Genomic DNA, 144,179 nt, shown 5'->3' with positions numbered 1-144,179 from the left:
GCCTTCAGCAGCTCCAAGCCCTCGGTTGTTCATCTGGTTAGCTGCTCCTGCACGGCTCGAGCACTCGGGTCCCCGGCACACGGCGTCCTTGGCTCCTGCCTTTGCCTTGGTCCCATCCTGGCTATTTGAAGCATTTAAGGTGTGAATCAATGGGTGGAAAGTCTTTCTGTTTCTCTGACTTCCAAATACAAAGTGAAAGTAGATAAAAACTAATGTTAAAAAAAGGAAATCAAAGGAAGAGGCACAGATTGGAAATGTGTGTGTGTAGGAGCTCTATTTGAAAAGGAACATGTATATAAATAGGTGTGTGTGTCAGAATTACATATACACACATCTAACTGAAACTCAGATGTACATACACACATGAAACAGACCTGAAACAGGACAACTAAATCTGAATATATTATTTACAGCATAGGCAACAAGGTTATGAAACAATACTGCTGTTCACTGCTGTTCACTGGTGACAGCGCATGAGCAGTGGCCACCTGTGGTGGGAAGGCTGAGCAGCAAAGATAAGAGAAAAACTTCCAGGTCAATGGAAATATCCTATGCATTGACGGAAGAAAGATTTATAGAACTGCGTTTGTTTATGAACTCAAGATTAGTAACATCTCTCACCACCCAGATTATATCTCACTTTATAATAACAACAGCAATATCCCATCCACGTTAACTGAGTAGCTACAGCTTTTATTATCATTTTCCTTTTGTGGATAATCTGAATCATAAACATGCAATCCATGAGAAAACTGACTTCGTAGTTCACCTGTCAACGCCAGCATCACACAACAAAGAAAAATGATATCATTTTGTTTAGAAATAGAAAGTTTTAACTTGAGGACCAATTAGACTTTTGGATTATGTTTTTAAAGCAAGGAAGTGGAAGAGACCAAGAATATCTGAATCAAACAGTCATCATTAGTTGAAACTAAGGCTTTGAGCTTTAGCGGCTGGCAGACAACAAAGAACACACACTTTCTGAGAAGTCTTACCTTGAACCTTTGTACCTTTCCAGCTTGGCTTCTGTCCCGGCCTGCCAAGGCCATGTGGGTATTCCGGCAAGGGGCTGGAGGACGCAGGAGCGGAAGAGCTGGGAGCTGCAAGAGTCACATCCCCCCTGCTGGAGTCCCTATTAGTATGGGAGGCAGCTTGCTAACAGGAACCACAGCCCTGGGCGCCTGGAGGTATCCCAGCAACCTGTCAACAAAAGGGACGGGAGAGAGAATTCTGTAGTCACCGGCTGGAAAAGTTCAAAACAAAGGGGGAAGGCACTCAGCAAAGAAGGTGGAGTGTGACTCCTGGGGCTGCACCACTGCCTCTGAGCAGAGTGGCAGACTGAGTCAAGACCCAAGCTCTTCAGTGTGGAAATGCTAGGAAAATTCAGCTAGGTCTTAGGAGAGCAGCAGCAACTAAGGCTTACTGATATCTTTTTGTTCCTGTTATCCAGGGACATTAATGAACCAATTACACAGAAACACTCCCCAGATGGCCGCAATAGCCAGGGCTGGGCCAGACCAAAGGCAGGGGCACAGAGCTTCTTTGGGGGGCTGCTTCTGCTCTTTCCCAGAGCATTAGCAGAGATTTGGACTGGAAATGGAGCAGCTGGAACTTGAATCAGTGTGCATATGAGATGACAGCATTGCAGGTGGCAACTGAACCCACAACGCCACAATACGGGTCCAGAGCTTGGACTCTTCAAATCAGGGAGACAGAACCTATTCTTGGTTCTGTACTTTTGTCTAAAATGCACAAAACTTCTAGATAAATAGAGGCTATGCTAAATTCATCTATCCAACATGTACTGAGGTACAGAAAATATTTTAAACCCTGAGAAGAGCATTGAATATTACTTAAAATAACAACTTTTTAAAGTTTCCTATTTAGCAATACTTCGAGATGTTAATTAATTGTGGCATAATCTCATGGCAAAATGACCTGCAAGCATTAAAGTTGGGTAGGCAAAGGAGCTGATCAACATTGGGAAAAAGCTCACAGTAGCTTGGTAAAGGACAGAGCGAAGGTGCAAATTAAAATCAACACTCTGGTTTCATTCAACTGTGCAAGTGTGTGTGTGTGTGTGTGTGTGTGTGTGTGTGTGTGTGTGCGTGCGCGCGCATGTTTATGCACATATCTAACCGGAAGGGCCTGTTTCAAAATGTTAGCAGTGGCTAGCAGCGGCAAGAATCAGAAACATTTTACTAACTATTCCTTAGCACCAAAAAAAAAACCCCTAAACACGAATATTCCCAAACCCTGCCTCTCACCTAACAGAAACTGAGCTGACAGAAGCAGGCGAGCCTGAGACCTCACACCCACACACACTGCAGGACGATGGAGTTCCCGCGGAAATGTCCTCTACAGGGAATCTGTTTTGCATCCTATTGGTACTAGAACACAAAATAGTTCCTAACTCACGGGTTTTTCTTCTGGAACCACAGCTAAGATATCACATGAAAACGGTAATGAATGTCTAAGGTGCCGGAACTGCTACGACGTCAGCAACTAAGTCCCAGATGAGGGAAGGAACATTTGATTTTACCTTAACACGTTACCAATTTTACACAAACTGCACACTTTATTGGCTCAACTGTGAGCTATTTCTCTAAGGAAAATGTCCAATCAATAAATACACACACACACACACACACACACACACACACACACACACACACACACACACACTATTCAGTCCAATCACTGGCCATTTGGCCCAGACTGTGGGACAGGCAGGAAATGCTGGCCCAGTACAGAAGGACAAAACTGGAAACCCTCGCGAGAATTGGGGCAAAAGCATCCTTCCTCCTGACACACAGTGACCGCTCCAAGAAGGCCTGAGAGGCATGGCAGTTGTCAGCCAGTGGCAGGCAGGGCATTGGCGTGTTGTCAGCTGGGAGCCCGTGGTGCGTGCCTGGCCCGGTCCTTCCTAGGGCATCTGCCACACTGCCAGCTGCTTTTCTGTACTCATCAGCACGGCCCTTGACACCGGCAGGCGACAGGGCATTGTTCCCTACCCGATTCGGAACTCGCTTTCACGTCACGGGATGGTATTTGCAGCCCTATATTCATCTTGGCTAGAGATCTTCTTAGCTGCATTCTCATTCCCTGTCTCTCTCTCTGTGTCTCTCTCTGCCTCTCTCCCCCAGAACTTCCCAGCTACAATCTCATTCCATGCTCTCTCTCCCCATTCCCCTCCCCTAAAAGCATTAAAACTTTCAGTGTGTGTGTGTGTGTGTGTGAAGGAAGCTTTTGGACATCAAACAGCTCTTACAACACACAACCTTTTGATGTCTTAAGTGTAAACCAAATAGAAACATATGGCTTCTGTTCCCCTTAAATCATATACAGTTGAAAAAAAAAACAACCAAAAGAGAATGTGCTTGCCACAATGAGTTCTCTTTGGATCCCAAACATCTGAAAATCACTTTCAAGATGATGAATTCACAATATTTACCCACCCCTATTAATAACATGAGCAGGGAAAACCCTTGATTTATGGCCACTGCTAAACCACTCCCATCTGTTGAGTGGGCAACTCGTGAGCAGTGTGAACTTCAAGATAACCATGTTCTTCCTTCTGTTTCGCCTCCAGACTCTCAGCTCCACCCCACATCAAAGGCGCTGACACCCGCTCCTCCGAACTGCTGTTGCATCAGCTTTTCTCACCTCCAAAGAACAGTCGGTCATTTCAAGTTATGTGACGCCAATCATGCTGGTGTCCCTGTGGGAAGACGCCAGCCTCCACTCAGCAGCCAGATCTGACCCCGTGGCAGCAGCCGCCCACCACAAGGAATTCTGAAATGACTTTCCTTTGTGCTGTACGCCTGCACAAGCCCTGGGCCTATCCACGTAGGGAGAAATCACAGCGAGGGTCATGGGGCAAGAGAACTGCTCTTCCTCGCCGCTGTGTCTGGCCACCCTCCTGTTTCTTTGTGGAGGCACAGCTCAGACCTGACTCCGCTGGCTACTGACAACTCCTCCTAGATGATTTAAACCAGGTATGGGCTGCATTCTGTGTGCAACATTTGTTGTTTTTTTTTTTTTATTAGTGGCAGCAGGAATCCAAACAGGAAGTTTGTGAAGTCTGACAAAAGTCTGCTGGTGCCCTTTTGTTTTCTACAGTCAGTGCTAACCTCATTCTTATTGCCCATCTCAGAAACAGCAGGGGCCAACTCCCCTGATCTCAAGCCACAAGATCCCAAATCCTACACAATCTCCAAGAGATCGCACTGTGGCCAAGGAGGAAAGCAGACACTACCAGATGAACCCATAGCTCATCTGAGATGGACTGCAGGTCTTTCTGGTGCCCACTGGCTCTTCTCCCACTGTCTCCTCCTGTACTACCCTTGGAGCCACACTGTCTTCAAAGCATGCTCATCCCGAAGGAGAGGACTGGGATTTTCACATACGTCCTATGTGTAAGATCAACTCGGACATTAACTGAGTTTAAAAGACTACCGAATTTGAAATGTGTAAATTCAAAATATCACAAGCATGTCCCATGGTAAATCAGAAAGGAAGAGGAAGCATACTTTAAATAAGAACTTCTAAAACTTAGAGGGGCTGGCATTGTGTTGCAGTGGGTTAATGCACACTTCTGATGCTGGCATCCCATAACAGAGCACTGGTTGGAGTCCTGGTTGCTCTGCTCCTGGTCCACCTCCTTGCCAATCCACCTAGGAAAAGCAGCAGAGGATGGTTCAAGTTCTTGGGCCCCTGCTAGCCACATGAGAGGCCAAGGTGATGATGTTGGCTTCTGGTTTTGGCCCGCCCAGCCCTAGCTGCTGCTGCAACCATTTGGAATGTGTCTCTGTATCTCTCAGATAGATAGATAGATAGATAGATAGATAGATAGATAGATAGATTTTTAGAAAGTTTTAGAAGGAACTACTGGTGTAGTAGAATGCTGCCCAACAGATCTCATAGCCTGGAAGACTCCTTGACCTTGGAACAAAGCTTTTCAACCTTGGTTTTCGCTATTGGTCCCACCCCTGCCAAGACTTCACAGGCTTTCTTCTTCCTCTTCTTCGTTTTAATCCTTCTGCCCTCAACATGAAACTATAATACCACCAATACTCTTTGTATCTGCTTATAGATGCAGTCTTTTTGGTGTGCTACAACACAGCACAGCCTCTAAGATGATGCCACTCCTAACCTCCTCTTCCACGGCCTCTCTCCTCCATGGAGCATGCACACAGAGGGACATGCAGCCAAGGAGCTGACAGTGCTGGTTCAGAAGATCTCTGGTCAAGTTGAGATATATAACAAGCGACCCAGTGGCTACTTGGTAACCACAGTCACACCACTGAAATTTCTCAAGCCAACAAGCACAGCAAATCGTCCCCTGTATCGTATTTTCTATGCATTTGGGTGCTTGCACAATAAAGACAGAACTCTTGCCACTAAAACAGATTGCAAAACAGCATCTAGTCCAGCCAACAGTCTTCAGGCAAAAGACACTATTGGACTGGCTTTTGGAAACTGGAAAGGATTCTAAGAAAAAGACATTAAGTTTCTGTAACATGGCACTCAGTTTAAATTGAGTTCAATTAGAAATATTGCCATAAAACACGCCCCCCCCCCCGCTTTGTCTTTGTTATTCTACAAACATTGCTAGACAGACTAAGGGATTCCTTTCCATCTCTCAGGACCAGAGCTGTTTCTGCAGTATTTTATCGAGTTTTCCAATAATTAACACACACACACACATTTTGCATATACTATAGTAAATCCTCCTGCTCCAACGACTAGAGATTCTGGATTTTAATTCTCTGCTGTAAGTCTGCACAAGTCATCACAGTTCTGGCTCCCCATGCCATCCTGGCAGCTCCCCACCCAGAGCCTCCACCTCTTTTCCCAACACCCCTGAATTGGGACCAAATGCTGCACTTGTGGGTGGTGAGAACTCAGACCCCTGAGCCCACTCACCTGGGCGCACAGGTTTTGCTGTTGTTGTGGGAGACACTGATGAAGAGCTTTGTGGAGGATGACTAAAAGTCACAAGACGGTAAGGCCAGATTGGCACTGAACGGCAGTTTTCTATTTCATGGAGTATAAACACTTGGAAATATTTTTTCCTCTCTTTTAAGAGATTTGGCACAAGCCCCAAACCTTATGGCATGTGAACACTAAATATTTAATAAATACTTAGCCACAGTTTATGACCCAAAGATTTCTAAAGCTGGTTTAGATTAGAGTGTTCATGGCTGATAACAGTCTAACATTTTGCTTTTTTGTGTACATTTTATGAAGGGGCCCTCTCAACTTCTTAATCAGACACAGTCAACTATACAGAATTTCTTCTCCTTCTTCCCACCGGCCTTTGAGGATGGGATGTTTTTTCTCGCTGGTAATTCGTTTCCCTGGTTAGCCTCTGCTCTCCAGCATCTTAACTTTCTCCTATTTCACCATATCTTAACCTTCAAACACACTCAAGTTCACTGTCTTCAAAGTCATCTGTGGTCCCCTTCCTCTACCTGTAGGACAACGGGCTAAGCCATCGATTCCATCCACCCCACCCCACCTCCAACCTCTTTCATTTTAATTGACAAGCAAAATGTATCTTAAAAAGCGGAGAGAGACAGCACCACATAGAGAATTCCCATCCTGTTTTCATTGTCCAAACATGCACAACCACTAGGCCTGGAATTTGGTCCAGGCCTCCCACAAGGGGAGCAGGAATTCACGAGAGCACTTCAGCCACTGCCTCTTACAGTGAGCACTAGCAGCAAACTGGAGCCGGGAGGCAGAGCTGGGACTCAGACCAAGCATTGTGGTGTGGGATGTGGACATCCAAGGAGCATCTTCACCTGCTACTGCAAACATCCACTCTCCGTTCATTTTCTTGTACCTCCCCCACCTCTGCATTCCTAACCCTCTTCGTGAATGTTGTCAACTTCGTGCCCATCAGCTCACGTGAGGGTTTTCCTGTTTCTCCAGCCTACGGAGACCTTGGTACATGAAATACTGTTACCCTACCATCCACTAGAAATCCTCAACTCTAGGGCAAAAATACCAACTGTCGTGAATACAACGCATCCAAGAGGGAAAGAGCCCAGAGTCCCAGCAGTACTGCAGGTCACCACTCCATGGGCATGACAGAAGCAATGGCAGCTGGCCAAGAAGAGGGGAGGAAGAAGGGAGGTGCTTCTCATTTTGTGCCAATTCTCGTGCCAGGCCACTTGCAGTGAAATTTCTGTTTCTTCTCATCTCCTGCGGTTCTTTGCTAGGCCAGGAACTTGGTTAGAGCCATGAGAACGTTCTTACCAAAGGGACAGTCAGTCTCGGGGAGATGAAGTTTACTTTCTTTGTGAAGCCATCCCTTGGCCTGTGGAAGCCTTCAGCCAACTCTTGGGGAGGCAATCCCACGTCCTGCTCACCCCTGCTGGCAGCCTGGCGAGAGTAGCTTGAGAGTGCGTGGGAATGCCAGACAAGGACAACAGTGTCCAGACACCAAAACAAAACATTCGCTTTTCCAAATCCATCTTTCTTTATTTACTTTGTTCTAGTCAAAATCCTCGAGAGGTAGAGCATCATACAGCCTCGCTGGCCAGTGGCCTTCGCGGAAACGTTGCTTCGGAATTTGGCATGGAGCCATGCGGCTACTTTTGTGAATACGCGTCATCTCTTCCCAACTGCTCTGGTTTGGTTCGGTTTACCACCAGGACCTGCTGTGCTGTTCTCTGCTTTGTCCACATCAGCACATCTCTTACCCAAGTGGAATTCAGTTTCATAAACACAGTTGATTGTAAGAAGCACTGTGTGCTCCCTTTGGTTCCAGAGAGCACGTTGGTAGCCAATAACAATGACCGTGCACCACAGTCTTCCAGACACATTTGTCCTTTGGAAATCCTGTTCCCACCTGGCCCCCAACAGCCTCCAAGAGGGCAGACAGAACCCCAAATGAAACATGATAGGGACATTACCCTCCAGGTCAGTGATTCCCAGCTGGAGGTGCCAACTCTATGCTCCAGAGACATCTGGCATTGTCCAGAGAGACTGTGACCATCAGCAACAGTGTATGGAAATTGCCAACAGTGGGTTGAGGCCATGGATGCAGCTAAGCTTGCAGAAACACACAACTCAGCTCTCCAGGAACAGTATGATCCAGTCCAGGACATGAACAAGGCCAAGGCTGAGCTTGTGTTCAGGATGTCTATGTGCAGAGTGAGCTGTGAGTAAGAATGCGTGCTTTCTAGAAGAGGCTGAATCAGCAGCCTGTCCAGGCACCTGGAGCCTAAGCAGAGGAGCCCAGAACAAATGAACCTGCAGACACAGAGATGCTGAGTAGCCATTCAAATTTCTACTGGAAGAAGCAAGAACACCTTTGAAACAAACACAGGCCCTGCCTGCTCATTTCACATTTAACATGCTCTTTTTAACATCACCTGCTCCCAGCAGTTTAGCTGCAGCATTGAGTCTGGTATGACCAAAGGAATGTCACTTCTGCAAAGCAAAAGTCCATCAAGAAACTTGCAATGGCAGAGGATGGAGGCCTAGTCTCACACCATGAAAGCTGCAGTGGAGTGAGTGGGCAGGAATAAGCTAGCAGCTATATGATGCATGGACAGGGGTAGGCTTAGATGTGGGACCAGAGCGAGTTACAGGGGACCAGCGAGATAGGTCAGCTGCATGGTCAGGAGCAGCTGTCCCAGGGTCTGCACCAAGACCAAGCAAGAATCTGAGAGAGGCTCCTGTAAAGCAATCATTTCAGCCAGATGAACTCGGCTGGTTTCTATCTTGCACAGGCCTGATGTGTTTTATCCTCTGGCTTTTTCCCAGCTTCCCTGTCTGTGCCTGGCTTCTAACTCCAGCACCTTCTTGCTTCTCTCCTAGCCCTTTATCCTTGCACCCTCTCCAACAGCAGCTCAATACACAGTCACTGAACTGTTAACTTTTGGGGTAACAAGATATTTCTTATACTTCACGTTATTATCATTAACTGTGTATCAATCCATCAACACCAGACTGGGAATGGAAAGTTTTATTGCTGTAATTGCAGAGTCACTGCTTTAAGAAATGCTAGTTCTTTTTGCAGTAGTCTAAATTCTATCCTACTTTTTTTTAGAAAAGAGGCATAGAAGTGCAGTCCAGCGGGAAAAAATTATCCACCCAACTTAAAGCAGAGCCAATAGAAATATGGTCTTTCTGACTCTTCTACTGTTATTATTTTCTTGAAAGCAAAATATATGCATACATGGTACACACAGAGTACATGAACTAAAATTGAAAACTAAAACAACAATTTCTGTTTCCATCCTGAATCACCAAGACCCCATTCAAAGACCCTATCCCTGCCTCAACTTCTCTCACAGTATCTTCCATGAGCTTCTGGAAACACCATGCACTTACAGGATAGACACTTCTGTGTGAATTCTGCTTCCTGACCTCCAGGCCAGTGCCTTGCCCATCCCTCTTCACAGCCACTGCAACTTCAATTGCTCAAGACGAGCCATGACAAAACAGATGACACATTTGTGCTGTTGAAGGAACAGCCTGTGACTCAGAGGCACCCAGATTGTTCCATGCACCTTCCATCCTCATGACCAGGTAACTTTGCCAAGATTAAGTGGTGACATTCTGATTTACTGGACTGGATAGAACCCACATTGAATGAGAAACTGAAGTTCAAATACCAGGATTTTCCCCCAGGAGGGAAAAAAATATTTTTTTTTCTGAAGGTTTTCAGTTTGATAATAATCGAATTAAATTTTCCCTCTGTTCACAATACTACTTTACTTTTAGTTTGGTGACTACTAAATACAAAAGTATAAACAGATCCCTCTCAAATTGCCACATAATTGGCAAATCTTTAAGATCCAGCTCCCCATGTTTCTGCAATCTCTATTCAGCCCCCCTGTTTTCTTGGGCCTGAGGAGGCTGAATCCAGTCCAGATTTCAGGTATAAAATACATTTGTGGCTTACAGCGAGAGCCTGCATTTCAATAAAAGAGGGCTACATTTCCTTGGCTCTTCTGGAACCCTGTAAACAGGAATTCCAGCCATTCTCCAGTTTTGTCTCACTGGGTTGCCTCAAAGTGAACAATTTTCACAAGTTTGCTTTGGCACCCAAGGCATGACTTTTTAATGAAAGTCACAGTTGTCTGAATGGGGCGGCCATCTGCCAACACCTCTCTGGAGGGGCCTCCTGCCACTGTGATGAGAACCACGTGCACCTGCCAGGTGCCAAGTGCTCACAGAGGAACTCACCCTGACCCTCTGCTCTCCTGAGCCTGGTCCCTGAACCGGCTCCTCGTTCAATGGCAGGACTCACTGTTGGGTGTGTCTGTAGCATTTCTGAAGTCAATTGGGCCATTTCACAAATTTATTTTAGTTATTTGAAATACACAGTTATAGACACAGGAAAATGAGGAAGAGAGATCTCTCTGCTGGTTTACCACCCAAATGGCTACAATAGCCTGGTGTGGGTCAGATCAGCCAAGTGCCGAGAGCTTCTTCCTGGTCTCCCACATGGGTGCAGGGACCCAAGGACTTGACCTCTGCTCCACTGCCTTCCCAGGCACAATAACAGGGAGCTGGAATAGAAGTTGGGGTATCCTGGGCTCCAGTGTGGTGGCCTAGTGACTAAAGTCCTTGCCTTGAACACGCCGGGATCCCATATGGGCGCCAGTTCTAATCCCGGCAGCTCCACTTCCCATCCAGCTCCCTGCTTGTGGCCTGGGAAAGCAGTCCAAGATGGCCCAAAGTCTTGGGACCCTACACCCTCCCACTCTTCTGGGAGTCCCAGAAGAAGTTCCAGTCTTCTGGCTCCAGATCGGCACAGCACCGGCCATTGCGCTCACTTGGGGAGTGAATCATCTGATATAAGATCTTCCTCTCTGTCTCTCCTCCTCTCTGTATATCTGGCTTTGTAATAAAAATAAATAAATCTTAAAAAAAAAAAAAAAGAAGTGGGGCAACCAGGACTCAAACTGGCGCCCACCAAGGAAAGCTGCTGGCATCTCAGGAAGTGGTTTTACATATTAAATGCTGGTCCCAATCAACCATTTCCATACAGATAACTTCTAAGCTGGTTCTCTGGTGTTATACCCAACTTGTTCTATCACCTCTGACTTGTAAGACAATAGTGAGTTGGACTCACTGGGTGAAAAGAAATAAGTAATTGATTGAGAGACGGTGTGAATGAAGCCCAGGACTTACTGTTGCTCTTTATTAACCAAAAGGAAAGGTTAGTCCTTGCAAAGGCTTCTAAGTCACTGCGAAGATGTATTCTCACACATAAATTGTCATAAAAACCACCAGGAGTCAAACCAAGCTTGAGTCAAGCTAGGGTTTACCAGGCCCTTGCCCCAAGGCGAAGGTGTGCGCCTCATCGTTGATCACCTTCTTACTTTTTCCTATGAACCATTTTGCTTTTGTGTTTTATTACTTTGCACCATTGAACACATGTCATAATTTGACTTTATGGAACCTTCAAGAGGTTGTCATTGATTGACAGTTCTGCTTTGGAAAAGCACAGTTCTCATTTTGAAACTTGGACTAAAATCTTTTTAAGAGGCTATTTCACACGTGTGTACAGTCTTTTCAGTAGCTTTCTCCAACAAGGCCAGAAAATCTACTCCTACCAGGGCAAAATCTTCATGGCTAGATTTTACTAGCCATTCTAGCGGAAAAGATTTTGTACCCACCAGGACTGAAAAGATCCCTGTTATTTTGCCATGTCTACCTTCCCTCCAATTAGGTTGGCTTTAACGCGTTCCCTGGGAATTCCCCAGGGTTCCATCACGCTCTTAAAGCTCAGCATTATGAAAACAAGGAACGTTTCCAGAATCGCATGGGTAAAACCTCAACCTGCTCTTAAAAATACTCCCCATGAGGCATGTGCCTCATTCTTAGGCAGCTCTCACAGCCTCTGTGAGCCTGGTCACAGTGGGCAGCTCTGAACTGCAGGGAGAATGTCCACCCTGCCCCGGAAACATACCTTCCTGGATATTGGAACGTGCCCACCCAACAGCCATCACTGCTTCACTGCTTCACTGTGAAACATTGGGTTTCATGTCCATCTGTTCTTCCCCTAGAGAAATGGCCCTGTCTCCATGTTCTAGCTAAAAGACTTGAGATTTGTTGGAGTCATGCTTTTCAAATTCCGTTGTCACTAGAAATTGTCTGGGAATCCCATCAGAGAGCAGAATATGAACCTGCCATCATGGCAGAGCCCAGGACACGTAGCTTGAATAAGTTCACAGGTGATGGATGAGCCTGTGGTTGGAGGACCACAGTATGAGCTGTGAGGCATGGCAGGGCTTCTGGCTTGGATTTTCCCCTCTTGTTTTGGGTAGAGATGTGTGTGCAAAAGCTGCTTCCTATCCTCCACCATCCAGTTTTCAGGAGAGTTGCAGAGGAGGTAGGTTGGAGACAGCTTCTGCATTTGCATTCAAGAGGGATAGAAGCCTCAAAAAGCGTCAGAAGATGGCTTATATCCTTGGATTCCTATACCCGTGTGAGAGACCCAGAAGAGGCTCTTGTCTCCCAGCTTTGGAATAGCTCAGCTCTGGTCACTGTTGACATCTGGAGAATGAACCAGTAGATAGTGGAAATTCTCTCTCTCCTTCTCTCTATCAGTCTGCTCAAATACAAATGAGCAAATCATAGAAAAAATAGAGGGATAGAAGGCAACTGGCTGAGAACAGCAGAGTATAACAGAATGTGTCTAGATACCAAATGATGGCATTACGTCACTGAAGGTCATTAATCTTGGCACCTTATATGTCTAGATTCCTTATTTTAACAGGATTTGGCTTATGCCACCACTCCTCCTTTTGTTACATGCAATCAATCAGCTCTTCCATGTTATACAAGCTGCTGCATTCAGAATGAGGGAGCCCAGAAGCTAACACCATGCTTAAGAAGCAGTTGCTTCCGGAGTCAGCAGGCCTGGGAGATGAAGATCCTATGGCTACCAATCTTCTGGGAGCAGAACATTCACCCATATGCAATTGGCGAAATATTAACTCTCAGAATTATGGCAATTTTTGTTTTAACTTCTGACACTTAAGTGGGGGAAAATGAGAATAGAGAGAGGCAAAAGACAGAAGAGTTTCTTCAATTTGCATATCCTTCTAACTCAACTCTTCTTAGAAATGAGACAAGTTATTTTGCATGTTTGAGTTCAAGAAGTGAAATTTGCTTGTGAATCTTAATAGTATATCTTAATAGTATACAAAGGCATATTTTAAAGAGACAGGACACTTCTAGTTTTGAACAAATACAGAATGGAAGGAACTTGGTCAACACATATTTTTTAGCCTTTTGTTTGATCTTAAGCATAGTTTACCCTATCAAAAACTCTGATACTTGCAGTTCTATTTCAATTTGGTACCTTTTATTTTTATCATCTCAATTTTCTAATTCTATTTGCTTACATTCTTCTCTGCTGTGAAAAATAACCGTAGCTTAGATAAGAGACTCATGCCTATTCAATACCCTGAGAACAAGCAGTGTAAGTCAGCCATGTGGCTTGGTGATGTCACACAGCAAGCTTTCTGTCACTTGAACCTTATCGCTCCACTGTCATGTGGCTCCCACGGGTCAGTACAGTGGCTGTAGGGTTCCCCCATCACATCCCGGAGGCAGTGATACATAAAGGAACAAGAAGAAGGGGACAGAACGCTCCTCACATAAAGTCAGATGGGCCTTTCAGAACCACATGCTCAGGTGAAAGTCAAGTTTTATCCGTAACCAACAAAGTGAAACGTGCATGTAAAGCAGACAGTCTGGGCCACCGCCATCAGCCCTCTGACTCACAGGGGCTGGGATGTGCTTGCACAGCAATGATCTGAAAAAATAACAAAGCCAAACAATATCCTTTATGTAAAATGGCAGGTGCTCAATTTCCATTGTGATACAAGATACCCCCTTCCTAATGTTTTTTCCCCAGTAGGATTCCACAGTGATTTTGATTACCACTGCATCCACTCTAATCCAATTCTATTTAATTTAGTGCCTCCTTAACCGTTGGCGAACGAAAGACTGGTCAATAAAATAATAAGCAGCATTCAATTCAACTCTCTGTGGGACAATGCCCAGCTGAGGTTTAAACAATGATCAACTGAGACATGCTAAGGTTAAGAGTGGTTTGACGGGGTCCATGCAGCCTCCCTGTGCGAGAGGCTCTGAGATCTCTGGCAGAGACATCATCTGGGAGGAGAAGGAAGAGGCCTTTGTGGGATGTGTTTGCTCGGTTTTTTTTTCCAGTACTGAGAGTTAGGACAAGGCCATGGATGACTTTGGGTATAGTCTCTCTCTCTCTCTCTCTCTTTCTCTCTCTTGTCATTCTGATCTCACAACCAAGACCTCATATTTGAATTCAAAGACAAAAAAGACTGCAATTATTTAAAAAAAAAAAAAAAAAGAACAGGGCCTGGCACGGTGGCCTAGCCACAAAGTCTTCACCTTGAATGCACCTGGATCCCATATGGGCACCAGTTCTAATCCCGGCAGATCCACTTCCCATCCAGCTCCCTGCTTGTGGCCTGGGAAAGCAGTCGAGGACGGCCCAAAGCCTTGGGACCCTGCACCCCCGTGGGAGACCCGGAAGAAAGTTCCTGGCTCCTGGCTTTGGATCAGCACAGCACCGGCTGTTTTGGTCACTTGGGGAATAAATCATCAGATGGAAGATCTTCCTTACTGTCTCTCCTCCTCTCTGTGTATCTGACTTTCCAATAAAAATAAATAAGTTAAAAAAAAAAAGAACAGCAAGAGAAACAAATGAAACTTGTGAGAGTACAGGGCACTGCTGTATCGGTGCTAAAAGCTGCCATGGCTGTGTGGGGATGTTTATGTCAACTGCAGCAGTCAGAGCTTCTGGGGAATCATGGCCCTTGGCATAGGACATTACCACTCTGGCTCGGCAACAGCCAAGTGCAGTGTCAGGAATGCCTCTGGTGTACATTATTGAAAGAGTTGCTGCTTTGCTCATTACCATTGCCATGGTGACTTGGAGCAAAAGGGAAGGTTGCAGGTGGTCCACTGTAGCCACAGCTTTGGCTGCAAGAATTTCTAGAGAATTTTGAGGACTTTTTTTTTACAAAGTAGAGTGTAGCTAGACAAATATGAACTTGTAATAGTCCATTTTCCCTCTTCTTATTTGCATGAGATTTTGTTCTCTTTTATTCAGCACTTCTAAAAATTCCACATTTTCCAGTGGTCATTAAATGGGTATGCTCCAGAGCATATAGTTTTCATCCCATATTCCCCAGGTTAATGCTTCCTTCCTGAAGAGTCACATGTCATTTTTCTTCCCTTCTCATTGATCAAAGCCAGATACAACTGAAGGAAGGCACGGAATGACATTAAGCACCTCAAGCACAGAAGGAAGGCAATCAGAACAGTGCTGAATAGGCACAATATTCAAGCAGTTCATTGCAAATATTAGTTGTTGATGATTGCTACAGCCAAATCAGAATCAAGCTACTACAACTAATTTTGGTGGCAACAGCTGCTTAATCACTGTTCTCCACGACTGACTTCCATAATCACAGGGTCTGCCTACTAATGGAAGGCCCAATAGCTGCAATGTGTACAGGAAACCATGACTGTTGGTTTACTGCATGGGGTATGCCATGCAACACAAAAGATCACATGTAATATTTCAAGGAAGTCATATTTCAAAGGTATTTTCCCTTTTCCTCTAGAACAGCTGCTGTAGACAGATTTGCAACTAGGAAAAATTGTGAGTAGGGTGTGATTAGGGAGTAGTTCATAATGTTGGAGGATAATACATCCTTTCTCCTCTCTGCCCTTGTTTTCTCACTCTTCTACAAGTCTAACACCCACCAAAGCTTTCATTTCCCAAAGAGTAATCCTTATTAGGCACCATTGTTATATCAAAATTCGTAATCAAAACTTCACCGTGATCCATTCTTTCAGGAAGTGGCACCTTCCTAAACAATATGAAAAATAATTTAGTATAAAGTGTTATAAAAAAAAAGATGGGTTAAGGAGACTGTTGCAACATGGAAGGACTTTTTAATAAAACATAAACTGATTGCAAAGCAAGATACCACATTGCATTGACACCATTGTTATAACTAAATAAATATGTACACTTCAAATAATAACTGCCAGAAAGTGGTACAGTATGGTTATTTTTTTCTTGAGCATATATTTTTGTTAACATGAGCATCACTTTTGTAAATAAACTATGTACTATTAATTTTTGTGCCTTAATTAATGTGTATTATTGTTGACAAAGAGTTTGCTTAGCCACAGGACTGGATGTTTAAAAATTAAGGAAAATTGAGGCAGGTGTCATGGCATAGTTGGTTAAGCCACCACTTGGGATACCCACATCCCATGCTGAAGTGCCTGGTTCAAGTTCCAGCTATCCTGCTTTCAGTCTGATTGGCAGGAGCCAATCCGAATGGGAAGCAGCAAATGTTAGCCCAGATAACTGGGTCCCTGCTACCAGCACAGAAGACCTAGTTGGGGGTTCCAGGATTGAAATTCATCCTGGCCTATTCTCAGCCCTTGTGGGAATCTGGGAAGTGAATTAGTAGATAGAAGATCTCTCTGTCTCTCCTTTCTATGTCTCTTTGCCTTTCACATACAAAAATATTCTTTTTGGAAAAACAGTTAAGAATGGGACTCAACATTGACTGAATCAAAAAGGAGATTCTAGTTAGTGTAAGGAATTCACAGAATATGAAGCGCTTTTCAGAAAACAAATGTTTGTTTATTTGGGGGAGATTTTGTGTTTGTTTTTCCCTAAGGAACTCTTTTTGCCCCCCGCCCCTCAAGGAATGCAGACAACTGCACACCTGCAAGGGAGCTGGGCTGACCACAACAGGAAATGTATGCACAGTTCTTTGATCTTTGTAAACATAAATGCCCCATTTTCATTTCAAGCACCTCATGGCTTGGGTGCCAAGCATAGCAGAAATGTAAAGCAAGAACAAGCCAACAGCTTGGGAGAGTTTCAGAAAGGAAATATCATGTCAGGCCTTGGCTCAAAGCAAGTAGTCTTTTCATGAAAGGAAGTGTTCACAGAATCTATTAAATGCATACGCCATCAGACAAACAAAACACATCTGTTTAAGATTAACATTTGTAATAAACATTTCCAAGACAGGAATGTGGGAAGAAAAATATATACTGTAAAACAAAATCAACACTCTTAGGAGAAGTAAAACTCTGAAAGAATGGTCATACGCTAGAGCTCTCTCTTCACACTAGCAACGGGTACTTGGCTTAGCACTTAAGACATCCACACCCCATATCAGACTGCCTGGGGTTTGGTTCAAGACTCTGGATCTTCTTTCCAGTTTCCGGCTAATGCAGACCCTGGGAAGCAGTTCAAGTGGTTGAGCCCGGCCACCCTGGGGCAGACCTGGATTGAATTCCTGGCTCCCAACTTTGGCTCAGCTCAGCCCTGGCTATCGTCGGCATCACAGAAGTGAACATGCTGATGGGAGATCTCTTTCTGCATCTCTGGTTTACAAAGAAAGTAGTTTTAAAACATAGCAAATAAGCAAAAAGGCCTATCAGCTATCAATGAGATGCTTGATGTTACAATAGAATATGCATATTGTGTTCTTCCAGAGACACGATATTAAAGGTGGAAATCAAGCACACGAGTGCCAGTGCTGTAGCTTACAGGATAACCCCTCCCACCTGCAATGTTGGTGCCCCAAATGGCAGCTAGTCTGTATTCTGCTCTACTTTCAATCCAGCTACCTGCTAATATGCCTTGAAAAGCAGTCAAAGATGCCGCAAGTACTTAGGCACCTGCTCATGCATGGAAGACCTAGAAGAAGCTCCAGGCTCCTGACCTCTGTCCTGATCATTGTATCCACTGGGAGAGTGAACTGAATAATGGAAAAATCTCTCTTTTCCCCTTTCATTTCCCCCTCCCCATAACTCTGCCGCTTAACAAAATAACTAAGTCTTTAAAAATAGGCAAGCATACAGTCTTATTGTACAAAATGTCAGGCTTCCTTGATTGGGTATGTTTGAGGCCAGACGTAAGGAAAATTATATAGTTGAAGAGTAAATAGTGCAGATGATACAACAGCTCAATGATGGCAAAAGTCCTCTTTGATGGTGCGGATCTGTGTTAAGTTTGGGAGATGCAGACTCTGCGGGTCAGTAAAACTTCACATTCTTATTCTTATTTGACAGGTTGAGAGAGAGAGAGAGAGAGGAGCGAGCTTCTGCCTACTCATACATTCCTTAAATGGCTACAATAGTTAGAACCGGGCCAGGCTGAAGCCAAGAGCCAATCTCTTGATGCAGGTCTCCCATGTCAGAGACAGGAATGTACCTGCTTGAGTCATCACTTCTGCCTCCCAGGCTCTACAGGAAGCTGGAGTCACAAGCCTAAACTGGGTAACAATCCCAGGCATTCCTAGGAAAGACGTAGGGCATCTTGACAGCGAGAACAATTTTATACATAGTGGCCAGAGGAACTCAACCTAGAGGCCAGAGTCGCAGCTTCGGGACTAGTTAGAACCTTCCTAGAAGGGGGGTCAGAACAACAAATGCTCTGTGAACGCTGATTTACCCACTCATCCCCTTGGCTATAGACCCCCAGGGCCTTCCTGCACACATTACACTCCCAGCAATCTTTAGAGAGTGGGAGGCAGCGCCACATAGTAAGTGAAATAGATAAAATAAGGAGTAAAGATAAAAAAATCAGCAGAAGAAGTAACTTCCCTTCAGAGGTCACCAGGGGAAAAAAATTCTTGGGCTTCCAACCTTCATCCTCTTATCCAACATGCCCTCTAGAAGAATCTTCCAAGAGGCATTGAAAGCAACTTTCATTGAATCTCCTCAACAGTGACCCCCAGTGACTCTAGAATGACTTCATTGCTGCAACTGACATCGGCTACCAGCAAGTACAAAAATGGCGAATCACCATTGCTTTCATTTGACTTTGTGAGGGACAATAAATACTTTGCTAGCATGGAGGATAAAGAATCCAAATGAATTCCCCTCTATTTCTGCAACTCAGAAAACGTGCGAGTGAAAGAGGCACAGAGATGAGGTTTCTGTGTTGGAGGTTTCCTGATGGCCAAGGAGAGATGCATTGTGGCCCCTCCCTTTGGTTTTACTTTCTGCCTCTTGCTCTTTCCCATTCAGGAACACCGAGAATAGAACGGGCCTTTCTGTACAGCTAACATTTGAAATTGGTGCTCTAACCCAGAATAAAATAAAAGTTTAAGCCACAACACTTCTGGATTGTCAAGACGAGAAAGGGTTCTCGTTTTCTGTGGAAGGTCCAAGCATGACCGAACATGTTTTGGTTTTGCAAAGACCCGTAACATCCACCATTTTACACAGGAATTTGGTGTTTATTTGTGGATTTTTTTAAAAGCCATTTGGCTGCTCCTACAAATAATAAAGACTTCCAAAATTAAAGAATACCAAAATAGGCATGGCATTTCCTCTTTGAGCATAATGGTTTCTTCAGAGCACATTCATTGCATAAACACTGAGTTTTCCTCTTTGCCAATAACATCTGAGAATATATTTGCCACTTGGGAAAACGAGGCACTGACAACCATGGCCAGACACGGGTGGGCACAGGTGCTTGGGCACTTCCACTAGCCCCTCCCAGTTCCAGCAAGTAGGCTATTTCTGACCACTAAGACTTCCAGCCACAAGGTGCCTTTGGCCTGAAGCAGGGCAAGCCACTGGTAGGACCAGAGGCACAGTCAACTATGCGGGCTGGCACTGCTGCTGGAGAGCACTCCCTGAACATATTGACTCTAAACAGGGAACGGCGACCCATGATTTATTAAAAGCAATTGTGTGTTTCTGGGTCTAGCCAAACATTTGGTCATGTTACACAACTCTCTGTGACCAAAGGCAGGACTGCTTCTTTGAAGGAAGCTTTCCCTATAAGCACCAGTTATCATGAGCCTCTGATTTCCGTAGCAACTATCTTCTAGAAGGCTCCCTGGCATCCTCATCACACTCTATCCTGCGAGAGGAGCCTCCTCCACTGGCAGGTGTTGGATACTTTTATCGAACTTCCTTCCACTTGTTTAAAACCTTGTCTCCAGGCCTGGCATAATAGCCTAGTTGATAAATCCTTGTCTACATCCACCAGGATCCCATAAGGGCACTGGTTTGTGTTTCAGCTGCTCCACTTCCCATCCAGCTCCCTGCCTGCGGCCTGGGAAAGCAATAGAGGACAGTCAAAAGTCCTAGGACCCTATACCTGTGTGGGAGACCTGGAAGAAGCTTCTGGCTTTGGATCGGCTCAACTGCAGTTGTTGTGGTCACTTGGGGAGTGAATCAGTGGATGGAAGATCTTCCTCCCTGTCTCTCCTTCTCTCTGTATATCTGCCTTTCCAATAATAAATAAATAAATAAATGAATAAATGAATAAATAAGTTGTTAAAAATTAAAAACCCTTGCCCCTACCCCTCATTGCATTTCCCATTCTTGCACTACAGAGACTTTCTTTTTCTATTTGCTTTTGTAGTAAATGCTATTTACATCATGTAGATCTTGAATTATTTTTGGCTAATTAGAGAATCTTCAAATTGAACTTTAGTAAATGAGCACAAGCTTTTAGCTTTTTATAAAATTGTTTGGGGGAGCCAAATGCCACTAGAACATCCTAGGAGCATGAAAAAAGTTAAATTAATTGTTTTGCTAAAGTGGGGGTTGGTGGAAAGCAGGAAAGGTGAGCAAGGCTTGGGCAGCTTCAGAGTAACCATAGGAGACACTGGCTGAGGGATTGGCGTATTAGTAAAACTCCCCAAAGCCTTGTGACTCACCTCCATCATCAGGCCACCAGCCAGACCCCATCTCCACTTCCTAATACCTGTTGTTCAGAGGTTGCCGAACTATGACAGCGATGCTGTTGTGCCATCCAGGTACAGTGCCTGGGTTTTCCTCTAGCTGGTATCTGGCATGCTTAGTCACTGGATAGAGCAGCTAGAACATGTCCAGTGTGGTGCTTGAATTCTACATGAGTCAAGTCTTCATCAAATATCCCCTTTCTTGGAAGATCGCAGAGCTAGGAAGAAGGAAACGCAACCTACACTTCAACCCATTAAAGAAGACTCTGGAAAGCTGGAACCATTTGGCCTTTCAACAGATAAAAGGTGAAAGGAAAGAATTCATGGCTCCTAGCCTTGTCCAAAGTTTATGTCAGTACATAAACAGTGAGAGGAGATACTTCTTCACCCTGCCCCCCATCCCCGCTCCTACAAATGGGTGATACAGGTGTTTTTACTAAAATAAGTCAGGAGGTTGTATTATCAGAATAATGCTTCAGCATTCATATATACATGAAACCATTGCTATAATCAAAAGGCGAAACATGGGCCCGGCAGGGTGGCGTAGCAGCTGAAGTCCTAACCTTGAACGCACCGGGATCCCATACGGGTGCTGGTTCTAATCCCAGCAGACCTGCTTCCCATCCAACTTCCAGCTTGTGGCCTGACAAAGCAGCTGAGGATGGCCCAAAGCCTTGGGACCCTGCACCCATGTGGGACACCTGGAGGAGGCTCCTGGTTCCTTGCTTTGGATCAGCTCAGCTCTGACTGTTGTGGCCGCTTGGGGAGTGAAACAATGGATGGAAGATCTTTGTCTCTCCTCCTCTCTGTATATCTGACTTTGCAATCAAAATAAATAAAATTTTAAAAAATAAAAAAGACCAAACACAACCTTCATTCTTCAGATCTCTAACACCCCATTTCATCTCTCCTTCCTGCCATGTCAGCCTGAACCCAGTCTGCCCAACCAATCACTAAGAATCTTCTGATTCTGCAGATTAGCTTGCATTTTGTACAGTTTAATATAATTGGAGTCCCACTACTTTTGGATATTTCTTTTTAAAAAAGATTTATTTTTATTGGAAAGGCAGATGAGGTTTACAGAGAGGAGAGTGTGAGATTTTCCATTTGCTGATTCATTCCCAAGTGGCCGCAATAGCTGGAGCTGAGCAGATCCAAAGCCAAGAGCCAGGAGTTTCTTCTGGGTCTCCCACGTGGGTGCAGGGTGCCAAGGCTTTGGGGCATCCTTGACTGCTTTCACAGGCCACAGGCAGGGAGCTCGGTGGGAAGTAGAGCAGCTAGGACCTGAATTGGTGCCCATATGGGATCCTGGTGCTTACAAGATGAGATTTCAGTGATCAAGCCATGGCGCTAGCCCTGAATAATTTCTTTTGTTTGGTTTCTTTTATACAGTGTGATGTGGCTAGGTCTCGCCTCTGTTGTATCATCAGTAGATCAGTTCTTCCCATTGCTGAGCAGTTGGATGTTGCATGGATATGCAGGAAGTTGCTTCTCCACTCACATCTTGACAAATACTTGAGTTGTTTCCAGTTTGGGGCTTTCACCAAAATACAGTTGCTATGAATATTTGCATGTCAGTAAGTCTTTGAGTAAGAAATTGTTTTCCTGTCTCTTGAGTAAGTGCATAGGAATGGAGGGGCACCATGATTCAACAGTTGTATATTTAACTTTTATTGAAACTGTTTTTCAAAGTATCTCCATCTTTTTATATTTCCAGCAGCAAATTATGAGAGTTCAAGTTTCTCCCCATACTTGCCAACACTTGGTGTGATTATTTATTCTAGATATTTCAATAAATGTTTAGGAGTTTCTTACTGTGGTTCTGCTTGTATTTGTTTAATGACTGAGAATTTTTAATCTATTCAAGCGATCATTTGCTACTCATAAATTTTTTAAAAATATTTTTCCCAATTAAAACATCTGATTCTTTACCCATTGTTAAGTTTTGAGACATATGCAAAAATAAATGTAACTTTTAAGTACAAGCCCTTTATCAAGTATATAATTTTTATTTTTCCAAGATTTTTTTTTCATTTCTATAAAAGGTTTTTTTTTTGAAGTGTAGACATTTTAAAATTTTGTGGAGTAAACCATTTATCAATTTTGTTTTGTTTGGACCTTGTTGCTTTTGGTTGGTGTCTAAGACAGCTTCACCCAAACAAAAAGCTAAATGAGGTTTCCTAGGTTTTCTTGCAGGCATTTTATGATCCCAGGGTTTTCATTTGCCTTTATACGGTGTGAGATAGGGATTGCAATTTACTAGTAAGGCAGAGGGGTGTCTGTTGGCAAAACATTTAAGTATCATTTCTCCACTAAGTTATCCTTGCATCTTTTGGTTGAGGCATCTAAGAGTGGGCATCAAGTATTTTTTAATTCTTGGAGTACCTGAAAGATGACAATACTCTCTGACTGTCAACGATGGTTACTCCTTAGAGAGTGGTTTTTATACATAGTACATAACTCCTAATAGTAAACACATACATTCCAGCTTCACTGGATTCATTCTAGATATAGACATAGATATCTACATATCAGATATATGCAGAGCTAATTCATTGCTTGATATTCCTCTTTCACTCTTAAAAAATGTGGCAGGTTGAAAACACAGTCATCTAAGCTATCATTCTAAGAGAATTCTCCTCTACTTTTTACATTAAAAGATTTATTTATTTTCATTGAAAAGTGAGGCATAGAAAGAGGGAGACAGAGAGGAAAGATCTTCCATCCAGTGCCCATAAGGAATCTTAGCTCGTGCAAGGCAAGGACTTTCGCCGCTAGGGTACCGCGCCAGGCCCACTCCTCTCCTTTTTTTTAGCAGCAGTTCTGTCAAGGTGCTTTTCAATCTCACATACACTCAGGTCAGCTCCTTTTCTAACCTATTTATTTATTCTTTTCTCTTTCTTTATCATATTAAGGTTGTTGAATAATACTTTTAAGAAATTAACTTTTGGCATCCTTCTGGTTCAAGCAGAGAACTCATCAGACCGTAGCTGCTGCAGGCAGTTGGAAGCAGTCACAGTGTGACTTTTGATAAGGCAGAGTAGCCTGGATGCTTGAGCTCACAGACTGCCAGTGCTGGAAATCAAGGTCAGACTCTGGGGGGCAACAGACCTGAGTGGGCCAAAGTTGAAGGTCTGTGGGGAAGGGTCTGCAGGTGAGCAACCTTCACAGTCACAGGACTATGTACCTTGAAGGACAATCCTCGAGATGGCTGCATATGGATCTCTGTACTTGGGCCATGCCATGGCTTTCTTATCAACTGGCCGGTTAACAATGGTATGGGGAGTACAGAGCAAAGTCTGTGCCATGTCAATTCTTGTCCTTTGACTCCCCCAGGCTGTTCGATCACAGGCTGAGGCAGTAAGCCTTCTGGATCGACCTCCTTCCTTAGAGAGGAAAGCTTCCCATAGGCTGCCCTGCTTTTATCACCTTTATCTTTTCTCTGTCTCATTTCTTATTTTCTTCAATTGCATCCCCCTCCTTCTCCAACCACTGTAGGCAGCAGTAATAGCCATGAAGCTGGCAGTAAAAATGCTCTTTGATGAACAAAGAATGTGACCCAAGAACTTTCCTCGGCAGGGAGCTGCGGGCACCACGGCTTCTGATGAATATGTGGATATGTTGGTTCATAAACCATAGAAGCGAAAGCATTTAAGTAGATCGTTCCCTCTCGAGATTGATAGCTGAATTCTTTTGAGAACAATTTCTTGCTCACTGGGTCCATCTACCAGAAGAGTCAGCTGAAATAAAGATGCAATGAGAATATCTGCTTGAGTGAACTGGCATGGATGCCATCAAGAGAGGTGGGCATCTCACCCTCACAGGTGTTGCACACATCAAAATCGTTGTTGATGCCAGGACATGGGGAACATTTTTAGACATTTCATATAAGTTTGTATTTCCACGTGAGCTCTGTTCACATCTCATGACTCTCCCAGAGGCGAAGGTCCATTTTGTAGCTGTTTCTACCCCGGTACAGTTTCTTTCTACCTTGGGAATAATGTCAAACTCAAATGCCAGTTTATGGGAAAATCTTTCAATCCAGTCTGTTTCGGAATCGCATCTAACAGTAATAGATATGGTGGCGCTGGTCATGAGTCCTCACAGCATTCAAAAGTCACTGCGTGCAGCAAAAGGCTCACTCAGACTCAGCTGATCACAGAGCAGCTCAGGTGCCTTGTCAGCAGGAACTTGGCCTTTTTTTTTTTAGCTCTTTGTGAACGTGTATACTAGACCGTGTGCCTGACCGACTGTAACACAACAGACTAGAGAAGTTTTTCACAATCCTAGAGCATTTTAAGTATTTTTACATATAAATACACACACACCCTAACGTGCCTCTGACAAACAGCTTCCAAGGCCAAGTCACATCAGGGCTTTAAAATAACAACAACAACAAAAATCCTACAACATCCAAAGTGACTAGCTGAGTACATAAAACCACATTTTTAAGGCTTTCCATCACTGGGAATTAAGTGCTCACACTTCCACCATGAAAGCGGTGGTGGCTGGAAAGTTTTCGTACATCTGATGGAAGCGTGGTTCTGGGTTTCCAATATTAGCCTGGATTTGGTTCATGCAGTCATCACCCGTCAACATACTCTAAAAATCAGTAACACACAAGTCTGTTTACTCCTGCCTAAATTTTAGCAAGAGAAATTGAAATTATCAACACCCTGTGATGAATTTTAGCTGTTTTCTATGTGGAAAAGCAACATGTCTGGTATCGCTTATTAAAATATTATTGAATTCTTTCTTTTTACAAGAAATATGCAATTTATGGGAATGATGTCATTTTTAATTCTATTTGAAAACTTACTGATACCTAACAAGGACAGTGTCCAATTGGAATAGATCGTTATAATCAATTAATTAGCTGTAGGAATCTGCATAGTGTCTAAAAGGTAAAGAAAATAAAAAGATTATAAAATAGTATTGTGAAAAACATTTAAAGCTTGATGATTGGTTATTTGTTAGAATTAGATTTTGAGTTCACTCTGTTTATGAACTAATTCCCTAGCCTGTTTCTGCTTCACGGCTGCTGGCTGAAGACAAAATAGTCAGTACAGACACGGTGCCTTACGGCTCACTGCACACAACCTCTGCATTGATGTTGCTTTTCCCTGGTTGTCCCTAGATCCTACTGCCAAGTCTCAAGATGTTCAGAAGGATCTGTTACATATAATGAGTTTGCAACCAATTACAAAAAACACTGATCTTGAGGAACCCACTGCTTTTCTGTTTTGTTTTGTTTTTATTGGAAAGGCAGATATACAGAGAGAAGGAGATATAGAGAAAAAGATCTCCTGTTCACTGGTTCACTCTTCAAGTGGCTGCAACAGCCAGAGCTGAGCCAATCCGAAACCAGGAGCCAAAAACTTCTTCTAGGTCTCCCACATGGGTGCAGGGTCCAAGGCCTTGGGCCATGCTCTACTGCTCTCCCAGGCCACAAGCAGGAAACTGGATGGAAAGTGGGGCCGCCAGGATATCAACTTGCACCCATATGGGATCCCAGTGGTTGCAAGGCAAGGATCTACCCACTAGGCTATTGTGCCAGGCACAACCCACAGCTTTTATAACAAACAGTAAACAAGCTTATTTCTTGCTCATGGAAACACATGGCCTTTATCTCTCAGAAGAAACCTTGAGTTGAAGCATGTGTTACACTGGAAACCGAGCCCAATGACATCTACAGTGACTCATGACTCAGACGTGCTAGACTATGTAATCTGTAGCTGTGCTTCTGCATCAAAGGCTTTGGGCATGACAGTCTCTAACCCAGTAACAAGTTTTAAGAAGCATATAATTCAACATTATATCTAATTTCAAGGTATAGTTTTTCACTAACAAACCAGCAAAATAGTTCTAGTTCTGGGACTTTCATTTTACTTGATGCTAAAAATGTACAGTGAACCTAGAAAATGATCGTGATTTCAGGTTGAATCCCATCACACTGGGATGCTCCCTTCCCGGATATTCTGGATGCTGTGAGGTGAGCGAGAAGGGCGGAGCAGGAAGAGGCTGAGGGCACGGCCAGCTCAAGTGCGAGGCCTCCTTTCTCTTGCACAGGCCACCCCTGTCACATGCAAACAGGTCAGAGGCATGACTCCCCTGGACTGGTGGGGAAGCCGTCGCGAAAAGGGGAAGGATGCAGTTCACCGCTGACTGTATTACACTGCGCACAAGGCTTGTCAAATGTTGCTTGAAGACCTGAGGCCAGGCAAGGATGGAAGGCAAGCAAACATCCAACTTCACCAAGTTAACGGCAACTTTTCTGCAGATTCCTTCCCCTCCAACTCAAAGCCCTACATGCAGTGTGCGTACAATTGCACACCTTTCACGGTAAGGCAGATTCTAGAAAGATCACACCTCTAACCATTGCTCATGGCGTCCAGGAGAGGGCACTTAGGACAAATAAATGAAGCAATTGCGCCAACACCAGATTTTATTTAAAGACTCCCATTGATTCAACCACCTAAACTCTATAAACTCTAGAAATCAACTGGCTTTACATGTCCACTACGAACTGTTTTCAATTCACTGCTAATTAATGTGCTTCCACATTATCTGACATGATTACACAAGCATCCCCATGGCTGAGATGCTAATTCCACACACAAAACATGGAAATAAGTCCATATGAATGTGAAACAATTATGGAGGGAAGAAACTACAATTCTAGATATATTGGAACAATCTTTCAAAAGAGGGAAATGCAGAAGCCCAGTGTGGCAGCCTGGTGGCTAGAGGCCTCGCCTTGCACACGCCGAGATCCCATATGGGCGCCGGTTCTAATCCCAGAGGCTCCACTTCCCATCCAGCTCCCTGCTTGTGGCCTGAGAAATCAGTCAAGGATGGCCCAAAGCCTCGGGGCCCTGCACCCATGTGGGAGACCTGGAAAAAGCTCTTGGCTTCGGATCAGCTCAGCTCTGGCCTTTGCAGCCGTTTGGGGAGTGAATCAAGGGATGGAAGATCTTCCTCTGTGTTTCTCCTCCTCTCTGTATGGCTGACTTAGCAATAAAAACAAATAAATCTTTAAAGAAAGAGAGGGAAACACATATATTTATTGGAATCTTCTATACTTATTGCTATTCTTTGTCTGACTTACACGTATTTGTAACTTGGTTCAGATTATCAACTGTCCTCATAGCACTCAAAGAGTATTGCTTCATTACAAATAAAATAGAAAATTTATTTGCCAGAAAAAAATAACGCTTGAATTCTCTTTCTTTTCAGGCCTAGCACAGTCATAAACAATCCATTGGCCAGCCAGGTTCTTCAGGCGTGTCATTTTCTTTCTACCTAACCTGGACATTCCCTAGGAATATACAAATAACGTCTCATTTCAAAGCCCTTCAACACAAAAAAAGTAGGTCACTTTGGCCACAGCACAAAAATAATGTCCAAGAGAGCTCGGGTGAGCACCTCATTACCCGGGGGAAAAATATGTACCAAGAGTTTTTGCAACTTTGTTTCATTTTCAATCATTTTATAGCCACGGAACAAAAGAACATTGATGATTTTATTTTTCTCAAACAAAATCATCACGGTTAGTTTTCAAATGATTCCCCATCTCCAGTGTTTTAGAAGGAAGAAAGAAATGGCGGAGAGTGGCTCAGGGACTTGCATAGCAGGTACCCAAGGCTTGCATCCTGAGACACTGAGTGGATCTTGTAAAGCTACCTGCACCTTCTAAAATCTTTCTAGTCTTACAGATGTAAAGTCCTCCCTCTAGTCCCAGCAGATCAGTGTGCTTCACATGACCCCAACTGCATTGAGCCCCCCTCCAGGAATCCACTCATTTCCTCTTCGCAAGTACACGCTGCTCTTGGCAGCTGCCCGCACTGCCCATCGTAAACAAACAAGCAATGCCGTTCCTGGGTGACTGCCATGTGCCGTGAGCACTCCAGGCTACCATCCACATCGTTTTATTACCTCACCCCTTCACAGGGGGTTAGACTGAGGGTGTTGGAGAAGAAACTTTTCTCAAATCCAAGGGGTCAGTGGCAAAGGCAGAAATAGCACCTGCCACATCCGGCTACTAAAGCTTAGCTGTCCCCAGCAGATTTCACTACTTAACTACACAAAGTATCATGTTTTATAAGAGTTATTTGAAGGCAGAGTTACAGAGAGAGAGAGAGAGAGAGAGAGAGAGAGAGAGAGAGAGAGAGAGACCTTCCATTGGCTGGGTTTTCTCCCCAAATAGCCACAAAGGTCAACGGGCCATGTACAGGCCGTGAGCCTAAAACTCCACCTGGGTATCCCACAAGGGTGGAGGGGACTCCAACACTCAGGTCATCCTTTACTGCTTTCCCAGGTATACTATCAAGGAACTGTATTGGAAGTCGAGCAACTGGAACTCCAACTGATGTGTCAGGCAGTGGTTTAACCTACAGTGCCACAACATTAGTCCTTACCCAAATGATTCTTATCAAACGGAAACACAAACATCATTTTGCTTTAAAGGCCATAGCGACTTCTTTGCTCTTCTGCTATTTTTCCATTTGGGTAGTAAATACTTCAGTATTGCCAATAAGAGTCCAGAAAGTACTCAGAATTGTTACCATAAAAAACCTGCTTAGATTACTAGAACAACATACATTTTATGAAGTTTTTTGTTTTTAGTAAGGGATTTTGCTACTTGCTTGCATATTTTATTTTAAAACCAAATAAAAATCTTAAATCTATTATGTAATTACCTAATAATCAAGTTCTGAAACAGCAACAAAGGATGGTTTCAAAAAGTTTGTGGAAAATGGAATTAAAAATCACACGGGGCCCAGCACAGTAGCCTAGCGGCTAAGGTCCTCATCTTGCGCTTGCCAGGATCCCATACGGGCACTGATTCTAATTCCGGTGGCCCTGCTTCCCATCCAGCTCCCTGCTGTGTCCATCAGCTAAATTATACTAATGCAATACTGTGTATTCTAATATCATTATATATGAGCAAGATGCTAAGATGTTTCATTGCAGGTGATGGTAAGAGAAGCAGTCGGGGCAGCATGTGACTTGCTAAAAACATTTGCTTTCTCTTCTGCCTCTGTGTGACATGTAAATATCACTATCGCTCAATTACTTGAAATAACTAAAAGTCAAGCAAACATGGGCAATGCAGGAGCAAGTTCAAAGGCGTTGATGGATTAGCGGTCTCCAGGGGCACGCGGCACAGGGTATGGGTCGGGGACTCGCCTTCCCCAGAAGGCAACACTGCAGCTTCCTTAAAACTGAGTACTTTGTTATGTGGAAGACAAAATCAAGTGAGATTCCAGTCTCATTATTCATGCCAAGAAGAGTGCTATACTTCAACGCACGGCAATGGAAACTCATAGACATACTGGAAAGACATCATGGCAAGACATTTTGGAATTCCCTAACTAGGAAAGGCTTTTTAAAGCTTGTCAGGAAAGCCCACGGCCATTTTAAAACAAAAGTAACTCAGTCACATAAAGTTTAAGTAAAACTAAAATTTCTGCCTGGGATGAAAGTCCTATGAACAAATGAGACTCATATGCCAGCACACCAGACACTCGCAAAGCAGCCAGTTCCACTATTATGGAATGAACTTGCAGAAGCCAAATGGGGAGGAGTGATATTCCAGGGGATAAAGGGGTAGGAACACTTAACGGGAATGGAACTACAAATTCTTTTGTGCTTAAGAAAAGATGCTCAAATAACCCGTAATAACAGATGTGGAAGTAAAACACTAACAAAATATCCATTTTCATTTATCAAGCTGAAAAAGATCAAAATGCCTGACAACCCTAAGTCTTGGTCTTTTTCCAACTCATATTTTCGTATAACAAATCTGAACAGTCCTTGAATGCGATCCATGCTGCCATTCATCAAGCCGGAGGGTCCAACTTCGTGATTGATTCGGGGCCGCCACAAGAAAGCAGACTCTTTTAAGGCTAAAAATTCCCTGCTTCTGTGACCACATGGAGTGGATAATTGAAAGGCCTCAATGTTCGTGTCTTTTTTTAACCTCTCCCATTGCAGCACCCAGTTTGCCCCTATTCATCATGTCTTTGTGCCACGGTCCCTATCATTGAGCCTGGCAAAGCCATGTTTCCTAGAGGCACCTCGTTCCCAGCGGCTCTCACCATTAGCGGCCGAAGGTCACAATTATCCCATCACTGCATGGTAAGTGGACCCTTGCCTCCTCCCAACCCAAGCAGGCTCACTACATAACTCACTCCCTCAAAGGTTGCTGTGGTTCAGGATTTGCTTATTTTAAGCGGAACAGAATATAAATCTGCGAGTTAGGTCATGACAGCATCGTTCAAAAGGCTAGAAAAATCGGAACACACCCTCACTAACCCCCCAAAAGAACCGCAGGAATGTTCCATAAGGCCGCTCTACCTGCAGAGCTGCCCCCTCAACCGTGCTGAGGGAACCGGTAATCCTGCAGCTGTGCCTGGCACTGTTGCTCTGGTTCCGACTGTATCAACTCCAGCCTAGCGATCTGGAAGGGGCAGCCATGCGCTCCAGGACTAACCTGCCGCTGCCGGGCTCTCACCACGCCCCAGAGCCACAACGGAATGGCTTGTTCTACCCTTGAAATTCCAAGCTCCGCTAAGTTCATGCTAATCAGCAGAACTGAAGGAGAACTCCTATCTTACTTCAGTTTCAAGTTGTGTGCATGCCTTATGATCACAGAGACAAAAACTCGAGCCCTGGTTTCAGCGGGCTGCGGGAGGCACAGCCGTTAGCTTTCCAACCTCTGCAGTTCTAGTAAGGCACACGAGGGACGTGCCCCCGGACGTCTCAAAGCAACATCTCCAAGTCTGAAGCCAATGACTTCCGTTATTCTTGAACTTGTATTGATGTGGCTGCTGGACGCCTTCTATCTAATAAGCTACATTTTATTCTAAAATCAGCGTCAGCACAAGTTTCTCTCAGCTGATTTCCAATGATCGGGCCAATAATGATTCTTGAATTTGCTTCTCAGAACAGGCTGAGTTCTAAGCAAATGAACTCCCAGGGATTTGTGACCTGAAAGGCTCTCTAACTATCTCCCCTCCCCAAGAAAAACAATGCTCACGTTTATTGAAAAAAGCTGTAAGGTGAAGTTTCCCGTCTCTATGGAAGGCGTAAGGAAACATTTTAAATCCCAAAGGTACAACAGGAGAATGGTGACTACTTGAAAAGTCCTTTTGTTTGTTTTGTTTTACTTCTTATCCTCACTTCATTTCTTTAAATATGTACTGTTTGGGGGGCCTGGCGTGATAGCCTAGTGACTAAAGTCCTCGCCTTGCATGTGCAGGGATCCCATTTGGGCATTGGTCTAATCATAGCAGCCTCACTTTCCCATCCAGCTCCCTGCTGTGGCCCAGGAAAGCAGTCGAGGATGGCCCAAAGCCTTGGGACCCTGCACCCAAGTGGGAGACCCGGAAGAGGCTCCTGGCATCAGATTGGCACAACTCCAACCATTGCAGTCATTTGGGAAGTGAATCAACAGACAGAAGAGCTTCCTCTCTTTCTCTCCTCCACTGTATATCTCACTTCCAATAAAAATAAACAAATCTTTTCAAAATGTTCTGGTTTTTAAGTTTACGTTCCTGGGTATAAAGTGCAAATGACCTCCTTTTGCAGGGATTTTCGCCAACAGTGAGTGTTAGGGTGACTGCGGAGCAAGGTGAGGCGGTGAGACTCCCAGGAGTCATTGTGGCAGCTGACCGTTGGCAAGTGGCTTCCCTCACCTGCAACTGTCATATGAGAGCTGCATGCTGGACGGTCAGTAAAGTATGTTCTCATCAAAGAGAAGGAAAACAGTCTACATTTTCATTCTTTATGCTGATGGCGGAACTTTAAAGAATAATTTGAGCACTCACATGTTTGGTGCATTGGAATAAAAGAATGAGGAGGAGGAGACTAAAGCTATGAGATTGCTCTGAGTCTCCTACATGCGCAGCAGCAAAAAATTATTTTTACCTCTTCCCTTCCTGTTTTTCTGTATTTGGCCACATCTCATCCAACTTCTTTTTTAAACATTTAGCTATTTTTATTGGAAAGGCAGCTATACAGAGAGGAGGAGAGAGAGAGGAGGAACGTCTGTCCGATGATTCACTTCCCAAGTTAGCAGCAATGGCTGGAGCTGAGCCAATGCAAAGCCAGGAGCCCAGAGCCTCTTCTGGGTCTCCCATGTGGGTGCAGGGTCCCAAGTCTTTGAGCTTTCCTTGGCTGCTTTCCCAGTCCACAGGCAGGGAGCTGAATGGGAAGTGGAGCCGCCAGGATTAGAAGTGGCATCCATATGGGATCCTAGTGTGTGCAAGGCAAGGGCTTTAGCTACTAGGCTATCACCCAGGCCCATCCAACAGTTTGAGGATGAGTAACATATTCACCTAAGAACTTATGCAAATTAACATATGCATTCTATGCTGTGTCATGGCTTCCATTTGTTCCATGCGTTTCTATAACTTGGCTCTACTTGTTTCCACGTTGGAAGAGACACAGGCATTCAATTTCAACTCCAATTCAAGCAGAAGAATGTCAAAGCCTGAATCTGGTCCCTAGGACTAAGTCCTGCGCCACTATGCTGTTCCAACCGAGCAAGACTGCTGTGGCCCTCTGGTCCCTAAACTGGCCTCATTTCCAAGAGTCCATGGCTGTCAGCAGTTCCCCCACCCCATCCCAACACACACTTGTTGATGTAACTTGGACATGGACCTTTCAGATTTAAAAGAATGTTTTAATAAATGGCTAATTACTATGGCATAAAAACAAAAGAAGCAAGAAGCAAAAGAAAAAAAAAAGAACAGCTGGTTAGCAGAAAGGAGAGTGAGCAGCACGAGTTAAGAGACTTCAGTGCTAACTTTGAAGAAAACATTCAGCCTGTGTTTCTCGGATCTGCTAAGGAAACCTATCGCTAAATCCCTTCTAGAATATGGACTTGAACTACCACACCGACTTTCCACCAGGCGTGTGTCTACACCCAGACACTCATTCCAGAGTTAGAGTTCTTGAGTTGAATGCCTTCCTTGGCCATTCGGAGAAAATTCCACAAGTAACAATTACTGTACTTGGCAGGAAGCTTGGTAAACCCAGCTAGAACTTGATTTTTTTGTTGATTTAAAAAATGTATTTCTAAAATATTTTTCAGATTTCTTGCTACTTAGGAAAGTGTGTTATCAAAATGTAAAGGCACAGAAAAGCTAAAGGAGCAATTTGGGCTAACTGATAGTAATTTTCCAGGTCAGTATACCGTATCATTGTAATCTAAGTACACTCAAGTCCCTGGCCCTAATGGGCTATTCTCTAATAAATAAAAGCACTGGGAATCTTGACTGAGTCTTTTGGTGGGGAAAAATGCCTAAAAACACACAGTGCATTTTTTAATATAAGCCACATGCCTTCACATTCTTTGAGGAAACCTTTTTTTTTTTCTGTTCATCCCTTTGCAATCTGCAGCTCAGTCCTGTAGGATGAGCCTTTCACCACACTCATTCCCTCGCATCTCTGCTTCCTTTGCTAAGTGAGGCCGGTTCCTGGCTGGCAGAGGTAGTTGTGTCCTGTGACTTGCCCTGCTGCCTGTAGTCCCCTGAGAACCAGAAACACATCCAATCAGCATTCACATTTCCATCTCCACCCATTGCACATCCCTAACCTGGGCCACAGGAACAAGCAGGTACTGCAGCAGAGTGCTCAACATTGCAGGGCAGTCAGAAACCAAGTGACCTATACCCTCGGAACCACGGTGGCACCGGACAGGCCAAAGCACTTTGTCTGGGGAATCTCAAGTTCCTCAGAAGATTTTCCTCTCCTCCTGGGAAGCTAAAGACCCTACTAGGATCCAGTGAGGCTGGACAGCGGGCTGCCTCAGCCACAGGCAAGCCAGGCCGAGTCCACCATGGAGCATTGCAATCCACAGCATCACTCGGGCTTGCTTCAGATCTGCTCGAGTCCTCCCCATCTCTGGGATGGAGACTCCATGACCTCTAATGATCCCCGCAAGGAAGCCACGCCCATCCTGGCCCAGCCTAGCATTACTACACAACTCCACGGAAATTCTGGAGGATGGTGACCAAGATTAAAGCCTGTGTTGGCTAACTCCTCAAGGTCAACGCTTCCCTCTGCAACTGGACGCAGACCCTTCTGCGCTTGAGCCACACTCCACTTTGCCCTGTAGGATGACTCACTGCGCTGGTTTTCTGTAGGAGTAGTAAGTGGAGCTTTCCCCACCCCATGCCAAGTCATGACCCTGATAAGGGAATTTCAACAGTCTTCCTTTCTGTCACACACTCATTCTACAACACTGAGCAAGTACATGTTGGAAAAGGAAGCATTTTGTGGCTTGGACACTTGCTAGACCTGTATGGAACATTTTTTTTTTTCTGTCTCCAAGGAGGTCTACTAAAGTAGTTTGAAGTCATTCACTAGCCACACCCTAAAATTCCAGCTTTGGGGATCCTGGTGAGGCACCTCCCATGAATTTCTCAAATTCCCAGGAACAAGTAGCTTAGATCAGTAAATCCTGAAACCCTTTGACCTCAAGCCTTCCAGTGCAAGCCCTGTCCTGAGGCCATGAGGATTTTGGAAGGCAAGCAGAGGGATTAGAGAAAGAGCATGTCCACAATGGCCTTCTTATCCTGGGAACTGTTACAAGAAATTGAGAAAAATTCCAAGAAACTGAAGGTCCACTGAGAATGGAATACAAAGCAAACTCATGACTCAACAACACTGCTGGATTTCTCAGACTCCTGTCATAGAATGTCTCCCACAACAAGCATGACCCAGGCCCACCTCCAGGGCCTTCGGTCCTGCATGCTAATTTTTTCCTTCGGTGCATCTGCACGACATTCCATTGGTTTGGGTATAATTCCAAAAGCCATTTCTTATTGTGTCGGGACCATTTCCCTCATTGTAACTATTCCAGCAGAAATCTAAGCATGGGATAAGGGTTTAGTTCTAGGAATTATAGAACCTTAGGTTCAAATTTTTCAAAAATAGGTCCCTACCATGTCACCCAGGATCAATATCAAGGAAGACGGTTGTCAAAATTCAATAAACAGCCAATCATCCTAAAAGTAATTCAGCTATTAGAAAACTTACCCAGTGTCTTAGAAAAATGACAAACTAGAGACCACACACTGAAGACAGATCCTGTCTTTTTGACAAGGCTCTGTGGACATGACCTTGAGATCACATCTCTAGTCACTGCGAAACAAATATTGAACATTTAAGACAGATCTTCATTCACTCACAGAGTGTTACATTCTAGCATCTGTCTTTGTTTTTTCCAATTTGATAAACCAAGAAAAAGAGAGAAGGCAGGTCTGTCCTGGCAGGAAGTCGGAGTCAGGAGCCAGATCTGGGATTCCAGTCCAAGCACTCCGGAGTGGGACAAGGCAGCTTGACTGCAAGGCTAATAGCCTGCGCCCGGCCTAACCACCTGGAAACGCAGCTGAGGTGCCACCATGAAAAAACAAGAAGAGATTTTTTAAAAAGCTCATAAGGGACCCTATGGGGTAGCCTAGCAGCTACAGTTCTCACCTCGCATATGCCAGGATTCCATATGGTCGCCAGTTCTAATCCCAGAGGCTCCACTTCCCATCCAGCTCCCTACTTGTGGCCTGGGAAAGCAGTCAAGGATGGCCCAAAGCCTTGGGACCCTGCACCTGCGTGGGAGACCCAGAAGAAGCTCCTGGCTTGGTCACTTGGGGAGTGAATCAATGGATGGAAGATCTTTGTCTCTCCTCTCTGTATGGCTGATTTTTCCAATTAAAAATAAATAAGGGCCCGGCAGCGTGGCCTAGTGGCTAAAGTCCTCGCCTTGAACGCACCGGGATCCCATATGGGCGCTGGTTCTGACCCCGGCAGCCCCGCTTCCCATCCAGCTCCCTGCTTGTGGCCTGGGAAGGCAGTCGAGGACGGCCCAAGGCTTTGGGATCCTGCACTTGCCTGGGAGACCCAGAAGAGGTTCCTGGATCCTGGCTTTGGACCGGCATAGCATCAGCCGTTGCGCTCACTTGGGGAGTGAATCATCAGATGAAAAATCTTCCTCCTTGTCTCTCCTCCTCTCTGTATATCTGACTTTCCAATAAATAAATAAATCTGTAAAATAAATAAATAAATAAATATTTTGAAAAACTCATGAGAAAATGGAAATAGAAATAAGTTTATTTGGACACAATTTGTTTTTGAAATCCATTCACAGTTCCTCACAATTTGCATTTTCCACAAACCAAAGGTCCTCATCTTTTTTGAAAAAGATGGTTATGTAATCATTGCATATACTGTAGCAGCATTTATCTCTCAGTGTCATCAGCAAAGTATATTATTTACTTGTGGAAATAAGTGACTTTTGACAGTGTTCCTTCCTGATGAGGAAATGAGTGGATGCGCTGACGTGATTCTCATTAATCATTGTCTCATGCAGTTTCTAATAGAGGACTACGAGTAGCAAACCATGCATTGATAAAGCTGTAACTCTGGTTTACAGTGCAGCTGGTTGTAGAGGGGGGTTTGTATCTCTTTTTTTTGAAAGCCCCTGATGGGAACACTTGCAGAAACAATAAACCTCCTTGGCTGTGTGCATCAATGTCAACACAAACAAAGTGTGCAGTAGTCATTTGTGGATTTCCTCTGCGGTTTGTGTGAAAGATCACTAAATGATCGTTTAGCGTTTCCCATAGGGAAAGCTCAGCATTTGGACTGCAGCTGGGGCCGGCTCTCAGCTGGGCCTGGTGTCTTCCAGAACAAGCCCTGCCTGACCTCCGAGCTGGGTGTGTGCTCCACCATGCACACCTTGGGAGCCACGCACTTCCTAAAGAATACACCACACAGAGGCTGCTGAGACCCAAGCACCACTCTCCCCACAGGGCCGTTTGTTAAGTAAGCAGCTGTCCTAAGAGGATGTGGAAAACCGCTCAAATGATAAAACCCTAAATCTTCCTCCTATGTCACAAAAATGCTTATCTATCGTGAAGTTACCTTTCTCCTTGCAAAATGAAGGGACATGTAGACGTTTAGGACTTGTAAATGGGAGGACTTGCCAGACTGATGTGGCCGAGTATTGGGCAAGACTCCCTGTTGAGCCTTGCCAAGGCCCTGTCACTGTAATGGGATTAAGGTTCCAAACTGCTTCAGCCCAAGACCTCTCTGGGGCGGGCACTGAAGTCTGGTTCAGCTACGCCCATTTCTCTCCCAACAAACAAATACTTTAGTTCCCCTGCTGAGGCAGATGAGCGGTTTTGCAGTCGGCACCTCACGTGTGCCGTGTTTCTATGGAAGCTGGGATGGGCTGGGACCAGTTGTGTATGTGTGCGCTTATGAATAACACTTATTAACATGTATTAAGAAGAGATATCGTACTTTGCCTGGTGACAATGTGTAAGGGAGGTGATCATTCCTACAGATGGAAATAAACAGCATGGGTAAATGCACTACCAATGAAGGTCATGTTCTTGTGGAAACTGCCACGGAGCTGGAAAGACAGAGGGTGGACATATAATTACAGATGAGGCCAGCTCGACAAGGCAGTGCAGCATGCTATGTAAGGGCAAAGCGGAAGAAGACGCCCTTGTCTTGGGGTTAAGGGAAAGTCTCCAGGAAGAAAAGACATTGAAACCAAGACTTGAAGGATGAAACAAAGCTGGCTGGAAAAGAGCAAAGAGCAGTTTACACAACAGGAATGGCAACAGCTAAGACCCTGTGAGCAGGGAAACTGGTGGTTTGGTGTGGAGGCATGGGGAATAGAGCAGTGGAGAGGTGTGTATGCCCCAGTGGCACCGAACCAGCAGCAGTAGGCCAAAGTAAGGCCCATTAACAATGGGGGCCTTGTCCTCAGTGAAGCGCTATGTGGATATTTCAAATGCTGTTCATGGACCATGTAAAATGGCACACTTAAAAACTAGCCTGCGATAGATGCATTGAGTGTTGAGTTTTACTGCCTTGTCAGGGCTACCCCAAATGATTTCATGGGGTTCATACAGCTCACAAGCCATGGTATGGTCTGAGCTGCTGACATACCTTCTGGGCAGTGAGAGGCCCCTATGTTGTCATGGTGATAGCAAGGCAAGGCTGGCTTTGTGTTTCGGGGGAAGACGGCCCTGGCTGCAACAGGTGGTGTTTGAGTGGTGAGGGTGGAGGGGACACTGGGAGGAGGCAAGAGAGATGGCTGGTGACTTGTAGAATGGAGACAGCGAGAGGCAGAATGGTTCCCAAAACATGGAGGAGGTGCGGTGGATCAGATGTGCAAATGGGTCAAATGGAGAAAGGACACAGCAGCCTGAAATTGAACTTTATATTTGAACATAGTCTTGTTGGGTAACGGGCACTAAAACAGAACAATGAAGGAAATTTTGGTGCAGAAAAATGTCGGTTTTAGATATTGGATATATTAGGATTTTGAAATACATATATACACATATGTTCATTTAACATTATTTGAAAGTATTTAACATCTAACACCTTATTTTTAAAGTATTTCCTATTTGCTATGAATAAATGGAAATTACTTCCACATGCATAACTATTGCTTCTACCTCCTGTTATAAGCCTGTTAGTGAGTTTGCAACAGGGTAAAATGATTTGTTATTTAATATAAATGCTTTATGCAAGTTAATTGTATTTCTATAAACTAATAACAAATAATAAGATTAAATATTTCCATTTGCAATAATGTTAAATTACTTAGATATAAGCTTTTAAAAAGATTCAGGCATTTGCCATTGAACACTGCAAAACATTCTTGAAAGACATGTAAAACAAACCAACCAACAAACAAAAATGATCCAAAGAAGTACAGTGACATACAAACCTCAGGGTGGGGGTATTCCTACTACTATCATGTAAATTGTCTCTAAATTGACTTTTATATTCACGGCCTCAATCAGAACTCAAGGGGCCTTTCGGCCAGAGAGATGCAATAATACAAAAAAGAAAAGGCAAAAATATAGCCACACATGTAAGGTGAATGGATGCTTTTTTTAAAATTTAAGAATATGTATTTATTTGAACCTAGAACTCAGTTCAGGTCTTCCCTATGGCAGACAAGGACCCAAGGGCTTCAGCCATCACCTGCTTGTCACCTTCCAGGGTTTGTGTTCGCAGGAAGTTGGATCTGAAGCAACCAGAACCCAGGCTTTTTTTTTTTTTTTCCACAGGGGATATAGGAGTCCCCAGCGAAATGAAAGCGGCTGTGTCAAGTGCCTGCCCCTGATTTTGAACAAAAGTGCCATGGACACCTTTAACAAAGAAAACCCCTCCAAAGCAGCTAGTGCTGAACCCACTAGTTACCCATGGAGGAGGAAGGTAGTAAGAAGTAAACCTCAACTTGTACTTGACAACCCACTCAAAAGCAGTTTGAAACAGATTGCAGATTTACATTGTAAGCCCTAACTAGAAAATTTCTAGAATTAAACATGGAAGAAAATCTTTGTGACACCGGGGCTACAGAAAAAAAGCAGGGGGGGGCGGGGCACGGGGGGAAGAAACCGGCGTGATAGCGTAGTGGTTAAAGTCCTCACCTAGCACGGCCACAATCCCATATGGGCGCTGGTTCTAATCCCAGCAGCTCTATTTCCTATCTAGCTCCCTGCTTGTGGCCTGGAAAGCAGTCAAGAATGGCCCAAAGCTTTGGGACCTGCACCTGCATGGGAGGCCCGGAAGAAGCTCCTGGCTCCTGGTTTTGGATCGGCTCAGCTCCAGTGGCTGCGGTCACTTGGGGAGTGAATCATCGACAGAAGATCTTCCTCTCTGTCTCTCCTCCATTGTATATCTGGCTTTCCAATAAAAATAAATAAATCTTTAAAAACAAAGCAAAACTACTTTCTGATTAGTAGTAGAAAAGAAAATGAATTAATAACTTGGGGTTCTTCAAAAGACATTACTAAGAATAACAAAAAGGTGAGCCCACAAAAAGGGAAAAAGTATTTTTAAAACCTTTATTTATTTGAAGATCAATATTACAGAAGGAGAGTCAGAGAAGAAGAGATCTTCCATCCACTGGTTCACTCCCCCAAAGGGTTGCAGTGGCTAGGGCTGGGCCAGGCGGAAACCAAAAGCCAGGAGTTTCTCCCAGGCTTCCAAATGGGTGCAGGTGCCTAGGCACTTGGGCCATTTTCTGCTGCTTTCCTTGGGGCCTCTGGCAGGGAGCTACAGCAGAAATGGAGCAGGCAAGACACAAAACAGTACTTATGTGGGATGCTGGCATTACCAGCAATAGGTTTACCTACTATGCCACAATGCCAAACCCCAAATATTCTTGACATATATCTCATATGAAACTTGAACCCCAAATGAATAGAAACTCTTACCTCAAAAGGCAAAAACTGGGCGAATGATTCAAAGAGATACTGCACAGCACCTGCAAATTAAAATGACGGTAAGACTCCACTTTCTACCCAAGGGCTAACATCGATCACACAGAAATGACAGGGGAACTGTGGCCAGTGCAGAAGGACAGAGCACCAGCACTTGTGCTGTTACTAAAGAGCTGCTCATCAAAATCACAAATGCTTCTGTCTGCAAGGTGCAGCTCAACCTCTAGTTCCAGGAAAGAAACGAGAACACAGCCCCACCGCACGATTTCTGCATGAATGCTCACAGCAGTTTGAATTTATAATAGTTGCAATCCACACCAATTTTAAAAAAAAAAGAAAAAGAAAGAAAACTGAACAGTTTGAAACTAAAAAATGCCAAGGGAAGAAATAAATAAATTACAGTGTGTTCATAGAATGAAATACTAATCAAGAAAAACAAAAGAACCAACGATGGAACAATCACACAGAGGCATGTCCCAGACATTGTGCTAAGCAGAACAGACACAGAAGGGGGCTCACTGGGCGATGTCCACTTCCACGGGGGTCTACAGCAGACCGCACAGGAGAGAATGAAGAGCCAGGCTGGCCTGGGGAAAGTGCTGGGTGGGCTTCAGGGCACTGAGTGGAACTGGTGCAGCCCTGGAATCCTGAGCGGATTATTGCTCTGTTCCTTACTCCTGGTCCTGTTTATCAGGGCACACATGTCTCTAGACCACATTGGTTTGCATCTTTTGAGGGCCATGTATCTTATTTTATACAGCCAGATCTCAGTCACATGGATTTCTCTTGCTCCGTCAAATGAGCAAAAGGGACACTTGGAACAGCCAAGCGTAGCCTTCTTATGTTCACAGTAGACACACACACACACACACACACACACCTGTCCATCAATAGTCTTCATCGACTTTTAAATCCTAAGGCCTGGGCACCAAGCAGTCACGGTTACCAACTGTTCATGGTCGATCATAAGCTTGATTCTCTGCCATCCACTTACAAACATTTTATCTTTCCAACGATACTGTAAAAGTGCTCTTACTCCATTTCTCATGGAGAACTGAGTCTGGGAACGGCTAGGTTAATTTGTCCAAAATTGCACCAGGAGACGTAACAGGCATCCGGCCTGCCCACGTGACTTAACTGTATTGTTTCTACATCTTGTCACCTTCCCAGCTGCCTTGTAAATCATACTTATCCCAAAGCCATTTACCCACTGGCGCTCAGCTAACCCTCCTTGCTACCCCATTTAATTAGCCTGCTCACAATCTCCTTGTCAAGTAAACTGTCATGAATCATTCAGTTTGTTTCCAGTAACTAAAGAAAGAAAAGAATGCTCACCTTCTTCCTGTTTCACAGGGTGAGACTTTAATACAGTGGTTACTGACAGGACAGACCTGGGATTAGGGTGGAGTTGTGCCAACTTTTAATGGACCCTGTTGCTTAACCATTATAGGCATCCGTTTCTTATCCACGAAATCAAAGTATTAAGAACTACCACACAGGGTGGCTGCTAGGGCAACAGGAGCTAACGCATTCAAGCTTTCTGCATTGAGCTGGGAACACAGGAAATAACAGGTAACAATGCTTGTTATCAATGAGAAGGCGAGTATTGTCCTGCAGGTAATGGAATTGTTTACTTTCGCTACTCTCATTATTTTATTACTACCTGCTTTCTCCACCGCTGACACACTTAACTAACTGGAAAAGGTCTTCTGTATTCACCACAATTATTCAGGCAACACAAGTTTTTCATCACTGATAACTGTAAGACTGTAATTCAATATTTCATAACTTATATTCTATTTAATATTTCAATACCCTTCCTACTTTCCCAACTGCTACTTCTGCCAGCAGCTCAGTGCCAACTATTTATAAAAGCTTAAGAGCACTGAAAATAAAGGTTAAAAACATGTCAACGGCACAGAAGGCCTTTCTCATTTTCCTAAGTAGCCCGCAATAGTGTGACCTGCAGGAATCAGAGTTCCTACTGAGCCATGGCATTGGCCCTTAGGCTTTTCTGTACCTTCCAGAGGAGCTTACTGTAACTCATCGGACAGTCGGAACGTAAGAAAACAGGGTGGAAGCCAGAGAAACCCATGTTGGCTATAATTACACCCATTCTGTATCTACCTGTGCCTGCCTGAGCTTTGAGATGCTTTGTATGTACAATTTTCATGTTTATGCTGCTATCTAATTAAGGAGAAGGAAGATGAATAAATGAGTAGCATTCTAAACAGAACAGAAAGATTGTGGCTCCCAAAGTTGAGTGTCATACAATAGTAAACAGGTTTCATGTCCACAGTCCCCTCAAAGCTTCCTTCCTCTCTGCCTCACTCCAAACACGTAACACACCCTCAAATGTTCTGAGATCCGTGTTACAGAAGAGGGAGGAAGGAAAAAATCAAACTGTGGAGAATTTCCTGTGGGTTGTCAGGCATGTCACCTTGTTCCTCTGAGCTTTAAGGGAAGGAAGCATGTGCTGGAAGGAGATCAAGCAGGGGATGTTACCCACTGCCAAAACCACATCACTGCACTTGAGTGGGGCAGGAAAGTTTTGCCTGAGTGGAGCCTAATTGCCCTCCTCAACTTCAAGGGCACTTCAAGAGGTTTGTGTTAAGACAGAATCAAGAGGTGAGTTCATCTTAGCTCAGAAGATGTTGAAACCCACTGCAGAATCTTTCCCAATAGGCATGTGCCACGAATGTTTCAAAGACCCCTCAGCAGTGTGAGTTTCACATGTTTAGGTATCAGAATAAACTGACCTCTCCATTCCATTTTCCCATGAACTTTTTGAAATATCATTGCCTATTCCATTGTCCTGGAGGATCATGCCTAGGTTATATTTAGTTAAATAACTGTTAGGATGCTGGAGAAGCCAAGAGGAGCCATACAGCTACAAGGACGCCAAGATGCAGACCTGGGAACACATCTCATTGTAGCATTTCACAACAGAAATGATCTAGTGCACGCCACAAGAACAGCTGCCTTTTCTGTCATTCGACTGCCTACTGGCTCCAATCTAATCACCTGAGCTTGACTTGCAGGCAGTTTTGTCAGCTGGCTGGCCCCTTATTTTTGTGGTCAATATAACAAATTCTTTTCAACTCTGATTCACTGCTGTTCTGAAAATTCACCCATTTTTCCCATCATCACATCACTTGTTCTATTTTTCCATTTTGTTCCAGTGACTAACCGTCTTACCTTCATCACGATCAAACATGCACTGAGACACTCCCATTCTTGGAACTGCACTCCACCGTTTCAATTCCAAGGTGGCCAAGAAGATGGGTACTCAGATTCACTGTATTTAATGCTTATTATTTCTGGAAGACTTATACCCACCTTGTTTACTGAGTTTTTTTGGGTTGGTTCTGTCTTGGCATGCAGGTGAATGTGTACCAACTGTCTACTAGCTATATTTGGGAGAATATGTGGACGCAGCATGTGGCGGAAGAGTGGGCAGAAGAAGGGAAGAGAAACATGCTGCTAATGTGAAGGCTTCACTCACTCCGCTCCTCTACTTGACTTTGACAATGACTTCTCTTTCTTACGTTTATTCTATTTTCCTTGTGAATCGCCTTGAAAGTATGATGCAGGGTCTTCATTTGCCTCTCAATTAACTTCTCTTGTGTTAGATGCCTTTCCCACTTCTCATTTTCCCACCTCCAACTTTCCACTTTACGTGGTTCCATAGGATGTTTTCAGACTACACAATGACACACACACATTATCACTATCTGAAAAGAATAGGGCAAACCTCCTGAGCCTAAGGAAAACAATGCATGCTTGAACTGACTCCTCTGTGACATTACTCCTGAGCTTTTGGTAATTCAGAGGTCCTGCTTCTCATACTGGTCTTTCTAGCTGACTCTGGTTCCTCCTTATATTTATTTATATATACAATCTGTTTACATATAATTTATATGATTTATTCATATATAATATGTTTTAATATCCCTCAAATATATATATTTATACACATCAAATACACCTATAATTTGAGGGACATTTCATATATATATAAGTATATATATTTACATATATTTATATTATATATATAAAATATAAAAATGTCTACCCTTGGCCAATAGGTAGACATCATGGATTAAAAACTGGATATTGGGTGTGGTAGCCTGGTAATTAAAATCCTCACTTTGCACATGCCAGGATCCCATATGAGTGCTGGTTTGTGTCTCAATAGCTCCACTTCCCATCCAGCTCCCTGCTTGTGGCCTCGAAAAGCAGCCAAAGATGGCTCAAGGCCTTGGGATCCTGCACCTGTGTGGGAGACCAGGAGGAAGCTACTGACTCCTGGCTTCTGATCAGCTGAGCTCCAGCCATTGCGGCCACTTGGGGAGTGAATCATTGGATGGAAGATCTTCCTCTATGTTTCTCCCCCTCTCTGTATATCTACCTTTCCAATGAAAATAAATAAACTCTTTTTTAAAAATCTGTATATCAATGAACAAGAATGTAAAAAAAAAAGAAAGAAAAAGTAAAAAGTAACATCACACCACTTCCCCTTGTGTGACACCTAGTATAGAATTCTCTGCAAGAGCACAGTATCACGGCCAAGACTCACGCTGGAACTTTATCAAGGCCACAAGGCTGCATGTCACCTCCCCGGAGCTGCTGCTGCCATTGTCCGTGCTGTGACGCCAGGGCTGGTGGCGAGCCACTGCGATTTCTCCAGCTTTCTGAAGATCAGTTTTTCCAACAAGCAGAGAGCGCAACGTGTGACTAGATGGTCTCCCCCAGGGCTTGCAAACACTGCTGTCCCCAATGTGGTAGCCACATGGTGGCTTTTCAGCAGGTTGAGTTTCAGCCAAAGAGAATTCTGAGGAAATGAAAGAGAGAGAACATCAACTAAGCTTTTCATTAGGCTGCGTGACAAAGGGTCATGGCTGTTCTCTCTGAGCATGTTTGTTTAAAAGCAAGGAATTGTTACACATCATTTATTGCTGTAGTCAGCTATGTACACTCTGATAAGACATTTTTAAGACTGATGAAACAAATCTGAGAAAGGTGATGAAGCTCACTCAGCTTTGTAAGTGTAATGCTCAGGCATGCCAACCATCATGATGGTGTACTACACTTGAGAGCATAAATGTGCCCAATAAATATTTGTAAAGAGAATGCATGCTGGATTTTACTGATGGGAGAGATATGCACAGAACAAATTGTGGTCTGCTGGCTAATTTGCCTATAAAATATACTCCATGTTTTGAAGTCCAAATCAAGGAATGTTCTGATTCAGGATCAGTAACCATAAATAAACTCAACAGTGAATGAACTGGAAGCAGCCAGAGTAACTGGGCTTCTTACAGAAATCAGAAAGGTTAAACCTAGGGAAAGACACTTTAGATTTGGGTCACTCCTCAAATCCTACAGATGACTCAGAACCAGAGAGGGTGAATCAGCCATCCAAGGAGACATCTCTTCCCTTCTCCCCCCAGTCTGGCCAGAACACCAGGATGGAAAACAAGCGCTTCTTCACCTCCTACCCACCCGGGGGAGCGGCGGGGAGCAGTTCTGGTCTGCCACTGGGACAGCGTGACCCCTGCAGCAGAAGTGTTCCCTGGGGAACCTGCGGTCAAGTAATGGCAGTGTTGGGCTCTCTCTTCTGAAGAAGGATGACGACACTCCCCCCTTCTGCTGCTCCTGTAATTTGGTCTGTCCACACAAATGATAAACACCTGGCCCGCCCCCTGCCCTCCATCTTGCCTGGTGGATGTGCAGACACGACAAAGTTTATTTTAAGCACAGTGGCATGTCTGCAAGATGACATTTGAGATTGAGACTGTCCTACAAAGAAGTCCTTGTGGACACGTTGTTGATGGGATTTGCACTTGGATTTGTAGCTTTTTCATTCAAGCCACGGGTTTGCTACTCCATCGGCAAAGATGGATTCCACCCCATATCCCTTTGTAACTAAGGCATGTGCAGGTTCCAGCAAAGCAAATCAAACTGGAAAACAGCCAAACCCATCACTCCAGACTTGGAATCATGTGAGCTCAGCCTGTGAGTGAGAGAGTCTCAGTGGCTCACAGCTTCAATCTGAGTCCTAGACGGCCGATACCAGAAGTTGACTGATCGGCAGACGACAGGTGTCGATTCCAATCTTGTGCCTCTACCAAGGAATGCAGCACAAGAACGGGAGAAAACGCTGAGAACCAGGATACTGACCTACACAAGTTCAGTAGGTAGCAAAATCACACATTATTTAGTAGTCGAAGGAGCCGCTTTGGGACCTTTATGTCACTGCGCTAAATTAAAACTGTAGGGAGCAGGTGGGCTCGGGACCTCCGGGTAGTCAGGGAGAGGGATGTTCTGGCCTGAGAGAAAAGGGAAAGATTATGGAGTATGACGGTCAAATCCTCAGCTGCCTCAACGTGGTGACCAAGGATGGAACCATCCACTGTGTCAGACACAGGTGCTTCAACTGTCGTTATGCAGACAACAGATCACTGAGGACAGCAGTGAGTCGGGGTGGGCTACTCAAGGCTGGTTTGGAGCAGCGGTTTTATATTGGGCCATTGACTACCAATCTTTCTTTGTAAGGGCTCCCAGTGCTGGGTGATGTGTGAACAACTGGCCCAGGGAGCATCACTTGGTTAGGATAAGGGATTGTCCTCCTCCTGGTTTTGCTTTCTGCTTCTCCTACCCTCTTCTTTTTCCTGGCAGCCAAACTCCCAGCCAGCTACTCTCCCAATAGCTCCCTGTGGCCTGGAAGAGCCATGTGCCAGAACCCTGATACCGGCTTGCGATGTGCAACAACAGCTAATTCAAACTTTCAAAATCCTAAATCAAGCTTTCTTACTAGATGCAAAGACCAAAAGGCCGAAAGTCAGACAAAACGCTGATTTGTGCAAGCCTTGTGGGGAGGGGAGTCTACTTGGGGGCAGCCTGTGGTTTGCCTTGTTCCCAGAGGCATCCTTGCAGACCCCAGAGAGCAAAGGCCGAGCTCATGCCCACTCCCAGAGCAAAGCAGGCCTGTTTTGGAAAGGAGACGGGTTTACACACGGCTCCGGCCTTGGCAAGCTTGGTTCCCTATAAAATCTCGCTTTGGGTTGTTCAAATATCCACTGTAGGAAACAAATTTGCAACCCATTTCTCAAGTTACCTACACTCAGAAAAACAAAATTTGATACCCCGGGGTTTCTGCGTGCAGGGCGCTTCCCATCAGGGCGAGCGAGGGCGCAAGGGGCAGGGCGTCTGCTGAACTCACTGCCGGAGCCCCGGCTCGCCCCCAGCGCCCTCCCCAACCTCGCCACTTCCCGCCTCTCCAGGCCCGGTGACCTCATAGCATTTTTCTCCATGCATACTTTGGCGGCGTCCCACGGCCTGGCTGCCGTTGCCTGTCTGAGTCTTTTGAAATTCCTGCATGTTCGCCCCAGATTAAACCGAGCGTCTCCGGCCGCGCGCTGCGTCCTGAACGCGCGCTGTGCAACGTGTCTGGGGGCGGCGGCCAGGCGGGCGGGCGGGGCGGCGGCGTGGAGCTGTCCACCCCGCACGTTTCCAATCGCATTACGTGAACAAATCGCTGAGGGCCGGCCGCGCCAGGATGGCTTGTGTAACTTTGCAAACGTGCCAGAAAGTTTAAAATCTCCCCTCCTTCCTCCTCTGCAGACGCTGCCCGCACGCCGGGCCACTGTGCCGCTCCCGCAGCCTTCCAGAGCCACCCGGGGAGGCGAGAGCCACAGGAGCCACATCTCCGCAGCCACCTCAACTGGGGAAGGGGCCACGGCGGGGCTGAGGGACAGGCCTTGCGCCCCCCTCCTGCTCCCCTTCCTCACGTGATCTGAGCCTCATTTTTTTGTTTGTTTTGTTTTTTCCATTTTCTCCGAGCCGCGAGTCCTGGGGACAACCCCGAGCTGGGAGCGATGCTCTGCGCCTGGACGGTGCTCCTGCTTGGGCCACTGCAGCTCTGCGCTCTGGTGCGCGGAGCCCCGCAGGCTGCAGGCCAGCAGCGGTCCCCGCGTGAGCCGCAGCCACAGCCACAGCCCGCCGCTCCGGGCGCCTGGCGTCACAGGATCCAATGGGAGAACAACGGGCAGGTGTTCAGCCTGCTGAGCCAGGGTGCCCAGTACCAGCCACAGCGTCGCCGCGACCCCGGTGCTGCCGCCCAGGGTGCCCAGAGCGCGCCCGGCCAGCAGCCCCGCACACCAGTGCTGCTGCTGCGTGACAACCGCACGGCCGCCGTGGCAGGGGCCACCGCCAGCCGCCCCCGGCCCGCCGCCCGCCACTGGTTCCAAGCCGGCTATGCACGGTCTGGGGCCGGTGATGCCAGCGCCTCGCGCGCGGGCAACCGAACGGCACAGGGCGAGCTCCCAGCGCTCAGTAACCTGCGGCCTCCCAGCCACGTGGACCGTATGATGGGTGACGACCCGTTCAATCCTTACAAGTACTCGGACGACAACCCCTATTACAACTACTACGACACCTACGAGAGGCCCCGGCCTGGGAGCAGGTACCGGCCCGGGTATGGCACCGGCTACTTCCAGTACGGTAAGCGCCCCCAAGATGTGCGCCCTCGACGTGGCTGCTGGGTGCGGCGGGGCCAGGCCTTGCAGATGCGTTCCCTCCCCTTGCCACTCCTGCCCTGGCAGCGGTGGAATCTGCCGCAAACAGTGCGCTTGGCCCCCTGCTGCTTCCTCTGCACTTTGCTTCCCAGCCCCAGGAGCCCCCTCACTCCTGCACCCTCAGCCGCTGGGCACAGGAGATGGAGCTAGGCACCGGTGGGGCCAACAGCACCTCTCACCTCAGCGCCTGTCACCTGCTGACGTTTAGGTCTCCCGGACCTGGTGCCAGACCCCTACTACATCCAGGCGTCCACGTATGTGCAGAAGATGGCCATGTACAACTTGCGATGCGCTGCGGAGGAGAACTGCCTGGCCAGGTAGAGGCTGGGGTCTCGGCCGGTGACTCCTTGGCGCATGGCACCCACTGCTTCTGTTCCGTAAGGATAAGAGCTAGGAAATGGGACATGATCTCTAGGCCATGCTGGCCTCCTGCCTGGAGGGCTAATATTTTGAAGATTTCTAAGGGTTCTCTGCCTCTCAAACTGCAGAGAAAAGGCACACGCGCGAGGGGAGGGGGAAGGGGTGGGGTGCTGGAGATAACCCTTCTCTTGGATATGGGGTGCTGCATGATATTTTCCCACCAAGATTCTTTGGAACCAAGTGTTTCCACTCACCTGCAAAACCAAGTCTGCAGGAATGCAGAGAAGGTTACAGTAAAGGCAGAGCAGTCCCCCGTCCCTTGGGATCAGAGTGGAGGCAGATCTGCCACTGTGGCATATGTCCACATGGGGAATGGCTGACTCTCCCTCTTTTGTCTAAGGCCACGGCTAACTTGGTTGTTTGCTGTTGGCTGCAGCCAGCATGAGACCGTGAGGCAAGAGCTAAAATAAAAGAGCCGTTTCTGGATGGGGCCTCTCTGCCTTGGCTGCTGCCGAGCCAGCAGAGGGAGCAGACCATGAAAAAAAAATGTTAATGTAAAATAAGGTCATGAATGGTAGGGAGCCTTCTCACACGAAAGCTAGGAGCAGGGACCCAGTGGCACGTGCACATTCCTTCAGCTCTGGCTCAGCTGGGACAAGAAATGCAAGCTGGCTCTTATTGCTGGTCTTCCCAACCTTCCTGGCTCAGCCCCCTGTGATGTCACCACAGTGAGAGCCTCTTGGTACAAGGCTGGTGAAGGGAACACCTCGATCCGAACTCCACAATGATTTTTGTTTGTTTTAGTTATCTTAGTTAGCAATTGAAGAAACGCCCGACCCGAATTCAAATCCTTAATAAATATCTTCGGGTTTTCAATTGGGAGAAGTTCCACATCTGTTTCGCTGTTTGCGACAGTGGAAGGAGTTTTTGTACAAAGTTAAGCTTTCTCATGGTGGTTGTTTGTGCTGCATTTACTGCGTTTTTAAGTTCTGCCTGGAAGTAGGTTTTGTCTTTCACCGGTTCCCAGGTCTGCAGTGAGCTCTCACTGCTCAGGGACTCTGCCAGGAAAGGGAGATTCAGCAAAGAGTGAAACAGACAAGAATGCGCTGGTCTTCTAGAACCCCTCCTTTGGTCTTGCCAGGGAAGGAGCGGTGCGCTCTCGTGTAGCAGTTATTATTCTGTGACTCCAGTAATTGTCTCCCCTTTCACATCCAGCTCAGCATACAGGGCAGATGTCAGAGACTACGATCACAGGGTGCTGCTCAGATTTCCCCAGAGAGTGAAAAACCAAGGCACTTCAGACTTCTTACCAAGCCGACCACGGTACTCCTGGGAATGGCACAGTTGTCACCAGTAAGTGTGGGGCTGCTTGGGTCATCACAGGTTGCTTTTTCCCTTTTGCTGATGGAACTCGGATGATGGGCCCATGTCGTCTTTCTTACCCAAAGGGTGCAAATTTTCTTCTGTGCAATTTTACTTAGTCAAAGGAGATAATCCACCAACTGGTAGAGGTTATCTTTGGGATTGGAAACTCCAAGCCCAACTTAGTCCAACTGGATATAGGACAGCAGTTGCCTTCAGAACAGCTTACAGTTGTATATACATAGGATTTCTGAAACAGCTAAATGCTCCTAGAGTGAGCATTTGTTGAAAATGATTGAGTTACTTATTTGAAAGGCAGAATTAAAGAGAGGGAGTGATGAGACAGAGAGAGAAACCTTCTGCCGGCTAGGTCATTCCCTAATGGTTGTAACAGCAAGGGCTGGGCGCTGCCTAAGCCAGGAGCCGGGAACTGCATTTGGGTTTCCTAATAGGTGCAGGGTCCCAGGGTCTTAGCCATCCTCCACCGCCTTTTGAGGCACGCTAGCAGGGAGCTGGGTCATAAGTGGAGTGACTAGGACTGAAACAGGTGCTCATATGGGGCGTCAGTCTTCCAGGTGATGGCTTTGCCCGGGGTACCACAACACTAAGACCACATGTTCCTATCAAAAAGATTGGGATTATTTTCAGACATGCAAATGAGACACTTTGTGAGCCATGAAGGACACTTCTACTTTTCAAAAAGTCTGTATCTAACCCAGTGATTCCTGTACCATCCTCCACTTACACCTTTTCCCATGAGGTCATGGTGTTGTTATCTGCCCTGGTGCTTATTGCCAGGAAATCCTAATGTGTGACCTTCAACTTCCTTTCTGAAATTCACGCCACTTCTCATTGTTTCTTTTTGCCTGGCATGAGCTGAACACCTTCGAGTTGATGAAATGAGAGGAGAAGCCCCAGGCCACCCAATTTGCTAGTCAGATAAGAATGTTTTATTTCTCAGGCTGAATTCATACCATTTTAACAGTAGTGGTGGATAAAACCTGCCATCATTTCTGCTCTGCATTTCAGTCAAGATTTTAACTATATAAGCGCTGCATTGTCTAATGTGTCAGGGACAGTCATGTGTTGCTTCTGGGGAGTGGAGCATCTGTCGTGCAGCCAAGGCAGACCTAGCGGAGAGCACACGCCAAGCTTCCCTGAAGCATAGATAATTTATCAGTCAGCTCTGTTAATATCCAATGACTATACCTGATAGAGTGGAAAAGCAAAATACCCTTAAGTCTTTACCATGAGTGCTTAAGAAAGTTTGTTGGGCACTATTGTAGCATAGCAAATTAAGCTGTGCCTGTGTTGCCAACATCCTTTACGGGCTCTGGTTTGTGTCCCAGCTGCTCCATTTCCAGTCTGGCTCCCTGCTAATGTACCTGGGAATGCAGCAGAGATGGCTCAAACACTTGGGCTCCTGCCCTCATATGGGGGACCTAGAAGAGACTCCTGGGCCCTGGCTTCCGCCTGGCACAGCCCCAGCTGCTGCAGCCATTTGGGGAGTGAACCAGCAATGGAAGATCTCTCTCTGACTCTCCTTCTCTCTTTCAACTAACTCTTTCAACTAACATCTTAAAAAAAAAAAACTTGATGAATTTTTGTCTTTAGGAAAAAAGTGTAGTGCCTCCCTCTCACAGACTTCATCTCAGTTTTAATGTGAGAACAAACTTGTGAGGTGTCAGGGACGAAGGCTCCTGGCCTCAGGATTGTCCCTGCCTGTCACTGACACTGTTCTGTTGTGTGGGTCGTTAGACACTACCACAGCATGGATGAGTTTAGCCACTACGACCTGCTTGATGCCAACACCCAGAGGAGAGTGGCTGAAGGGCACAAAGCCAGCTTCTGTCTGGAGGACACCTCCTGCGACTATGGCTACCACCGACGATTCGCGTGTACTGCCCACACACAGGTAGGTGAGGGGTACCTGGAGAGCAGGACCCCAGGCCTCTGCAAGAAGCCACGTGTCTGTGCTCTCTGCTCCTGAACAATTGCTTCATTTTCCCCATTATCGAGCTGGAAAAGAGTTGGGAAAAGGACATCTGCACTCATTCCTTACTTAAACACCAAGGGGAATAAAGTTGTGAAGAAATTCCTGTTTGTGCACCTGCAAAAACCTTCATTTCCCCTCTGTTATGCTAAAAACAGAACAGTGCTGGAGGTTAAAAAGAGGAAATGTATAAGGTTCTTAAAAGGTGCTTTAAGGAATTGTCTCTTTCAATAACGGGAACAGGAACCAAAGGGTACGGTTTCTTTCTGCACACATACACTTAAACTACAGTATAATTGATGGCAGATGTCCTTTGGATAGTTAAAAATACTGCTGACCAAGCGGTTTCGATGTCTCAGAATTGGAAAATGTGTGTCAGTTAAAAAGCCTTGTTGAGATTTCCATATGAAACCCTAATTTGTAAAAGGACATTATAATTTTACTGTAACCCGAATCTTGGCGAGGAGCAGCGGATGCATATAAGCCAGGGTGCAGAGGGCTCTGCAGCTGTCATCTTGGGAAGTGATTTCCAGGCCTGTGGTAGGAAGCTTCACGATGACCTAAATATTGCCATCTCTTCTTTGCCTGAGCTTGGACAGAACAGCGATGGCGAGAAGTGTAGGGGGTGGGAGGGCTGTGGTGTAAATGCTCCAAGCTCTAGAGCAGTATTTATTATTTAAGCAACAAGATATGTGACTGGCCAGTGTAACAGGCGTGAGTGTGTAGACTGCCTGTTCATTCAGTGGCCTGTGGTCCTCCCAGCACCACAGCGATAGGGACCTGGAGTTTATTTCTCCACTTACAAGAGGAGGTACAGTGGATGGTTCACTCTTCAAATAGCTGCCTCCGGTATTCTAGGAATTGATAGTGTTTCCATCTCTCCAATCCTTGGAGTGCACCCCACTTCATTTTCTATGGAGGCCTTCTTGCTAATGAGTCTCCGTATATACCCTCTGGATACACTCCTGCATTACAAGTGACTTCAGCATTCCTCCCCCCAATTAACTGGACCCTAACTTCTCTTGAGCATGAACGTAATTTTAAAAACAAAACATGCTCAGTGTCAACGTTGATTAGTTTTACTATAAAGGTGATTCAGTGTATTCAAGTGTAAAGCAAAGACTTCTTTGACTTCCTTTTGGTTTAATGTAATGTCTGTGTTCTAAGCCAACAAAGTAAAATACTGAATACAAATAGTAAACGCCAAACCAAAGGCAGTCATATAGGCTTTGCTAACTGTATAATAAATGGTTGTGTTAGCTAAACCTAAGCAGCTGACCCGGGTTCTACATGTGATCTGGTTCTCCCTTCAATTCAACGAGCTGTCTTGGTGACAATATGATGGACAGTAGAGCGAGGAACAGCGAGTATAGTTTACTGATGGTGTGCTGACTGGACCCAAATCTCCTGAACTCAAAACCAGCTCAGCCACTTGCTAGCTGTGTGTCCTCTGGTAAGTTATCTGACCTTGGTGCTCCTCGATTTCCTCATTAATAAAACAAAGACAATGCCTTATACAGTCATCAGAATTAGAGTTGCATAATTAAAATCTTTCTATCTAACATTTATTTATTTTTACTGGGAATCAGATTTACAGAGAGAAGGAGAGACAAAGATCTTCCATGTGCTGGTTTACTACCCAGGTAGCCGCAATGGGTGGTGCTAAGCTGATCTCAGGGCAGGAGCCAGGAGCTTCTTCCAGGTCTCCCACATGGGTGCAGGGTTCCAAGGTCTTGGGGTATCCTCTATTGCTTTCCCAGGCCACAAGCAGGGAGCTGGATGGGAAGTGGAGCAGCTTGGACATGAGCCAGCACCCATAAAGGATCCTGGCAGATGCAAGACAAGGGTTTAGCCACTAGGCTATTGCGCCAGGTCAGGAACTACCTGTTTAACATGAATACAATTCTTGGCGGGTAACAATGCTTGATGAATGTTAGCTAGTCCGTGATGCAAGGCAGACAGTAACATGAGAGAACCCTCATAAGATGTGTTCCGTTGGACGAAGGATTTCTCTGCAGAGGGACATTTGGGCTATATTAATTATATTAGTATATTAATTATTAAGTGGTCCGAGATCAGTAGCAGTCCATTTTGTGACTTAAGGATGTCACTGGCGACTTAGGTAGCTTTTTGGAAGTGAGGTGTGCCACTTCTTTAAATGAGTAGGTCCTGCATCTCTTTTAGCTGGAGATAAGGGAGATGAAAGCTGAGTCTAGTTTTATGTCAGACCCTCGCAAGTACTAAATTATGAAATAATCTGCAAACATCAGCACCTTCTTCGGCAGCACCTGACCATGCACCGCCGTTTTCACCTTCTGGCTCTGTGTGTTGTAGGGGCTGAGTCCCGGCTGCTATGACACCTACGCTGCAGACATAGACTGCCAATGGATTGACATCACAGACGTGCAGCCTGGCAACTACATCCTCAAGGTAGAGACCTTTGCAGACAGTGCACGGGTGTCCAGGGCAGGCCTATAGACGTCTCTGCACGATTCAAATGTTAAACACCATGGGCTTCCAAGTGTTCGTGCCTCTTCTAGAACCATTTGCAAACAATAGGAAGATGAAAAATATCTCCTATCTCGAAGAACTTCAGGGGAGAATGAATCTATCTCCACCTTAGTGTCTCAGGAATATGTGCTCCCACATACTCCATTCCCAGATTAATGGAACTGAAATCTTTCATGAATAATTCCCTATGGTGGCCCTGTGGGAATAGTTAGAAATAGACCAACTCCAATGCTAGCCCTGTGGGAATAGTTAGAAATAGACCAACGCCAATGCTGTTTCTGTTGCTTAGGTCAGCGTCAACCCCAGCTACCTGGTGCCGGAGTCAGACTACAGCAACAATGTTGTTCGTTGTGACATTCGCTACACAGGACATCATGCATATGCCTCGGGCTGCACAATTTCACCGTAAGTCTCCCTTGCTCTGTTTGTCAATTTTTAGCTTGAATCTGCTTTAATGAAGCCTAGATAGGTTCGCCAGCTTGCCTTCTGTCCCACCCCATTCCCTGATGCTTCACAGTGGCTGGGAAATGCATCTTAGCAATGCTGACTGGCTTCTACCTGCCGGATAAGGAGAATATCCTCAGAGGGAGACTGACCACTCAGCAGCTCAGGCCTGGACAGCGAGAGGCACCAGTGGCTCTGTGTCAGCAGGAGGGGGCAGTAGAGCTAGCCTAGACACTTTCGCATCACCAGGGTTTTCTCTGTCATCCAAACACAGAGCAGGGATTTGCTGCACTTGAACCTGCTGGGCGGGAGCTTTCCCAGGTGCACCGCAAGCTCTACGTGCAGGCTTCACTCCCCAGCTGGGCTCCACACAAGCCCCTGCTCGATTCCCAGAGCCCTGGCTGGAGCCCATGGCCCCAGGTTCTCAGGTGGGGCCAGGTGGGAGGACATCTTCCCTGATTTACTGGAAGCAGCAGAGCTTGGGTTGTGCGAGTGTCCTCGCAGCATTGGCTGTGGAAAAGCCTCTGACAGCCAAGGACTGGCCCTGAGGAAATCTACTGAGATTTGTTCTCATGAGCCACAACACAGAAAGCCTGAATAGTTCCGTGGACCATGTTATGAGAAGCTGGTCATGGTATGGTGGAAAGCCCCAGAACACCACTGCAATCTAAAGTAAAAGAAATGCATTCATTACAATCCCTTCCTTGCACTCACAGTAGTTCCTGAGAGCTGCCTCTATTGCTAAAAATCCACCTTCTTTTTATCAGTAGAATCCAGTGAATTGGCTATAACCAGGACATAGAAAAAAGCAATAGTCCTGTTATTCTCTGGCAATAGGGTGATTCTACAGGAGGGATTCCTGCTGTGCCTAAGGAAGGCCACATTGTCCAGCAGAGTACCAGAAGCGTGCCCAAGCCCCCATTGCATAAACTAGCATGCAGGCAGCAGTGTGTCTAACTTCCATGCTGTAACCTAACAATGTATCACTCACTCTCAGTTCATTGATCCTTTTCCACGCTGATCAGATATTTCACAGCTTTCTGTGAGTGTGTTAAAAAAAAAAAAAAACCACACAGGGAGTAGGTATGTGTCATTAATGTTCCCTATCTCCCTTGTTACCACATTGTAAAAAAAAAAAAAAAAAAAAAGTGGACTAGGAGAATGAAGATTCTATTCAGTAGTAAGACACTATGATTAAATTTCTGTCCTTCCAGAACTTACTGGTCGGATGCTGACGGTTCATGATGTGAACTTGAGTGTATTCTCCCTTCTGCGCTTGGGTGTCTAGGGTCACAGTTAAAATGCAACAGTAGTTGATAAACTGAGTCAGATCCAGTATCATGGCATCACTGTGCGCTCAAAGCCATGCCCAAGAAGACCAATGCAAAGCAGTATAGGGACCCTGGCTTTGGCTCCTGGGTTGTGTCACCCTTGTTCCATGAATGAGCTCACGTAGCCAGGGCTGCTAGTCCAGAAGCCCTGCTTTCCCCTTGATTGGTCCAGAGGTTGTTTCACTCAAGAGTATAGGCATCAGGAGCTAACATAAAAGTCTTTTCCAGATTACATGCAAGTAATGTATTTATGGGTGTTGCTTTGGCAAAAGGAAATTTCTAGATCAAGCTTTCAAAAGGTTGACTTTCAATGTGGCTCTGTATTCTTTTGTGAGATCACCAAGTTAATCATTCGTTGTGTTTCGTTTCCTTACTCTAGGTATTAGGAAGCCAGCTCAAGCTCCCCATGGATCAATTAGTGCCTGGTGTTCTGAAGTGGGAAGAACGTAGAGAAGCTTCAGTAGGATTACATATTTTGAAAAAAGAGAACAGAAAACAACAAAAGAATTTTTGTTGAGACTGTTCTGCAACAAAGCACATAACTGGATTTTGAACATCTGCATCAACCTTATTTGGGAAACTCTTTAATACTTATTATTCACAGTATTTCATGAAATGGCACAATGTTTCAATGCTGTAGTTGCATCCCTGGGTTTCTCAGAGAAATCCAAGTTTCTTATGCTTCTTTTGGAATTATAAATATAGCAATAATGAGTGAGCCAACATTAGTTTCTACAGTGCTGGAACTTCAGCAGATCATCCCAGGAACGGACTTGTGTCAGTCCTGGCCTAGATGAGTTGAGAACTGATGCTCCTGCTGTGAGAATAGATACAGATGCATTTGGTGCTGAGGAAGAAACACATGACCATTGGTGTCAAGAAACGGTATAGATAGCAAGCAAGCGGCAGTGTACGCTTTCAGATAGCTACGTCCCCATGTAAAAATGATGTTTGTGGTTTGTGAGTCAAAGGGAATGTTCTTTCCACAGTGCATGACCTCATCCTGACATGGCATGTCAGGTGATGCAGCCTCCAGTTTTGAGTTTTCCCATGTGCAGGGGCACTTCCAGTGGACATCTTTAAAGGATCCTTCTGGAAACCCTACTCATGAGACAGCTGTGTGACTGTGTGAAGTCACTCTGATGACAGAAGGGATAAACCCATCTGTAGTATTGGCATATTAAAGTCTCCACCAGAATTAAAATTTCCTTGCTGACACAAAACCCATACAAACAAGTTTCCTAAACCACCACTGTCTCTCAAATACTTTAAAAAAAATATAGGAGAGATCTTGAGGTTTTCAGTTTTTCTACCTTTTAAAAAAAAAGTTCAATTTTTTAAAAAAGAGAACTGATAAAAGAATTAAATTTTTCAGAATTGATGACACTGTGGATGCTATACTCTACAATACTGAACCTTGCTACTCAGCAGTCACACCTGATTGTGTATGCAACATGGTCCAAATTAACACAACACATGGCATTAGCTACTAGAGGAGTTAAGCTATATGGAGAACAACAACCTAGGTCCGTGCTGCATAATGAGACAGGTCTGACTTTGCTTTACACTGTGAAACCACCACAGAATTCAGAGATTTTCTCTTTTGTCTAAATTCAAAAGATGCAGAAAGAATATAAATTGGACTCCAAAGTGCATGGTGCTTAAGCAGAAGTTTTCCTATGTTAGTAGGTATCAAAATCTCCTGGCATTTCCAGTGCCAGATCAGGCTAGGCAGAATGTTCACAGTGAGTTGGCATCCTATTTTAATTGTCACAGGTGGTGTGGAGTCAACACCAATGACCAAAACCCATGTCCCCTCGGAGGGCACATACATGCTAAGAGGGGCTGGAAATGGACGGTAACCGAGGGGCAGTCAGCGGTACACTTGATCCTTGCCTGCTGGGCCACATGCTTCCAACAGAGAATACAGACAGAGCTTCCACTGAGCTAGTCCCTGAGCTGTGCAATGGCTTCTGGGATGCACCTCTTTTGGCTTAGTTTTCAGACTGCAGTGTGATCTTTTCGAGTGCTAATCTTTCCTAATAGAGATATTGTATCTGCTTTTCAAAACTGGGAAGAAAATGGCAAACACGAACTACTGTCAGTGTTCATACTGAGCCAGACTGGCATCTGCAGGTTGCACATTCCTGTCTTCATTGAGATCCTTACTCCTGTAATAAAGTCTAGCCAAATATCACGGCCTTTGGACCCATAATGAAGACACATTCCTAGTCACCTTTTGGGCCTCTCATCGTCCTGTCCATCCATCATCATTTGCCAGACACTCACCTGCTGGGCGTTGGAACACAGAAAAGACTTGCTAACTCCAGTCAGTATCTCTAGAATATCATTATTATCCATTAAGTTCATATAATTTTCAAGCTAAAAAAGATGTCTGCAGTTTTAGTTATTTTTCATGACCCTTCTTTATTTTAAAATAACTTAAACAGCATATGCATTTACGTATTTCTAATAATCAAAAATGTATTTCAAGTCTCTGAAGAACCTTCCCTTAAATGTAAGATGCATTGTTTTTGCTGATTTTGAAAAAAAAAAAAAAATCAATGAGGAAGCCAAAGATTCTTGCTCATTGTCTCAGTCACATCCCTTTCACTGCCATCATCGCACACAGGCCAGATCTCCTGCATCTGTTGACTTCTCTCGTAACATTTCTGAACCTCAAGGTCAAGGAGTCTTGTCCCTAAGCAACTGCCCAAACTCAGGTAACAGTTAGCTTGTAGGGCGAGGGTTAATCAGAAGCTCATGTCAGCCTCGGCAGATTTTAATTCAAACACTTGCAACCTAAGAAGTAGAGATATGAGATTTTAATATGAAGAAGAGACTAGCTTTGATACTCATCGAGGTTGTGAAAACATGAGCCAATAGGAAAACAATGGTCTGAATCCATCATATGCCCTATTATCCAATCTCAAGCCTGGCTGAGGGAGGGCCAGCCCTTTAAGCTGAGGATTCAGCCTCCCACCAGGATCACGGCATAAATTAATACACAACCTATTTCCAGAAAATCTTTATATTTTTATATAATAATTTTATTTACTGTTTCTATTCACTACACATTATTTTTAACAACTTTTTTTTTTCTCTTGAAAATCTTACAGGATAAGCGCAAACATTCCTACTTTTCAGATTCTAGGAGACATTCAGTTTGACAAAATTTTTCTTTTACTCACAGCCAACCTTTAGCAGACTGCCTTACAATAGTTAATTTGTGGTCTGGTAGGGACAAAAAGATACCCCTTGTCTATTTTATGTCTTAAATTCATGCTCACAGCCTGTGCAAACTGAGGTTTATCCCAACTACTTTTGTACACAAGGTATTTCATTTATCCCTCAATTTAAAATGGTGCTGAATTGTTTCGACTTGAATGTAAATGCATTAATCTTAGCTCGTGGGAATATAAACATTTAATTAATATATAATTGCTTGCTTTTAAGTGGCATGTCATTTGGTATTATAATGTTTTTAATAAAGTTTTCTTTCCAAATTTTTCAGGAATCCTATTTGTAGAGCATTTGTAACTTTGAAGAGCTTTAATTTTAAATGCCCACACACTGGCTTTATACTTGCTTTTGCCTTTTCATATTCTGTTATTATATGCCTATATTATGATTGCAAGACTATATAAAATGCCTTGAATAAATGATTTCAAGTATCTATCATGGTCTTTTATTCTCATTTGCAAGTAAGTTATCTGATTTTGTTTGGGGTTAAAATGTTCAAGCTGGGGCCTGGCACGATGGCCTAGCAGCCGAAGTCCTCACCTTGAATATGCCAGGATCCCATATGGGTGCCGGTTCTAATCCCGGCAGATCCATTTCTCATCCACCTCTCTGCCCTCTGGCCCGGGAAAGCAGTCAAAGACAGCCCAAAGCTTTGGGACCCTGTACCCCTGTGGGAGACCTGGAGGAGGTTCCTGGCTCCTGACTTCTGATTGGCGCAGCATCCGCCATTGCGCTCACTTGGGGAGTGAATCATCAGATGGAACATCTTCCTTTCTGTCTCTCCTCCTCTCTGTATATCTGACTTTGTAATAAAAATAAATAAATCTTTTTCAAACATGTTCAAGCCACATGGATGGTTATTGGCTTTGCTTAATTGCCTTTTGTATGAACAGGTTGTTGGATGAGATCACGTGAATGATATGTTACAATAGATACTGTTACAGATGAATGGCTCATAACTTTCACATTTCAGTTGCTGCTATGGCTATGAGTCGCAGGGAGAAAAAATCTGGTAGTTGCCTCCATTTCACTTGTGACTAGTTACTGGGATTTGTCTTAAACCTTAAACTTGCTTGGTCCAAAGAGGAAGGCAAAGGCTCAGCACTAAACAAGGTCGGTGCTGTACTTTCTTCAGCCAAAATGTAGATCCATGGACATGTGGTTGGTGATCAGGTGAGATGGGAGTGGTGCAAGGTGGGACAGCTTCCTGAGGTTTCCAAAGACATCAGTAACTGTATTCCACTCACCTTGCAGAACAGAGATCTGAGGTCCAAGGGTTGGAGTGAGAAACACACGCAGTGTGGCTTCTCCACCAACGTAAGCAACCTGCTGTCTGAAACATGGCTGACCAGGCAAGATTTCCTCCAAGTGCTGAGTGAACTGGAATTGCCTTTCAGTCCACAGCACTGCAGTCGGTTACTACAGAGTTGGAGAAGCTTCATCAGGAGCTGGGCCGTGTGGCGTTATTTCTTGCTTTTTTTTTTTTTACCACTGTTTGCTCAGGGGAATACTTCTGTGTAATGAAGATGTGGGGGAGGGGAAAGCGAACACAATTTTCTTCTCTTTCCACATGGGCGAGTTTCATAATTTGCCAGTAGGGGACCTTGAGAGATTCTATCTCGGTGTCATGGCAACAAGTGGCCAGTGTGAGTACTTAAACCTCAAATATGGACTCATCTGAATGTTCTAGCAAAATCTAAGAACTGGATTTTCCCCCAAAAGATTATTTTGGGCCTTCCCTGAAGATCAGGACTTCATTTGGACGCTTGGCTTTTGCCTAGCTCAGCTGGACTAAGTAGGGTTCTGGGGAGAGAAAGAGCAGTCGAAAGATCTCTGTCTCTGTTTCTGTGTGTCTCTCTTATTCTGCCTTCCAAATAAACTTTTTTTTTAAACCACAAAGTTTATTCTCAGGCAAAAAAATTCTAAACTTCAAAACCACAAGATATCTTCAACAGTTCACGGAAAAATGCACCTTAGCAAAAAACAAACAAAAAACTATCATGAATTTCAGGGTCAGGGGCACCGAAAATGAACATTTTAAAATTCGATTTTCTGGGCCCAGCATAATGGCTCAGTGGCTAACATCCTCGTCTTGCACATGCCGGGATCCCATATGGGCGGCTGTTTGTGTCCCGTCTGCTGTAATTCCCATCCAGCTCCCTGCTTGTGGCCTGGGGAAAGCAGTAAAAAATGGTCTAAATCCTTGGAACGCTGCACCCATGTAGGAGACCAGGGAGAAGCTCCTGGATGGCTTCAGACTGGCTCAGTTCTGGCTGTTGGGGTACTTGGGGAGTGAACCAAGGGACGGAAGATCTTCCTCTCTGTATCTGCTTCTCTCTGTAAATTTGCCCTTCCAATAAATAAATAAATAAACAAACAAATAAATAAATCTTTCTTTAAAATTCTATTTTCCATGAACTTTTTGAAGTGCTTTTTAAACTACACTTGGAGTAAGCCAGCTCAAAGAGGTCATCAAAAAGTTTGGTTTGGGGACCCAGACAGCTTGTGGGTACTCCTGGGTCCTTCAGAACTGCTTCACACAGAATGCCCAGGGTATCTCAGGTAACGCTGCAGAGAGGCCCCACACAGTCAGAGGATCCACGCATCAGATGTGCAACTCCTTGCACCTGCCACGAGTGATCACTGCCAGATCTATTACCAACATTCATGGTTGTTCTCAAAAAAGTAAGCAGAATATTCCATAATGACTTAAATAAATGCTTGCATTAAATTTCATCAAAACTACTTCTTTCATGAATGTACTTCCTTAAATTAAATATCACTTAATGGAAATTTGATAATGCCTTTTCCCCCCTTTTAGTAATATGAGATAGTTTTGGAACCTCATGAAAGATGTTCAAGGTGTTGTGCTCTTCCGCCAGAAAAGCAAACGTTGTTTTTGGAGCTGTTTCTGATGCGTGCATGTGTATCTTTTTTCTTATTAGGGTCAAGTGTAATTTTAACCTTACACAAGTGATCTGCTAATGGGAGAATTTTGACCTAGAACATTTTCAAAGGGGTTAGTTACTGGAAAGACAAGAAAGCCAAGGACAGGGGTAAGGTGGTTGTATTACAGGATTTCCAGAACATTCTTCTCCCTCGGAGCTTTCTGTTTTCAGTTTGATTTCTCCATTTCCTGTGCCCTCTGTCATAGTCAAGGCCTGCCTTTTATCTGGCCTCAGTTGCCCTGGTTGTCTGCTTTGCCAGTGTTCCCAAGGCCCTTTTCCAGCCACCCCATTGAGCTATCTCCCTTTGATCTCTGCTCCCCCAGAAGTAAAGAACTTGCTGTTAGAGGGAGAGGCCGGGCGTTCCACCTTTGGAGGTGCTTTGCTTTCAAAGAGATTCACATTTACCCATCTTCTCATTTTATACCGGTAGCAGACAACTACTGCTGCTTATCTCACACCTTGGTTTCTCACTTTGTTAATAAAGAAATGAGCGCTAATGTCCTTCAGGAAAAACACCTGGTCCATATGGAAGTATCAATCATGAGGTCCAACACCAAGAACAGATAGCAAAGTATCAACCACGAGGTCCAACACCAAGGAACAGATAGCGCTGCATCCCAAGCTGCATACATTGAATTGCGCTTTCTCCTGAACATTCTGAATTATCAGAATTTTTGAATCACAGAGTGATTCAAAATTTGGCAATGGTTACGATGATTGGCAGCCGGATGAGTTTCTAAAACATTAGTAACTAACATTTTCAGGGTCCTTTTTCAAAGAGCCAGAGGTACTCTGTATAGAATTCTACCTTCTAATTCCTCAGAGTGAGGTATTGTTATTTACTTTGTTGTTTTCTAAGTATTTTTTATTCTTTCTCATTTACATGTTACTGGTCATTTTTTTTTTTTTTATCCTGAATTCCAGTGCAAGAGTTAAAGCCATTTCAACCCTGGACTTTCAGATCAGCATCCACAACAATGTCCAATGGAAATGGTCATGTCATCCCGTTATGTTCTAACTCCCAGACCTCCTCACCTCACTATACATTGGCTATTGGTCTTAGATATCTATATTCCTGTTGACAAGTTTTGTAAATATTTTGCTCAGAAATGGACATAATTTAATAAATCTCATTCCCGCCCACTAGGATGAAATATCATTTTGTTAGTTTTATTGGAGTGATGTAGTTGGTGCAATTCACATTCTAAAATATGAGAGCTTTAAAAATATCTGCGTCTTGTAAAAAATAACTTAAAATGGGTAGGACAACGTGTTCTGCATTAGTATCATTTCACATCTACCTTCATATTGAACTTCAGAAAGATGTGGCTGTTACGGTCTGTACATGGTCCCTGGAAATTCCTGTGTTGAAATCCTGAAATTCTAAGCTCAAGCTGATGGTATCCAGGTGGGGAGCTTGAGTGAGTGGTCAGATTGGGAAGGCAGAGACCTTAGGAGATGAGTGCCTTAGGAGACCAGCCTGAGGGTGAAAGTTGGCCCTTTTCACTAAGGAACAAGTCAGAAGACAACACTGTGGTCTCTAAAAGGTGGGTCCTTAGCCCAGAGAGCGGGCCGGTACTTTCATGCTTTACTTTCTATCCTCCTGAGCCATGGGAAATAAGCCTCTGTGGTTGCCAATCCATCAGATACACGGCGTTCTGTCCCAACAACAAACAGAGCTGTGCAGGACACAGGCTGTGGTCTCCTGCAGCCATCATCTAAACCAGTAATGCACAAACCGGCACCATGACTTGGCACTTAATACATGGTTAAAACAGCACCAGAAACAAACGAAAAATGCGTCTCATTTAGGGAAACTGCTAATGGACGTAAAAAAGTAAGATGTAGAATATGCAAAATAAAAATAAAATAGTCCAAATCTGCAAAAAAGGCTTTAACAAAGAAGAGTTACATTGTCTAACTCTACAAATTAGTTCATATAAAAATCTGAACAGATAGACGAATGCTGAATCTGGAAAGATCTGGAATCAACAGGATGAATGTCCACAGCCGTGGGAGTTTCACAGGGAGGATGAGAAAGCTACCAATCTACAGAATTTCTGTTTTTGTTCACACCAACGAAAACCCATAGAAGATAAAAGATCAGACTTTTTTTTTTATAACACTAATACCAAAGCCAAAAGGTAAATGACAATAAAGAGAATGATTTACAAGCCCAGACAGGGTTAGAGCAGATTCCTTGAACAGCTCCCACTGACCAGTAACTAAAAGATAAAAGAACAGCAAATAAACGCACTAACCAAACCAATTCACAGAAACCAACACACAAACAGCTAGGCCGATTATTCTTGCTTTAAATTGACTGCAGTAATCTGCAAATGGACCTCTCCCATGCTGCCTAGTAATTATAGTGTTTTCTTAATTCCATCACTGCACTATACTTCTCCCGAGGAGTAATTCATACCTTTCTTTCTAGAACCAAACCTTCATCTCTCTCAAACTTATCTCCCACTACTGTTACTCAAGCCCAAGGAACCTTGTATCACAGGGTTATTTGAATATCCTCTTAGCCAGTACCTGCAGCTATTCCACTGTGTGAGTCATTGATTAACTGGATAGCACACACATCACATTATACATCATATTTATATAAGTCACATCATATATATATATACACACAGCTACCCAAATTTTTAATCAAACATTTGTTCAAAAAGCAAATATTTAATGAGTGTCTACTGTTGTAAAGCCCTGTTCAGTCTTGGAATAAGGAGGTAGGCATTTAGTATAGTGCTTAAGATGTTACTTCGGGAAAACTCGATTGGGTTTCCAGTTCTTAGCAAGCCTCAGCTATTTGAGGGCAGTTGGGAAGTCACCCAGTCGATGGCAAATAAATAGACTTGGGCTGGCATTGTGGTACAACAAGTTCAGCCATTGCCTGAAGCACAAGCATCCCATATCGACGCCAATTAGAGTTCTGGGTCCAGTTAGAGCCCCAGCTGTTCCAATTACAATGCGGTTCCCTGCTAGTGTGCCTGGGAAGTAGCAGAACCTGAGCCAGGGTCTTGGGCTCCGGGCTCCAGGCTCCGGGCTTCAGCCTGGCCCAGCCCTGGCAGCTGTGGCCATTTGGGAACTGAACCAGCAGATGGAAGATCTCTATCTCTGCAACTCTGCCTTTCAAATGAATACGTAAAGCAAATTTAAAAAAGTAAAATACAAATGTGTTTTGGCAACGAAGAAGGAAACAAGATGCTTCTTTGCACAAAGCTAGGCTTCAGCAGGGTAGTGGTGACTAGACTTCTCAGTGTCACGTGATGTGTATCGCTGAAGAAAAGTAGAGAGAGGGGGGCAAGAAGGGAGAGAAATCACTTGCTGACATCTGAGCAAATCCTTGCAAAAGTGAGGAACGTGGTTTTACAGGTGGGGAACAGAAATTCCCAAGCTCAAGGAGGTAAATTCTAGGTATGTTAATAACGCATTTACAGTGCTTAATAAGATCTGGCTATTGCTCCTTTACCTCAGTGAGGCCCATAAGAAATTCACAATTCACACCTATTTCATATTTGAATGAAATTGGTGATTGGTGGTATGTGTGAAAATCCTGAACTTTCTGTGATAGAGAGCTAAGTTAGCCATTGAGTATTCATAACATGTTTGGTTTAAAAATAAACACAAATAACCCTCTTCCCTTCATTGACCCCCTAAATTTTGGCTCTCTTTACTGAAAAACATCCTTTTAATTTTTATCCGGAAAACAACATAGAGAATAAGTTTCTTTCAAAACAAGTTTTCCCTTGAAGAGAAACACATGTTCAAAGTACAAACAACATTCCTGTACCCGATTTAAGCTGCTTAATTTCTGCAGGATGATATCATCCTGAGGCTTATGAATATGTCCCTTACATAGTATTTTCTGTATAATTCCTTAATTTGGGCTCATTTACAGAAGCAGACCCATAATTTTATGTAACTAATTATGAACCAAAAATATGTTGAAATCCAAATACCTCCCAGAAACAGGTAATCCCTATTAGCAATAAAAAACAGTAAATATTCCAACATGATTTTATAAAATTAAATTTGACAGCTGATTTAAAAATTAGTTTGCAAAAACAATTGGATAAAGATAACATCAAGGGTACATCAACCTGAGGTTTTCAAATTAAAATAGAAACAAAAAAAGTATATAATGTAATTTTATGTCAGATAAACAGAAAGTCTATGAATAGTCCTCTAACTGTTTGGTGACATACATATATTTCATTTTAGGATTATTAGTTGAAAAGCAGAGTGGCAGTGGGGGAAGGGAGCCACAGAGAGATAGAAAAATGTCCCATCCATTGCTTTGTTCCCCAAATGGCTGCAACAGTTGGGGCTGCTCCAGGCTGAAGCCAGAAGCTCCATCCAGGTCTCCTGCACAGGTAGCAGGGACCCAAACACTTGGGTCATCTTCTGCTGCCTTCCCAGGCATTCATTATCTGACATGGAAGCACAGGGTCCCAGACTCAAACAAGCATTCACGCTGACATTGGAAACGGCAGTGCACCCTTCTGGGCCACAGTACTGGCCCTTGGAGGTCAACATTTCAATGAATCAACAAAGAATGACCCATGTACTCAAAAGCAGCATTACAACAATGTTCATTTTTAAAAAAAGAATAATTAGGTCTCAACCATGTATCAGAAAGGTATTAGAATAGGACTCAGGCGGGTTAGCTATTACTTTACTTTGTTTTTTTTTGTTTTTTTTTTTTTTTTAATAGCTAAACCCTCTGAGTCCCAGTGGTTTAACCAAATACTCACTAGTTCTTGTCTGTGTGAGCTGCAACAGGTGACCGGATGGTTGGGCAAGGATCAGCTCCACGTTATTCTTCAGAATCAGGCAAGCAGAAACTTCACCATCTTCAAATTCTGTCTTGAAGCTTGCCCAGGAAGTTAACCTCTAGCTGGGAAACAATGGAAGAAATGTTGATGCTGGAACGCTTTGTGGGGCAGGTGAAAATCATGTCATCATTTGTATCCCTACTCAGCTGGAGAGCATTTCCCAAAGAAGCTGGGGAAGTTAACTTAGCCAGGTGCCCAGGGAAACAGACACAGTGAACACTTCGCCAGTTTCTAACACAGAAGATGCTTTCTGTTACCAAATATTCTACCAACCGTTAAGAGTATCTTACTGATTCTGCAAGTGAGACAGACAATCGGAAGCTTTACCCAGTTACTGCAACCAGCTCAGAGTCCAAAACCTCTGAAGAAAGCAAGGTTGTTCCCTCAGAGGTGAGTATGTCTTTTTCAAGTCCTACAGCCCCTGTGGAAATCTCTCCACTGCCACCATACACACAGGCAGGCATCCAAGATGAGTGAGAACAGGAGACTGTGATGTGTACTGGCACCTTGGTGACAAGACAAAGGTGTGGGCTCGTTACCTATACCCACCTGGCACGCTTTCCAAGTCCTCTAGCTTGGAATGAAAGGCATTTCCTTGATTTACAGTTTGCTATCTGGAAGGAACTCCTTGCTCTCCTTGCTAGCTCTTTCCTCATGGAGGTTCTCTTTCCCACAAGCAGTCTTTGAAATAAATAGTGCAGAGGGCACCTGCTTTTGACAGCTTTTGCAACCCACCTCTTCTTTAAGCAGTCTAGGAGTCCTCAAAATCTTAATGATAGGAAGTTCAAAGGTTGCTCAGGTCAAATCTTGATTTCTTGGGCACTGCAAGTTTTGAAAAGTTTTGCTTTTGAGAAATCAGTTCAGTCACATATACTACTAACATTTCCCACAATTCTGCCACAAATGTGCCTGCATTGCTTGTTCTCTCATTTGCTTTCATGCCTTTAATCCACAGCGGATACGATGCAGCTCCTTGCTCTCATCGAGTCTATGTTGGTGTCACGCACCTTACCGGACCTTCGTGCACATCCGTTTATCATTTCTGATCAGAAGCAAGGAATTTTCCACTCAGTTTTTTTTCTTTGCTTGCAACTTGGCAAATGTTTGCCACCAGCTATCTATGCCTTTTGTATTTCTATCACTGTGATGATCGCAGAGAAAGTGAGAGCCAGACACACAGAGAATCAACAGTTTCACTTTTGGAATTTCCTCTAGACCTGCAGGTGCAGTAGGTTTTGCCACCGTGTGTTTTCCAGCCCTGGACCGTGACTCTCGCTCATCCTCTTCTAGACCATGTATTTGGCATTCTTTTTCCTTCTTCACTCGTCTCGCATCCCCCTCCATCTCCCTTTTTTCTTCCTTTTCCTCTGTCCTCGCCTCCTCTTCCTTCCTTCCTCGTAGTAGTATTTCTCTTCCAGCACCGTTTTTTCCCTTTAAAATGTTGCCACATGCACACCATTTTACAACAGCATTCCAAATTCTCATCGGTTAAATACAACTCATGCATGTTTGATCCTGAAATTACATAGCTTAAGTGGATTATACCTCCTCACATTCATTTAGGCCAATAACTTTTCTTTGTGCTAAAAAGAGGAGTATCTAATGTTTCCCAAGGTGTTGGCAAGAATGGAAGCTATGAAATGTTTCAGAGCAGATCTACACTTGTCTCACATGGTTTTCACCCATAATCCAAAAGTAACTCTTGGGTTATATGGCTTAAACCTAACTTTCACGGGTTGGGAAATGCTGATTAGTGGTGTACTGATTTGGTTAAATAACTTGCAAATATCAAAATGCACATGGGTAAGTTCTAGATCAAGAACTAAGTGTAAATATAAACCAATAAACACACAAAAATACAGAATTGTGTGGAATGCCAGAGGATTCACCCTACTTGAAGCAAGTAAACAAGCCTGCCAGTTTCATGGATGCTGACGGGAGAATGAGATCCTGAATCAGACATAAAGAATTGTATTACTCATGGTCAAAGCCACAGAGCATGACCATGTGCTTGTGGGGGTCCCTGGGACCATGTTGATGATTCACTGGCATGATTCACAGGGCCTGGAACAGGCTGCAGTGTTTACAGAATGGTTTATCGCAGTCAAAGGATGCAGATCATATCAGAGAATAGCCACCCTGTGTAAAATATTAGGAGGAAGGAGCAAACTCTAAGATGTCCTTGTCGCCCACCTGAGCTTGAGTACCTGGGCTCCGAAAGGGGGGTGTCGCACAGGCACCGATGACCTGGTGCTCAGACTCGAGCTGTCCAGAGCACAGACACTCGGCATCAACTGTCCACTATTAATCCCTCTGTTCAATAAACTCTGGTTAGACCGAAGCAGATGGCTGAAGGCCTCACACATGCAGAAGCATTCTTATCAGAACTGCTGGTTCGGAACTTGTCCCGCAGGACAATCTTGGGAAGCATGAGGGACACAGGCCTGCAGAGTTACTCTCCCCATGCCTAAAGGACCCTTGTTAAATACTGCACTGTAAGCAACACTGAGCTGATTCTCATTCAACACTGGGATTGCTATTGCTGGGTTTTGCTGTTGACTTCCAAGTTACTCTGGTGAAGTCTGTATTCTTTGTAATGGACAGACACCGATGTCAGAGTCATTTAGCTGAGTGGTAAGCTAATATTTGGAAAGAAATTTCCTTAAATTTCTAGAATCAATACTGTTTAGTTGAGGGGCTCTCTCTCCGTGATAGGATACACCTTGACCACTTTGCCAGAAGTTGAGGATTCCTTTAAGCTTCACTTGTCTTAGCATCCCACCATCAGCCAGTCTAGGGAAATCCTGGTAACTCCCCAAGTATTCACGGAGTTAGTGACTGTGCCATCTTCCTGATTTCAAGAAACATTTCTGAACTTATCACAGTCCCTATGCAGACCGGATTCTCCAGCTTCCTCCTATGCTTTCTCATTAACTTACACCAGCTGCTACTCTCTGCCTGAGGCAGTTTTGATGTTAAATTAATTATTTTTGAAAAGATATCTCAGGCGAAACCTTACTGCACTGACCAAGCCTGGCTCGGATTCTCTGAAGACAGTCTTGCAAGGGGGTCTTCCAGTAAATGACTAGACAGGTCAAATGACAACAAAATATGTCTTTGAAGAAGTTCCAATGCTTTTAGCCTCCCTCCAGTGATGCCAGCCTGGTGGTTTTCCACTGTGGTTTCAGGCTAACATGCATCTGGGGACTAGAAAATGGAAACAGAGCAAGTGGAGATGTCACAACCATCAAGATTCAGATGTTTTTCTTGAAAAAAAAAATCCTCCTTGGCTTGCCACAAAGCCTTTAAACGCAGAGTTCTGGAAGAGTTTATTCTGACAGTTCGGGTAGTTTGCTTAAGCTTTTATAGACAATAATCTCCTGGTGTCTATACTCCATCATGTTTTTTTTTTTTTTTTGATGGGTATGCTTCAAACAATTCTGAGATTAACTAGTTAGTTGGTCTGTACTATACAAGCATCACTTTACAGTTCTAAAACTATTTTCTATGAACCAACTTTCTCAGAGGTAAAGAAATAACTTATAAAATTAAGCACAATGGGCCTGGTGTGATAGCCTAGTGGCTTAATCCTTGCCTTGCATTCACTGGGATACCACATGAGCACTGGTTCTAATCCCGGCTGCTCCACTTCCCATCTGGCTCTCTGCTTGTAGCCTGGGAAAGCAGTAGAGGATGGCCGAAGCTTGGAACTCTGCACCTGCATGGGAGACCCAAAGAAGCTCCTGGGGAGTGAATCAACAGACAGAGATCTTTCCGTCTCTCCTCTCTGTAAATGTGACTTTTCAATTAAAACAAAATAGACCTTCAAAAAAACAATGAAGCACAATTTGAACTTCGAAATAAATACTGAAGGACTCATATTTATGACCCTAGTGGAATCACAGTGGCTGTGGAGTTGTCCCTTTAAACAACTACTAAAAGTGAGCAAAGCATAAAACGATGGTGTTGACAACTGGCAGCAGCCAGGGCCCAGAGCAGAGTGCTGTACAAGCAGTGTGTTAGCTCAGTGCCTGAAGACTTCACAGCACGGTGAGAGCAGGGCCATGCAGCCTTATGGGGCGGGAGAGTCAGGAGCTGAGAGTTTGGGCAGATCAATGTGACTGCAAGTTGTGAGGCAGTACATGGAGAATACAGACACACAGAATGAACGTGCTCTGGAGACGTGTAAAAGGGTGCCCGAGGCTCTGGTTGAGGACTGTCTGTGACCTCAGAAAACTGTAGCAGACAGACTATCAGGTGGAGCTGTTACAGTGGCAATGCCTCAGGAATAGGACCAACTGAGCCCTAGATGAAGGTCTTTCAACCTTTCTACTGTTAATTTAGGCTGGAAAGTATGGTGGCATGCATGGTAAGTACTGTACGTAGCACCCTCTTTTCCCTAGCGATGACAGAAAATATCTCTGGATGTTGCCCACCACTGTGCACGAGGGCGGAATGAGGGCGCTGCCAAGCCGAGTCACTGTCATAGACTAAGGGCTATTTTGGACTCCTGTTTACAGGGCAGAGTGTGGTAAAAGAGCTCTGCTTCAGTAATTGCACTGTATCCCAGAACCAAGTTCAACAGGTCTTTGCAGCTAACAAAACCTAGCAACCAAGAAACGTGAACCTTTTCCGTCTTCTGACTGGAGTAAGATTTGGGGAGACCTGGCCATGAGGGCACCATCCTCGGTCAGTCTAGAACATTCTCTGATGAAGCACAGATGCATTTCCTTTCATCCTGTCAATCTGAAATTAGATCAAAATAAAAAAGTACAGAGCACATTTTCAACACAAAAAATTAATTTTCTTACTACATACGCTGAATTCCATTATTCTAATTATCTCAATTCTTAACTCTTAATCTAGACAGTAATTACTAGAGAGCTTGTTAAGTCTAGTCATCTGATGACCTTCTGTGCTAATAACTTGCAGGATATATGATCTTTATTTTGCAATTTAAAACTTTTTAATTATATTATTTAATTGAAAGGTAGCAGCACAAAGAGTAAGACATCTTGTCTACTGGTTCACTGCCCAAATGTCCACAATGGCTGATGCTGGGCTAAGCCTGGGAGCCCAGATCCCCATCTGGATTCCCACATTGGTGGCAGGGTCCCCAGGGCGTGACCTCTCGCCTCCCAGTGTGCGTACCAGTAGGAAGCTGGAATGGGAAGCAGGGCCGAGATGTGCACTCAGGCTTTCTGACATGGAATTCAGGCATTCTTAGGGACTCCACACCTGCCTGAAAACATGCAATTTAGTTAGCATCATCTAGTTAGCCAAGAACCTTTAAATTTCTCCTAGAGCAGAAAACCAAAACAAAACCAAGGAAAACTGGGGTGGCTTTTTCGGACCCTGCATTCCTTAGAGGAAACAGCAATGCTGTGTGGATGGGAGCAGTCCCCCTCAGGAGGGTCCCCTCAGCCTCTTGGCAGAGCCCCCACAGGGAAGGCTCCTCCAGTCCTACTCATGTCTGGAGTTGTGCTCAGAAAGTGCAAGTCACAATTTCTCAAAAGCTGTTCTGAGTGCAAATGGTCAAATGGATAAATGTTACACATTTTTTATTTCCAGAAAAACTCCTAAGCAATGAAACGTAGGAGTAAAACTAAGTTCTGGTTGTGTGTGATGTTCAAAAACTTCCCTAGGTAATGGAAATAGAAAATAATGGATCCCAAGTACATAGTAACAGTAATCAAAACAATAATTGTTATTTGTACATCCATATTTTACTTTTGCTAACAAAAATAACTTTCAACAGAGGCGATCTATTTTAACGTATCCTAACAGTTACTTTAAGCCACAAAACAGAACTGAACTAGTGACATACACTTCTTAGAAGCACAAATGGCAAAACCTGTGACCCCCATATTCCCCAAGTTCTTTTATGGGGGAAACAACCTGGTGTATATTATTATGTTAGTAAGTATACAGGTTGACTTATGAAAAATAATTTGGATGCAAGAAGGAAAAAGACAAACACATTCTACCTTTCTTCAAGGAGGTATTAAATATTCATTTAAATAGGCGAGTTAAAGAAAAAATTTTAATTTACAAAAAAGGTACCACTAATCAATCATCAAAAGTGATTTTTTTCCCCTGAAACACAGCAATTTTCGACTGCTGCTCCTTCCGCTTCCTGCTCGCTTCCCAGGAAGGATGCAGGGGCAGCTGCGACGGCGGTTTCGTGTTTTGTGGCCCTTTCTGTGTGTTCTTCCGGAACTGACTCTTGATCTGAGGTTTGTCTTGTGTGAAATCTACAAAGGAAAAGGAAAATCAATTTTTAAAAGTTAGCTGCCTACACCTAATAATATTCAAGAGCGTTTCATATTTTTCAAATCACTAATGCAGGAAGAAATCTGTTTTTTTGTTTTTTTAATGGCACACGTCAACAATTTAAAACTGAAATTCAACAGAGAACAGCATGACCCCGACAGCTGATATATTGGAAATTAATTTTGGGATATAGAGGGTGAAGTTGTGGCAAACATTTATTACAAAAACACTGCATTCATTACAAACTTTTGTGCCATATATGCCTTAATTCCATTTCCCACAAACTTTCTGAGATCCATCTGTACTCCCTACTACTTGTTAGATACTGAGTGTTGTAATGGTCATTATGCTGTGTGATAACATACACAAAGCATAAACTAAAAAAACCGAGTTCATTTTCCCATGTTTTCAAAGGAATGTCACCAGCTTATAATAACTAAGTAAGGACCACTTGCAGCCAGAAAATTCAGGTCCTAGCACTGTGGCCTTGGGTCTCCGGTGGGATGGCTCAGTAACTAAATCCTTATTTTCCTATAGTCAGGATCCCACAAGGGTACCGGTTCATGTTCCAGCTGCTCCACTTCCATTCTAGCTTCTTACTGATGGCCTGGGAAAGCAATAGAGGATGGCCTAAAGCCTTGGAACCTTGTACCCGCTTGGGAGACCAGCAAGAGGCTCCTGGCTCCTGGCTTCCGATTGGCTTAGCTCTGGCCATTGTGACTACTTGGGGAGTGAATCACTGGATCGAGGATCTTTCTCTCTGTCTCTCCTTCTCTCTGTAAGTCTACCTTTCCAATAATAAATCTTAAAGAATAAACACAAGCAGAAGGTTTAAAAGACAATTCCCAAAAGAAGGAATATAAATGGTCAACAAAATAATTAGAAAAAAAAGATTAAAGATTGTTTCATTAGCTATCAGAGAAAGGAAAATCAAACAGAATCACAATGAGGTCATCTCACCTTGTTACACACACTGGTTCCCAAATCAGACTTAACTAGAAGGAGTAAGTTCCTACTATTTTTTACTTTTTAAAAAAAGATTCATATATGTATATTTATTGGAACGTCAGCTAGATAGAGTACAGGAGAGACAGAGAGGAAGCTCTTCTGTCTGCTGATTCACTGCACACATGGCCGCAACAGTCAGAGCTGAACCAATCCGATGCCAGGAGCCAGGAGCCAGGAGCCTCTTCCAGGTCTCCCATGTGGGCATAGGGTCCCAAGGATTTGGGCCGTCCTTGACTGTTTTCCCATGCCACAAGCAGGGAGCTGGATGGGAAGTGGGGCTGCTGGGATTAGAACTGGCGCCCATATGGGATCCCTGCATTGCAAGGTGAGGACTTTAGCCATCAGACTATCACACCCAAGTTCCTACTGTTGAACAGTGCAGCAGAGCGCCTATAGAGTCAGCTATAGAGCAAACAGAACACAGGAACACAACTTTTCTGATCATGAAAGTAATGACAATGAAAGATTCGAATGTTAATTATCCTTATTTTGATCACATATGAAATATCACAATGTATCCCATAAATATGTATAATTATTACTTCTAATTTTTTTTTTAATGTAAAAAACAAAGATTGGTCTACTGTTGGCTGTTTTGATGGTGTAGAGGAAGAAAGAGAAGTGTTCAGGAGAGAACTGGCCATCCCTGGGAACTCAGGGCTTGGAAAAGCCTTTGCTCCCCCAACAGTGTAAGACGCAGATCCAACACCACACAGACCTAGGAAGTTGCTGCTCTGGGGCACAGACCAGAGCAAAGGCAGCACTTGGGCATGCAGACCCAAGTTGCAACACAGCAGATGCTGAATGACTGGCGGAAGGAAAAAATACCACCCAACCCTGAGGTGAGAGAACAGAGGACAGAAATCAATTATGTTTTTCAGGAAGTGTCAAGTGCAAGAAATCATAGGCTGGGGTGGAAAATTTTCTCTGACAGAACAATCTCTCAAGGCTGTAAGTGACGCGTATTTGCAGCAGTAATCTGGCACGAGTCTCCAGGACCATCCCGCACACACAGCCATGTAGCCATGGGACAAAGATCTCCCCAGGAAGACAGTCTGGGACCGGAGGAAACAACGCAGAGAAGCTCCTTCCAGAGGCCCCAGGAGCTGTCAGCAGCGCTTTAGGCAGCAATGTGCTGTGGGGCTTACTTTCTCCTTTACTCTAGCTCCCACCTGTGTACCTGGCAGCTTCCCTCTGATATAAGGTCAGGAAGCTAAGGGGAGTCAGTCGCTCGAACAGCAGGCACCCATTCACCCTCCCCCTGGACTCGGAGCTGTGCCCAGCGGTGTGAATTCAGTTAGTTGGCTGGCTGAGTGGGAGGAAAGGAGACACGAGCACGTGGTGACAGAAAGCTTCCCCTTCCTTTCTTCTAGACACATGCACAGATGACATTTCTTATCTTCTTTGTGATTTGATAGTCACGTGTTAGAATGCTGGGCAATGAAATGTGAGTAGACTGTTTTTTGGCATGCTCAAGCCTGACTCATGAAATCCTACTGCAGAAGTCTTCATGCATTTTGCTCCCTTCTACCTGGGACCTGGAGGCGGGAAGAAGCACAAGATAGGAAGGGACCAGATGCCTGGAGGCCTGTGGGCAACAGAGCTGCTCTTCACAGCGTCTGTGATGCTGGGAGAATGGAATATTCACACTTACCCAGGGTTCTGCTCTTTGGGGCCTGTTCTCTGATACTGCTAAAAGAAGAAAAATATCATTATGACTTCCATGCTTTTAAGAAGATAAAATAATAAAGTTCATGATAGAACTGATTCAGAGGACTGTACCATCCACTCTCCCCAGACAATCAGTGAAATGCAGACAGTGAGGCTGGCATGGGCACATCACGCGAGGAGCTCTTCCTCCCATACTTGGGAACACCTGCTCAGAACTGATGATGTTCTATGTGCCCACCTTGTCTTTGCTCCTGGGGTCTAACCAGACAAAGAATTCATAAAGTCTATTGCAGGGAGAATGAGTCACACAAAAACAATTAAGACCAATGCTTCATGGGGAAGAAAAGAAATGGTGGAAAGTTACTCTCAAATAAGAAAAGTAACTCTTTGAAGCAGATTTCCGAAATGAAATTAAGTATTTTGATTATATATCTTTTCTTACCCTTTTTGTTTTTTTAGAAAATTTCTTTCTAACTCACGTTATTCTAAACCACACAAGACTAACCCTTACAGAGAAAAAGTTTACTGACTTGAGTAGCTGTTACGAAACTAGCTAACCTTGATCTTTACTCTAAAATGGGAAGAAATTCATCAGATTAGAACTGTAAACGAGCTGTGACTGTGAGTGCGCACGCAGGGATGCAGGCAGCAACATCATCCAGCACGAGTGAGCGTGGCGAAGCTCAGCTTCGAGCCAGCAGCCTACGCTCTGCACAGGACTTCACAGGCAACGACTGCTGCCTGCAATACTCCCAATCAAAGAAAAACACCATGGCTGCTTTTTCTGCACAAAGTTCAGTCAAAACATTTTCCAAAGTTTTTCACCAAAAATCAATCTGAAGCTTTTTGATAACCAAATAAATAAAACATTAATTGGCTAAGCTTATCATGTGGCTACCACGTCTCATCCTTGGAGCGTCTGCATGCAAGTGCTACGCTAAATATACGTGGATTGTTACATGACTGTCACGTGGAGGGCAGGTATAAATCTAAAAACAGGAACAGTTGTACAAATTTGAGCTCTGAGAGAGAGTTTCTTTTCTCAGTACTAGGATAATGTAGCTAATTTGTATATTCCAAAAAAGCAAACACTAACAATTTCAGATTAGAAAAACATCTTTACCTTTTAGAGCTTTTGGCTCCAGATAAGGAGTGGAAAAACACAGATTCGAATTTCCTGGCTTCCATACTTGACTTGCTCTCGTCATTTCCATGATCCCGATGTGCTTCCTGCGCATGCTGCTTGGGTAACACCTTCTGGGGAGGTCTGTGTTCCTCAACGGAACCATGGCAACCACGGTCCTTCTTCCGAGTGCGTTTCACTTTTCCAATGAAGAAGTCATCTCCGCTGTCACTCTCCTCCTCAGACATGGAGGACTGCCTGTAAAACCGCTCCTCTGTGCTGTCGTCAAAATACTCCTCCTGCCGCACCCCTGCCTCGTCGTCACTGCTATCGCCCCGGGAGCTTTCAGACGCTTCCCTGGTCGAGGTCTGACTTAGCGTTCTCACCTCTGGCTCAGCAGGTGTCTTCTGGGATTTGAGGGCAACTGCAGAACCCCTCCCTGAAGCCTTGGATGGAGAAGGCGCAGCGGTCTTCCCTGCTCTTGGTCCATCTTTCTTCTTGGTCACTTTTTCTGTTGAATTACTAATTTGTTTCTTACCCAGTACTTTGGTTTCTTGCATTTTCTGTTCACTGCTAATGACCCCTTCTTGTGACTTGCTCCCATCGTCTTTTGAACACAAACCATCCTTGGAAGGATTCTCTTGTGAAGTGCTCTCTGATGATCCAACTTCAGCAACATTCTGTCTTGCATCTTTAAAGGCCTGCACAGCAGCTGCAATAAGAGTGCAGGAGTGGTTTTAAAATAAAATATATAGAGCATCACTTAGTCAATACAGCCCTTGAAATAAAATAAAACGACAACTTGAATTTTTTAAACAATTATGTATCAAATACTGTAAGCTGTGGTTTTAGACAAAAACAAAATAACCTGGGACAAAAGTAAAAATATTCTAAAGATGTAATTTGAAATATTTACACATTAATAAAAATTAAGTGATAGAGTGGTACAATCAAAAGGAGCGAGATATTCAGAAAAATCAAATGCATTCGCATTTTATCATATATGTTATACATAAGATATATATTTACACATTATGCTATGTGTGGTAACAGGGTTCAGGCAGGAAAAAAAAACAGACCTAGTTTTTTCTCAGACATCAGACATATTTTTAGACACATTTCCACATTGCCACCTATTTGAAACACTAATTTTAAAGGGAATCATAACAGAATAACTATGTAAATATTTAAGGTGAGCCAACAATTTTTTGAATCCCAAATCACACACACAAATGCTCTTCAACTCTCCACTTCGAAGCCCCTGGCTTCTTACCTTTCAGCCCGTCGACCTTCTTCTTGAGGAGGGGGTGAGCCGCCAGCCTGGCAACCGCTCTCTCTGCTGCAGTGGAATCGGGCTGCACATTGAAAACATGCAAACGAAAGAACTCAGTACTACTGGAGGGGAGGAGATCTACCACAGTCTAATACTCTCGTGAAGTAAGTTTACTACACACAAGGATCAGGCTGAAAAAACACTACAGCTTCAGAGCAATTAAAAATGACTAGATAATCAATTAATAACGATATTCCTTAGGAACCTAAGAAATTTCCAGGACTGTGCTAAGTAAAATATGTGCCTATATATTTAAGTCAGTCCTTTCAAAGCACCTAAGAGACTGAGCTCTGAAGACTAAGTTACTCATATCACTCTTCTTTGCACTGCGTTCTTTGTCAATTTTTCATACAGTAGTCATAAAAGTGTTTTAAAATGTACTTAGATTGGGCCCAGCATGATAGCCTAGTAGCTAAAGTCCTCACCTTGCATGAGCCAGGATCCCATATGGGCACTGGCTCATGTCCTGGCGGCCCTGTTTTCTATCCAGCTCCCTGCTTGTGGCCTGGGAAAGCAGTCAAGGACGGCCCAAAGCCCTGAGACCCTGCACCCGTGTGGGAGAACTGGAGGAAGCTCCTGGCTCCTGATTAACTCAGCTCTGGCCGCTGTGGCCACCTGGGAAGTGAATCAGTGGATGGAAGATCTTCCTTTCTGTCTCTCCTCTTCTCTATATTTCACTTTCCAACTAAAAAAAATATTTTTTTAAAGATTTATTTTTATTGCAAAAAACTCTGAGTTGATTGTAGCTATGACTGAGAAAAATGTATTGTACTGGGTGGTAAAATATACAAACGGGAAAACTGGTATTAACATACACAGTATTAATTTTTTGACATTCGCTGACCACCAGGGAATGAATGTATCAGCTGAATATAGACCAAGAATTAGATGGTTTTTACCCCAGGGAACCTGCGCTCCCGGAGCTTACTCCCCTGCAGCGGAAAGGCAGTTGTGGAATAGGGAGTTGCAAAGTGAAGAGCCGCGCAGAGGGGTTTTAAACTCCCCTCAACACGCAAGCTGGACCGGGGGTCGCTGCGGCCCCTCACTGGTGCAGTGGTGACCTCACTGGCTGAGGGGGCTGCCAGAATTTCGCCATCTGCTCTGCATTGTAGCCTGGGATCAGGCTTGAAGCAAGTTCCGGCCTCAGGTTACTGGGGCAACCATCAAATATGCTACATAAGCCCAAAGGATTTAATGTTCCAGCCTTAAAATACTAATAAAGAAGAAAGTCTTCAGTTAGAAATGTCAATTTTGGGGTCCCCACTGTCATCTAGCATGTTGAGCCACTGCTTGCAATGCTAGTGTCCTATTTAGGCACTTGTTCTGGTCCCAGCTGCTCCATTTCCAGTCTAGTTCTGTGCCTGTGTCTGGGAAGGAGGCTGGAGATGGCTGACGTGCTGGGCCCTGCCACCTTGCAGGAGCCCCTCAGGAGTCTCAGGCTCCGGGCTTTGGTCTGGCCCGGTCTCAGTGACCATGTGGGGAATAAACGAGTGGATGGAAGCCCTCTTTCTCTGTGTCTGTGTCTCCCTCTCTTTTATTCTGTAGCCAATCTAAGAAAAAAAACGCCACTTTAAAAATTACACTTTTAAATTCTTTCCTTGTAAAACAATCTAACATTTAAAAAAATTTAATTTTATTCTTTTTTTGTTCAATCAGAATTTAATTTTATTCTTAAGGCAATTATCATATTAAAAAATTTAAATTCTTTAATTTTATTAAGAATCTTATTCTTAGAAAATCATTCTTTTAACTTCTTTAAATTGAAATTTCAAAAAGAGCTAGAGGGTATACAAATGAAAATTTTTATCTATCAGTTAATCCAATAGTGTAAAGTTGACTTTAAACCACTATTCTGAACAACTTCTCTTCCCAATGATTACATATCACTTCACCTCACTTTTGTGATCCATTCAGATATTTCTACAGTGTAAGTTGTGCGTGTTTGTAAAAGAAGTCGAAGAGGGTCTGGTGGCACAGCGGCTCAGGTCCAGCCCTTGGCAGGGTCCACGGCCCTGTAGCACATGGGTCAGCCATGGGCTTCAGACCGGGCCAAGCATCGGAACTCCCAGGAGAGACTTCAGTTCCTCTCCCACCTTCCTTCTTCAGGCTTCTTCTTGCCACCCACTCCGTATTTTCGGAGCCCTAATGATGGGAAGATGCCAACTTCCACATGTGAACACACAGACCACCTTGGAGGCTCCTGGGAGCCTTCTGATTTAAAGGCTAAGACAAAGGCACAGCGGCTGATCCACGGAAGAACGCGGTAATCTCAAGAAGAGGCACACTAAATGTTACGGAGATAGCCAAAAGGAATAAAAATGTAGTGACACATCTTAAATTTAAGTAAATATAGTCTGAAACCTTTGAAAAAGTCTACCAATAAGTCTCTGCAAACCAACAGCATTTACACCTGCATGAAAAATTCTTCACAGCACTGAGAGGTATGAAGGAAACCACAACTTTCCCTATTTAAAGCGGGTACAATGTTTGCCATGGAAGACTGTCAGGAAACTGTGGCTTTCACACACCTCTGGTTTCTTCCATTTCAAATAAATTAAACAAAAAAGTGAAAACACCTCATCTTTTAATGGGAAATTTTTATTTTGGCTGATGGGTATTTACTGTGAGAACAAAAGCCTTTGCTGTTCAATTTTGAAAATAATTTTGAGGATACACTTCTAAATGTTGAAGACTAGGCTAAAAATAACAAGCATCTCTTACACACGATGTAAATTCTTTGAAATCTTGTCTAAAAATAATGCTAAATGAACACTTGCAGCAAAATTGGAAAAATCAATTTGGTTTAATTATTAAAAACATTTAGCAAGACAATAGCAAACAGTCCATTGGGGTGGACCAGCAGGTCAGGGCTAAGCAAGCCTGGATCCTCTGGAGGCCACACAATGTTTTCATGTCTTAATTACATAGGATACAAGCTAAGGCTGTTAATTAAGCCTAAAATAGATAAGTGATGGCTTTTATACAGGAAGAAAATAAAAGAGCTGTACTTTCTTATATTTAGCCCAATGACTGTTTCTATGCCAGATAAAAATATTACAAAAATAATGGAAAAAAAAAAAGCATATACAGATGCAAGCTCACACGAAAACTAAGCAGATTTTGGTAAATTATGTTGGTAAACGAGCATTCTAGAAAAAGTCATTTATATGCTAACAAATTTTATATCATTTAACCTCAACGTTTTTTATTTCAAGAAAGTAATAGCTTTGCGGCATGGGTATCTTCAGATATTAATGTTAATTCTTTTACCCTGCCTTTTTAGAGAAACAATCCAGTCCAACTGATCTTCTACTTCTTCTGACCATTAGATCAGCTTAGTGAAATGCTGCTGTCTATCTTTAGTCAAAACTTAAATATTAACTTCCAGACATTAATTTTACCTTCTAGGAGCAGCTCACTCTAAATTCACTGATCCTGGGGCTGGTGCCGTGACTCAACAGGCCAATCCTCTGTCCTGTGGTGCTGACATCCCATAAGGGCTCCAGTTCGTGTGTTGGCTATTCAATTTCTGATCCAGCTCTTTGCTTAGGGCCTGGGAAAGCAGTGGAGGAGGGCCCAAGCCTCTGGGACCTGGAACCCACGAGGAAAGAGGCTCTAGGCTCTGAGCTTCAGATCAGCTCAGCTTTGGCCATTGTGGTCATTTGGGGAGTGAACCACTGTATAGAAGCCTTCTCCTTTCTCCCTCTCTCTGTAAATATGCCTTTCAAATCAAAATAAATAAATCTTTCTTTACAAAATCGCTGATCCTACAACAGATTATTTTTGTCCAACAATCAATTACATAGAACAATCATAAAAACCAAATATAACAAGAACAAATGAAAAACGATGTTCAACTTCTGCAGGTAAACTCAGAAGCCAAAATATTCGTCATATATTCATATATATGTTTACAAACTGTAAAAACCTATGTTTTAAGTACTGCAAAGCTACAGAGATGAATATGATAAGGAGAGATAGATGAAGATGAATGCCGAAAAAGCACTTAGGGGCAGAAAACAATTTTAGAAAACCAAAATTTCCAAAGTAGTAATACGCTAATTTAATGAAAGAGCTTTTATTGACACCTCACCTATTTAGATACTGCAGTTTGGTACTGGTGGTAGTGGCAGTAGGAAGATGGAGGTGGGGGCAGGGTTAAGGAGCTGGATGCCAGGAAAGCATTGCCAAAGGCCCAGGAGGGTAGGAGGCAGTGCTCCCGGCGCAGCAGAGTGGAAAGCTAGAGGCCACACAGCACAAGCGTCACAGGCAAACTTGGTCAGTGCAACTTTTTTGAGAGAGCATGAGACTTCAACACTGCTTTAATGCATGCAGTACCACTTCCATCAGTCTGATTTGAAAGAATGGCTAACTGACAAGGAATGGGTATAGGGATCCTCTCAGAACTACGGTCACGTACATACTACAGACACCAGCATCCACAGCCATCATCCTTATAACCAACGCTGCCACCAAGTCAAAGGCATGTCAAGAATGCATGCATGCACCCTAAGAACCAGGAGGCTTTCTGTGGGCCTGGAATGAACTGCCCAAAGCACAAAAGCTCTAAATGCTGTGAGAATCAAAGCTTAAGTGATCCACACATACCTAGATTTACTTAATTTTATAGCGAATATTTATTTCTTGGAATTATTATAGAACATGGTGCTTATTCAAATAACAAGGTTACTTGATAGTAGGAGAATTGGTAGAAAACAGTCAGAAGTAATGTAGAGTTCAGCAAAAATCAATGAAAGTAAAAACAGGAAACAGAAAAGTCAGGCAACACAAAACCTGTTCTCAGGAGAACTCGTCTTGCAGAGAGAAGACTATGCCACATGACAGTGCACAGTGCTACTATGTCACATGACAGTGCCCAGTGCTACTATGTCACATGACAGTGCACAGTGCTACTATGTCACATGACAGTGCACAGAACTACTATGTCACATGACAGTGCGCAGAGCTACTATGTCACATGACAGTGCACAGTGCTACTATGTCACATGACAGTGCACAGTGCTACTATGTCACATGACAGTGCACAGAGCTACTCAGCTCTTCCAATTTTTTGAACTCCATTAAAACTTTTTAAAAAGATTTATTTATTGCTATTGGAAAGTCAGATTTACAGAGAATAAGAGAGAGACCACATTTTCTGGAAACGCCCATATGGGGAGCTAGGCAAGGACTTCAGGCACTAGGCTACTGTGCCAAGATATAAACCTCCTTTAAAAGCAGCTACAAAATATTTCACAGAATGAATGAAGAGATTAAATGATATGACAATGATCTGTTAGAAACAGATAGTTCTAACTAAGAAGGCTGAGACCAACTGTTAAATAACAGAAAATCTTACATACGTTAACGACCCTGGGGAGGTGGATTACAGCAAAGCAAACCTCATAAATGTCATTAAGACATTTTTCTGTGGCAACATTAGAGCTCAGAGAGAAAAACATTAATGGCCCTCTTGATAACTTTCCTGTGACGGTGACACGACGAAAACAACACAACAAATGATTTATTGCACATATACCTTCTTGCAAATTTTCTCAAAGTTGATATCATCACCAAGAGCAGATCTAGTTACTGTATCAGGTTTCAACTCCTGCAACACAAAGTAGTATTAGTTAGAAATCTGATTTTACACTGTCACTACATTCTTTCCTATGGTGTGTTCAAAGAACTCTTGATATATTACATAAAATCTTCACTTTTGGAACAGTAACTCCTGCCAGTGTAAGAAATTATCACGCTACTAAAAAGCCAGAGTAAAGGGCTGGAAGGATGGCTCAATCGGCTAATGTGCTGCCTGTAAGCACTAGCCTCCCATAGGGGCGCTGGCTGGGGGGTCCAGTCGAGACTGCTCCTTTCCCATCCAGCTCCCTGCTTGTGGCCCATAGCCTTGGGACCCTGCACCCATGTGGGAGACCAGCAAGAAGTTCATCTGTGGCTGTTATGGGGAGTGAACCAGCAGACTGAAGCCGTTTCTGTTTCGCTGTAAATCTTTCTAATAAAGGAATAACTCTTAAAAGCCACAGTAAATTGAGTTAAAGAAATGATCTTGATAAGCAACTATACAGCAAGGACCTCAATACAAGCCACGGTAAAACCCAAGGATTTTTATACCCAGACAAGCTGTTCCTCAAACACAAAATCTACACAAATCAGTTTTTGCAATTCCAGCTGTTCAGGGAACAGTGTACACATGTGTTTCTCCAGAGGAAACTTCTAACAGAAAACTTTAAACCAGCAGCAGCAGATACCTTTTGGTAAAGGTCTGATACTGAGTTTGTATTTGTAGAGCAAGCATTGGGATAAACATGGGAGTATATACAGAAGAAAGAGCAGTTAATAAACTTTGTTTTTAATAAACAGAAAGTAGCGTAAGATCAGTGAGTATCGTCTATGTTTAAGTAAACAGGCAGTAGTTACATGATGCCATTTAAAATGGAGAGAACAGAAAATAAAAGATTACAAAAGAAAATGGAAAAGTACTTGCAAGGCCACTATAATGGCTATAAATACAACTGTAACCATGGAACGCAAACACAGACCTTTGCTAAACACCGAAAGATTTTTTTTTTTAAAAAACACAAAGGCACTTGAAATAGAAAAACACAGTAAATACAAGATTGACTCCTCTGTAGCTTTAATATAACTAAGAGCAAACATCAAGGATATAACAATGCCAATTACTTTGCCTGTTAGAATAAAACTTTTGCAAATTAGAAAACAAAATAAAACCTAAGTTTATAATGCCATAACATTACTTTTTCACCCCAAATTTATTTTTTACTCGAATGTCAGAATTACTAAGAGAGAGGGAATGACAAGAAGAGAGATAAAGAGAAACACCTTTCATCTGCTGGTTTATTCCCCCAAAGAGCTGAAAGCACAAGAGCTGGTAGGGTCCAAAGCTGGGAGCCAACAGCTTCTTTCGGGTCACCCACATGAGTACAGGTCCCAAGGACATCTCCCGCAGGTCCCAGGCTAGAAGCAGGGTCCTGCTTCGGATCTGGAGCATCTGGGACACGAACCATTGACCATACAGCACGCCAGCACCAAAGGCAGAGGATCAGCATCTATGCTGTTCTACAACATTACCCTCACATGGTGATTCTAAAATGCTAGAATAGACGGATTGCAAAGATTCTTGGTAAGTAGAAACAACTAAAAAGCAGACAATGAAATTATGTATCACACAAAGAATTCAGGCAAAAATATTTAGCATGATAAAGACAGGAAGACAATGTATTAAATGAAAAATTATATAACTATATAAAGGAGAAACCATAGGAAAGACTGAGAAAAATAAAAAGACACTTCAGAAAGTTCAAAATATTAAAAAATAATTGAGAGGGTCAGGCATTGTGGCATAGGAAGCTGCCACCCGGGACACTGGTATCCCATCCACAGGAAACAGTACTATCAAAAAGCCACATTCCCACATTTACTGCAGCATTATTTGACTAAAACTGAGGTACCCAAGGATAGATGAAAGGATAAAAAGAAATTGGTACATAAACACAACGGAGTATTATTCAGCCCTACAAAAAGAACAAAATCCTGGGGTGGCCCCTGTGATATAGCCGGTTAAGTTACCACGTGGAAACACCCAAACCGTTGATCAGTTTGCCTCTAATGTACACTGTGCAATCAAGTGGGAGAGCTGCACCGAGTTTGGGCATTTGAGGTGTAAATCAGCAAGATGGGACGTATCTTTCCCCCCGAATCAGCCTTTCAAATAAAATAAGCAAAAAATGTAACCCAAAATATATTAGATATTCTGAGTCACAAAGTAGGTAAATCTAGGGTGCAGAGCGTTTTAGCAGGAACTTCCCAAGCAGGCTCTGTAGCTGACGGACAGGCTAAGCCAGCTTGCAAGGCAGGTATATACCTGAGACACTTCACAGATGCTGACACCGAGCAGTGTCAACAGTTAGCCCAACACTCATCATCTCATGAGAAAATAGACATACACAGGTGTACACACTTAGGGGATACAGAAGAATGCCAGTGTATGTGAACCATGTGTAGTGACCAAATCAGGTTACATGAAACATCTGTGTAGACACTGAGCATATTCAGGACCTTGAAACTCTTCTAATGATGAAACACATGCTTTGTTGCTGTGGATGACGGTTACCACACCAAGGTATAAAATGCTGGAGCAAATTCCTAGCAACAGTATTTTGGTACTAGGAATTTACTGACAATTCTTCTCTACTTCTATTCTGCAATATCAGCTTTTTTTTTTTTTAAAGATTTATTTATTTTTATTGCAAAGTCAGATACACAAAGAGGAGGAGAGACAGAGAGCAAGCTCTTCCATCCAATGACTCACTCCTCAAGCAGCAGCAACGGCTGGAGATGAGTCTATCAGAAGCCAGGAGCCAGGAGCCTCTTCCAGGTCTCCCACAAGGGTGTAGGGTCCCAAGGCTTTGGGCCATCCTTGACTGCTTTCCCAGGCCACAAGCAGGGAGCTGGATGGGAAGTGGAGCTGCTGGGATTAGAACTGGCACCCATATGGGATCCCGGCACGTTCAAGGCAAGGACCCTAGCTGCTAGACCACTGCGCTGTGCCCTATATCATCAACTGTAAGCTCTTATGAGAATGTATTGTACTTGTCTTTCTGTGCATAGCTTATTTTACTTAACATACTGCTTCCAGCTCCACACTTGTTGTGGCAAGTGACAGCTTTAAAAAAAAAAAAAAGGTTTGTTCACTTACTTGAAAGACAGAGTGACTGAAAGACATCCACCTTTAAGTCACTGGTTCACTCTCCAAATGCCTCAACTAGCCAGTGTTAAGCCCTGATATGGCAATGTTGCTGTCCCAAGAGGCAGCTTAACTTGCTGTAACTATACTTGTTCCAGGACTTCATCGATTCTTTATGACTGAGTAACATCTCATTGTGTTTATACACATGGCAGCTGGTGGGTAAAGCTGGGGGCAGAGTGGGAAGAGGGGTGAAAAAGAGGAAAAAGGAATTTCCATACATTGCTTACTCCCCCAATGACCTTAATAGCTGGGGCTGGGCCAGGCCACAGCCAGCAGCCAGGAATTCCACCTGGCTCTACCCTGTAGATATCAGGGTAGAACTTCATTTGCTCTCTCCTGAGTGTGATAGCAAGAAGTTAGCCTGGAAGTGGAGGAGGAAGGACTTTATCCCAGGCACCCCAAAACAGGATGCAGGAGTCCCAAGTGGTAGTTTCATATCCTGATCTTAATAGCTGTTTCAAAATTCAGATCCTTAAACATAAAATGAAACATGAGCGGACAGCAAATATGCAATGAGAAACTTCATTAACAACCCTGCTAGCTTTATTTTGTTATGAGTAAACCAATGGCACTTGCTACAGGTTCTATAAAAACCCATTTACCCGATACGCTGATTTATATTTGAGCCATGTGACTAACAGTATTCTAAGTGTAGGGCACTGGGCCTTATGCAGAAAGTAACAAAAACTTGGGGAAGTGTGGCAAGTATCACGCTGATACTCTGCTTGTAAGCATTTGTCCCAAATAGGTGCCTTTTCATGTCCCAGATGCTCCACTTCCAGTCTAGCTCTCTGCTTTGGGCCTGGGAAAGCAGTGGTGGATGGCCTAAGGCCGAGGGTGCCTTGACCCTCATGGGAGGTGAGGGAGAAGCTCCTGGCTCCCAACTTCAGATCAGCGCAGCTCTGGCTGTTGCACTCACTTAGGGGAGGCAATCACCAGATGAAAACCTCTCCTCTGCCTATCCTCGCTGTAAAAATCTGCCTTTCGAATACAAATAAGTATTTAAAAAAACTGACACAGTAACACAAAGGCTAGTGAAAATAACCAAGTTTTGTGTGAAGAGAGATGAAGCAAGGGGTATAATTTGTTTGGTGCAGTTCATAATGGTTGGAGTAATCAGATGATTTCCAAATTACCGGGGAAGCATTTTCACAATGCTCAAAACCTCCCACTCGTAAGATAAATCCCCCAGGTGTGACTTCATGTGTATGTATTCCCCGCATTGTGTATAACAAAACTGCTGGTTAAAACTATGGCATTGTTTCTCTCTGGTTTTACAAGAAAAGTTTGAGGTGGTGGTAAATGCTGCCTTGTTATCAAAACCAACTAGCAGAACAGAACCTCGCAGATACACAGGGGCCTTGGAGGGGTGTGGCGTTGGAGAAGCAGCGGGGACAGCCGTGGGGATGGCAGCTGGGGTGCCCAGCATCACAAGGCATCAGCTGATGGACGCTCAGACCCCCTGGGGAATGACCCCGACCTGGAGAGCAGCAAGCAGCCAGCCAATGTGGTTTTTGAGCAGAAGAGATATAATAAACCAAAGTCAGTTTACTACTAGAATATTTTACTGGTGCCAGGTTTTTGCTGGCAGCCAGATAAAGAATTACTGAATGTCTACAAATAGTACTGTCTCACTTTAGTTCCAAGTTGAGTTTCATGTCAAAAGTTGAATCTTCCTATGCTAGAAACATGAATGCATTTGTAATTGTATTTTCACTGATTTATGAAAATAATCACTCTTTAAGCAAAAACTAAAGAAATGCCTGAATAATTCAACAGTCCAGGAATTTTCATGCACTTAAAAATGGGCATTAAACATAAACTCAGCAAATAATTTAGTCAAATAAATCTCCATAACTTTCTCTTCACTCTACCAATCCTATGTCTCAAGGCAAAAACATTTTTAGATAGTTTAAGTCAAGAGATTAAAACAAGAATAAACATTTTTTCTGCCAAAGAAAAACATCTAAACTTTCTTCCAACGTAGCATTACTTGTTTCTGTCACGTTCAGGGGCAGGCAGAGAAAAGGATCGAGCAACTACATCAGTCTGAAGATCTACACAGACGACTTCTGTGCTTTGAGGATTAAGTCACAGCAGATATTGTTCAGCTTTTTGTTACCTTAATGAAGTATGTGAAACGATAAAGTGTATAAGGAAAAGGCACGGCTCACAGTTCTGCAGAATCAAATCTGAGATGGGTGGCTCCAGTCATTTGGTTTTCGATTAGAGTGGTGGATAATGGCGGTGGGGTGAGTGCACAGAGAAAAAAAACCAGGAGCAGCCGCAAATAGTGTGAGTGAGTGCATGCTTGGGCTTTATAGCAACTCTTTAGGAAAAGGAGAAGGGCTGCAAGGGCCAGTCGCCCTGATGTCAAGAACTGCCACTAAACACCTGCTGAGGCTTCCACCACTGCCAACAGCCCCATCCCGGGGACCACACCACCAACATGAACCTCTGGGGCAGAGCTCAGACCCAACCACAGCACAGTGAACAGTGTATACCAACATGAACCTCTGGGGCAGAGCTCAGACCCAACCACAGCACAGTGAACAGTGTATACCAACATGACCCTCTGGGAGCACATCTGACACCCAAACCGCAGCTTACAGAGTGTGCGCTTACTACTGGTAGCTTTCTAAATGGCTCTGAAATGCAATTTAACCTATGGTAGCCATGACTTCAATTGCTTACTCTTCATTCACTCTATATTCTAGTTATACCTTTAATTCAATGGGGAGATACATGCTGATTCTCTATATTACATCATAATTACTGTAATATGCATTGAGATGAGGCAACATCCAATCTTGAAAGGGTGAGACACAAAGCAGTAACTTCAGTATAACAGAAGCACAGTACTAGTGCAGCTCCCTATCATGGCGTGCAGTTCACCTGTAGCTTAGTTTCTGCTGTGCTCCAGTTACCTCCGATACTTGTCCTTAAACAGAATCATGTATTCTTCCAACTCTAACTCAATTCTGAGCTCCCCATTCTTTGAAGTCTTCCTGAAATCACAGAAGGAATTAAACGAACCGATCCCTTCTCGACACGGTTATGGTGGTACACAGCACAGAATGGCTCAGACGCTTGTTTGGACAGAAGGATATATTAATCGGGAACAAAAATAGAAAAGTATTAACCTACGCCTGCAGATTTTAAATTAAAATGTATCAAATAAACCTAAGTATACAAGACACAATTTGTTACAGTTTGTTCTGGAAATTGATGATCTTTTTATTCTTGCCTATAAGGCGACAAATTTTATTAGTAACAAAAATGTATATAATCATCAACAAATGGGATGTTACCTTAGACTGTGATGAGTAAAAGAAAAACTATTAATTACACTGAAACCTGTAGGCTGTAAATTTAATATATGAAACTCAACAGAAATGAAAAATTAAGGCTTTGCTTCCCTAACTGACCCATATATAAAACTGATATAAGTAATTAAGAGCTTAGTTCGTCTTTATAGAGAAAAAGGGGAGAATAAAACTGAAACATATAATTTTACCATAAAATACCAAGAGGCAATATTTAGATAGCAATATCCTTGGGATTATTTTGATTTCTTAGCAGGCTACACAGTTTATACAAGTTGTTTGACAGGTAGATAAAGAGAATAAATTCTTTATATTCAAGAAAAAAAAAAGAAAATGTAGTTAAATTTCTCTGAACACAAAATATTAACTTTTTGAGAAGCCAAAACACTAACAATTATTCCAACACACAGAAATAGAAAAGACTCATGTTTTCTATAAACAGAAATACAACAATGTGATATGTGCTCAATTAAATGAAAATAAATGTTTGAAAACAATTTGTTTCCACTGAATCCTCAAATGAGAAATATTCAGCTTAAAAATAAAAGGACAACTCATTTTGCAAGACCAGTTATTCACTTATCTTACTGCTGCTTTCTCGAGGGCCTTTGGCTCCCACGGTGTTGCCAACAAAATATGCTGGAATATTTATGTCTTTTCTCAAACACCACATTATTTAACTGGAATTATGATAGTAGCATTCGTTGTCCAAAATTTTTGAATTAATAGCTGAAAAGTGCTTTGGATACTTTCACAGTTATTAGGAAATATCCTGCCAAGGTTGAAGGTTCAAATTACCAGAATTACAACATACACACAAAAAAATCAAACCAAAATCAAACGGAAAACACGAGCAAGAAGCTCCTGTGATGCTGTTTTCTCACTTCCTGCTCCTCAGTCTTGTTTACACACTCGTAGCTTTTCATGAATTGATTCCTACATGAACTGATTCCAGAATCAGTTTTTATTCCAAAATTAGGTGTGACTCAGTAAATAGTAATAGCATTTTCATCATCACTGCCAACTAGCTAAGGCTTTTAACATGTCCTCTTTTTAAAATATAATCAAATAATCAGAAAACAGAATGGATACTACTTTTATAAGAGTACTTGCAAAAGTATGTAGAAAAAATAACTTAAGAGTTCAGTTTATTTTAATGCAAGAAATTTTGAAAGCCATATAAATTTACATTTTAATTTTTCCACATACTTAAAATATTTTTATTTTTTAGTGGAAAGGCATGTATACAAAGAGAAGGAGAGACTGAGAGAAAGATCTCCCGTCCGTTGATTCACTCCCCAAGTGGCAGCAACAGCTGGAGCTTTGCCGATCCGAAGCCAGGAGTCTGGAGCCTCCTCTAGGTCTCCCACGTGGGGACAAGGTCCTAAGGCTTTGGGCCATCTTCAACAGATTTCCCAGGCCACAAGCAGGGAGCTGGATGGGAAGTGACACTGCTGGATTAGAACCAGTGCCCATATGGGATTCCGGCACATGCAAGGCGAGGACTTCAGTTGCTGTGCTACAGCGCTGGGCCCTCCACACACTTTCAAAAATGAAACTCATGATACCTATCCATTAAAAATGCAGTACTATTAAAGGTTCTAGAGCAAGACCTATGATCTATTACAAACAGATTTAACGTTCCACGCATCATGCTGGCATTTCAGGATGATGATCTGTTTTTAAATGCTGTTACATGAGTGTGAGAAGTTTTATACACTGATCTTCAAAAATGCCACTTAGATTTCCTGTTTATCCTCCTTAGAGGTCACAAGTTGAACACAGATGGTTAGTAAAACAAGGCATCTGCACTGCTTTAGAAGCAAGGGGATTTCTGCCTGGTAAAACGAAGTCAGATGTTAGGGCACTGGTAGGGTGACTCCAAAGTGCAGACCCTTTGTGTACCTCTGTTCCTGACAGTTAATACTAAAACAATAAAAAATTAAATTTTCTGCTCACAGAATCTTCTTAGTAACAGTTTAGTAGTATTCCATTTACCTCTAGACTCAGAACAGGATCCGCAGTGTCCACAGGTAAATAGAAGTAAGAAAATTTACACTAAGTTTCCTAACCAGCTAGGCAGGCAGTATTCACTGCGTACACAGTGGTAAGTGTTGGGACATGGACTGAGTCAACAATCCATTATGTTAAAAGGCTCAGCCTTGGGACCTCGCTATGGGGACCAATGCAGTGGCTGAACAGGCTGCCTGTAGCACTGGCATCCCACATGGTGCCAGCTGTAGTCCTGACCACTCCACTTCTGACCCAGCTCCCTGCTTATGGACTGGGAAAGCAGCAGAGGATGGCACAAGTCCTTGGACCCTGCACCGAGTGGGAGCCCCGCAATAAGCTCCTTGGCTTCAGACAAGCTCAGCTCCGACCGTTGCGGCCACTTGGGGAGTGAGGTTGGAGACTAAGATTTCTGTTTCTTCTTCTCTCAATAAACCAGCTTTTAAAATAAAATACTTTTATTGCCCTTAGACTGGGGCACACGTCAACAGTCACAACAAAAAAGCCCCATTAAAGGCCCTGGAGAGGAAATGCAACTAGAAGACAGAAGGAGTGAGAAATACACAAAGCCCCTTTCTTCAGGAAGAGTGAAGATGAATTTCAAGAGTTCTCTTATTGAAGCAGGACAGTAACACGCCCAACAGCACCAGCTTCACGTGCACTTCAGGAGTCTATAGCATAACCACATGACCTTGGGCAAGCTGCTTAACTTGTCTCAGTTTCTTACTGGGTAAGATGGGATGAATAGTTCTTGCATTGCATTGCTTTGTTCTGTTTCTTTACCTACACTAGAAGTGTCATGATACATTTAAATATCAGAAAGTTAAGCCTTTAAGGGCGAGATGAATGACTACACAATTGTAATGAGATTTGGAGATAAGTATAGAAAAGAGAAGCGGCAGTAGGGTGGGGAGGGGGAAAGAAGGGAGGTGGATTATCCCCTATCCACACAGATCTGTGCAGTGGGGAAGAAAAACAATGAAATCTTGAGACCAGTGCAATGGCTCAACTGGCTGATCCTCCACCTACAAGCGCCGGCACCCCATATGGATGCTGGTTTGTGTCCTGGTTGCTCTACTTGCTTTTGGCCCGAGAAAGCAGCTGAGGATGGCAGAAGTCATTGGGACCCTGTATCCACGTGGAAGACCTCGGGGAGGCTCCTGGCCTTACATCAGCTCAGCTCCGGCTGCTGTTGTCACTTGGCGAGCGAACCAGCTGACGGGAGAGTTTTCTGTCTGTCTTTCTCTATATAAACCTATCTTTCAAATAAAAACAAAAACAAAAAAATCTCACACACAAAAAGAACCTTTACAATAAAGACAGGGATGATTCCTAACTCATGTGTATGTGAAGAAAACACAGAACTTGTAAAAGCTAATTATTCTCTTCTATGGAGGGAAGGATTTCTTGCACATTTTGAGTAATTTCAGTGTATGCTTCTATAATCCTTCTCAAACTAAATAATGTACAAATCTGTATATACTGAAAACTACTTAGCTTTCAAAGAAAAAACTATCAGAAATCTTCATTTATATTAGCATCAAAGTTACAAATATGAAAACCATTAAAAACAGCATTAAATTTGAGTTTGTAAAATTAGAACCCATAATTTTATAGTATCTTAAAGATCAGGTCATTTTTGTTTCTTGGCCAAGAAAAACAAACTTTCATTTCTAAAAATATCTCAGACTTTCTTCATGTCATCTTGCAACAAAATACCCTATCATCACAGACAGCAAGTATAGGACTGTATGTCATGAGTGGGAATATAAAAATCCAGTGGTATATGACCCAAAGGAAAAATTCTGGAAAAAATAAGTAGAGGTTTTTCCCGAAATTTAATTAAAAAGACCGTGAGTATACTCTTCAGTAACTATCTCTTTGATACTCCCATGTACATTTACCTAGAGAATTGCATATAACCTTTAAGACAATGCTATACCCATTTACTCCTTTCAGAGAAAACAAATCTTGAAAAAAGAAAGAAAAAACAACCCATCAATAAAGTAATGTGACATTTAAGAAAGTAAAGCATATAGTATTTTTCCAGTTCTATTTTTATTCTGGTTTTTACATTTAAACTGAATTCAGGTTTAAAGTGACATTACAAAATGGTGACATCACACTAGCCAACCTGTACTATCTCCACTGGCATAAATTCAAGGAACACAAATACTGTATCTTTCATAAAATGAAGGCATATTCCGGCTATAAATTCTGGTTTTTTTGAGCCAGTGACCTTCTACAATCACAGGTAAAAGCAAAGAGAAACTAGGAAGAAATATAGTAATTTTATACATAAACTTCTGAACTGCAATCACTGAATGCAACTTGCCTTTTCTCATTAGCAGAAAACAGAACCTACATGTAGCTCAAACAGGATGTTCCTTGTTAACTAAATCAGATTCATTATAGAGAATTACAAAAGGGAACTATTAATAATGAGTACCTTTTCAAAAAGATTTATTATTTTACTTGAAAAGCGGAGTTACAAGACATAAAGCAGACAGATCTTCCACTGGCTCATTCAATCCCCAAATGGCTGCAGGTGTTGGCCTAACCCAATGCCAGTGCACGCTCCATCCTTTTGTTCTTAAACTCTTCATACACTGCACAAAAGTTTATTAGATATACTGTATTCTTTCCATTGCTAAAATAAAACTACAATTTCACAGTAGCTCAAAGTCACTGAATAATCTATTACTACAAAAAAAGACTATCTATTCAAAAAAATTCAAATATATATGTATATATGTATATTTTAAAGGACTATTTAGACAAAAATTAGAAAAATTTAGGTGATTTTATACAATGTAACTTTAGTATGGATCTCAGTTAACACAAAAAAAGAAATCCTAACTGCCCGTCCTAGTGCTGTCACCCAAGCAAGTCTCTAAAGATTGATTTCTCGCAGAAACATCATGGGGAAAAAGCACTCTAACACACAAAAGCAAAAGCTTTTGTAGGAATCCAATACAGAAGCCTTTACTTTCGTGAATGGCTGGATAAAAAGGGAATTATAACTTGGGGAATACAAAAGATGCATCCAATAGATTCCATGAACTTTGCAGTTCTATCAGGGGAAGGGAGACATACCCAAGACACTAACATAAAAGACACCTGGCAAAAAAGAATTATTTTCTAAATCTGTTTTTATTCAAGTTAACTGGGATAACTTTATCCTGTCAATCACTTTACCCTCACTTGAAAAGGAAGGAAAGGTGAGAATTTCAGATAATCCAGCTCAATTAAAATACTGTTAGAGAATTCTGCTGCTCTTTTATCTAACTGAAAACTTGGAAGTTATACAAAAATATAATAGTAAAATATACATGCAAAATAGCCCTGTATTTAAGTTAATTGCTGGTACCAAATGTTGTTTTAAGTTCTGTAATGAAACAGTCTTCCAGACATTTAATGGCATGTCATTTGGTAAATGAAAGTTTCCACCAAGTACAGCAGTGAGAAGAACTAAAAATTATGTTAGTGCAGAGTCTTGCTGAAAAAAAAAAAAACATGGATCTGGTTGGTTCAACACTAATTTTATTTTATTTTAAGTTACTACAGAACTGAATAAAATGCTGACACCACCACATAAAAATTTATTGAGCTGGCAATAGGCAAAGCATGATGTCAGCCACCAATATCACCCATCCACATTCCCAAATAACATGAACATCTTAACTCTTAATTTAGACTTCGTGCCTAAAGTTACAGTAAAAATAAAAACTTTAGGCATGAGGAATTATTAAACATAGAGGAGTTTAGTTTGGCAGAATTTTGACCCAAATTAGTCTAGCACTTTAAGAAGGTCAGTTAAAAAAACACAGAAAAGAGCAAGTATAAACATATTACAATTTTTTAAGTGTGCTTGCTACATTCTTCACCGAGCAGACACATACAAGTAAGTCTTGGGCAACTCTGAGGAATAATCAAGGAAGCAGCTATCTCACAAACTCTCTCTCTCTCTCTCTTTCAGAAAAACGCCCGCAGGAACCCTTACCTTCATGGCATGGATTTCTTCAAGCAATCGCTGGGCCCGTCGCTGGTTTTTTAGCAGTGCATCTTCAGCACCCCTGCAAAAAATCCATTCCAATACCACAATTTGGCATAGGATTAACTTTAGACTCAAGCTGTACTGAAGTTTTTCACTTCATTTAGAAAATAACAATCAATGTCAAAACAGGAAACCCCCAATACCCTCTACTATCCTGGGCAACCACACCTATAGTTCCAAAATTTCCAAAACCAACTCAACTGACTGAAGAGCAGCATCTTCTCAAATGTTTCTGAAGTAACAGGAAATTAATCAGAAACAAAACATACAAAGACTTTCTAACATTCACATTGAAATAATAAGAACTATCTAGAAAAATTTTTCAACTAACACTACTGATTTCAACAGTACAAAAATATTATCTTTAACAAACCATTACATGGGCAACAATCTGAATACTTCCAAAAGGTACTGAAGACTTCAAATTACTTAGCAATTCAATGAGAAAAAGAACCATATATCTTAATGTTTTGAGATGTTACTGGATTTTTAAAAGTATATCAATATTTAAAAATAACTTATAATATAAAAAACAGAAACAACTCAATCAATTTCTTAGTTTTTCTGACATTTTCTTAGTCACAGAATCATTACTTGAAAGGACTAACTTTTTTGACTTCAGCCTAGTGACACTTCTGACAAGCTTCCGGATAACCAACACTCGGATTCTCTTCACTTCTTTTCTCATCTTCACAACCTTTAATAAAACCAAAATTAGAAATGCACTTTAGTGAGGAACAAAAAATTTCATAATGATAGTGTGATTGTTATAGATTTAGACTACCATTTTAACCCAATTTGTGTTTAACTATATTCATGGTTTGAGAAAATTTCTTCCATAAACAGTGAAGGAATAAATCAGCAGTGTGAAAATGTCAGAGGACTTGGGAGAGGGCCCCAGCTTTGAGAAAATCCCACGTGCTGTAACTGGCACCCTGATGCCATGTGTGTCTCTCTGGGCTCTGACACAAGAAAGTCCCTGAGGTGATAGCGTGTCTGATTCAGCTTTTAATTTATGCAGTTGACAGTAAAGCCTTTAATGATAGAAAGATAATTTGCTGAATAAGTGTTTAAATTAGCAAAAGAAAATACGTGAAAATCATTTCATTGATACAAAGCACCTTGCACTCAATTCTAGTAATGGCCAGCATAATTTTAAAAGAAATATGATAAACATCAGAATAGCTGGAGCACGTGTGGTTGCACATACACACACACACACACACACACACACACACACACACACACACACACACTTTAAATGATCCCATTAGACAATTTATTATCTCATTTAAATTATCTTATTAAATTATTACTTAATAATAAATGAGTAACTCCTATGAATACAAAATAGATATATAGGCCCAAACATGGACATATCTAGTCATAAAGAATTACCAGCTACAATAGTAGTACAGTATTCACATCATCACTGAATTGATGCTTTGTATATCATGGTTCAGAGTCACACATTTATAATCACTTCTGGGACATCCTTCTTACCCTCCCCATTTCAGGAACTACAAAATTTAGTTCCAATTTTGTGTTTCTTGTGAGTGTGCAAAATAACCCCAAATTCATGCTTGAACCCATATTCCTCATATTCCTCATTTCCATCTGATGGACCTTGAGCTAAATCTTATTTTTATCTCCTAATTATCTTAAAATTGTCACATTTTTCTGTTTCTCCCCCAGCCCCTATCTTAGCTGAACTTCGGTTAACTGATTTCTCCACACTGAGTCTTGAATCTCTGCAAATATTTATCCACAATACAGCCAACAAAATTTCCAACACAAAAATACGATGCCTTATATTTCCTTAATTTTCTTCAGTGGCTTCTAGCTATTGAAAGAAATCCACATATTGGTCTTCTTTTAATCCTCATCATTGTTAACATTATACAGAGCGTTTATGTTTGTCTCTCCTCTGGTCAGGAATGTTCTGTCTTTCATGGAAGCTTTTTAACATCTGTTGACCTGTATTTTTTTTACATACTTGAATTAATACACAGACAAAAATTTGCAAGAAAAACACCAGTAAATCTATCTCAGGAATACATTCAAACTTCCAGGTATTCATCACTCATCTACGCACCTGGAGAATGTACATATTAAAACAGCAGATCCGGCTCAGGTTGAGAGCAAATCTTAGCACTCATTGATACCTAGACAGAAATGCAAATTGCTATGCCCCCTTTGGAGAAAAATTTGGCAAAATCTAACAAAACTCTTATTTTCAGGAATTTAGCCAGGAGACACACCTCTAACAATACAGAGAATCACACATTTATTATAGCATCTATACAGAACGCTGCATAAGCGATAAAATACTAGATACGTGTGTGTATGTGGCAAGTGGGACCTTTGAATCAAGGCACAGGAGATCTGCATACATTATGCATATAACCAGAAAATATCTGGTGAAAAAAGTAGCCTGCAGAATACTTATGTGACAGTACATATAAATGATTAACATACAACGCAATGCTATGTATACTGATATACACATCGGAAAAGTAGCAGCTTCCGATGTGGACAAGAAGGTGGAGGGGATGGAGCATTAACAAGGGCAAGATCTATTTGCTAAACAAAGGAAGTACAGGAACATTTATTACATCATCGTTAACAAAATTAACTATCCAGAGAGAACTCAACCAGCCACGTGAATGGTAATTTATTACATTACATGTTTTATTTATTTCTGATTAGCAACAATTAAAAAAAAATGACACGATTTAACCATTATTGAGTCAATGCTGCCACCTAGCCAAACTTCCTAACAGTTCAACAAGCAACTTTCCTTTGTGGAAGAACCCTGATTTACTGTTTCAGATAAAAACTGCTTAGGGGTCGGCACCGTGCTGCAGGAACTGAGGCTACTGTCTGGGCTGCCCGCAGCCCATCTGCACTGCTGTCAGAATCCCAGCTTCTCCAGTGCTGGGAGGTAGTGGATGAAGGTCCAATTGCTTGGCTCTGTCACTCGTGCGGCAAACCTGGGCATTCTGAGGTCCCAGCTTCAGCCCGGCCCACACCTGGCTGTAGGGGGCACCTGGGGAATGAAGCAGTGGACAGAAGACTGCTTCATCTGCTTCATCTGCTTCATCTGTCCTTTGGGCTTGGGAAAATATTTTTTTAGAAGTACTGTGCAGTCTCAGTTGTTCAGGGGTTATATGTTCTAAGAATCTCAATGAATGCCTACGACAGAATAGCACCAAATCCTGTGTGCCGAGTGTTGTTTTCCTGTACACAAAACACTCATGCCTATGAAAAAGTCCAATTTACAAACTGGGCACAGTAAGAGAGTAACACAACATGGATAATAAAAAGGAACAGTTACAATTACGTATTCGAAAAAAAGTTTGCCTTCAGAAGCCACTATATGTAAAATCAGGGCTCCCTGAACATGAAGGAACACCACCATCAAACAGTAAGGGCAGTTAGCAACTGTTCACAGTGGGTCACTGGATGCAATGGACACCAGGATGACATGGACAATACTTCGCCACCCTGCTTAGAACCTGTGCAGTTCAGAAGTTATGAACTGCTCACTTCTGCAGTTTCCATCTGATACTTTCAGAGTGTGGCTTGCTTACATGTTAAAAACACGGAGAGAATACCATGGACAAACGGAGAGCAAACTACAGTGCTATCTCAGAAACAGTCGAGAAATTCTTTGGCAGAAGTTTACCTCCACTTTCTTTGAAAGGTTAGGAGAGAGAGAACCGGTCCACGGGAGGGTTCACTGTCCACCCAGCCCAGCAACAGTCAGGGGGTGCCCAGGGGCCAGGCACAGGAGCCTCCCCCCTGTCTCCCAAGGTGTGTGTCAGCAGGAAGCTGGACCATAGGCAGGACAGGAAGTGCTCCAGCCTGGGGCGCAGGCCTCCTGAGCCCGCTTTAAACTGTGCATCAACAGCTGGATCCTGAGCACAATTTTTCAAGAGCCTGATCGGCAATGATACGCTACCAAAGAATCAAATCATGTCAGCATTATCCAAAGGCCTTTAGCTCGCCAATGCAAATAAGGAATGTCTTCAGACGGCTTCAACTGTCTAATTCTGACCTTATACACTGTTGCTGTTCAAAGAAATCAGACGTCTCTAGGGAGATGGGCTACTTTTGCACATGTCTTATTCCCTGGAGGCAATGGCATTGTGGCTTCAACCTATGCATCCTCCCTTCTCCAACTCTAAATGGAGAGGGAAGGGAAAAGCGAGCATTTCGGAGACACTGCCTTTCATTTGAATGCTGGTTAATGCAGTCATCTGCCCAGTAGTGTAGACAGGGTACCACACCAGAAGTGAGTAAAGATGCTAGAATAAATACTGTTTTTCAAAACTCGCTTGAGGCACTGAGGGAGCTAAAACATTCCATAAACAGCTCACAGATGAAGCAAAAAGGAAAGCTTTTACTTCCTAAGAACATACATGTTTTAAGACTTTTGTCAAGAATAATCTTATAAATTAGCCAGACTCTCCGTAGTGAGTTTTTCTTTCTCTCTCTTTCTTTTAATAACACAATCATTAAGGGCAGAAAACATCAAATGCTGACACAATATGAGTGCGTCTGCAGGCAGGTTTCTATTTTCACAAAATTCAATCTGGGAAATTAACTTTATAAAATTAAGTTACCATCAAGCCATCATGAAAAGCCTTTCACAGTGAAAACGAAGCACGGATATCTAACTCGTAAACCACTCAAAGCAACATCAGATTTACGAACTTGCTGCGAGTCTGACAGAGCCCACCGCACTAGGGACCCCGAGACAAGCACAGCAAACGAATTCACACACACTTTCCGGCAGTTGTAAGATCTCTGAAATAGTATCTGTGAGAACCACTTAGCAGCCAGGCTAAGACACCAAGGACATATTACTCATTCCACATGCACATACTTTGAAGCCAGCGCAGGGGAAGGATGGGGCCGGAGTCCACACTGCCAAGGCCAGTCTGCAACTGGACAGGGACTTAAATTCGAGAACGGGAGATGCGGGACCTCGTGTCCCTCACGGGGAGGGCTGCTGGCTGCTGGCGTCCGGGGACCCCGGCCCGCCGCCATCCCACCTGCCTCAGCCCGCCATCCCCACGGGCGTCGCTCACCTCGTTATTGAGGTTCAGAGTCTCCGGATGAACCATGGTACCCCGAGGAAGAGGATCGCCGGCCGCCCGCACGTGAGCCCGGCCGCCGACTACGGCTGCGCCACCACGCCCCTCCCCGGCTCCCGAACGGCGGCCCTGGCGGCCCAAAACTTGCGCCGACGCTGGGCCGGAAACAGGAAGAGCGCTTCTTCCGGCGCAGAGTGTGACGCGCCGGAACCGGCGGTTCCTATGGAAACCAGGCACGGGCGGGAAGGTTGAATGTTTAGGTTTTCCACATATTGACTTCGTTACGTTCCTTTGTGACCGGAGTGCGGCATTCTAGGGCCAGTGGAGGTAAAAGAGCTTGTGACAGGGTCAGATACCTCACTGACAGGGTTTTTTTCTCCCCGTACCTGCTTTGGGGAAGGTTTTTGTGCCTCTGATAAACGCCTTATCGGACCCTTCCTGTTTGTGTGACAGCTTCCCTTTCTAGCTGAGGCCTGGACATTTTTTTCCTGCACAGTGGGAAAGTTTAGATTTGAGTAATGAGCAAGGCTGGGTACTGAGGCAGAGTGCCCGTTTGCGACCACCGTTGACGATGGGTGTTTGGCAGCGAGGCAGGCAGAGGAGATACGGGGAGTGTGTGTGAATTAGATCAGGTAGTGGCAGTTCACACCCCAGAATCTCGTTAAAATTAGTCGAGTGCTGAGCCAGGCAGTTTAAGTGAGTCAGGGCCCAAATGCAGACTTTGTTTGTACCTATGGATTTGGAAAGTGCATTGCCGGGGTGGCCCAGCACTGCCGCAGGACTCTGCTTCAAAAAACGGGAGAACAATTTTATTTATTTATTTTCTTCCTCTGTGTTTTACATGTGTATGTAGGTAGCGGTGGTGTGTATTTTAAGATTTATAAAGGCAGGGTTACAAAGAGAGGGAAAGACTTTCAAGGTTGGTTTATCTGGCAGGTGGAGTGGCAGACCAAGAGGGACAGACATACACAAGCATCTTCCTTCTGCCGGTTCACTCTCCGGGTGGCCATAGCAGCTGAAGCCAGGAGAGCCCACCCCAGTCTCCCACCTGGCGGACAGGGGCCAACGCACTTGCTCAGGCTGCTGCTGGTTTCCTGGGGAGCTGGATCAGAGCTGGAGCAGCCGAGATTTAAAATGGTGCTTCTATGAAGGACGTGCGCAACCGTCACACCTCACTTCTCAAAATTCAGATTCACAAATACTAATTTTAAGATTAGCCAAGGAACTTTTAACCACTATCCACATCTCTGTATCTGTCCGAAACGGGCCCAGGGTAGACCATTTGTCCAACTTATCATACAGCTGCTCTTAATACACTCAGACTTATATTACTGTAGTTTAATATGGGATTTAGGCACAAATGAAGTAACTGGGCATTTTTTTTTTTGTTTGCCATTACTAGCTTATACATGAGAATGTAATCATCTCTGTGTCTACTTGCCCTCCTTAAAGCCGAGCTCCTGGCGTGTTGGTGTCACCTCCTGCTGGGTAGCAGCAATTCTGCATCTAAATTCAAAGGTAAGAATTAAAGTCAGTGTAGACCTTTAAAAAACAAGTATAATCAGTACAAATATAGAGTTTCCAAAATGAAAATCAACGAAAAACAAATGCAGAGCTTTAGTGAAAATACATCTTAGGTTGTTGAAGAAAAGCTGTTACTATGACCCCTTATGCTTCAGAAAATATGTTGGCGTGGCCATTGTGGTACATGGAGTTAGCCAGTGCTTGGTGTACCCTAACCCTTAGTGGAGTTCTTGGGACTGAATCCTGCCACTGCTTGTGGCCTAGCTCCCTGCTCTGGCTCCTGGGAGGTGTCAAATGGTGACCTAGGCAGACGGGTTCTTGCCCACATGGGAGACCGGGACAGAGTTCGTGGCTCCTGGCTTTGGTCTGGACCAACGCCTGCTGTCGTGAGCATTCGCACAGTGAGCCCTGATGAGTAAGTGATGCGAGCTGCTCGCTCTGTCTCTCCCGCTTTAAACGAACAGCTCATTCAGTCACTCTGAAAAATCGTCGTCTCCTTAAAGCCTTTTCCTCTTTAGCCTTTCTGTTATCTAAGCGAGCACCTTTTTCCTTTAGCAGCATCGCCTTTCCTTTGTGGTGTGGACTTGCCCTGCCAAATCTACTTTTTTTGCTATTTTTTTTTTAATTCCTGCTATCTCTTTGTAGTAATTCTCTCCATATCCCTCAACAAATGTGAACAAGTCCAATGCGTTTTTGTAAGGATTTACTTCATTTTTTATTGAAAAGGCAAGTCAATTGAAAAGGTAGAGAATAAGAGAAAGAGAGAGAGAGAAGAATCTTCCATCCACTGTTTCACTCCCCATATGGCCTCAGTGGCCAGAGCTGAGCCGATCCAAAGGTGGGAACCAGGAGCTTCTTTTGGGTCTTCCATGTGAGTGTAGGATCCCAAGGCTTTGGACCCTCTTCTGCAGTTTTCCCAGGTCATTAGCAGGGAGCTAGATGGGAAGTGGAACAGCCAAGACATGAGCCTGCACCCATATGGGATGCTGATGCTTATCAATGGGGGATTAGCCAGTGAAGCCATTGCTCTGGCCCCAACAGATCCAATTTGTTCTTTGTGTACTGTCAGTTCTTTTGCAGTAGCAATTCTCAATAAAATCAGATGCTCTTGTTTTTATATTAGTTTAATATCTTCTTATTTCACAGTATTAATGTGAAATCATCTATTCCCAGCAAATCACCTCAAAGTGAACGTGTCCCAACCTCCCTACCTTGGCTGCTGTTTTCATGCTATAATCTAAAAAAGCCACTTTTATTTTTTGGTCTACAAAGTGAGTATACTCGGGCCAGGCACAGTAGCCTAGTGGCTAAAGTCCTTTCCTTGAACACACTGGGATCCCATATGGGCTCCAGTTCTAATCCTGGCAGCCCACTTTCCATCCAACTCCCTGCTTGTGGCCTGGGAAAGCAGTCAAGGACGGCCCAAAGCCTTGGGACCATGCACCTGTATAGGAGACCTGGGAAAGGCTCCTGGCTTCAGATTGGCTCAGCTCTGGCCATTGCAGTCACTTGTGGAGTGAACCAGCAGACAAATATCTGTCTCTCCTCTCTGTGTATCTGACTTTCCAATAAAAATAAATCTTTTTAAAAAAAGTGAGTGTACTCTCTTGCTTTGGCTAAGTCAGGCACACCCCCTGGTTACAGCTTCTTTGTCTTAATGAGAACGTAAGTCTCTGTAGAAAGAAATGTGCCAAATCACGTTTCCCCAGGGCTGACCTGGATGTGTTCAATGCTGCCACATCCATGGAGCCAAAGAGGAAACAAGCTCCTGTCAAATACAGCTGGCTGGAGCCCTTTTGCCTTTGGTGGACGGCTCCACTTAGGGGAGCGAGAGACCCACAAGCACGTTCAGTAGGGGCTCAGGCTTTGAGGCTTTGCTCTCCAGAGTTTCTCCGGGCCCTTGGCGCTGGCCTACTGACGGCAGGATGTCAGTGACCGGTGGTTTGCACACCAGCATCGAGTCTTGGTTCTGCTGGACAGCCCTCTAAGATGAGGTGTCCTCAGAGTTAGTGTCTGGGGAGTCCTCCTCTTCCAGGTGGTTTGCCTTCCTGTGGCTGCATCCCCTGCTTGCATTTCCGCAGGGCTCGCGGGGGAGAGAAGCTCCGCAGTGTGCTCCTTGGACGAGTACCAGCCCTGTTTACTCCACGTCCCCATCATGACTTCATTTCACAGTAATACTTCTCCGGAGTCTCATCTCCATATGGCTGTTGACAATGGGGCTTCCACACAGGAATCTACGGGGGTTGACATATTAAATTTGTAACATTCACTTCAAAAAGCCTTCCATGACCACAATAAAAGAATAAAAGAATAAAAGAAAAGAATAAAAGAATAAAAGAAAACAATTTATTCCTCACCTAAAATGGTTGATCACTACCATTTCTATAATTTTTAACATTTAACAAATGGTATTAATACATTTATAGATTTCAGTTCAAAGACATTTAAAAATAAAAAGACATTTAAAAATCAAAATGGAATAGAAATAAATCTATGTGTATATATTTCTTTATGCACATGTATATGAAGAAATGTTTTAAAAATTTTTGAAGACTACTCATTTGAGGAAAAATAATGTTTGCAATAAATTATGGATAACCATTGGGTGTCCACATGGAAAGCAGCAAACCACTAGTGGCTAAAGTCCCCAGCTTGTCTCAGACCTCACAGCAGGTGCAAAACCTATGCAATGGTTCATACGTTCAACTGTAAAAAGTAAAACTTCCAGATGACGGCAGAGGTGCTAAACTTCGAGATCTCAGTCTAAGCAGATGATTTCTAAAATATATAACCCAAAGCAGGATATATATATAAACATTTATTTAAAAAAATATAAAAATATATATCATTGGACTGAATCAACGATAAAGCTTGCACTCTTCAAAAGACACTGTTAGGGCACGGGAGAAAATCCACTCGGAGAGTTAATTTTGCAGCTTGTGACTAACTGAAGTCTAGAGTGTTTAAAACAAACAAGCAAAAAAAAAAAAAACCCTTCAAATTCAATTGTAAATAACCAGTGCATCAAAAATTATATGAAATGTTTGAGCAGATGTTGCCTTACATTGATATATGAAAAGCAAGTAACAACATGGAAGTGTGTTCAGCATATCCTGTCATCCGGGAATAAAATGGTAAAACCACAAGGCAATTCTGTAACGTATCTGTTGGAATGTCTAAGTATGGGTAAAGTCATGCCAAGAGCTAGCTCAAACGGTCCCGGTGGGAACAATGAATGGTACAACTGCCTTGGAAAGAATTTGTAAGTTTCTTGAGTAATATATCCACCAGCCATAGATCACATGTCTCACAGATCAGCGGAGAAGTGCAAGGCCGTATCTACACAAAGGCATTCACCCCAGTGTTCAACGCAGCTTTTCTTGTGTAGCCAAAGTTCAGAAGCAAATCAAAATTAGAGAAATTCCATACAAAAGCAAATGATTGTGCTATACACACACACACACACACAGAACTGTATGGCTTTATGTACACCAAAACTATTATGCCAAGCAACAATACAAAAAGAGTATATACTCTTTCCTGGGTTTCTCCTGTGGGTGCAGGGTCCCAAGGACTTGGCACCATCTTCCCCTACTTTCCCTAGGCCATTTCCAGGTAGCTGGATTAGAAGTGGAGTAGCTGGGACTCGAGCTGGAGTCCACATGGGATGCAAAAGCTGCAGGCAGAGGCTTAACTGGCTGTGCCACAACACCAACCCCTCCACGTATATTTTTTTTTAAAGAGGAGGAATTTTCCCCAGAAAGGTAATTACCTCTCCTTTCAGTATCTATGATATTGTATTCTGATATATTATTATGCGTTCTAGAACTGCCAAAATGAACTTTTATTAACAATATTTGTGAATATTTCTACCTTCTGTTTTTGATGAAAGTTACTTTAACATTTTGCTACTTGAAATAAGATTTGTGTTTTTTTATGATGAATCATTTAATCAAATTCAGGAAGATTTTTAAAAATTTTTGATTGACTTATATGAAAATCAGAGAGACAGCGAGAGAGAGAGAGAGAGAGAGAGATCTGTCTGCTGGTTCACTCCCCAACGGGCCACAACACCAGGTCTGGGCAGGACTGAAGCTAGGAGCCAGGAACTTCATCAGGGAGGCCGGCAGGGGTGACAGCGGCCCAAATGCTGGGTTGTCTTCTGCTGCTTCTAGCAGGCCATTAGCAGGGAGCTGGACGGGATATGGAGCAGCTGGGACAGGAACAGGTGCCCACATGGGAGGCTGGTGTCTTGGGCAGCGGCGGCACGGGTGTCCTCTGGCAGGCTGGTGTCTTGGGCAGCGGCGGCACGGGTGCCCTCGCGTGGCAGGCTGGTGCCCTCGCGCAGTAGCTTTACCTGTTGCATGACAGTACCAGTCGCCAGGTGGTTTTTCTGCAAGTGTCGGTGGTAAGAGTGGTTGCGGACGTCTTCATCTGCCTTTCACATCTTGATTGGTTGAATCATTTTCCCCCTTTAACGCATTCTTTCACGTATGACTCGGTTCTGCCTTGGCTATTAGGAAGTCATGGGCTTTAAGGACAGGGTGGTCGTAGCTCTACATTGCATTTCTTTTGCTTGAATGAGTGGATCAAACCAGAAGTATTATTTATAATCAGTTTTTTTTTGGAACATGTCACTTGCAATCTTCACAGCTCACAAAGGATTGCAACACGAGTGGAACTTGCGCAGCCCAGAACTGCGGCCGTCTAGTTTTCTGGCTCTGCACTTCCGTGCCTCCACCACCTGGTGGCAGTGTTGTTCTCCAAACTTCACGTTGCCGTTGAAGTTGCAAAGGTTGAAGTGGATGTCCTGTGGTAGCCCGTTCTGAGGCAGGAGGAATATAGATGGCCGTTCATGTCTTGTATTTCTTTAGTGCTCTAGACAAACTCTTTAATGTTTCAAATTTTGATTTTGAATCACTAAGCAATCAGATATCCTCTAAGTGAAGTACTAATGAATTTATTTAAGATTCATTGTTGTTTTGTACAATGTATTAGTGTAGCCAACTGTTGTATAGGAGGTAGTAATTGGTAAGCCACTAGCTAATATTTTCATGTAATAAATTCTCTATTATATTTCCCTAGATTTCATCTGCATTTTGAGTGTATTGATTGGATTTGTTGTTTTATACCTCTACATATTTTTTTTAGGAGTTTGTGTCTTAAAGTTTAAACACATCCAAATGAGCTTTACAAAATCTGAGGTGACGGAAATGATGTTACCCACTTAGTGTTTGGCTAAGAGCTTTGGTATTGGAGCCAGGCTCTGATATTAAAGTTTAATTCTGCACCTTAATATGTGCCTTTGGGCAAATTATGTGGGCTCTTTGCCAAGATTTTTTTTGTGTGTGTGTGCGTGTTTATAAAACTGGCACTGCTAATATATCTCATAGCAAGGTTGTGATGATTAAATGAGAACGCAGTGTAGACTTGGTACAAATGGGGGGTTCATGCCTTCTGAGTAACAAAAGGCCAAAGGTCATGGAAGTACTCAGGGGCCGTTTGAGACTCTAGATGTAAAATCCCGGATAGTGGTTTTATAATGGCTGTGTGTATTACATGAATAATTTGTGACCACAAGGATGTTATTACCAATTCACTTCACTATTTACTAATTGTTCAATAATTATTGAGCTAAAGCAATTTATAAAGAATGCATTTCTTCATATATATGATTTGTTTCTCTTAATTATTTTCCACTCAGCCCAAGAAAGTCTTAAGATTATTTTAGCACTTCTTAGAATAACTTCAAGCTAAGTGTGGGAAACATTATTTGAAATCAGTTCAAATATGGCTGAGTTACTGCAGTGAATGTCTCTGAGAAGTGGTTTTGCAGTGCCTTGTTCTGCATTCAGTAGGAGAGAAGACAAAACAATATGCAGACATTGCTGCAACGCTGTGGGCCTACAGAGCAGGGACTTAGTGATTCTCTCGCCAAGCCTGCTGCTGCAGTGAAAGTGTACACTGGCAGGGTAGTGAGACCAGCTTGACAGTCAGACTTCCTGGAGGAGGTTGAATGGGGGACGGTGCTCCAACTTGTTGTTGTAGGTCAATTCATGTATCCTGAAGCCCTAGTGTAGGCACAGGGAGGATTCAGCCTGCGTTGTCTGTGGGCAGTACCAAGAGCAGTGGTAGAAGGGACAGTGACTCTCTCACGTGGTTATAAACAATCAACCTCTTGTGGAAGGTTGATTAATGAATTACATCACAAGTTCTTGTTACATTAGGTACAGGAAACCATACATTTAATTTAAGAATGTAATGCTGAAACATACCTTACCCTTTTCGCCACCTTTCCCATCCTTCTTTGCTTACTTTTTAAGTTTTGTGATATCAATTTACTTTATAGTCACAAGCGTAGCACTCCACTAAGAAAATATTTCAACAAGTAATACGTAGAAAAACCACTGTTCCACAAGAGTGCAGACAGAAGCCAACAATAATAGTCTCAGCATGTCAACTTCTTTGCATTTCTTGTTAGGCTTTGTGTATTCGTTGCCACAAATCAGGGAAACTATGATACTTGCCTTGTTGGGACTGGCTTTAGTGCTTTCTTATTGATTCAACATTGAAACTTTGAAAAATGCACAGCTCTGCATACAAAGCTTGTGCAATGAAGGAGCTGTGTGAATGTTAAGTTTACTTAAGGAAGAGTTGTTTTTTGTTTGGACTGCTGAGTCTGGAACTAGAGTAATTGCCTTTTTGTTTCTCTTTTTCATTATCTATAGCATTTCCCCTTCTTACTTCCACAAAGCCCCAAACATTGACATTTCTGCCTCTTGGGCTTTGTTTGGCTGTCCTTGTTTCTGCTAACATCCAAGTCCACTTTTCTCATTTCTTGAATATCTAAGTGCTGCTCATAACTTCTTTATCCAGTACAACAAGTATAAAATTAGATGATTTTGATAATCATGCAGATTGAAATAAATAATCTAGATTTCTGCCATGGTTACTTAGTACCTTGGCTTTTCTGCTGTTTCTCTCAAACAGCAGGTCGCTCTCAGGCATGTTGCTTTTTTTAAAACCACTGTAGAAAGGTTGATAAAAATTTGGTGAAGTACAGGTATGTCTGCCATGTGGGTTCTGTCACTAATGTTTTATTGTTTTGCTTTACAACATTGTGTATCTACCTATCTTTTGCATGTATACCCTTTTTAAAAAAGATTTATTTAATTTTTATTGATAAGTCAGAAATACACAGAGGAGGAGAGACAGAGAGGAAGACCCTCTGTCCCCTGATCCACTCCCCAGGTGACTGCAATGGCTGGAGCTGTGCTGTTCCGAAGGCAGGAACCAGTAGCCACCCTGCGCCCCTGCTGCTTCTCCCTCACCACTCCCCAATCTCCACATGAGTGCAGGGCCCTAAGGCCCTGGGCCGTCCTCAACTGCCTTCTGAGAAAATGTCTTCCTTAATATTTTAGAATGAAATTTATCAACTAGTGTTTAACATTTGTTTACAATATTTATAATGACAATTTTGTCTAATATAGTTATTTGTATAATAGGATAATAGTTACAATGAATTATTGAACGGTACAAGCACATATGGGATATGCCATTCTTTTTGTAATATATGTATGCATATATACATGCTCAAATACATATTTAATACGTTATTTGAATGTGTACTTTGCCAGTGCACTGTGATCCACTTGAGGGCATACATATTGATTTGCTTACATTTGTGCCTACAGAGGCCAGCCTGTGGGCATTAGTAGCTGGTAAACAAATGGAAACTGAAATAATGAAAGAAGTGCCAATCTGGTCAGTTGAAATCATTGAATTATTCTCACTGAATCACTCAAATGAAATTAGATTACTTGCTGACGTCAGGCTGGGGGTAGTGCCGAGCAGTCTAGACACTTCTTCTGAGTGTAAAGTTAAGGCAGACTTCTTCTGAAATGCTTCTCTCTTTAAGTTGCACTGTGTCCTTAGGAAGTAAAAAAATTGTAATTTACCTCCTGAGCAAAAGCATAATGCTTAGTTGCTTCTTGAGAAGGCCGTGCCTGTAGCTGTGAGCACATTTATTTTCGGTTAGGCTCAGGGTCTACCTTAACATTTTCACTCACTTAGTGTCAAGAATAATCACAGTTAGACTATCTTAGTACAGAATTACCTCCAGATTGTGTTGCACTTTGGAGCTTAGTGAAAGTTACTAAGGGACACAGTGTGTAACGACCTTCGTTACGTTACATGGATGAGATATTTAACGAACTGATCAAGGCCTTTGCATGTCTGTGTTAATTGCCCTGCTTGTCTGCAATCTATATAACACTGAAACGATCATTTTAATAAGAAAATTAGGGCTGTACAATATGCCTTTCTTCCAATACTGTAATTGCATGATGTGTTCCTTCTGCCAAGAGGATCTATCTGTGTCCTCCAACAGACGCAAGGGAAGGCGAACGTGTGAGGTGCTGTGCTGGGATTCCACAGCAGAAGCCCGTGGCATTAATATGAAGCCCGTATAAAGCCGTAACGCCCCTGCAGCTCAAGTGTGATCATAAAACCATCTGCCTCATAATCAGCTGGCGGGCACATCTGGTGTTGCTGCACGGGCTCACCAAATTGTTCCTAAATGTGCTTGAAAAACATCAAGTGAAATACTTAAATTCTGTGGGTTAAGAGACTCAAGGTGCACAGGGCTTCCTTTAGTGCCATCTCTGGGTTCATCATTGTGTTTCTTAATTACGTTTTCTCAGTAAGCATGAAACTGCTCCCATTAAAAGCATGTGTTGATTAAATGAATATCTGAAGGACTCAGGTAAGTGGGACCTTTCAATTTAGCTTTTTAAGTTAACTGTAATTTTATCTCCTCTTAATTATTTCTTCTCTTAAAAGAAGATCCAACACGCCAGGGTCTTCATTTCAGTTGTAATATCCTGCACAATGTAACTGTTTTCAGGGAGAATCGGGGAATCTTGAAGTGCTGAATAAATGAGCAGCATTCAGTAGGTTTTCAGATGCATAAAGTTAAAACTTCTTTGCTGCATTATTGATGACAGCATGTTCAAATGGTCAGTGTTCTTGGTAGATGTATAATTATTTAATATTCAAAACATCTTAAGGAACTGTAATGATCTAAATGTAACTTTAAAATATTATTGTTTTAGAAATTTCATTTTAACTTACATATATATTATAAATTCAGATTTTAAAGTTACTTGTCTGTAAATTCTGAAGGATTAGAAACAAGAAAATTATAAGGAATAAGATTAAAATTATGCAATATTTATAAAAATGATTTAATGTTTTGTCAAAAGAAACGCAACATTATTAAATGTTTATACATGCCTACCTATGAGTGAATGAAGCATTCAGAAACATAAAGCCAACAAGCATGTCTATATGCTTCTAGAAATTTCACTTGGTTTCTTACTTTGGTCTTAGATGGTAGGAAACTTTAACTGCAGTGTTCCATTGTGCTTAAATATTTTACAACCAGAGCGCATTACTATCGTAAACTAGGAAGTAATGTACAAATAAGCAATTTCAGAGGTATCTGGAGTGATATTAATTCCTTTAATCTTTTATTCCTACATGTGTTAATTTTTACTTTCCATACTACACTCTTCTTATAATCAACAGTAACATTTAGGAAATGTTAAAGGTAAAAAACAGTTAATATATTGTTTCAGGAGTGTGATTTTGTTCGGTAAGCGTTTTCCTCAATTGAACAGCTCTCTTTTTATACCACTACATCTTTCTGTAAGTAAATAGACACACAAGAAAACTGTCTGAAGAGCCTCATGCTAAGCTAGTATGAGCAGTTGTTTCAGGAATCAGAGAAGAGACTAAGTTTGTGGGTGGTATTCACATTTTAAACATTATAGATAGAAGTAAAAGTAGCTTATTAAGAGAAAAGTACAGGGCCCCACATAATGGCTCAGTGGTTAAATCCTTACTTTACAAGCACCAGGATCCCATGCGGGCACTGGTTCATGTCCCAGTAGCTCCACTTCCCATCTAGTTTCCTGCTTGTGACCTGGGAATGTCGCAGAGGACGACCCAAAGCCTTGGGACCCTGCACCCACGTGGGAAACTCAGGGGAAGCTCCTGGCTCCTGGCTTTGGATTGGCTTGGCTCCAGCCATTGTGGCCACTTGGGGAGTGGGCCAGTGATGGAGGTTCATTCTCTGTGTCTCTTCTCTCTGTAGAGCTGCCTTTCCAGTCAAAATAAATACATTTTTAGGTACAAATTTCAGCTGTAATGAAAAGTAAGAGTTGAACACTTCCATTTATTCTGCATTAAGTTAACAGATACAGACATAAACAGGAAAAATTTGGTAAAGATGAATGATCCTCTATTGTGAGGATATTTTATTAGGTTAGTGTCATTAAAGGCAGAGTTCTGAATTGCCTTTTTCTTCTGTGCAGAAGTGTGTGGTTGTTCATGTTGTGGTCAAACTGGGGGTGCAAGGAGCTCCCACTGCTTGCAGCTGTTCCAGTGGGAACTGGGTAATACAAATGATATTCCTAGTCTAGACAGATACCCGCTAGCTGTGGAACAGTGGAAAGCCTGTGGGTGGTCTCTAAGTGAAGAGCATGCACACCTGCACAGTGATTCTGCTGCTGCTTCAAAATCTCTCTGGTGGGAAACACAAACAGGCTGTCATTGTGGAATACAGCGTGACAGTTCTCAGAAAGCTCAAAGGAAGACTTTTTAATCCATATGATTCTGTCATCTCGCCACTGGGTATGTAGCCAAGGAAATGAGATCAGTTCATCAAAGAAGCCTCCTTAGTCCCATGTATCTTCCACTATAACCAAGAAATGGAGACAGTCTGACTGTGTCCCCACCAGTGAGTGGTTGAAGAAGACGCAGTATTGGACACAGTGGCATACTATCCAGTCACAAAAAGTCATGGCGAAATGTTGTCACTTGCAGCAACATGAATGGATGTGGAGGTCCTTCTGAAGTCAAAAATAGTTAAACACAGCAAGTATGCATCACGTCGCCTCCCTTGTATGTGTAATCTCTAACCGTTACTCCTAGGAATATAATGGTAGTTAGCATAGGCTGGGCGTAGACACGCTTCCCCAGTAGTGTCAGAACTGACACAAAGTGAGTGCCAGAGGTTTACCAGGGCTGTCCCATGGAGAATAGATGGTGCATTGCTACGAGTTTCTGGCCGGGTCAGACTCTTATCTACACAGGATTATCAAAGAAATCTAGCCTTTGTTCCTTTATGGTATAAAACATTGCCTAATTCTGCAGTATGCAGAGAATGGAATAATAGTCATGATGACAGAATATCAGTTGCACCTAATTGCACCTACTTACAACATCTGACACTTGGCATTTTGGGCACAGATCATGAGTGTATCTCCTGCTTTTGATATACATTTATCTAGCAATAAGAAAATATCCATTTGATACATGAAGGTCTTTAAACATCCATTTTATTCTCCATCTTAATCAGGAAGAAAACATTTTGAATCACAATCATACCTTTGTGTTTTCATTTCCATTTATAACTACCTATCTAATCACTTGTGTAGTCACATCCTTGCCAAACTGATTTGTGAGCCATTATGTCATGGCATATGGGCAAGGGCTTTGTCTTTGCAGGAGTGCAGACACAGGTTAAGGAAAGGCTTTCTGGTCTGAGAGTGAAGAGGTAGAGACTGAGCAGCTGCTGCTCGGTCCGAGTAGGATTTCCTGTGCTTTCATACAATCCAGGCAATGTCACGTGCCGACTTTCAGGGCGCACGGAGAAGATGGAGAGCAGCTGCTTTCAATGCAGAGGAGAATGGGCATTGCTCTGGCAGAGTCCAAGCCAAGGGAACTGTGGGGCACACTCAGCTGCTCGCTGTGCGGTGCCCACAAGAGCTGTGTTGTCAGAATGCTCAGTTTCTGGACCCAAATCCCAAAACCACGGAAAAATGGAGGACTGCTCTCCCAATAAAACTTTGTGAAGGAATGGGGCTGCCCTGTGGCAGATCCCATGCCAGATCCAAAAAAGACTATATCGTGCCAGATTATGCCTTTGTTTCAGATACTAGTTTAGGAACTTCTAAAGAATGACTTGGATACTTGTTTTAGAAAAAGAAACTGCTTGGTTATCTATTTTCTCTAAATTGTATTTTCATTCAAAGAGGTAGCTAAATTATTATTCAGATTTTTTCAAAAGTTTTTGTTCAGAAGTACGAGATTCAGACAAATATATCTATTCTTCAGTATTTTACATCCTAAAAATTTGGCATATAGGAAAGATCATATATCCTAGTACAGGACATTAACAATTTCAAGTAGGACTTCTTTTTTTTTGCAAATACTGGTTTGTTTCCATGGTATTACACAACTTAAACTATTAGCAATCCTCAAGTTCCTGCTTGGTTTTGTATTTTAAGTTTTCATAGTTGTATGTCTTAAGGAAATAGTAATCAGGATGTATTATTAGAGGATAGTAGTAATCTAAACAGAGATCGATGGACCCGAATAGAAACCTCAGAAGTGAGCCTCATGCATGTACAGGAAGTGATCTTTGACAAGAGAACTGAAAATAACCCTGTGAAAAATGTCGGCCTCTTCAGCAAATGCTGTTGAGATAATTGGGTATCTGTTTGCAGAAGTAAGAGACAAGACCTCCACCTTCACCTTTCACCTTATATAAAAATCAGCTTTGAATGGATCAAGGGCCTAAGTCTACCCAGAAATTATCTGACTATGGAGGAAATAATAGGAAATTCTACTTTATATAGGCATGGTAATGGACTTTTTAGAAAAGTCTCCAAAACACAGGCTGTGAAAGTCCAACTAAACCAATAGGACTCCATCAGACTAAGACGCTTCCGCGCAGCAAAGGGAACCCATCAACAAAGCGAAGATAGAGACTGACATCCATGATCTATTAAAGAGCTTCAGAAACTCAACAACAGCAAAACAAATAACCGTGTTAAGAAATGGGTAAAGGACATGAACAGACATTTACAATAAAGTATTAAACTGGTAAGGATGAGGACTCAGTGGAAACCTTGCTTTTGAAATTTGTTGACAGGTAAAGGTTTTGTCTTTGGTCGCCACTTTCTTCTCTTTCCCTGGATGGGGCAGTGAAGGGGGGCCTAGGGCAGTGGACTGCTCAGCATGACTGCTGTGTGTGTGTGTCTGCTGTGTATCTTTGCTAATCTAACCTCACTGAGGCCAGTGGCCTTAAGAGGACAGACACCTAGAGGGACTTACAGTAGTGCTGGCCAAGCAGGTATTTCAGGCTGTGCCGGGTTCAGGATGGTAGGGTCAGTCTTTGGGGTTCTTTACATTTATAGTATTTGCAATTTCACATTTTTTCCCAAGATAATAGTTCAATGTGGATGCCCACATTCAAAGTGGAAACAAGGGAAGCAAGTCGCCTTTTAATTAAGAAAGTGCTTGCGTTTTCTCCAGTAAACAACAGTTATGCACACAAATTCATGCAAGTTCAAGACTCCCTCCACTCTATTGCTCTTACGCCTTCTCCTTTGCATATGTCAAATGGAACTTACCTTTTCTCTTTATTTCCTTACTTATTAGGATGTGACATTAGGAATGGAATTCACTTACTCTCAGTTTTGCTTTTTTTTTTTAAACACGTTTCTAAATCTGTGTGGCTCAAATAAATTTCCAGAAAAGCTTTTAAGAAAACTTTTACAAATCTTTTCAGATCCTTGGCATTTATTGCCCTTACAAGTAAAGCACCTATCTGAGTAGGAGGAACATCCATAAATATTGTACATGATTTAAAACATAGCACATTTCACTTCTTGCCTTAGTTTGGAAAAGTTAATGTTTATAATGTCACATTTAATAAAACATTAGCTTTGAGATATGCCTGAAGATAGCATTCTTTAATAATGGAGTCAAATTATTCCTTTCTGAAACTTCAGTTACAGCCATGAATTAGTTACAGTAATTTACGCTGGCCTAATTTGGGTGCTTCTTTTCAGACTAAAGTAAACTTTAACTTATCTTGCAATTATATTACTGTTTTTAAGACCCAGAATTTTAAAATATATTTTGCCATGTCCATATATTACCTTCCTGCTATTTCACATATTTTGATAAATTTATTCTCTTGATAAAACACAACAAAACTTAAATACTGTTTTAGTGTGTCCAAACCAAATACTATCAAAAAAAAAAATACTGTCCAAACAATAATGCCACGATTTTAATGTAGGCATGTTATGTTTTGATATGTACATCACCATTTAAAATGATTATCTGTGCAAGAAACAAAACATTTCACTTATTCTTAATTTCAGGCATAGAACGTTTTGGGAATTATTGCATTAGGAATGGGTTATGAGGGAAAGAAGCATTGGTCTACTGTGACCTTGGAGTATATTTCCACAAAGTCTCCACTCATTAGGGAAAATAAAACTAATGCAACTACAGCCTGGTCAGAGGACCACGGTATAATCATAATTTTCAGTGTGTGGAACTTGTAGTCAAACTTGTTTAAAAATAAATACAATTTAGATTAATATATAAAGTAAGAAACTTCTATCTTGACACAGGGGAATAATACCACAGGGATGTATGTTAAGTTTTGTAAAAATCCTGAATGTTCAATATGGTCTCCTAGTGATAATGGCATTGATTATTTCTGGAAAGTAATAGAAGCAGAACAGAAGGAGATGGAATTTCTCAAAATGGGAAATAAGGCCATGTAAGAAATTAATCAGTCAACAAGATCACCACAGGTTTTCCGTGGAAATCAGAATTTTTTTCTGTGGATACAGGAAGAGGGTTGGCTAATGGGCTCTTGTATAACAATTCCCGCAAGTGCTAAGTTACAGCAGGTGGATATGAAAGTTCTCTGGAGGATGATAATGAACAGCAGACTCTAAAAAATCATAAATTAGAAAATACAGGCAAATCTGTGAGAACTACTGCGTGTGATTTAAGGCATTCAGAATGCACTGGGCTCCACCAAACTGAAATATGCAAGGTTTTGTACTTGCCTGAGCTTTTGTTGAGATTTGATTTTATGAGTGTGGTAGTTTCTTTCCTGCTTTAATTACGTATGTCAGAAATTTAATAATATATGTTTAATAATTATTTGTTTTAATAAAGCATTCTAGGTTTTTTTTTTAGTAACAGTGTTGGAGGTGTCTGCTTTGTGGTGTAGTGGGTAAAGCTGGCATCTTAAACGGGTGCTGGTTCATGTCCTGAACGCTGCACCTCCCATCCAGCTCTCCGCGAATGGCCTGGGAAGGCAGTGGAAGGAGCTCAATGCTCAGGCCTCTGCCAGCTCTGGTTGGAGTAGCCAGACTGCTTCAGCCCAGCTACTGAGGCCGTTTAGGATTCAAGCCAGCTGATGGAAGATCTTTCTCTCCCTCTCTCTCTGTCCTCCTTACCCCTCTTGCCTCCTTCTCTTTCTTTTTTCGTTCTCTGTAACTCTAAATTTCAAATAAATGATTTTTTTAATAAGAGACTGGTTATGAAAGCTTGCTTGGTCTTTAGTACAGAATATGCACAGCCTGGTATGAAAAGGGCAGTGTTCCAGGGAGGCAGTGGGAATCACGGTTAAGGAGGTTTGTTTAATAAAGCAAGAATCTTATTCCTGAACTTCATGAATTTCATTCTAATTTACAATAAATGAGATTTTGGAGAGTAATATTGTGTTCTTTATTCAAGCAATGTAGGTAAGTATGTGGATTCAGGAATGAGACCTTGAGTTTGGATTTTGCCATCAATAAAGTCAAGAAGTTTTAGGTTCTGTTTTCTCAACTGCAAAATGCAGATAATATCAGGACATTATTAATTTCATTATTGTAGGTATTAAATGAGATGATTGTCATAAGATTCTTAACATAGCTCCTGGACAAATGGTGTATATTTCATTAAAAAAAAAAAAGATTTATTTGCTTGAAAGAGTGGCAAAAAAGACCTTGTGCATTCACTGGCTCACTTTCCAAATATTTCGGAACAGTCTGTTCCAGGACTAAATGGCATCTCTAGCTGGAGGATTCTCATTGCGTTTGTCATCATTGTATTGAAACATATGCACCAGCAATGAGCCTAAAGCCTTCAGTCTCATAAACAGGATCCCTGACTGGGAAGCCAGGAAGACAGCCATCAGAGCTGTTGAAGCCAAATGATGCTGCGACAGCTTCTCTAGTGTATTCACGTTCAGAGGATGAAAAATGAGCTTTTATGTTGAAATTGATGCCATGGATTTCTTGAGGTGACAGCCCAGTGGTGTCTGAGCTGCACTGCTCAGTCACGTCCTGCTGTAACGTGCTGACTCACTGTATTAGCACTCGCCCATTCCTGACCTTTCCTCTTTGCATAATATCTAAATCAGATTTGCTGCCTTTGTACCTTGCCTCAAATTTATACTTGCCACAGGCTGTCCCAAATCTTAGAGAAAATTATATTTCATTTCTAAGCCACTCATTTTTTTCCTGCTGGATTGCAATAAACGGGTGTGAAATGATGAAAATAGATAAGTGGAAGTATGGACAATATGCAGGCGCAGAGGCAGCCAGCTGGCACGTGAGACTGTCAGAGGCTTCCTGGCTGGTGGCATCTGCATCTCACTGCAGCTGTGCCAGGGAAGCTGTCCCGATGTGGATCTGGAACATCTTTCTAGTGCATCTTATCCTTTTTTTCCATCCTTATGCATTGTTGTCTTGGGATTTATGAAGTCTACCTAACTTTTAGAACAGTAGTCTTCAGTATGCTAACTGCTTTGCTAAAGAAAAACGGTCAGATTCTCAAGGCCTCAGCTCTTTCTTTCCACTTTGTTTATGACCATTATAAAAAATAAAGTTCACGGTTTCCAGATAAATGGGATTTAGTCCTAGATCATGAGGGATGGTATCATCCAATTATAAAATCAAGTAGAGAGGAATGATAAAATGAAACCAACTCATCTCAGGGTGAATAGATATGCCATGTTCAATTGTATGATGTGAAATTCTAATCAATGAAAAAAGTATTTAAACCCTTCTTGATAAGTGGTTTTCTTGTTAAAATTTTTATTTATTTTAAGGGCAGAGATACAAGCAGAAATTCCATCTGCCTGAAGCAGTAAATGCTGGGCGGGACAGGGTGGGGGGTTGAAGCTGGGAGACCAAGCTCAAATCAGGCCTCCGTGTGGGCGGCAGGAATCCAATTACTTGACCGAATGCACTGCCTTCTCGGGGTCTGCACTGGCAAGGAGCTGAAATCAGAAGGGGAGCGTAGATGGAGTCCTCTGACGTGGGTGCCGATAGTGTAGCCACCCAACCCAATGCTCACTCCAGGAAATAGATAACAAACAAAATACACACTTAGGGCCCAGCGTGATAGTCTAATGGTTAAAGTCCTCGTCTTGAACGTGCCAGGATCCCATATGGACACTGGTTCTAATCCGAGCAGGCCTGCTTTCCATCCAGCTCCCTGTTTGTGGCCTGGGAAAGCCTTGGGATCCTGTACCTGCATGGGAGACCTGGAAGAAGCTCCAGGCTCCTGGCTTTGGGTCAGCTCAGCTCCGGCTGTTGCAGCCACGTAGGGAATAAATCATCGGACAGAAGATCTTCCTCACTGTATCTCCTCCTCTCTGTATATCTGTCTTTCCAGTAAAAATAGATAAATCTTAAAAAAAATACACGTTTATATATGTATATATGTTCACATGTATATATAAATATGCATTTATATGCCTGATAAACTGCTCTTAGACTATTTTATACACTCTTCATTATTCAATAGCTATACTATTATAATGGTAGTGATGTTAATTTTCCTTTTTAACTTTCTGTATTTTCAAAATAAGGTAACAGTGAATTTACTACAGGTAGCATGAGTTGAGCTGTATAAACATCTGCATTATAATTGAGTTCATCTACAGACCACAAGGAAAACAGATCTTGCATGTAGTCCTGTCCTACCATGAAAGGATTCAGTCATACGTTTTTCCTTCATTTATAAAAATTTCTTTACAAACAGTGACAGACACAGAGAGGTAGCTAGAGAGGGAGGTGGGAGAGATGGAAAGTCTTCCTACTACGTGATTTCGTAAAAGCCCACTACAGCTGAGGCTAGGCTGTGTCGAAACCAGGAGGCAGCGACTCCATCAGTGTCTCCTGTGCATGACAGGGGTCCAGGTACTTGGGTCACCAGTGGGATAGTGTCCGAGCAACAGCTCTCCTGAATACAACGCTGCCCCTGGAGGAGATGGAATCCCCAGAGGAACTGCATCAAAGAGCTGAAAAACCTGATATGCTTTTATTATTCTTTTTGTTCTACAACAGGTCAGGAGTGCAGATAGAATGTTTGAGGAAGATTTTAAGTATAATCTATTCACATTGTAACAGGTGACTTATACATAACAGATTCTTAACTGCCTTAGACGTTAGCAAAAACTAGAGATTTACAATGGGAACCAAGAGTGACCCAGACAGCCTCTTAAAGGATATCATGTGCACACAGCAGGAGGGGATCCCAGAGCAGGGCAGGAGGATCAGAGGAGGTCTGTGTCCTTGTCCCAGTGAGACCCACGGAGGCCTCCCCAGGGCTTTCGCTACAGAAACAGTGGATGCTTCATCAAGGATTTTCAATACGAGCACCAAGGACCATATCTGGACTGCCAAGCAGATCACAGGGAATTTGAGTGCCTTCGCAGGCTGAGAACTCTGAGGTCAGTCATTTCCTATTGATTTCCCTCACGGGAGTGAAACAGCCCAGTACCCTCCTCGTAGGGTCTGGGGACATTGGAACAACAGCCAGGAGCCCCGGGTGGTTCTCAGAGATATAAGAATTGTAGAAGTTTACAAATTTCCTTCTGTACTCAAGAGAGGAGCTTTCTCTGGTCCTTACTTAGTTCCAGCTTTGGCTCCCCATCTTCTCTTGTACTGATCATCAGGGTCACTCAGAAGCCTCACAATTAGTTGAGATAGACACAGAGAGACTAATATAAAAAGTTTTGGATAGGAAAAAGTCAGCTGGCCTGTAATTACTTAGCCTATATTTTACTGGTCAGGCTCCCGATTTGGCTTTTCCTAGACTTCTCTAGGTAGGATGTAGTGTTCAGTTATTCCTCACTTGCTAACTTATTGGGGATTTCTCTGCTCACCTGCCTAAGGCTTTTCTACTCTTCAGTTGTTAATATATGGCTTGTTAGAGTTATAAAACTGTTTTGATAACCCTAAAACACATGAAGTTCTTTAAAATCTTGCTTGAATACTATAAACTTCTAAGTATAAATAAATAAATAAATAAATAAATAAATAAATAAATAGGTAAAGCTGAATTTCGGGCCCCCTAATATGGGATATGGGTGTCCCAGATACTGACATATCCTGCTTTATCATAATGCTCACCCCACTTTAATATTTCAGTGAAACTAAGAATAATTCTAGTGAATAATGAAATCAATAATTAGAAGATAAGCTGTTTATTCATTACCCTATTTAACTTATTTGTTCCATAATGATATGTACTGTGTTGGGTGATTAAAATAACAATAGGAATAAGACATAGAGCCCTTAGTCAAGATTGTGGATGGACAAACAAAAAAGGCGGTAATTGTATAGCTTGTTTAGAGTTCTCTTATGGGCCTGGCACAAAGGCTCAGTGATTAAATCCTTACCTTGTATGTGCTGGAATCCCATATGGGCACCAGTTGGTGGCTCAGCTACTATACTTCCCATCTAGCTCCCCACTTGTGCTCTGAGAAAGCAGTGGAGGATGGCCTGAATCCTTGGGATTCTGTACTCAGGTGGGGGACCTGGAAGATACTCCTGGCTGCAGATTGACTGCTCTGGCTGTTGAGACCACTTAGGGAGTGAACCAGCAGATGGAAGATCTTTCTGCATCTCCTTCACTTTGTAAATCTGCCTTTCCAATAAAAATAAAAATAAATCCTAAAAAAAAAAAAAAAACGCAAGAAATTCTCCCTCATGCAGCATGGGGTACATAGGGAGGGCCACTGGAGGTGTCTTAGCACCTTCCTGGAATAGGTATAGACTGAATGAATGTCAGGTAACTAAATTAAGGGCCAGCCAGACATTTAACAGGAAGCAAGGATGGTTCCAACATGTGCAAACGTGTGAAGGTATAAAGGCATGATATATTCAGTGAGAAAAGTTTCATCTCTAAATGGAGATAGGTATAGCAGCTGAGGTTCAGCTAAATTAAACACTTTTAAGTTCGAATACTGCTGTTTTTTGTACTTAATCTATGAGGACAAGGACATTCTACTTGAGCATTGCAGCCCCATCGCCAAGGAGTGTACTGGCATTACTGAGCAGTGAGCTTGCCACAGCTTCGGTCAGTCTGGAGAAAATGTTGTCTAGATCCATTTTACTAACTTACCTTTAAGGAAACATAACACACATAAGATCAGCTCTCAACTTTATTCAGGGCCAGTTGGACAGTTAGGAACAATGGTTTTTAATGTTGAGCAATGTATGTAAGCAAAATAATCATATTGCTTGCCAATGTCGTTTTATATTATTTTTATATGATTGTTATTGAATTGATAGCTTCCTTTTATAAGGTTGTTGAATGATACAGAATAGAAAAACAGTGGCTAGTTTTTATTTATTTATTTTTTTCATTTAAAACAACTCGGCCAACTACTTGTTACAGAATAGTAATGCTTCTATTGTCCTGTCTGGTGGTCCTATCAGTGGGTATCTGGGGATGGCACTAGCTCTCCAAAAGTTTCATGAGCCTAAACCCCCTAAATTTTAAAAGCAATTTTACAAGCCAAATGCAAATAAAACTAAAAGAGAACAAACATTTTATTTAAAAATTACTGTAACAGATGATGTTGTTTGCAGAAACCGAATCATTGCTCAAAATATAAATATGAAACCAACTGCTACAAGACAGCTTCTTTCAAGTTTGGCATTCTTACGCTACCATATGCTCGGGAATAACTCAAAATGTCCTCCAGTTTTTGTCATTGAAGCAGTCCTGTAGCCATTCTTTCAAGAGGGCTCAGTGGCATCCGCCCAACCTTCATTCATCATGAAAAGAGAACTTGGATATTAAATCCACCTCTGTGTTTGTGTCATTAGCTTCAACAAGTAGAGCAAACCACAAAGTGTAGAAAGGACAAATGCAACAGGTGCTGAAAAGACAATGTAACACTCAGGATAAGGCAGATAATTAGGATATGCTTATTCATGAAAATTTAGCTTCTTCCAAAAATGAGCACATCCAATTACTGACGTGTTCTTGAGCAGAACTTAGCGTAAGTGGGCAGCACTGCTTCAACCCACCTGGTAGTAGAGGCTTGACCTCTGCCTTGGAGGACAAGGTAGAGAATTACTCTGGGCATCACACGTGTTGCAGCGCTGCTTGGCTCTTTTGCTAAGGTCTGCTTCAGCAGATGTTGATGAACGTCAATAGCATCCCTCAAGCTTCCTGTCTTACCCAGACTTGTGTCCGGTGGAGAGGAAGGAGACGAGTCATCCCTTTTACATGGTGACTTACTCTTTGGTGTTTATTGACTCAGATCAGGAAAACATTGCTTTTCCAAATGAAAGAAGTAGGCCTATTTCTTTGCAATAGAAAGTGGCCCTCATGAGATTTCCTTGGAGTAGACATTCTTTTACATTTGGGTGGTCCTTAATTATCATTTAAATTTTAACTTTGCATTAAATAGCATCTTGTTTGAAGGTAACAGACACCAAAATATCTATTAATAAATATACAACCCATCTTCAAAGTTTTTGATTACAGAAGAATAAAACATATTTCCTAATGGAAGCAGGAAAAATAGATAGGTACAATGAGTTATATTCATGTGACAGATTTCGTTTAATATAAATCTGCAAAAAAAATCTTGTTTTTCTGCTAGATGTGCTTATTTCAGTGGATTATAAATTATCTTTGTCTAGCAATAAGTTTAAAACTCTTTTCATGGTTTTCATGTTTCTCAATACCATTAACATTAAGGTTGTTAAAGAGGTAGGAAAGAAATATGCAGAAAGGGCTGTTTATTATGTAGTTCTTGCCACTTTGCCAGCAGCCTACTGGCTGCCATCTGGGGAAACTGGGTATAGCCAAATGGATCCTGTGAGTGGAAGGCCAGGTTGAGCCAGGGAACTAGGCTGTTTTCTTAAGAGAATGTCTTAAAAATTCTGTAGCTGCTCCTTTATTCTTTTTCCAAAAACTTGATTTGTAACCCCAACCAATTTCAAAGTGTTTATTGAATTCATTTTAAAAGAACAAAGGGCGGAGTTTAAGATAAGCTGCCAGGTTGAACCAATTCCAATCCTGTTCAAACTTACAGAACTCCAGCAGCAAGCCTGGCTAGTTCACAGTTGTCTGTTACTTGCTTATTCTTGGAACATTTGTCCTACCTGGTGGTGTGAATTAAGTCAGTATGTTCACCTACTCAGCATTCACATTTTATTTCCAGTTGTGGAAATGGCTCTGTGGAAGGAAGCATATTTACTAGCTGGTATTCTAGGTCTAATTCTGCAGCTGCATTAAAAAATACACTTGATTCTGATCTTTTGATGCTAGGGAAAGTAAATGGTTGGAAGCTGTGGTGAGGTGTGTATGTTCTCGTTTTCAGGATTTCTCTCTTTCTGTCCCCCAGAAAATTAAATGACTGCAGGTACAGAAGTATTTGAGAGTTCACTCGGGGAATGAGTTTCATTTTTGTACTCTTAGGACGATACCCTTGGAATCTTGTCCATGAAAAAGTAGAGGTACTACAAGTTCAGTTTTAACTCCAGTACATCTGCTTTGTTTTTAAATTGAGACAGCCACACTTTCATGACTGGCACCAGAGAGACAGCCAACTAGGTAAGACCAAGGCTGTGCTATTGTCTTGACTCTTTGTCCATTTGGAACTGGCACGGTTGACATGCAGTCTTTGTGGACACTGGGATAAGGTTAGGAAGATGACTTATCTAATTCCTCCTGCATGTGGCCTTTACCCTGCATCTTGCTTTCTTTTCCAAGACACTTTATTCCTTCTATGGATTCAACACGATGATCGCTGCCCCCTTGAAAAAAAAAATTTAAAGCAAACATGTGATAGATGTAGAGTTTGCCATCCCTAATGATACTTCAAACTCTCCTGATGACAACATTAAAAATAGATACTCAAGTTAGAAAACTTCTTTTAAATTTTTTTACTTTTTTTAATTGCAAAGGAAAATTCACAGAAAGAAGGAGAGGCAGGAAGAGCTTCTATCCCTGGCTCACTCCCCAAGTGGTCACAATGGCTGGAGCTGAGCTGATCCAAAGCCAGGGGCCAGGAGCTTCTTCCAGGTTTCCCGTGGAGGTGCAGGATCCCAAGGCTTTGGGTTCCTCTACTGCTTTCCCAGGCCACAGGCAGGGAGCTGGAAGGGAAGTGGAACAGCCAGGACGTGAATCGGTGCCCAAAATGGATTCTGGCAGATGCAAAGCAAGGACTTTAGCTACTAGGCTATCATGCCAGGTCCAATTTAGGAAACTTCTAAGTTTCCTTAGACTGGTGATTTGCTGAAATATTCTTTCTCAAAAAGCGTAGAAGCATTGAATAGTCCTCAAGGAATGTCTGTTGGATTGTGATTATGGTAAAACTGAAATGATTTATTAAGTTAGCAAGGGATGAGGAAGGTGAGCACAAACCATTCTAAGCTTTGGAGTTTGCCTTTTCTCTGTGCACTGGTGTAGAAACTTGGATAGTTTATGAGAAATGGGTTTCTATAACAGCACAGATCTTGATAAGAGAATATGTCCAATCTGGTTGATTTTAGCGATGCTGTGATGCTCTTTATCTTTGAAAATATTATGTTTTCCTATCTTGTCAAACTGTACTTTCTCTCTGGTGTCCTATAATCTAAAACACACTAAAATACGTAATCTAAAGTGGAAGACTGAAAAGATGTTAGATTTTACCTTTTGTTTGTGCCATAAACATTGTGGGGGAAATTACCCTGAGCAATGAGTTTGTGCAATGTGTCCTGTAATGACATGTCTTTTGCTGTTAGCCCGGAGCATTTTGTGAACATATCTTGTATGATCAGAAAGATTAAGGGAGAAAAATCACCTGAAAAACTGGCTGAGAAATTCTTATCTCCTTTCAAAAATGACACCCTGTAGTTATAGCAGAATTCAAATAAAAAGGTTCCCTCCCCCACCTCCATGTTTTTCCCTCTTTTCACAGGTAGGTACCCCTTAGTTTTCAGACAATTTTTATACTCTATAATTCAGAAAAATCATGTGGCCAGGGTTCTTTGTGAAGACAAATTGCTATTATGACTTGTCAAGCAATAGACAAGAAAAGGAATTTATAGTTTGAGAGATAATATAAAGTGTAAGGCCACAAATGATTAACAGTTAAGGTTATAAAATAAAATATCCACCAGTATTTAAATGCTGGGAAGTATGAGAAATCAGTTGTGACTTGCAAGCCCACTGACTCTTTCTCCAAGTAAGGCACATTCTAGGGAGATGTAGTCTTCCTGCTGTGTGAACATGATTAGCAGTAATGGGACTTAGGCAGGCACTCCTAGTGGAAGCTCATCCTTGTAAGTTGTGCTTGTCAAGTGGGGATACAAAGTGAAATGTGCTGTTAATGCCTCAGTGCCTGGCGGACATATGGCAGGCTTTTAGCAGAGTGGCACCCTGGGAAGGGATTTGCTTATTTCTCCTAAGTGCTGCTGAGACTCACAACACCCCTTCTCTGCAAATGCCTCGTGGAAGATACTGTAGAAAATAAGCAACTGGATTGGTGCCCAAAAAGAGATTTCTCATTCATTGTAAGTTAAGCATAATGCGAACCTACTCAATTGGGGGTTGGTTCATGCCTTATCAATCCATAGTGTCTTCGTGTTCTATCCAAAAGTTTCTAGAAAGGATGATAGTGTCAACAAATAAAAATTAAACTTCTGTTATTGACAAATTTGGGGCTGTAGGATTCAGAAGAGAATGTGGCTCAAAGTTTTGTGACTCTTGAGTTCAGCAGCATTTCAATGTTATTTTGTTTACTATTTGTCATCTATTTTTGAGGTGGAGATTATTCCCAGTTCTTAAATGAGGAAACAAACTGGTTTTGTGCAAAGCAATAATGAAGTCACTAGTGAATGGCAGAGTTGGCGTTAAGCCCCGCATCCTTGGGGCTGTGCTCTTTTTAACTGGGGTCCCTCAGAGTTCTTTACTGGTCTCATCTTCTCTATCTCCATACTTTGGAGTAAAGAAATTGAAAGTTTGTAAGCTCTATATTGTGATTTTCCCATCCTATTACAAAATAATCATCCTGTTAAAAAAGAGATCTACATTAATTTTATAGTTATCAATTGATTTTTTTGTCTTCTCCCAAAGCTCAGTGAAGGCGTTGGATCTCTTTTTAAATCTGTCCTTTGCAAAACATACTGATTTTTATGATTGATTTCATTGTTCAGATCTAACTTCCTTACTTCAAGTGTTTGATGGTTTTTAAGTTTTGTAGTTTTCTCTGTGTTTTTGTTTGTACATTTGAAAATATTACTATTTTTCTATTTTTTTTTTATCTTGGAGAGAGAGAGAGAGATCTCACATGTTAACTTATTCCGCACATATCCTCAGTAGTCTAGATGTGCGAAGTTAATGCCGGAATCCAGAAACTCATGTTGGATCTCCCATTTGGAGAACCTCGTTCCTGAATCGTGGCCTGTTATCTCCCAGGGTGATCACATAAGAAGATGGAATTGGGAATGGTCCCATGACCCAGACTGAGGCAGCCCCAAATAGGATGCAGGCATCCAAAGTGGCATTTTAATCACCCTACCACACACCTGCCACACATACTTATGTGGCTCCAGCCTCTGTTTATTTGAATGATTAGAGTTTCTTGCTTTAAACTTTTTTTTTTTTTTTGGTAAAGAATAGAATGGGTGGACTAATTGTGCTCAATTGAATTGTTGTAATTAGAGCTGAAAGTGATTGACATATGTCGAGATGCTTAAAAGGAAAAACTATTATTGGCACCTTCAAGTTTCTATTAAACAATACCAGTTAAAATTGGGAAGTATGTTCTCTCTTGTATATTTAGAATGTGTCTTCCTAATAAGTAATCAAACTTCCTCTTACGATATTGGTACTTGATGAACTATCGGCTAGTGTTTCAATAGTTTTGCCCTCAGATATCAACATATGCAGTATTAAAAGAGCACAAACAATGCGTTTGTTTTGTTCTTTTTAAATTTTAAAAAAATTTTGTTTTTGATGATGTTTACATAGTTGATTAGGGTGGGAAGGATGGACAGTTAGGGTAAATGGATGTGATTATTGTTTGCAAATTTTCTATTGCTTCCTGCTTCTGGGGTATTTCTGGGTTGGAAGGGATAAGGTGAGAAGCCGTACTCAGCATCCCAACCACCCCAGTACCCAGGGATGGGGAATGGCCACCTGATATCAACTCATGGTCCTAATGTGCACACTCTGAGGGTTCTGCCCTAGTGATTTAGACAGTTCTAAAATGCTGTTGATCTCACTGATCCACGGATGAGGAAACCCATTCAGTAGCCATTGGCTGACACAGTTGGCCTTAGAGTCTCCATTTGCCCCGGTTTTTGCTTTCATTGTTTGGCTGTGGTAGTTGTCCAATTTTTGTTCTCCTTTTTTTATGGTACCAGATGTCCTCTGCAGGCCCAAATGGGCTGCAAAAACCTCCACTGCTAAGTCATTTCCATTGAGGAGGACTGGTTTCCAGAGGTGGGCCCAAGGCCCTGGGCCAGGTGACCTGGGCGCATTTGGACTTCCCCTTTTGGCCTCCCCTACTCCACTGGGGCTCACAGAACTGGCACCCACTGTCCTTAGACTGGCATGGCTTGCCTCACCTTGGCATCTACCAGCAGATGTTGCAACCTGGCTGGGTCCAGCCTGTTCCCAGTTCCAGCTCCTGCTAGTGGGTACTGCAGCCTATGCTGGCAATTTCAGTCCCAGTCCTGGACCTAATGTGAATTAGCTGGTGTTGTGACTTGACCCCACCCATCCTACAACTGGTCCTGGTTCTCAGATTTGCCAGTGAATGTTATGAACTGACTTAGCCTGGTCTGCTCCCAGACCTAATCCACATGTGTGCCAGCGGGTACTATAAATTGGCCTGGTCTGGGCTGCTTCTTGTGCTCACTTGCAGGGGCTTCATCCCAACAAAGGAGTCTGCAAGTTCTCTATCAGGTCTCCTACCAGTGGCAGATCGCATGCATATTGGTAGGCCCTTGGTCCAGGTTGTCTACCTCTTGTCCTGGCAGGAGCAGTGTCCTAGCTCAATTGGCCCACTCCCATTCCAGTTTTTTCTGTTGGGTATTACAGTCCAGCCACACCTGGTCCATGCCCAGACACAGCTCTCACGTGGCTCAGTGGAAGCTGAGACCTAGCCCAGCTCGTTCTACACCCTCCCTGGCTTTCATGAGTACCGGTGAGTACTGTAGTCTAGTCCAATCTGGTGCTTCCCAGATCCAGTCCACACCCATGCTGAGGGACACTGAAGCCATGTCCAGCCCAGCCTGCTGTCCCTATTCTGGTTCTTGTGCTTCCCAGTGCGAACTCCAAACCACCTGGGACATCCTCTTAGCTCCCCAACCAGACCTGTTCTCAGCCACAGCTTTTGCATGTACCAGTGGAGAATGCAGTTCCACAGGGGAGAGCCCACAGACCCCCCACAGATTCTGGAAGTATTTCTGCAGCATTGGATGGTGTGATACTGAGCAGGAAAGGCATCGCTCCTGGGCTGAGGTTAACCTAAGCGTGAGGATAAGAGGTTGACCACTTGCTAGGGGTTGTAGAACACCAACAACCTGACCTGAAATTTGCAGTTTGCTGTTAGTCTAACAAGTCTTTAACTTTGCCTCTGTATTATAAAAGTAATTTAATTTAAAATGTAAAAGTTAGTTATGCAAGGGAAAAACTTGTGAACATTACTTTGTGTAGCATGCACAAACACATAGAATCCCTACATATACCCATCTCTGTATCTGCTTAGTAGTGTGCTTTTGCTTTAAAAATATACTAAAATGAATATCAAAATCTGCTGTCTTTAAAATATGGCCACTCATACTACAAAAACATTCTGAATATTCTTAGTAGAATAACTGTTTGGAGAATAACTGTGCAAAATCTGCCTTTAAGCAGTTGTATGAGAAATTCATAATTACTTGATTTCATAAAAAAGCAATGAAGATATACTTCAACATTGTATATATGCTATTGAAGTCTTTTGTTAGAAATATATGCAAATAAAAGCCACAATGAGGTTTTGTCTCGCCCTGGTTAGAATGGCTATCATCCAAAAATCAAAACAATAACAAATATTGTAAAAGGTATAGGAAAAAGGCACTCTAAAACAGTTTTGGTGGGAATGTAAACTAGAGTAACCGTTATGGAAGACCGTATGAAGATGTCTTGGAAATCTGAAAATAGATCTACCATATGACCAGTCATCCTTCTTCTGGGAATTTACTTAGGGAATGAAATCAGCATTTGAAAATTATTTTTACCCTCATGTATGTAGCAGCTGAGTTCGTAATAGCTGAAATGAAATTGAACCAGGTATCCATCTACTGCTGACTGGTCAAAGAAAATGTGGTATATTTACACGGTGAAATACTACTCAGCCGTAAAAAGAATGGGATGTTGTCCTATGCAACAAAATGAGTGAAATCGGGAACTGTTAGGTTTGTGAAAGAAGCCAGTCCTCAAAAGACAAATACCACAGTTTTCTATGGTGGTACTTAATAGCGAATAGAAACAGTATAATAGTCTATAAAAATGTAACATATTTGTGATTGGATTATTGTTGATGATCTTTGAATATATTCCTGTGAAGCAGTTGTCTTTCTTCTTTCTGCTTGTTGAACATTTTGGTTAGTGGTACATTAAGTTTGCGATTATAAAATAAGTTGAATGCATGTTACTGCAAAAATTAAAGAAAGAAAGAGAGGTGTGATTGTCTTCTTTGCAGCTCTGAGTGCATGAGATCTTTTCTCTTCATGGTAATAAACATTGTTATTGAGGAAAAAAGAAGGGAAAAATCAAAGAATTAAACAAAATGTCTAGTATACATTTTAAAAGAAATTTTGGAAATGTTACTTGCACTGTGAGAAATTTCAGAGAATTTGCTTTTTAAAAGTATAGTAAGCATTTTTTGTAAAATACAATTTGAGCTTTATTAGAAAGTAAAATCTCACTGCTTTTCTCATATATATTACTTTTTGCATTTAAAAATTATCCGTAAACAGTAGTGCTATTGTTCTAGAGAACATATATGAGGCTATGGTAGATGTGTGCTTTCAGTATGTGTTATGTTTTGACTCCTGGATGACTGTTCAAGACTTCAGTGAACAATAGGTATGCTGTGTTCTATGCAGATACTCAGAAATACCCAGGTAACCAATACAGAACTCTCTCATTGCCAAACTTTTTTAGTATTGCCCGAGAAAGCCTTCAGATAGTTTAGGCAATGATAGATAGTAACATCCAGCTTGATTTGATCTACTAGTAGTCCACAAAGTATGTATTTTGAAAGATCTTAATAAATATGAAGTAAATGTATTCAGCATTTAATAAGTTGGTAAAATAATTTAATTTATAAAATAAAGTTCCTCACCTTCCCACAAGGTTGTCATAGCCTCTGTGTCTCTCCAGAATGCATCAAAGGGGAGACTCTCTCAGCAGATCTTAAAAATTGCAATCAGGTACCGAGCAGGAAGGCTTGGAGGCAATCACTATATACCTGGTCTGTCTCTGCTCCTGGTCATGGGGTGTGGCTGAGGCAGCATTAGCAATGTTGTTTGTTTGTGTGGAGGCATGTATAATTATTCTGTACCTATTTGGTCCATGGGTTTCTGCACACTTCAGTGAGGTGTGCCCAGGCCTAGTCCTTGCGATGCCCTGAGCTTCAGGAACCCATTCCTCACCATGTATTGTTCATTGTAAGTAAGTGTGTGTCATTGGGAGACAGAGTTTCTGGCTTGTGTGAAAAAAGACGTTCAGAGAGATGCAGTTAATTATGTACTGCACATACCTTGGAGAGTGCTTTTCCATGTGGCCTTTCCTGGCATATGACAAAGTCATGTGGGCATAGGGCAAAGTCTTCTGCAGAACTTCTAATACTAAAATTTTAATACATGAATGTGCAAGCACTGGCTAATTTGAGTTTTCTAGTTATAGAAACTGGGCAAAAAAAATCTCAATAAACCACTTATTTTTGTGCAACTTCTGTCTCTGAAATCATACACAGGATTATCTCCCAAGTGTTTCAACTGCTCGGGCCAGTGAGCCTGAGAACAAACTTGTCAGTGGGATTCCTGTGTCTTCAGGGGAAATACAACCAAACTGCAAACCACAGTGGTAGCCCTAATCTTCGAATGGTGAAAATCCAAAGTGTGAGTGATGGAACGAACACCATGACGTTATTTCAATTGTCTTGGATGGCAGGAGAGCAATAAAAACGGTGCCTTACCTTTACTAACTGCAAAGGTGTGCCTTAAGCTGCTCCTGGGTTGACAAATACTTGCTTTGGAGCAAGGCTTGTCACCTTATGTAGAAATTACACCACTAAAAATTAAGGTGCACGAGCAGTTGAGCTGTAGAAGATCCATGTCAGAGGAGGTGGAAGCGCAGATGCTGTGGAAGGAGCTGGCTGTGAAGTTGGCACTGAGTTGTTTGTGTGTAGTGCCCACTGCTGTTTCACTGGGTGTTCACCTGAGAGTAGATTAGAGTGTACCAGCAAATTCCGTCTCAAGTTTCCCTCTTACTACACCGTGGTACTGATGCTTCATAGTCAAATATTAGATCCAGTAATGCTCTGAAGTTATTTTGAGAAATTATTCATTTTAAAGTTCAAAAATTGTGAGTCAAAATGATTTGGTCAAGAAAGGTTACCATTAAATTTTTATGTTTCAATCCAGCTAAAGCAGGTCTGTATTTTAATTAAATTAATATGCATCACATAGTATTTCTCAGCAGGTGCCAGAATATAATAAAGCCATCATTTTAGTTTTTCTCTGTTGGAATTTAGGAATTTTGCTCCTCCTCCTGTGCAAGAACATAATTACCAAGGAAGCAGGTAGCAGCATAATATGTGTGTATAGCAAAATCTGGTATGTTTTAAACATAAATGTGAAAGGTTACATAATTTACATGTTATATATTAGTCAAGTTGATTTGCCATTGAAATGGGAATTTATGCTTGGAAAATGCTTTTCATAAGAATTACACTTGTTATTTAGTTTTACATTTTTATAATACTTAATGATAACATTATGTTAAATGAAGACAATCTATAATCATATTTACATTACACTGCAGCCATCATTTTAGAAAAGTGATATTTTGTATATTGTCATTATAGAACGACAAGTTTGGCAGGAGAAATTCAGGGGAGGAAAGAGAATTCAGTATGTTGCTAATGAAATAAAAACACTTGCCAAGAAATCCAAGCCAAGCCCAACTCAGCAGTGGTTCATTAGCAATTATAATTGTACAGCTGTTAAGACCATGAACGGGTTTGGGGGTTTGGTTTCGTTACAGTCAAAGGAGGAAGTGTGTCAGCAGTCCACCCTGAGTGAAGTTGGGAATGTAAATCAAGAACGTGGAGTCAGTGTTCCACCAGGGGTTCTGCAGAACTTCTTTGTGTCTAAGACTTTTGCTCTCTCTGGATGATTTTGGGATTCTCTCTTTGCACGTAGAGAGATTCTGAAGGTTATGAGTGCTTGGTAAGTTTGAAAAACAATACCTTGCATGGTTTTATGCGCTTGGTAGTTAGGAATACAGTCAAGAACTGAGACGTGTCATTATTGTATTGTGACAATTCACTAGTTGGACACAAACTGGAAAAGTTATTTCAAGGATTATAATTTCAGATTTTTCAAGGATTAGAAAATTATTTCACTTTTTTCCCCACAAATCTCTTCTTTCTCTTTATTCTACTCTTTTTTACATATTTTCCTTCGGCAAATTTTCTTTTTCTGGATTTTCAGTTATCACCCGATGCTTAACATCTTGGAGCTTCTACAGGATAACCTGTTTGCTTTGCTCCAGGCTCCACTTACACCTGACATCTTAAGCATTCCAAATAGATGTCCCATAGGCACTTCAAGCCTACTAAGTCTTCAGAGTAACTCTATTATCTTTCTCATTAAACTCTTTCAGTCAGACGCTAAATTTTCATGCTAGATAATTTGCTCGTGTCAAAACATTTTCCGTCTTAGACCTCAACATGTTGGGAGACCAATACTTCTCTTCATCTACACCCCTGGTGCCTTGTCCGTGTCCTCGAGGACTGGATGATTGCCTTATATGGAAAGCATCAAGCAGACCCAAGAAGAGGCATGGCATTGTGAGTGCTCTGTAGGCTTCTAGACACAGATCCACCCTTACGAGATACACTTGCGATATATATAGACTGCTTAACTTGTTGACAGATACTTTATTCAATGTACAATGCCAAATGGTTATTTTACAAGGTTGGTTTAAAGATTTGTAGTGATGTAGATGAAATTCTTAGTACTTAGTACCTGCTTCATGACATGATTTAAGTAGCTGGCAGTGCTAGACTCTCCCAGGACATGGTTATTTGCAAAGTCTGGGAGCTTAGCTAGAGTTACCTCACCTTTATCTACAGTGACCTTTTTAGCATTGTAAAATTTTTTCTTAAAAGGTATTGTCAAGCTTTTTTTTTTATAGTTTAAACAACTTCAACATGTTTAAGTATTAGCAGTCAAAGAAATTAAGGTACTTGCTCATCTGCATCCTAACCTCCAGGTTCTAGAAGGACCTGATACCACTCCTAGCAGATGGCTTCCTGCATACCCAGTGCTGACCAGGCACCCATGTCCCTTGCTCTGATTTGTTTTGCTGCCTGCACTTGTGCTTTGCTTCATGACACACCTTCAGGCCAACTACTGCATCTGCTTGGGAGCTGCTCCCACTCCCGTACTACTGTATGATATTTTAAGTATTATATTGCATTCTGTCAGTCTTTCATTACTTGTTTACACAACAAATTATAATAGCTACCACTTACTTTTTTTCATGTTGCAGTCTTCCCATGTTTTACAAGGGTGAACTTTATCATCTTTAACTTTCTGTTTATTCATTTGACAGTTGGAGAGTGGGGAGAGAGGCAAATCTCTCTCTTGTTCAGGTTCACTCTACAGATGCTCTCAAACACGCAAGGCAGGGCCAGGTTGAATTCTGGAACCGGATCTCAAGTTGGATTTGCTGGGTGGGTGGCAAGGACCCAGTATGTGCATTGGCAGGAAAAGGGAATCACAAGAGCTAGGATTTGAACCCATGCTCTTTGGTAGGGGTGCGGGTGTCCAAAGTGGCATCCTGACTGAAGTGGTAAATGCTGTTATATGTACACTTTAAAGGAGGCTGCAGTTCAACCCCTTACAGACAGTAAGCTCAGCACAGTTTGTTTAAGGTCAAAGCTAGCTGGAGGTGGAATCAGGCCTACAGCCAGGGAGGCTGCCTCTGGTGCCTAAGCAGTTACACATTTTGTCCTTATCGTATCCCATTAGTGCTTGACACTCGATGGACAGTCATGCCCCAGTGTTTAGTGTTGAGAGAGATGCCTGCCCTGTGTTGTACATGTGTCTGTTCTGGAAGTAGCACTGATGATCAGGGGCAATTAGGATGTGCGCTCTGTAGGACCACACCTTTGGCAGCTGTTTGCAAAGGATTTTCATTGTGGAAATGTTTTTGAGAGAGTCATTATCTATAATATCTCACAATCAACTCACATTACTTAGGGAGTGATTATTCATTTTTGTGACTTGCTTTTTTTCCATGTAGTGATTTCACCTCTGCCCTATCATTTCTGCTGTTTGCTATTTCTTTGCTCATTAGCATGCCCAGTAGAAGAGAGAGCAGATGCATTTTAATCATGTGATTTTTCTTTATTGTCCACTGGAGCAGGGAAAGTGGAACCTATTGGTCAGCATGAAATTTGGGAAGTAAAAGATGAAATATTATACATGCCCTTATTTTTTGTTTCAGTCAAATTGTTTTTTTTTTTAATTTATGAATCATGGGCCTGGTGTGGTGGCCTAGCAGCTAAGTCCTCACCTTGAACGTACCGGGATCCCATATGAGTGCTGGTTCTAATCCCGGCAGCTCCACTTCCCATCCAGCTCCCTGCTTGTGGCCTGGGAAAGCAGACAGGGACGGCCCAAAACCTTGGGATCCTGCACCTGCATGGGAGACCTGGAAGAGGCTCCTGGCTTTTGCAGATTGGTATAGCACCGGCCATTGTGGTCAGTTGAGGAGTGAATCATCGGATGGAAGATCTTCCTCACTGTCTCTCCTCCTCTCTGTATATCTGATTTTGCAATAAAAATAAATCTTTTTAAAAAATTTGTGAGTCAAGTGTTGAACCCTATGTGCTAAGCTTTGTGAACTATATATTGATAGTTATTGTAATATTCATTATAAAATGCAGGAAGGCTAACGTTAATCCTGTACTTTTTAAATGTTTTATTTGAGAGGCAAAGTTAGAGACAAAATGAGAGAGAGAAAAGAGAGATACTTTATCTGTTCACTCCCCAAATGGCTGTCATGTTAAAGCCAGGAGCCGTAACTTTCTTCTATCTCTCCCAGTTAAATGTAGCGGTGCAAGAACTTGGACAACCTTGTGCTGCTTTGCTAGGCCATTAGCAGAGCTGGGTCAGAACTGAATAGCTGGTGTTAGAACCTTTGCTCATTTAGGGTGATGGCCTTGCGATGGCAGCTTAATGTGCTGAGCCACCATCTGGTCCTACAGTTCTGACTTTTCATACCAATCCAATATGACAAATCTCATGAAATAATTTTTTATATAAAATGTATTAATTGACTCAGCCATGTGCATAAATACATTTTTATAAAAATTTTGGGTTTGGAGATCTTGGCGTCGTTTTTCAGTGGATATATCTATCCAAACTCCTGTCTTCGGCATGTACAGTCTTGTTCTGTCTTTTATTTCTGTTGCAGGTTCTGCAATCTTCCCTGAGAGCCTCCTTCTGACCCCAGTGGGTTGGCTGCCCAGGCGTCAGACACTCAGCCTTTGTTCCATCAGCTAGATGCCTGCTCCTTGTCTCTGACCAGCTTTTCTGTTTCTGAGGCCCCACCAAACATAACTTCTTGGCAGGCAATCTGTGGAGAACTGTTCCGCTCATCATTGCCCTTTTGCTGTGACGTCCTACCAGGTACCCTGTATACCTCATATATCATCTCTTCTTTCCTGCCTTGTCTCAATTCATGGTACAGTGATAATACAAAGTGCCTTTCACCTAATGCGTTTCAAAGTCAAGAACAGCATTAAAATTTTAACGAGCCTTTTTCCTGGAGCTGACCTTAGAAGTAACAGATGGTGAGAGAGATTAAGACACTTGCTCAATTGCACAACTTGTGAATGATGGAGCCCCCGGTTTATATCATCCTACCCCTTGCACCAGTTATCCTGTCTCTTGACTGTGGGGTCACTGGAAAGCATCAGTGAGATAAAGCTTATCTGTCCAAATGTAGCAGAGGCATCCTGACCATCTGATCATAGCAATATCATTCCTTAAGGAACAAAGAAAAAGTGCTTGAGAAAAGAGCAATCAATATTCCAAGTTGAATCTTCTTTATTTGCATATGCACATTTATAAGTATTGATGGGCAAATGATATGATCAGTAGCAAGATTTTGTGAGCTGTGGATAACTGTGTTATGGTAAACAGAAACAGCACATTTTTGCCAGTAAAATCACTTGAAGCGTCATCACATCACTGGCAAATTAGGTCTTTAAGTTAAATTTTACAATATTACAATAATTATATTTATGGGGCTTCAATGTATGTAAGCAAAATGTATTGATCAAAATAGAGTTATCATCACACACCCATCAGCTCAAGAGTTTATTATTTGTTTTGAGAACTTTAAATCCTTTCTGCTTGTTAGGTTGAAACATGCAATATATTCCCTACTCTGCAATGAGCAGTAAGTCTTATTTCTATTATCTGTAAAATTGTATCCATGGTACAATCTCTTCCCGCCTCCAAGATTAGTTTTTGATAGTTTTATGTTGCCAAATTGATTTCATTGCCTCCTTCCCAAGTTCATGTACCCATAGCGAGCTGCTCTGTGGTGCCACTTTTTCTTCTCCTGTCACCTTGCAGGGTTTGAGGATGTTCAGTTTGAAACGTGGGTGTTGGTGATCACTCCAGTTTTACATAGCATGTCAATTAATGAGGAATAACCTGTAAAGTGTGTCGGTCAGTTATTCAAATATTTTTTTCTGAATTTGATTACACAGAACCATGTTTAGATTCATTTACTTAATCATTACATTTGCTTATGGTTTTGTTGATGTGATTCACTTTTTAAGCAGAGATTGTCTTCTGTTAGGTAAAATGTTGCTATCATGTGCAGTCTTCAGTGCTGATCGGGACATTGTAGTCATTTGAGGTGCCTCTGGAGGTGATGCTTTGCTTTCTTGTGATGAATTCTGACATCTTTCTTTGACAGACAGCTTGGAATATTCTTGGTCTATCTAATAAAAACATACTCATCTCATACTCTGTGGGTAGGCATGGTGAAAGAATGGAATGGCAATGAATGCCAGCTATGCTGCTGCTGTTAATAAAGACTGAAGAAAAATTGTCCTCAAACAGCAGGCGCAGGGGTTTTTTTTTCTTATTTTTTTTTAAACCTACTAACCTGGTTTTATTGCTATGCTTTATCTTTTGTCAGAAAGTTAAATGCTTAGTTATCCCACCATAAATTCGAAGTGTTCTGTTCACTTAGGGCATCTCACCTGGTGATGTTTAACCAAAACTCCTCTTTACTGAGGATCTCTGAAATCCAAAGGCTCATTGAGCTGTTACGGATGCTAACCAGGAAAGGTCCCAGTCCTGAGCTAGGGCTCTGCAGCCTGCCAGCAGCCACACAAGCAGGAGAAATGTCTCTTCTCTGTGTTGCAGAAGACAAAATATCTGTAAACCCAGTGCTAAGAGAATGCACATTTGGAAAAGGAAGGCATCAGTCATTTGCATTGCATCTAGACATAAAACGGGCAAAGCCACGCAAAGGGAGGGATTTCGGGATAGGAGGGAAGTTCGTATGAAGAAGTATTAGTTTTTTTCTGGGCTTTTGGGAGTAGGGAGTCCAGAAAGTTTATATGGAAACAGAACTTAGGAGCTTCAGGCTCATAAAGGTAATGGATGTCACCGAGAATCGACATGGGAGAGTGATAATCCTTAGAGTTGCATTTTTGGAGATAAAATACTGGCGACAGTGTGGGAGATGACTGGCACGTGAAGAGTCACTGAAGGCTGTCTAGCTGGTTACCAGGCAGCTGCGCTCACGGGTTGGCGACGCTGTGTGGTCTGATCCTGGCAGCTGGAAAGAGTGAAGAATGGGTTCTGCTCCACAGAGCTCTTGAGTGAGCAAGTATAGTGTTTATCATGAACTCTGACGCTATAGGAGACCCACAGGAGATCTCTGGGTTCTTAATAAGATGATATAGAATGCTATCTTTTAAATGAGAAGCAAATGGATTAGACCAGCCGACATTCTTTCCTGCTAGGTTGAGCTTGTGATGTTCCTGTCTTGGTCTGTTTCTTTTGCTGCTACTGTAGAATACGCAAGATATCCAATCCCTCAGTGCTTTTTGAGTGATCATTAGAGTTCAGTGTTAGTTTTAACAAGGACAAAAAGGGCTATAGGTCTTTGCAGGGAAAGGGTTGCTGTACACAGTACAACAAGGAAATGTAATTAGGTAGTTTGTTATGTTTCTTTGAGAAGTGTTTCCTGCTGTTGCATTTCTTTCTGAGAACTGAGATGGTCTTCCACTTCAATGCTCCAACTGAGCCAAGACCATTGCATTGGCCAGAAAGGATCTAAGCAGGTTGGAATTAAATTGTCACCAACATTATAAATATTTGTCCTGCATTTAAAGCAGCCACTGAGCTTGACCATGGAACCCAGCTCTAGGTCATGGCCCTCCTCTCTGTGCTCCCCTCAGGAACCAGGGTTTTGCATGCTCTGGCTGAGAACTCAACACTTGGAAGAAAGTTAGAAGTAGGTGAAAAAGGAGTTCTGATTCTTATACAGCACTGTCTTGGGTAAGAAATTAATTCATAGAGAAAATTATACTGGATTTTCTTCTCTATATTTTGATACCTTGAAATTTTCTACCTACCTTTTGTCCCAAATAAAGGGGAAAAATCTGATCTTGAAGAGGATTTGCAATTTTGTCAGAAAATGTAACATTTCTTACAGTTAGGTGTGTGCCTTCTCTAATTTAAGATGGTAGCTTGTGCTGGTAAAATAGAAGCAGCCAGGAACTTTCAAATAGCAGCATCAATTGAAAAAGAATAACAATAGCTCAAAATTCTATTTTATTTTGATGTGAAATGTTCCTTGCTACATAACCCCAGCCTTACATTTTTCTGTCGTCTTAGTGAGATTTAAGAAAGTAAGTCTCTGTGTTTAATCAGACATAATGGAGCAGAAATGCACTTATTCTTCTTCTAACAAATGGTTTATAAATTGGACATTTACTAAATTACCCTGATTTAGTTATAATGAAATTGATGTTTTCTATAAACTTTGTTACCTCTCACAGCCATGCTGTTATACTCTTTCTATATTTTCTATGATCAATACATATTTTCAAAGAGAGAATTTGGGAAGCACAAAAGCATGACAAAGACTTTTTTAAAGAAAAGATCTCTTTCTATCATTAGTGGCTATTCACTGGCTCATTTTGTAGTAATCCCATGCATTAGCCAGATTTTTGCTACTTTGGCTAAAATACCTGAGTGAGCCCCTTGCGAAGGAGGCTTATGTCCTCTTACTCTGTGGAGTTTCACAGTTCAGGATCCAGCAGCCCTGTTGGTCTGGAATCTGGCAGGACCTGGCTGGCTGTGAGCGAGCGGGTGTAGAGGGATAATCCCCTGGAGGGCCAGGTGACAGAACCAAGCAAGACAGAACTGAACTCAGCTAAAATGGGCAGCCTTCTTGCAAGAACTACCCCCCATGGGTATCCCCACATGCCATAAGTAGACCAAGTCTGCATTCCTCCTTGCCCCTCAGTATTAAGACTTAGAGTTTAAACATCGTCATGGGATTGGGGAGCTACGTCATTTTCAATCTCTAACAGCTTGAGAATTAGGCAGGAGCTAAAACTATTTGTGTGTGCAGTTTGGTCAACACCACTTTCCCGTCAGAACATTATCATCTTGAGGCAGAATCTGTCGTCTTTGTTATTTATTTATTTCTTACTTTTAAATTTCATTTTATGACACAATTTCATAGGTTCTGGGATTCCCCCAACCCTTCTCCCTGCCCTCCCCCATGTTGGATTCCTCCACATGGTTGCAGTAGTACAATTCATATCCAGTCATGATTCCTTCATTGCAAGTATGTGCCAAGCATAGAGTCCAGCC

The 144,179-nt window shown here is 42.6% G+C and overlaps 2 protein-coding genes, 1 long non-coding RNA gene and 1 pseudogene across 4 annotated transcripts; 1 reads left to right on the top strand and 3 right to left on the bottom strand.

The window, feature by feature from the left end:
* Window positions 1-7,494: 7,494 nt before the first annotated feature.
* LOC121152444 lies at window positions 7,495-7,911 on the bottom strand (annotated as a pseudogene).
* A 37,823-nt stretch (window positions 7,912-45,734) lies between these two features.
* On the bottom strand, window positions 45,735-69,808 carry LOC121147913. The gene is made up of 3 exons (XR_005882487.1): window positions 69,383-69,808; window positions 68,567-68,709; window positions 45,735-45,866 (listed from the first exon to the last, which is right to left on the bottom strand). It is a non-coding gene; the product is annotated as an uncharacterized LOC121147913 (long non-coding RNA).
* LOX (lysyl oxidase) lies at window positions 48,913-56,246 on the top strand. The gene is made up of 6 exons (XM_040967756.1): window positions 48,913-49,537; window positions 49,820-49,928; window positions 51,187-51,324; window positions 53,092-53,248; window positions 55,661-55,756; window positions 56,127-56,246. Exons 1-6 carry the CDS (start codon window positions 48,913-48,915, stop codon window positions 56,244-56,246), a joined length of 1,245 nt encoding a protein of 414 aa, XP_040823690.1.
* Window positions 69,809-74,327: 4,519 nt separating the features above from the next.
* On the bottom strand, window positions 74,328-103,419 carry SRFBP1 (serum response factor binding protein 1). Of its 2 annotated transcripts, none has more exons than XM_040967580.1 (8): window positions 103,333-103,419; window positions 98,845-98,933; window positions 98,183-98,255; window positions 85,595-85,666; window positions 79,996-80,077; window positions 78,723-79,434; window positions 77,583-77,620; window positions 74,328-74,901 (listed from the first exon to the last, which is right to left on the bottom strand). In XM_040967580.1, the coding sequence occupies exons 1-8, from the start codon at window positions 103,366-103,368 to the stop codon at window positions 74,717-74,719; spliced, it is 1,287 nt and encodes a 428-aa protein (XP_040823514.1). In that variant the 5' UTR covers window positions 103,369-103,419; the 3' UTR covers window positions 74,328-74,716. The 2 variants fall into 2 exon arrangements, with proteins under 2 accessions (XP_040823514.1, XP_040823585.1); XM_040967651.1 differs by having other exon boundaries at window positions 77,583-77,617.
* Window positions 103,420-144,179: the final 40,760 nt, after the last annotated feature.

Source organism: Ochotona curzoniae, unplaced genomic scaffold, assembly GCF_017591425.1.
Source record: "Ochotona curzoniae isolate NIBS_2020 unplaced genomic scaffold, NIBS_Ocur_1.0 contig_1, whole genome shotgun sequence".
Taxonomy (NCBI): domain Eukaryota; kingdom Metazoa; phylum Chordata; class Mammalia; order Lagomorpha; family Ochotonidae; genus Ochotona; species Ochotona curzoniae.
Note: the sequence above shows the minus strand (reverse complement) of the source record. Positions and strands in the feature narration are given on the sequence as shown.

What these genes read in the sequence shown, in the direction of transcription:
- SRFBP1 (XM_040967580.1), bottom strand. Translation starts at nt 103,368, where the DNA reads ATGGTTCATCCGGAGACTCTGAACCTCAATAACGAG. An exon ending in CTCTGAACCTCAATAACGAG is followed by an intron (nt 98,934 to 103,332) that starts GTGAGCGACGCC and finishes GTTTTATTAAAG; the next exon opens with GTTGTGAAGATGAGAAAAGA. An exon ending in GGAGCCAAAAGCTCTAAAAG is followed by an intron (nt 77,621 to 78,722) that starts GTAAAGATGTTT and finishes TTCTTCTTTTAG; the next exon opens with CAGTATCAGAGAACAGGCCC.
- LOX (XM_040967756.1), top strand. Translation starts at nt 48,913, where the DNA reads ATGCTCTGCGCCTGGACGGTGCTCCTGCTTGGGCCACTGCAGCTCTGC. An exon ending in GAATGGCACAGTTGTCACCA is followed by an intron (nt 51,325 to 53,091) that starts GTAAGTGTGGGG and finishes GTGGGTCGTTAG; the next exon opens with ACACTACCACAGCATGGATG. An exon ending in CTGGCAACTACATCCTCAAG is followed by an intron (nt 55,757 to 56,126) that starts GTAGAGACCTTT and finishes TCTGTTGCTTAG; the next exon opens with GTCAGCGTCAACCCCAGCTA.